A 113236-nucleotide genomic window follows, 5' to 3' on the forward strand; every position below is an offset into this window, starting at 1 on the left:
AAAGGAAAAATTACTTATATACCCTGAACAATGTAATGCTTTATATATCCCTTTTAATTTAATTTCAAAATACCGATAAAAATTACATGGTATTGAATTGGAATAATTGCAAATGAGCTATACTAAACAGTCCATCTGTTATAAGTATTTTGATCAATTTTTCTTTATAAAATGAGACGTCCTTGTTTAAAATCTCCATTGCCTTCCTTTTCAGTCTAGATGAGTTTATCTTTACTTTTTGCATTGATCCTTTGTTAGATAGTTTCTTGTAATTGGCAAGAATTATTCTAGCTTTGGAAAGATATTAGAAAATTCGAATCTCGATATAAAAAAAATAGCCAAAATAATAGATAAAATAAATTTGCAAACTTGAAACACTGCTAAGAGGAAGTTTGAATTATGATCCCGACTCCCTCGATAATTTCAATTATTTCTATTATTTGATGATGGATATCTTAAATGAGTTTTTAAAATGCATCAAATAAAGTGTTAATGACAACTTAACTAGTATTTGAAAGGGACCATCCATGTCATTGTAAGCTTTGCTAAGAATATTAGTAAGTGCTTATTGTAGGGTCCTTGTAAACGTATTGCTCATGAATTATGAATCTGAAACAATGAGGTCCCACTTAAGATTGTGTACATAGTTGGCTAGATATAAAATAAATAAATATAACTATAAATCAAATGTAAAAAACAAAGCAATACTAAAATCACACCGCAACGACAAACAATTTGCGTAGTTCACCCTGTAGGGCTACATCCATGACCTTGGCAAGTAGAAATCGACTACCTTAATGAATATTAATAAAAAAACTTCCCCGGTCTTTCATTTCAAACTTGCTCTCATGACCTAACAAAACTCTTAATCAACAACTTCTTTCCCACCACAACACTGATATCATAAAGTTAATTTGAGAGCAATTGAGAGACTTTCTCTCTCGAGAAGTGGAAGTTTAACTAACCAAAACTTCACATAAAATTCTGCCTCTCTCTAATAAGCTTTATATCTCTCTCTCTGTCTTGAAGATCGATTTCCTTCTTGAAGGTCCCTTCTCATGACCCTCAAGGGAGGCGACCCTTAAAGATGATGAATATTATGTTTATTTAACCCACTTTTATATAGATCGCTAGGGCTTCTTTCTTGCTTCCCAATAAAATCTTTTTTTCTTTTTATCATAATATCCTCAATCTTTTATAGAAAACGTAGTTGTGATGATTTTGACCATCACCAAACTTAATAATATCCATTTTGATAGAAAAATCACCATAATTGCCTTGTCGAATTTTATTGAATAGATTTATTGATTTCTCATATCTTGCCTATTGTGGATTCTTTACAAACATTTTGCCTCCATTCCACCTCAAACCATGAATTCATCTAACTCCATCATTCATCTTTATTTCATTGGAAATAAAAGCAATAGCCTTGCACATACCTTATGCTCTAATACCAATTTTAGGATTTTCAGAAACTACTCGTTTGCGGAATTAATAATCCCAAACACTAGGATCCCACCCAATATCGTTACACAGTTAACTAGATGCCAAATAAATGAATACAAATCGAGTTCAACAAACAAAGCAAAACTAAAGCCATACCACAATGATATATAATTACGTGGTTCACCATGTAGGGCTACGTCCATAATCTCGACAAGTAAAACTTAACAATCTCAATGAATATTAAAGTTTTGGATTACAATAAATGTACTTTTCTCTAAACATTGGTAGAAAACTTTATTGTCCTGTCTGCTAAACTTACTCTCTTGACTGAATAACATCATCAATCAACATCTTATTTCCAACTGCAACCCCGCTACTGGAAAGATAAAATTGAGAGTAACTAAAAGACTTTATCTCTCTAGAAGTTAAAACTTTACCAACCCAAATCCCCATGGGAAAACTGCTTGAGATGTCGTGTCTCTCTCTTGGAGACCCATCTCCTTGGAGATCCCTTTCCATAACACCTAGAGAGGTGATCATTTAAAATGATGAGCATTATGTTTTTCTTGACCCCCTGCCACTAGTGCTTCTTTCTTGCTCTTCAAAAAGTTCATTTGTTTTTACCATAATACTCTTAATCTTTTATTGTGTGTTTTGAGAGATTTTTTTATCCAAAACTAAAAATTCTGGAGCAATTGCCAAATAAATTCTATGTTGATGGAGGACCTTGCATACCCAAAAAAATAATAAAAAATAAATGGAGGACTCGTGTCATGCTCAGTAGTTGTGACTTGTAGCTACGAATTCATTCATCACATAAATAGGAATATATGTACCATATTTCAAAAAGTAGGTGCTCTTGACGCTCACATCAACGGCAACAGCAACGCAACGGCAACAGCAACAGCAACAGCAACGGCAAGTCGACTCAGACCACGCACAAGTGCAGACCAAGAGGCACGTCAGTTGGGCCTCAAACTTGAGAGGACAAGATGAAGGTACTCAATTCCACCGATCACTGCCTTTGCCACTTAAGATCGGAACATGGTCAGGTAAGACCAACCTCAACGTTCACCATATGGAGTGAAAGATAAATAGTAATGCTGTCCATACCATCATTTCAAAGTAATAAGTGATGTTCTTGTCGCCCAAAGGCCATAAAGCTAACATCCATCTCATCTTGTCCCCTCTTAAAAATAAAAAAAAAAGGAAAAAAAAACGTTTAATTGTAAAAAAGTAATGCATCTTATAATAAATTATTGATATCATTTTTTTTTTTTTTTAAATATTTATAAATATGCTTGATTTGTCACCTTTTTTTAATTTTAAATAATAGGAAAAGTTTATATATAGCCTAAGCTCTAAAAAATCAAATTAGAGCATACCTCAAAACTTTTACTAGAAGAGGTAAAATGATCATCTTGACATCAAGATGCATGGACATGAGAAAAAAATGGATTTCAAGTTTTGCATCTTGTAACACATTTTTGGACCGTCAATTCTCAAGATTTTCAAGTTTTCATAGATCTGCTTTGATCTACACTATTTTAGAAGCTTTAAATTTTATAACTGAAGATGAATATATAATTTAAGGCTACCACAAAACTTTCCAGTATTGAAACCATATTTCTCAATACTATTTGAAGGTGGGATCTAATTTGGTTGTTTAGCGCCCCGGCTCTATACAAGCGATGATTCCCATTGATGGGAGTTGTGGAATGTGAATGAAGAAATAAGGATGATATGGGCTAACCTCTATGCAACTCTAGAACATTCTATTAGGGAGCACAAACCTCATCTAATAACATTTGAAATATGGATTATTAACAAAAATATCATTTATCTTTTGTATATGGAGGTCACAGTCATTTTTGTCCATTAAATATCAATATGGATGGTTGTAAGAGTGCCATTGAATAGGCATCAAAATTTAAAAAATAAATCTCGGACTTCATGATTTATCCCAAGCCATCCAATTTGTCAATTAATAAATGATAATTATTGTGACCTCGTCGTGTACAAAAAGGCAATCACTTTAAAAATCCATGTTGGAGAAATCATCATTGTTTATCAAACTTTTGCCGTATTATGTGGTCTTATACATAGATATAATTCCACTTTGTAAACGTTTTTTGTCCAATGAGATGAATATATTTGCTAACAATTAAAAATAGGAAAAATATCTTCATACACTTTATTTTTGTGTACCGTTTCTCATAGATCCGGGGTTTTAAAAACTTTATGCCGCCGTAGGTTTTCTAAAAAATATATCTTCTAACCCCTAGGACCCAATTTACCCCGCTTAACTACTCATTTTTTGCCTAAACAAAAACTAAAAAGACACATCTATATGTCTACTAAACCTCTCTCTGTACAACGTTTTTTTTTTCTCTCTCTAACATCTCTTTCTACAACATCTTTTTGATGGAAAGAATAAGAGAGAAATAAAGACATTATATATATATATATATATATATATATATATATATATATATATATATATATATATATATATATATATATATATATATATATATATATATATATATATATATAGACGTTTAATAGACATGTTTTAGTTTTTTTTTTGGGCAAATAAATGAGCACTCAAAACTAGTAAATTAGGTCCAAGGAATTAAAAGATGTATTTTTTAGAAAATCTACACCACTAGAAAGTTTTTAAATGTGTAGTTCTTTAGATAAATGATACACAAAAGTAGAGTGTACAAAGATATTTTCCTTTAAAAATAAGAACAAATAATATTTACAAGTCAAACAAGCCAATAAATGATTTATGCGGGACAGGACAATGGTGCTAAATGAGGGAGGGGACTCGAACAATGCTATCCAATGAACTAAAGGGGAGTGGCCAAGTCGTGACAGTTACCTACTCTTGATGAAACTAGAGATATTGTCAAGGATCAAGAGGTCTCCTTCAAGCCATTCAACCAGGTCCAGGGATAAAACCTCCACAAAAGACAGATGTCCATTGAGAGTATCTCCAATACATAACTGTCAGTGGTCACCTTCTATTATTGTACAGTCCCTTGATAACAATTTTGGGCAGCATTGCACACACATAGATGACTTTTGCCCAATCCATATAACTATTTTTGTAACTCCTCATCATAATCTCAGTCGTATCCCGACTATTAAGGTTAGCTATATGAATCATATTCTGTTATTTCGCGTTATCAAAGGTCATACCTTCAGTGAGACTATTGGACCGTTATTCATGAAACAGATGTAGCAAAACTTTTACGCTAGGTGTCACCTAACAGAACTCACCTTCTTTCTCATCTGGGCTTGGGTCAAGCATGACCGGCTTGAGACCGCCATGGCAGAGTTATAACTATTTGTTAGCTATATATATATATATATATATATATATATATATATATATAAAAGTTCCTTCTTTGGAAAAACTTGGTTGTGGCATGCAAGTACCAAAACTGTATAACGTGTCCTCATACATGCTCTACAAGCTTTTCCAAGTAAATCAAAATTGGGACCATCTTCTTGAATATCATTTATGATATTAGGTAAAGTTGCACCTCAAAACCCTTTCAAAGTGTAATTATAGAATTGTAAAACGTTGTGAATGACTGGCGAATTTATTTATGTCTCTTCTGTAAGCTCTAAAAATGGCGTGGTTTTAGCATATTAATGAATACTTGGAACATATAGTAACATGGTGTAAGATGAATCATATATAGGACTTGAGATCTTTTTTTTCTTCTTTTTCTCCACATCCGCGATTTTTGAAGTGGAGATGATCGATTTACAAGTTCTCAACATTAAATTCATGTTTCGAGATGATATATGAGGTATGCCTATGTGACTTTACAAACTGCTTTTCTGATAAACAATATAGTATTGCAGTTGGGATTGGGATTGGGATTGAGCTTGAGACTTGGACGTTAAGGGCAAGCTTTCTATATTTTTTCTACTATATAAAATTTATATACTTCCCCATATTCATCCATCTATTTAAAATGGACGACCTTTCTCATACATTAAAAATAGCATAACCGCATTTTAACATCTTGAGTTCCACTTCTACATACGTGTATGCCCTCGAATATGAGAGGACGAGGGAGAGTACTTTGATTCTCCCTACGAACTACAAAATAAGGGATACTGAGTTCACCGACCCATGTATTGATTTCACAAAATGAGGAACAAGTTGCATGGACCACAGTTGAGAGGGGACTTTTCCACCATCTTTATTACGTACTCCGAAACTTAGCCGCCTCTATACACTCTTTTTCTTTTTTCGTACCAATAGATTAAAGAGACAGATAACATCACCGTCATAAATCATTATTGCTAGACCCTTCTAGTAAACCAGACACCATCTTAATCATCATTATAAGACCCTTCTAGTACCCATCTTCATCACCGTCCATTAGAATCAACCCATCATATCCATCGCATTCGATTTTTACCGTGAAATACGTCTGGTATTATTATTAAGCACATCACATTACCTGTGTGGAGCGTTGTTTTCTGAGCTTGCTATCATAAGGCATATCGTAGTACATTTAGCATGTGTACCTTTGTTTTTTTTTTAAATAGAGCGTTGAATCATTAAATTAGCGAATGGAAGAAGTTTATATAAGACGTCGACCTTATATTGTGGAAGAAGAGGCACCTCAAAAATTTTCCTAAAAATGTTGTTTTAACCTCGAGACATATCTTTGTCATTATCATCATTTGAGCCCTATTCCAATTATTTGGGGTCGAAAATTGAATTCATGACAAAGATGTGAGAAAAGGTCTACGGTGGCAGCCAATCTAACATAAATTTTTGTGCTTTTATTTTTCATAATTAGATGTGGATATAGATTTTTTAGGCGGGGACTATATACAATGAGACCATTTAGTTTTTGTATAGGGACGTCTCAATTACTTACAATCGTTCGATATAAAATCTAATAGCTTCGGTGTGTCAAAAAATCTAATAGTTTTTCTTTAACTTTGAGCTTGTTCAATAAAACAAATGCAGTCATTCAATGGTCGAGTTTAATTGTGACCACCTTATACTTAAAAGTAAATTGTCTCATCGTATACTTTCCTTTTTAGGCTATCATAATTGTTTCCTACACCTAGAGTGAATCTTTTTGTAAGAAACGAAAGTGTGCTTTAGACAAACTAAATTTATGGCCACGAAGATACAAAGCCTTTTCTTTCCCCTGAATTTTGATGCAAACAAAATTTTCCTTGAATTTTAATTAGTATTCGAACCCAACAACCTATGTGCTAGGCTAGAGATCCAATTCCCACAACCACGAGATCGTGCCCCAAAAAATACATATCACCCATACAATAAAATAATATAAAACTTCATAACTCATCCCCTCTCAAGTATACAATGCTCTTTTTATATCTATTTCAAATGCTTTTTTTTTTTGTGGCTCACCTCGTGCTGTATTATTGCTGGTTCCTTTTGCACCCCTCTCTCTCTCATTCTCAGGGGAAAAAATATCCACAAATAAACATTTTTTTATTGAACAAACATAGGCCTCCCTCAGCAATGGCCACTGTTAAATTAATAAAATAGTTATCGAACACACATAGGTCTCCCTCATGAATGACCAGCTTTAAATAAATAAAAGAGCTCCACCAACCATCCATGTCTTGGAACTTGTCTCATCGTTTTTCTTCCTTTGTTATTTTACAGAAGAAAACATGGTCTCAATTAAAGAGGAGTTGATTGCTCTCTCATCGAATTTCTCTTTATATACTGTATCTTATTGATTGGGCACAGTTCTTAAATTTTTAATGCAAGCTCATCGGTGTTTCCCTTTGGTTTCCATTTCTTAAGGACTTCACCCTCGTTGTTCCTGACATGGACATAAAGGGTCTTTAATTTAAAAAATCTAAACCAATGCATCAATATGTACCCATCATCTTTTCCAATTTTTATACATTGTTAGCTAATAAAAATTTGGTGAGGTTTATATAAGGCATCAATTTTAAACAATCAATGGGAAGATGCACCTCAAAACCATGTCAAAAGATACAATTTTGGTGCCAAAAAGCCTGTGATGGAATGGAAATCTATTGTTACCTCTAATCATAAAATTTAAGCTTAAAAAATTGTGTAGATCGAGCATAGCTATCAACAATTACATTTTTCAAAAAATTGAAGTTTCAAAAATAATGCATTGCAAGATGGATTGTTTTTTTGAAAATAGGCATTACAAAACATAACATAGTGTTTGCCTAATCTATACCTCTCCCCACCTTCTTGCTAAGTGTGGATCTTTCTTTAGTTCCAAGCGCATGTAAACTATAAAGTTGTAGATTTTTAAAAGATAACCAACAGTGCCTAGTTATGTATGTATGATATTTAACTCTTGCATTTTATTAACTATTATTTTGAATATAATATATATTACAACTATATAAAATACTATTAGTAATTGATTGATTTTTTTTTTTAATGGTAATTTAGTGGGAAAGACATGCTGTCACACCCCAAGAATTTACAATACTGTTAATCCTGAGATGTGACAGACAAAACATATATACATCTATTGATAGAACAAATTTACAGTGGCGAGGTCTTACAAAGTAAATAAAGAAAGCTAGCACAAAGGTTGATCTTGACTAGTACTCAAAATGAATCCGCAGTTATCCTGAAAAATGTTTACCATAGTTTGATGAGTTTGGCTACTCAGTAAGTGATCACCATAATCCTAAAAATAATCATGATTAAAAGATATCAATATTTTCCAAAATGAGATCTATTAACATAAATGTATCAACAGTTTCACTTTCAATAAAAGCATAATTAAGTATAATCCGAGTAATTGAAATGCTTATAACACTTTTAACGGCAGTACATAATTCAAAGGATTTCACAAAATACCCTACTGACGTCCCAAGTAGGTCACCTATATACCCCATCAGCGTCCTGATGGGTCCACTTAATCCCTATCGGCGTCCCAGATAGGTCCACTTAATCCCTGCAGGTCCACTTATACCGCACCGGCGTACCTGATGAGTCCACTTAATCCCTACCGGCGTCCCAGATAAGTCCACTTATACCTCACCGGCGAACTGGATGAGTCCACTTGCATACTTAAATTATTTCTAAATCTCTTTAAACATTCGAAAGCAGCAATATCATGTACTCAACATATCACTGAAACCATTAATATGAATTTTACTTAAACCATTAATAACAGTCACTCTCTATAACATTTCAAAAATAACCAATCAAATATTTTGGGCTCAAATTTAGAAAGGTAGCAGTTTGTAAAGGCATTATAGCATAATTGCCAATTTAATATGTATAGAAAAACTCTTATAAAAATTCAAGAATACCGAATTATCACAATTTATGGGATATCAATCCACAAATAAACATTTCACAACAATACTATAATCAATTGCAAAAATGTAAATTTTTAAATAATAAGGCAGTCATTTGCACATGAATTTTTCAATGTCTAAATATTCAAAACAGTAGAAAGAAATATCACAATTTTACTAAAAGGAGAAATATCACATTTATTTATAACAATAGACAAGAAAAATAAATAATTTTATTTTTTTAACTTACAGCATTCCAAATTTCTAACATAGATAAAATATCACAATTTTTTATTAAAAATATTATTTTTCAAGATAATGAGGTCACGTGCGCATAAAATTTATCCTGTCTAAAATTCATGATAATAAGCAGAAATAACTATTTCATTTTATTTTTAAAAAGAATGGATTATTTTTCGAGACAATGAGGTCACTTACACATAAAACTGATAAAATAAAGATCCTAGATGAAAATATCACTATTTATTAGAAATAGACTATTTTTCAGGAAGACGATGTCACTTACCCACAAATGTTTGAGAGGGAGCTTCCGATAAAAAATTCGGTTCGAGGGAGGAGTTCACTGTTTTTTGACCAGAGAGAGAGAGATCTCAAAATTTTTTAGGGTAGGAGTGCTCACCTCCCCTATTTAAATTCTTATAACGTATTATTATAATATTTTATTACGCTTTACCTCATACCTGAGGTGTCGCGTTAAGCGTCTGCTTTTAACATACGAAAACCACGTCCACTAAAGGACGTTGCCAGCTGCAAGCAACAACTACAAAGGCTACAAACAAAAGCAGCAGCAAAAGTTTCAAACCAAGTAAAAGTTTTTGAAAATAGTGATGGTCCCCAAGGACCATCATACTCAAACAGACCATCACCTATTTAAAAGCATCTTTTCTCCTTTTTTTTTTTTTTTTTGAAATTTTAGGATTGTTACATTCTTCCCCCCTTAAAGAAATTTAGTCCTCTAAATTTGTGTACCTGATTACTGAAAAAGATAGGGGTATTTTTCTCTGATTTCGTCTTCTCGTTCCCAAGTCTACTCTTATCTTGAATGGTACTGCCATAATACACGGACCAAAGGAATCTCCTTGTTACACAACGCTTGCACCCTTCTATCCAGTATCAAAATTGGCTGCTCGATGAAGGATAGGTCCTTCCTGATCGGTAAAGGTTCATATTTTAAGATATGGGACGGGTCGGGCTGATATTTTCATAGTGAAGATACATGAAAGACATTATGGACATTTGCCAATTCGGGTGGTAAGGCAAGTCTATAAGCGATACCTCCGATTCTTTCCAAGATTTCAAATTGTCCGATGTAACGTGGGCTCAACTTTCCTTTTTTGCCGAATCTCATAATACCCTTTATTGGTGAGATTTTTAAGAAAACTCGATCACCTTCTTCAAATTCAAGATCTCTCCTTCGGTTATCGGCATAACTCTTTTGCCAACACTGAGCTGTCCTGAGCCTTTCACGAATTAATGTTATTTTATCTGTGGTTATCTGGACAATTTCGGGCCCCAAAAGCTTTCTTTCACCAACCTCGTCCCAACATATGGGTGACCTGCATTTCCTTCCATACAGGGTTTCATATGGTGCCATCTGAATACTGGCTTGGAAGCTATTATTATAAGCAAACTCAATCAGGGGTAAATGGTCATCCCAGCTTCCTGTAAGGTCAATAACACAGGCCCTCAGCATATCTTCCAAGGTTTGGATGATCCTCTCCGATTGTCCATCAGTTTGGGGGCGAAAGGCAGTACTAAAGGTGAGTCTCGTCCCCATGGCTGACTGTAGTCTAGCATAAAATTTAGAAGTAAACCGAGTATCCCTGTCCGATACAATACTGACAGGAACTCCATGCAACCGCACTATTTCCTTAATGTACAACTGAGCCAGTCGATCCAAAGTGTACGTCGTGCGAATCGGTAGAAAGTGGGCAGCTTTGGTTAACCGGTCCACAATGACCAAAATGCTATCATGTCCTGAATTTGTTCTAGGCAAGCCAGAGACAAAATCCATAGAGATGTGCTCCCACTTCCATTCTGGCACGGGTAAAGGCTGCAACAACCCAGCGGGCCTTTGATGTTTAGCTTTTACTTGCTGGCATGTTAGGCATTTAGACACAAATAGTGCTACCTCTTTTTTCATATTATTCCACCAAAAGGTTTTCTTCAGGTCTTGATACATTTTAATACTTCCGGGATGTATTGTATAACGAGAATGATGTGCTTCTTCTAAGATAGCTTTCTTTACATTCTCATCATTCGGGACACAAACCTGACCTTTGAATCTTAGCAAATCCTCACTACATATAGAGAATTCATCTCTCTTTCCTTGCTTCACCTCTTCTATAATTGTTATAAGCTGAAGGTCTTTCTTTTGTGCCAATCGAATCTGTTGGATTAATTGGGGTTCCGCCTTAATATTGGCAATCATACTTACCACACCATTAATGGACGGAGTTGGATGCCAATCCACTATTTCCTCTAACAATCGCATTTCTTGGATCATTAGATGAGCTAAGACTCCCGTAGATTTTTTACTTAGAGCGTCGGCCACAACGTTAGCTTTTCCTGAATGATAATGGATTGTACAATCATAATCCTTTATGAAATCCATCCATCTTATTTACCGCATATTTAAATCCTTCTGAGAGAAAAGGTATTTCAAATTCTTATGATCCTTGTATATTACGAATTGCTCACCATATAAATAATGCCTCCATATTTTCAAAGCGAATACTATTGCGGCTAGCTCCAAATCATGAATTGGATATTTTTTCTCATATTCTTTCAACTGTCTGGATGCATATGCCACTACTTTCCCATATTGCATTAATACACAGCCCAAACCTTTATGTGAAGCATCACTATAAATCACAAATCCCCCACTCCCCTCAAGAATAGTTAAAATAGGTGCTGAAGTTAATCAAACTTTTAGTTGAAAACTCTCCTCACATTTACTTGTCCATTCAAATTTGACATTTTTCTGTGTCAATCGAGTCAATGGGGTTGCGATTCGAGAAAATCCTTCTACAAATTTTCTGTAATATCCTGCCAATCCCAAAAAACTTCGAACTTCAGTCACATTACTTGGTTGTTTCCAATTAACAACGGCTTCAACCTTTGAAGGATCAACTGATAGACCTTCTTTTGATATGACATGTCCTAAAAATGTCACATGTTCAAGCCAAAATTCACATTTACTAAGTTTGACATACAATTTCTTCTCTCTTAATATTTGCAATACTATTCTTACATGCTGCTCATGTTCCTTCTGATTCTTGGAATAAATTAAAATATCATCGATGAATACCACAATAAATTTATCCAAAAAGGGCTTAAAGATCCGATTCATCAAATCCATAAATGCAGCTGGTGCATTGGTTAATCCAAAAGGCATGACTAAAAATTCATAATGGTCATACCTTGTTCTGAAAGCTGTCTTGAGTATATCTTCACTTTTAATCTTAAGCTGATGGTATCCAGATCTAAGATCAATTTTTTAAAATACTTGTGATCCTTGTAATTGATCAAATAAATCATCAATTCTAGGTAATGGATACTTATTTTTCACTGTCACTTGGTTCAACTGTCTATAATTAATACACAATCTCATAGTCCCATCTCTCTTTTTGACAAACAGTACTGGAGCACCCCAAGGTGACACACTGGGCCTGATAAAACCTTTATCTAATAATTCTTCCAATTGTTGTTTCAGTTCCTTAAGTTCTGCAGGAGCCATTCTATAAGGTGCCTTAGAAATTGGTGCTACCCCTGGCAATAATTCAATGGAGAATTCAATTTCCCTGTCAGGCGGTAATCTTGGCAATTCTTCTAGAAAAACGTCGGGAAATTCTCGGATAACCGGAGTGGTATCCAAATTTATTTCTTCCTTCCTATCTTCTTTGATATAGGCAATAAAACCTTGACACCCTTTTCGAAGGAGGCGATTAGCTCGAATACAAGAGATTAAATATGATGGGGAGTCTTATTTGACACCATTGAAGTAAAATACTGGTTGATTCGGAATACTAAAGGTAACAATTTTCTTATAACGATCAATACTTGCATGGTATGCAGAAAGCCAATCCATACCTAAGATTACATCAAAATCTTGAATTTCTAGGAGTATTAAATCAACCAACAGTTCATTTTCTTCTATTTTTATTACACATGATTTGTACATTATATTGGTGTTAATTGAATCTCCCATCGGTGTGGCTACCTCTAGAATGTATTCTAATTGTTCTGGTTCTACCTTTAAGTGGCATGCAAAGTGTTGTGACACAAATGAATGAGTAGATCCAGGATCAATCAAAACATGAGCTACTTTTTGGAAGATAGTAAGAGTACCTTGGATCACTGATTTTGAGGCCTGAGCGTCTTGCTCGGTAATCGCAAATACTCTTCCCTTCATCTGAGGCTTTGGAGCTATCTCTCCCTGCTTTGGAAGCTGTTGTGTTTGTAAGCTAGGACATTGTTTAATCTGGTGTCCCAATTTTTCACATTTAAAACAGGCTCCGGTATTCCAATAACAAGGGCTTGATCCATGATTTTTCCCACATTTTCTACATGGTTCTATTGGGTTTTGAAATGGCGAGGGCCTTGGCTTATTGTCTGGCCTTTCAAACTGTTGTCGATTAGATGATTTAGGTCTAACATGACTGTTCTGATTTTTCGTCTTTTGGTAATCTTCAAAATCTTTTTCGACAATTTGGGCACGATCCACTATTTCAGTATAAGTTCTTAATTTCAAGACTGATATTCTGCTTCTAATAGCTGGCCTGAGACCCCTTTCAAATTTCTTCACCTTTCTTACTTCATTGTTAATCATATGTGGTGCAAACCTGACCAATTCAGTAAACTTGGCCTCGTACTGTGCTACTGTCCTATTTCCTTGGATTAATTCTAGAAATTCTATTTCTTTTTGGTCTCGAATAAAATCTGGGAAATATTTTTAATTAAATGCCTCTAGAAATACTTCCCAAGTCAAGGTTTTATTTTCTTTGACCAATACTCCTTTTGCCATTCGCCACCAGTGTTGTGCCTCACCTTCTAACATAAAAACTGCCAAGGCCACCTTCCTATCATCAGGACATTCCATAACCTCGAATATTTTTTCCAATTGCATAATCCATCCCTCGGCTTCCAGTGGGTTTATAGCACGCTTAAAAGAAGGTGGGTTTAATTTCTTAAATTGTTCGATATTGCTCCCACCATTTCCTGTAACTGGCTGCCTGGGTGGATTGTTGTTTTCCATCTGATGTTGCATTAGAGCAACCATATTTTCCAAAGCTTTGTGAATTCCTTCCATATTGGCTTCAGCTATTCTGGATCTTGACTTTATTCAGGTCTGTATACACAATAAATGTGATTTTAAGTACATTCTTTTTAAATTTCCTAAGGATCATAAACTTATTGCTCTGATACCATAATTGTCACACCCCAAGAATTTACAATACTGTTATTCCTGAGATGTGACAGACAAAACATATATACATCTATTGATAGGACAAATTTACAGTGGCGAAGTCTTACAAAGTAAATAAAGAAAGCTAGCACAAAGGTTGATCTTGACTAGTACTCAAAATGAATCCGCAGTTATCCTGAAAAATGTTTACCATAGTTTGATGAGATTGGCTACTCAGTAAGTGATCACCATAATCCTAAAAATAATCATGATTAAAAGATATCAATATTTTCCAAAATGAGATCTATTAACATAAATGTATCAACAGTTTCACTTTCAATAAATGCATAATTAAGTATAATTCGAGTAATTGAAATGCTTATAACACTTTTAACGACAGTACATAATTCAAAGGATTTCACAAAATACCCTACTGACGTCCCAAGTAGGTCACCTATATACCCCATCAGCGTCCTGATGGGTCCACTTAATCCCTATCGGCGTCCTAGATAGGTCCACTTAATCCCTGCAGGTCCACTTATACCGCACCGGCGTACCGGATGAGTCCACTTAATCCCTACCGGCGTCCCAGATAGGTTCACTTATACCTCACCGGCGAACTGGATGAGTCCACTTGCATACTTAAATTATTTCTAAATCTCTTTAAACATTCGAAAGCAGCAATATCATGTACTCAACATATCACTGAAACCATTAATATGAATTTTACTTAAACCATTAATAACAGTCACTCTCTATAACATTTCAAAAATAACCAATCAAATATTTTGGGCTCAAATTTAGAAAGGTAGCAGTTTGTAAAGGCATTATAGCATAATTGCCAATTTAATATGTATAGAAAAACTCTTATAAAAATTTAAGAATACGGAATTATCACAATTTATGGGATATCAATCCACAAATAAACATTTCACAACAATACTATAATCAATTGCAAAAATGTCAATTTTTAAATAATAAGGCAGTCATTTGCACATGAATTTTTCAATGTCTAAATATTCAAAACAGTAGAAAGAAATATCACAATTTTACTAAAAGGATAAATATCACATTTATTTATAACAATAGACAAGAAAAATAAATAATTTTATTTTTTTAACTTACAGCATTCCAAATTTCTAACATAGATAAAATATCACAATTTTTTATTAAAAAGATTATTTTTCAAGATAATGAGGTCACGTGCGCATAAAATTTATGGCATCTAAAATTCATGATAATAAGCAGAAATAACTATTTCATTTTATTTTTAAAAAGAATGGATTATTTTTCGAGACAATGAGGTCACTTACACATAAAACTGATAAAATAAAGATCCTAGACGAAAGTATCACTATTTATTAGAAATAGACTATTTTTCAGGAAGACGATGTCACTTACCCACAAATGTTTGAGAGGGAGCTTCCGATAAAAAATTCGGTTCAAGGGAGGAGTTCACTGTTTTTCGACCAGAGAGAGAGAGATCTCAAAATTTTCCAGGGTAAGAGTGCTCACCTCCCCTAATTAAATTCTTATAACGTATTATTATAATATTTTATTACGCTCTACCTCATACCTGAGGTGTCGCGTTAAGCGTCTGCTTTTAACATACGAAAACCACGTCTGCTAAAGGACGTTGTCAGCTGCAAGCAGCAACTGCAAAGGCTGCAAACAAAAGCAGCAGCAAAAGTTTTAAACCAAGTAAAAGTTTTTGAAAATAGTGATGGTCCCCAAGGACCATCATACTCAAACAGACCATCACCTATTTAAAAGCATCTTTTCTCTTTTTTTTTTTTTGAAACTTTAGGATTGTTACACATGCCCCTACCCATTTTTTCGTATAGATTAGGGATTTAGTTTTTTTGAAGGTATCAGTAGGTGGTGTTTAGTTTTTGTGAAGGTATCAGTAGGTGGTGTCGGCATGATTGAAAACCACAATATGATAGCTAGGTATAGGGGTGCTACCACCCACGACCCAACCCCTTTCCTAATAACTGATGGATTACATTTTTTTAGGATATGAAGCTTTTTTTATTTGTAAAATTAGTTTTCTTGCCATCAATATATGTGAACTCTCTTCTAAAAGTTTCTATTTCTATGAGAACCATTTGGGGAGAAGATAGACGGGAAAAAATCATATAAGCCCCTTAATCTTCACGTTATTTCATGGTAGAGCTTCCTTTCTTTTTTTTTTCAAGCAACATAAGGGAATCTTTAAGGATTTCACTTTACCCCTCATCTCTTATTTTTCTCTTTTATTGATTTTTTTACTATAAAAATTAGCCCAAACAAATATATTTATATTATTTTAACTCAAAAACCTTTTTAATGGGTTGAAAGAAAAAAAAGATAGTGTTTTTGGGTTGAAATAGTATAAAAAAATTTGTTGAGGTTAATTTTTATAGTCAAAAGTCAATAAAAGAGTGAGTTAAAAGATGAGGGGGTACCATGAATTCTTTAATGGTTTTTTTATGCTGCTTGAAAGAAAAAGAGAAGGAGGATCTACTATGAAATAATATGAAGAATTAGAGATATATAAGAAAATTTCCCAAGATAGAAAGGGAAATATGGCATTCGATTGAATAGGATTCGTATCTTAGTGATTATCTGGTCTCTCTTTATCCACATGGTGATTCTTTGATCTCTCTTCACCCACATGGTGGGCATGGAAATTCTCTCCTATTTCCAAGTGCATCTAAACTAGAAAGTTGTACAATGCGTATTTATTTTAACTATTGTATTTTATTAGCTATTATTTTAACATAATATATTTTTATAAATATATAAAATGTTATTGATATATATGGGAGTAAAATGAAGTTTAGGATAAGTGTTATTTAAATATTTTGTAGATGTCATTGAGTTGTTTTTATTGTTGTTGTTGTTACAACAAATTGTCTAGACCATCTATTTTCAAGTGTTTATAGATTTTTTGATTTGAATCATTTTTGAAATTTAAGTTTTTGTATTTAGAGATGAAAAATAGATTCTCAAACCGTACTAAGAATTTTTGACACCAAAATTATATTTATGATAAAATTCACCTTAATTCGATTGATTAAGGTTGCGACCCCTAAAATAATTATAAAAAACCGAATACGATTGGTGCCAACTGGCAAGAAAAATAGAGCGACTCAATTCTCGGGCCCCAGGGCCCAGATTCGTTGTGGCTTGTCCCGCTCTCTTCCCGCTTCCCCGCCAAAAAGCGCGGGATAACTCGTATCTCTCTCTCCCTCTCTTCTCTCCGTGAAATTGGCGCACTTTCTAAATTCGTGATTCTCTCTCTCTAAATTCGCGAAATTGGCTCTTTGCTTTCACGTTTTATTTTAAGTGGGTCGCAAGCTTGAGCATCAGGGCTCCAAGTTTTCTCTCTCTCTCTCTCTCTCTCTCTCTCTCTCTCTCTCTATGATGGCGGACATGGTTTCGCTGGCGAAGCGCTACTCTGCTCCTGTTGCTCTCCTCATCCTGGCTATCTTTTGGCAGCTCCTCATCCTTCCTTCTTCTTTTCCTCATTCACATTACGATGGTAGCTTTTCATTATCTCTAACTCATGCAATTTCCTAGGGTTTGATGAATCCCATGCTCAGTATTATTAGATTTTCCTTTTTTGCTTCTGTCAATTAGATGAAATTCATTCTTAACTAATTGTTTCGATGTGTTTTTCATCGTCGTTGTTCCTTTTTTCTCATTTACTTAGTTCCTTTTTGTTCAATGGATGTGGTGATTTCTGTCAAATTGTAGCCACATTGACTGCAACTTTATCGAGCCATAGAAATCTGTTCATTGAGTTATTTTTAATTTTCTCATTGAATGGTTTAATTCCTTACGTGTTATGCGTGTAACTGCTACAATCAGCTTAATGGCTTTATCTTTCATATGGATATCCAAACTGCTCATGTGTTGCATGAACACTAGCATTCACTTCTATAAAATTATATAAAATCATGTATAAAAAATATAGACATTGGCACTCATTGTTCATTCTGCTTTTTTTTTTAATGGATACAGTCCTTAGACTTTCTTGTGTTAAAGTTAAGCTGGAACCCTAAAACCCTAAGAACTGTAGAAGTAAGCTAAGTAATAGTTCAGTCCATCTGATTGATGATGAACTAATCCTAGTTCCAAACTCTTTATCAGAGGAGGGTTTTACTTTTACCAAGATTTCCCCCAAAGGTTCTTAATTGGGATCGAACTTTAAAATATTTAGCATAAAACTTGAACATCAATCTAGTAATTACTCTCCTAGTTTTTTTGACTACGGGAACTGCTATCCCAACACTTAATTTTTGCTCCACATGTTTGTGCGCGTCCGTTCCACATCAAGCCGTATAGACTGCAGAAACTTGTTGGTAATTTTAGATACACTTAATGAGTTTTGATTAATTTAAGAAATTTGTATTGTAATGAGCTTTCTGACACTTCAACTCTTCAGACTCCACAAGATACTAGATGGAAACTTTAGATATACTTCGGATTAAATTTAGAAAATGGTAGTGTACTAATTTCTATGTAATGATATTACTTTTACATTTGCCACACTGTTCTCTTGCAAGTTGTAACTATACCTTTTATAATCGAATCAAGTGTAATTTATTAAATTAATTATCATTTATCATAATAACTACACATAAATACATGCATGTGCGCTTACATGCATTCATGCTCTTTAAAAACTTATAACACAAGTGAGGTGTTATTAAAAAAAAAAAATATACATGAGAGAGAGACTGGGAATGGGGCAGGGGCATTGGTGGTTACGGGCACGTGCCTCAACATAATGTCCTAGGCTCCATTCCAGTGTTAACACTTTTTTGAGAGAGATGGGGGGTGGCAAATATACTTCTAGTTTAGAACCAGTGATTAAAAGGTTGAACTTGGCCTCCAACTTGTTGTTAGGGTCGCATGCCTAAGTTAGATGGCCCACTTGGCTGATCTATAGAAAAATACATAAAACTCAATGACTTGGGTTAGACTTGGTTATAGGTTGTTGCGCTCTCCCTCTTATGAGTCTTACTTGTCCTCTTTGATTCTCGCTGCATTAAAGTGGTATCAAAGCTAAGTTTGTTCATGCTGGATTAGAGATATGATCGCTTCCCACGAGTTCCTTGAGACCCGAGTTCCATAATTGTTGGCCGGCTCGACTCAGAGGTTGGATCAACTGATGGATCTTGTGATCCATCGATCTACAAACCCTGGAGGCATGTTCGGTGAGTATGAACTACATGAGATTTGCGCTAACCACCCTACACCTTTTGGAGTTTTTTCCAAAATGTTCAAAATAGAATCCATTGTGGGTGTCTTTTTGGATTGCAAGATTGAATCACCACTTATTTTTAAATCTAAATGTGATGAGGTCCAAATGAAGTGATTGATGAAGAAGAGGTGATCAATGAAGTGAAAAGGATTTTAAAGATTTTAAACTTTTGAAGTTCAATAGCAAGTTTTAAGACCCATTTCTAGGAGGATTTTTTAATGGATTGCAACTATTGTTTACAATGGATTTTGTTCAACCACATAAAGATACACAAGATATTGTTATATTGAGATCCAATGAAGGAGAACCAAACTGAATGCTGTGATTGCACTGCCAACAAACAAAAGTGTAGCCCAAAGTACAATTGGGAATGCAAAATAGCTAGAACATTAGTCTCCATAATAAGGGATCTTATAGTGGACTCGACATAGTGGATTCGAGGTCTAGTTCTTTTGGAGAAGGGGTGAATGATGCCTCCATCTTCTGACGAGCATAACTTTTCACTCATTTGTTCCATCATCGTGATTCAAGTTGCATTCAAAGACTATTTTTAGGGTATTTCCATAATTTTGTTGTTTTGGCCTCAAATCTAAGTTTAAAAAATAGGCCTGAAAATAGTGACTACTTTAGATCTAATTAGGTTCTGGGTATTTATTAATTATTTGGGGCATTTTAGAGTTTTTAATTGTTTCTTGGATCTTAAGTTAGATTTAGGGTTTTATATGCTTATAAATTAAATATTATATGTCCACTGTGAGGAGGATGGGAATATTTACTAAAATTTGTATTAGAACTTTGAGTTCTAGTGCTATGAAGCTTGATAAATGGTTGTTTAGCTCTTCCTTTTTTGATTTGTTCTCATCCTCTCCGATTCTTGCTGCATCAACTTGTCAAACAACATGCATTCCAAAACAATAACTCTCAGTTGTGTTTTCCTGATTTCCTTTTGGTACAAGCCGCTATTTCACACGAAACGTTTTGTATGATATTTTCATAAAATGATAATTTAGGTCAACACAAGTTCCCTTCCCCGATTTCTTGGTATTCATTTCTTCGCTTTGTGCTGCAGGTTTTTTCATTGAATGAGCCAGTCAGTGAATCAAATGTTTCGTGCTTTTAATATTTCAATGTTATGAAGCGTCTTTTTTATTTCATTTAGCATTTTTTTAGTCCATGCTATGAAATATGGAATACATGTTTTGTTCTGAACTTTCTTTTCATTTCTTGTAGTTTGTATCGTTTTGTGAGAGTTTTCCTATTTATATCTGTTCTCTTATAATGCCCCATTCCTTATTATGTTTCAGCCATTGGGGTTAAACGTTTCAGCTCTATTGAAGAAGTTAGCGAAGCATATGGGAGGCTATTGTCTGAATGGTGCTGTACTAAGCTTCTCTATTATGACATTCTATTGCTCTTTCTTTGTTCACAGATTGTATTTCAGACTTTCAGTTAACCATTCTTTGGGTCATTTAATGTCAAAATGTTTGTATTTAATTCTAATTGGAGATTTCAGCAAATATTGCTGTTTTACTGTTTCAATAATTGTAGCGCATGGGACCATTGCTCTTACCTGCATGTGATAAACGTGTTACTGTAGTTTCTTTATTAGAAGATGTCATCTAGTATCTCTTGTCTTCATCAACTAGAGGTCATTGAGGGTATATCAAGAAACTTTGGTGTGTGCTCACTCATGGACAATTGTGTCTTACTTTTTTCCTTGTCAATAATTCACACAGTTTTATGCATGCCAACTTTAGCATCCGACAAAATCCAATATATTCATTAGGATAGTATATTTTTCAAGGACCTCATGCATCTAGCAAGCACAGTGTTTAGAGATTCGGCCGAGGTCACTTGGACTCAGCCAAGGTCACTTGGACTCGGCCGAGTTACTCTTTCCCAAGTTGGCTGTACATCATGCATGTATCAATAATATATATAATATGTGAATTTTGATGATGAATACCTTCAAATTGCTTGTTGGGTAGAATGTGTGGCTATTGTTCATCATGTTGCGGTTCCAATCTCCTCGTGAACATCGCCTGATGTTTTTTTTGTACTTAGCCTTTTTTCTTCTTACAAGTTAAAGAATAGTTCCAAAAACTCTAGTTTGGGGATCGAGCTCGAGATATCTCGGGCTAAGAGGCACACAATGGCGGAAAAGATAACCAGTGCACCATTTTGGGTTTTATGCAAATATTTTGCAGATTATAGATATATATTCAATTTTTTACCTTTATTTTTGTTACTTTTTAATTTTTTACTTTTTAACTTGGCTTGGACTCGAGCGAGTTACCCAGACTTGCCCAAGTAACTCGCCTTGGCCAAGGGCTGAGTACCTTGGCCGAGCCGAGTCCCAAACTCTAAGCAAGCACGATGGAACTTATCTTTTATGCGTGGTTGTCTCATCTGCTTGCTACAGACTTTCGCTATCTCTTTTCAATAGCATGTCTTCCCTTCGCCCTTGTCTTGGGTTTGCACTCTCTTTATTAGAATTGCTTTCGTTGTTTTATTATGAAGAAATTTTCTTTTGAGTATGAAAATTTTAATCGTGAGTTTATTTCCACATGCCTAGGAAATGCCCTTAATCTACTTTAAATGGATCGTTTAGATGTTTTCTATATTGTACTATTTTTTTTCTTTTTCAGTCTATTGACATGTTTGGGATCCGCATTGACAACTGACTGTAGTTACATACACCACTAGGCTACAGGTTGTTCTGGGTAGTTGCTTATGCTGTTTGTAACCCCTGTGCAGTGGTTCTTAAATACTTCATTTATTAACTTGAGCCTTGAGGTATTGCAGGGAAAATGATTAAACTTGAGAAACTTAATCTGTTACACAAGTTGAGCCTTAATTGTGGGGTGTGAAACTATTTCTTATTGGATTTGCATAATTTGTCATCGATATTGCTTCTCAGCCTGAATGAGAACATATCTGTTTTAATAATTTTTTTTCTTGTTGTTTTCTATTATATCTTAGTTACAAGCATATGGAGTTTATCTGACACTGCTACTCTCCAGGAATTCCGGCAAGGTGGTGCCCAAAATAGATGACTTTATTAAGGTCTGAATTGATGTCTTTTCTTGTTTTATTAACTCTTTCAATCTTTGTTGTGGCATTTTTCATAAGAAATTAAATGTGTATATTCTGTAATATTCAATAATTTTTCTCCAGTTTTACTCAATGCTTTATTATATGTCCTTGTGTTATTCTGTCAGCTAAATAATCTTACTTCAAGTTCTAGGGGTGGTTATTGTTCCCTTCATATAGTTCGAGTCTGCATTTGTAATTTTTGGTAATAAATACATGCATGTGCATGCCTGAATGTCTATGAATTTATATATCTGTATGTGTGTGCGTGGGCACACTATATTCGTGGTTGTATTGATTGTTGAGGTACAATAGTTTGAAATCACTACTCACTTGAGTGGTTTATTTCTGATTTAGAATTCATATTCCTTGATGTCAGGTGCTATTATTTTTCAACCTGCTTCTATTGACATAATAAGCCATTTATTTGTGTATCTAAAGACTAATTGGCATGATGAAAGCATCACTTCAGTCTTGTTATTCTTCTGGTATTTTTAGATAAGGGATTTGCGTAACAGTATATTAACATTCCATCTTGCAATATCCTAGTAACTGATTAAATGTGCATATATTCTATGTATTTCTTTTAGGCTCGTTATGCCTTCGAGTTGTTGACCAATCCAGTGTGGAAAAGGAACTATGACACTTTTGATATCGAGGAACAATTGGTGAGATTCTTAATGAGAATGGTATTTCATTTTCTCTCTTTGTTTTGAGGAAGTTTTTGGTCTTGTTGCAAGAGCATCGAAAACTTGTGTTTACACACCTCCATCCACCATCTATTTAAATGCATGTTGGAGATTAGTAGAGAGTGAGGCCACCACTACTTCGCACTGATAAAAAACCCCCACGACTCCATTACAGCTTGATTTTTAAATGAATAATGTCTTTTCTTATTTTTCTACTGTAGCATGTTGTTAACAATGCTAAAAAGTATGGAGACAGCTTTTCAAGCGTTGACCTGCCATTGTTGGAGTCATCTTCTTTTGGTAAGTCGTATGTCTGAAGGCCTGCCCACACTGAATTAAACATAATACCTTTCTATGCCAGATTTGACTCTAATTTCCTTGTCAGTGATGTGTTTTTCTATGGTTAGACCCCACAGATGATACTTCTACCATCCTCACTGCTGAAAACTTCAAGTCAATGCTTGGCCAGAGTGGTGCATGGCTCATTCAGGTACAATTTTCAATAACATAGATTGCTGAGTTCTCTCAGTTTTTCATTGTCTGTGAAAGCCAGTTGTTTCCTTATGATGTCTAAAGAGTTATTCTGTCGATAGTCAACATACGTAACCCACTGAGGCTTTGACTGATTGTGATTATTCCAACACAGATTCATTCTTTTGGAAGCATCAATTCTGCGCAGTTTTCTGGAAGTTGGAAGAGAATTGGTGGGTGATCTTCATAACATCTTATATTATTGCAGCCTTGGGATTTATGTCACTATCTTACATTTGTTTGCACTTTTAAGGTCATTTAGTTTGTCCTTTGTTGTTCGCACTTGAACATTATTATTGATTCTACTGCTAACTCAAATTAAGTCGAACCCCAATTTGCCTTCAATTCGGCTACCCGAATCCTGATCCGCCATTTTACTCTATTAAGGGCCATACTTTCAATGAAGCCATAAAGTCCCCATATGTCTTCTCACTATTTCCAGCCATATCCTTTTGGGCCTACCCCTTGTTCTTTTTGAGCCTTCCACTTAAACTACCTCGCATCTCTTAATAGGTGCTGTATTGGGTTTGCACTACGGCCAGCCTACCTAAGTCTATTATCTCTCATCTTAGCGCCCATTGGTGCCATACTTAAATTTTCTTGAAAGTATTCATTTTGAGTTTTATCCCTTCTCGTCTTGCCACTCATCCATCTCAACATCCTCATCTACGCTACAATTATTCTATGGGTATATTGTTTTTGACGGTCCAACATTCCACTCCATAGAGCAAAGCTGGTTTCACAGTTGTCCTATAAAACTTGCTTTTTAGATTCATTGGTATGCGATGATCACATAAAATATCGTTTGCTCATCTCCACTTTGCCCACCCAACTCTAATTCTGTGTGAGTGTGCGACATCTTCTTCAATCTCTCCATTTTCCTATATTATTGAACCAAGATATCAAACGTACGCTCTTTTTGGTATTTTCTGGCAGTCAATCTTAACTACTTCCTCGTCTCTACTCCTATTACTAAACTTGCATTCTATATATTTTGTCTTTGTCTGGCTAATTTTAAAACCTTTAGATTCCAGAGCATCCCTCAAAAGTTCTAACTTTTTGTTGACGCTGTTTCGAGTCTTATCGATCAAAACTATGTCATTTGTGAACAACATGCACCACGGTACCTCATCTTGTAAGTGCCTAGTTAAGTCATCCATAACTAAGATAAAGAAGTATGGGCTCAATGCTAATCCCTTGATGTAAAGAAGTTTGAGGAAGCAGTAAAATCGACAAGAAACAAACCTAAACACAAGCATAATTCAAAGAAACTTCTTCTCTATACCCCAAGCAATGAACGAAAATTCAGCAGCCCAGCTCTTGCATTTTTTGAAAAATGCCTAGTCGTGGGCTAAGCGGCCTGTCCTAGGCCACTTTTGCTAGGTGCTCGCCTAGGTTGTGTAAAAAGGCGGGCGCGGGCGTCGTCTTGACCTGCACCAAAAATGCTATTAATTAGAAATTATTAACTTATTGATAAACCAAAAAATAGTATTAACTCAATTTCAATTAATATATGGAAGGAATAAACTTTTTATGCCATTTATCATTTTGCATGTAATAATAATTTTTAATTTATTGGTAGATCAAAAAATGATATTAATTTGTAATTATTAATTTATTTAAAATACTTTTTGCATGTGATAGTAATTATTAATTTATTGAAAATAAAAAATTGTATTAATTCACAATTATTAATTTATCAAAATACTTTTTGCATGTAGCATTAATTATTAAGTTATTGATAAACAAAAGAATAGTACTAATTCATAATTATTAATTTATCGTAAATGCCTTTTGCATGTAACAATAATTATTAATTTATTGGTAAACCAAAAAATAGTATTAATTTGTAATTATTAATTTATTGGTAAACCAAAACATAATATTAATTTAGTGTTAATTAATATATGGAAGGATGATACTTTTCATGCCACTTGTTGTTTTGCATGTAACCATAATTATTAATTTATTGGTAAACAAAAAAATAGTATTATTTTGTAATTATTAATTTATCGAAAATATTTTTTTTATGTGACGGTAGTTATTAATTTTTTGATAAACCAAAAAATAATATTAATTTGAAATTATTATATAGTATATACTAGTGTTTTAAAAATCGCTGATCCGATCCAGAATCAGGCGATTCGGATCGGATATCGGTGATACTGCTTTGGATTCAATAAGACAATGGGATTGAAGTGGTTACATTTTTTTGACTTTTATTGAAAAAATCGCTGCACGTTTGACTTTTTTTATTGAAAAAATCGCTGCACAGCATGGTAAGGCGCCTCGGTAATGCTTCACTAGCTGCATCATTGCCCCAAGCGCAAATATAACTCCTTTAAGTCATCTTGTCTTTGTTTTATAGCCCCTTCCAGTCCTTCCCCTCCCACACTTCAACAATGTGGGATATATATTACATAACAAATGAGCGGGTTTCACGCCTCCCCAACTCTCGCACTCTCTCTGTCCACCAAACTCTTTCACGCCTATATGGTCCCTCTCGCAATTTGGTCAATTGGAGAATGGCTCCATTATTGCCAAAAAAAAACAAAACAAAAAAAAAACGGCTCCACCAAAACTCTCTAGAACCGTTGAAGTATGTATAGCTATTAGAAAAGAAAAAAAATAGTACTAGCTCATAGGATATTAGAACAATAAAAAATACTATTAATACTAATTTATTGACCATTAAAAAAAATTACTAGTTTATGAGATATTTTAAGAGTAAAAAATAACACTAGCCCAAACCACTTTAAAATCTATTTTAAAGTTGCTTTGTCAATAGTACGTGATATATATAGAGTTTTGCCCAAACATGGGTGGATTGATTAAAATTAAACCTAATTGCTGAAAATTAAGATTTAATTGAATTAAATAAAATAAGAAAACAAGGTGCAAAATGACTGATTTGCCCCTTCCTAACAATTGGGGAAATTCCAGAACATTCTCTGTTGCTGCCCTAAAACATGCGTGATGTTTTATGGATGATCTGGGATGCTTTGGTACCCGTTTGTCCGAAAGATGATTGTTTTCTTGTAGGGCTCGGCATGACAATTGATTTGATACAAACTTCGAGCCATGGATTGTGTTTTTAAGCTACGATCATGCGACTTGAAATTTGGATGAATCTTGCAAACTTCGGATTGATAGTGTGCTTGTTTCTTGATGTTTTTCAGTGATTTCTTCGCTGGATCACATTAAGCATGCCGTTACGTTCGCGTGGCAACAAACGCAGCTCGATTTCATGCCCAGACCAAGATTTTGCAACTTTTGAGTTTTCGCCGAAATCTAGAATTCCGGCGTTGGAATTTGCAGCCACTTCATCGGCTTCGTGTGCGAAATCTGACCGTTTATCATGCGCGGGGTTCAGACCAGTGATAGCCATGAACCTTACGCACGCGATGCAACTAGTTTCACATTGATCGAGTTCGCGAGCGCAGTGATTTGGCCGCTCGAGCGAGGCGTCGCTGCTGATTTTCCTGCAACTTTCTTCACGGATTAACAACTTCTCTCTAGCTTTTTTCTGGGCTCGGATGTCGTCATGGGGCGTGCCACATATTGAAACGCTCGTTTTGACAAGACAAACACGTTCACAAAATTTGAGCACAATCCGACCCGGGAAGAATGAGATATGGACCCCGAAAGTCACTATTTGTGGCTGTTTCTTTAATGGAGATTACTTGCAGGATGATTGCAAGGAAATTGTGCGTGGCCTCTCCTGTTTCGGTCTTCCACCCATAACTTCTTTCTAGAGCGTCCGTTTTAGCTGAAATTTGACCCTTGAGGGTTTTCAACTGTGTCGGATTCAATGGCGGTGGTCTCACATCCGTTGATACTCCGAAAGTAGGGTTCCAGTTATAAGGGTCCGTTTCAGGGTATTAGAAGTTGATTCTGTCGTAATTGTTTCTCAGTCTGCACTGCCTTAGAGATATCGAAACGCTTTGGCAGGAGAATTTTTGGAGTCCTTATGAAGATCTTGAACTGTTCTGGGGCCATTATGAGACTATCAAAATTTCCACTGTCTGTCAGGCTTTATTGACGAACTTCTCTTTTTATTCGGCATCGGGGATCCATGGTGCTGAAAAATGTCTTCAATGAATGCTTTGTACCTATCGCCATCCGAAAACTTCTTTCGTGCGGTTTGTACCTATCACCGTTCGTGGGCTTCTCTTGCGCCTTGTGCCTATCGCAAACGGTGATACCTCTCGCCACCCGCGAAGGGTCGTGCTGCCTTCTCGTGTTGTTGACGGCGATGGCTAATGCCGTCTCAGTTCATTGCTCGCCCTTTCGTCGTGAGCAACAGTGTCCAGCACCGTTCAGGGGCCATGACACTATTACACCACGGCTGTGGGGTGGCGATACCTAACGCCGTCGGAACCTTCCTCCTTTGTCGTTTCGCGTCTTCTCTTGATTCTTTTTTCTTCTCCTCGCACTTGACTAAAGGCGACTCAATCTAGCACTGTCGTAGCGCTTGACTGTCGAGCAGTATTGCCGTCTTGCTGGTCCGGAGTATCATACTCGTCTTGCTGCCACACGAGATTAGAACAGTCATACTTCCTTGGTTTCAAGTAGTATTGCCGTCGGGTCGGTCTGAGTTACCGTGCCCGTCTTGCTACCACTTCGAGTTAGTCACGGTACTGGTCTAGCTATCATGCTAGGCTCGGCCCCTTGTCAAGTCCTCCTCTTTTTTTTCTCTTTATTCAAATCCTCTTCGTCATCACCCTAACTTCTCATCTTCTCTGCCATATGATGGTCCCTCGGCCCACTTGTCTTGCAAATTAACCATGATTGTGCTGTTCAGAAAACAAGGAGATTGCAGGTTAAGGGAGGCGATTTTGAACCAGCTAAAGCAGCTGAGGGGCTTTCTGTCGTGATCTAAGAGGGCACCCGCACGAGTCAGCCCGAGTAAGTCACGGACCCAGATGAGGTTGGTCCCCACCTCATGTATAAAATTCCTCTCTCACTAATTGGGCTCCTGTCCTTGCTCTGTCAACAAGTTTCCCAAGAGAGCGGTCTCAGGTCCCAGGTTTTCCAAACCCAAGACGCGTGTCACCCGATCGCCTAGATCTGGGGGGTGAGATCGAGGCATCCGATCAGTTTGGCGACTCCACTGTGTACTTCGGACCCCTTTGTCGGTTCGCTCTTGCTTGATCGGCATCACCTTTTATTTTCTGCATTGCATTCCATGGCATCTGGGTTATTCAACCCGTTCAGATTTGGGGATTTTCTCATCCCCGTACTCATGACCATCCCAAGGAAGTGAACTTCTCAAGCCTCGTTCCCTACTTCCTTTTGAATTAAGACTCACAGTCCGACTGCCATGTTCTTTCTTGGATTGGTGCGAGAAGGAACTTGCAAGTCCCTTCGCATTGTTAGCACGTTTGCTACCACCCACACTGCACACCCTGCTACTGGTAAGTCCCTTGTCAGTCGCATTGCTAAGGTACGCTGAAAGGCTGCCCTGTCCGCTGTCGCGAAAGGCAAGCAGGTTGCTATCGCTCCTGAGGGTCACCACAAGGCCACCCCTCATACTCCTTCACCACGTTGAACCTCTATGCCCAGAGGCTCGACACACCGAGGTGGAGATCTTGGGATCTTCATCTCTCGCACACCCCTAAAGGCTCGTGGTTGTCCACTCGAGCCACACCTCAGGGCAACTTTCATGCTGCCTTGAGCTCGAGCACACGGGGGTCGACCACTTCGCCCTCCCTCTCAGCACACACGATTTCACCCTGTGAGAGATGAACTCCTACCTGGTCCCTCACTGACACGAGCTCGTGGGTCTTGGCCTCCTAAGGTCGAACCAGCTGATCGAGACCGGGCTGAACCCCAAGTCACTCGGAAGGCTAATTCTAAAGGTGCACATAGACCAGCTTTGCAGGTTTCTCCCCAATCCCGACTCAGGCGGAGTCGCGAGCTATTTCTTTTCGCTGTCACCCTTCCTTCGCTAGGCAAACACCTCGAGACCTGGTACTCGAAGGTTTTCCCTAAGAGTAACATCTTGAGTCAGTCGCCTCAGGTCAACTATGCACCCAGACCTCAGACAGAAGCCTACATCCTCTAAGGCAGCAGCACAGATTGCCCTCTATCCGTAGACCTCACTCTCTGCTCTAGCTGATGGACACAACCCTCGCATGTTCAAAAAAGATAGTGCAGTCCAAATCTCAGGCTCAATTCTGGAGTAGTCTATTGCAGCCTCAAGATCAAGCAGAAGAGAGGCCTGCAACTCCTGATTAGAAAGGCTCTTAAGGCAGTTGAGGTTACCACTCTCGATGACCTTCTGTCTCACAACCCCTTCTTCCCTCTTCGTATCCCAGAACCTGAGCAAGTCTAAGAACATTGCTCGGTGGTTACCATCGACCGAGCTGCCAAGAAATCACGGTGCCAAGACCGTTAAGAATCGGTCCTCACACGGTCCGCGTACAAGACTCGAGTCCAGTCGGGGCACGTTGAGCCCCTACAGACTGACTTGCCGCATACAACTCGTTGACCTCGGCAGTCTACTACCCCACCTGGCTCTGACCTTCTAGAAGAAACGGTCAGCGTCATGGTGATTGACGAGCCGGATGACGACCAAGAAGAACGAATGAACAGGTTCAAGGTGATGATGCAGTCCATTCTCGAAAAGATGGATCGCTTGGGGGCCTCCAGACTCCCTGCTTCCTCTCCTCACCATGAGGCCAACTCCTAGCCTAGAGACGACACAACTCCCAAGCAACCTCCTCCATTGGCCTCCCAAGACACCTCTGCTCCCCGCACGATTTCGCAAGCTGATGTAGATGCTATGGTGACCCACAATCTCAAGAATAAGGTCCCGGGCATGCAAGGGACGCCGCTTTACCAAAAGCCGTACCCCTCGTATACCAGGTGCTGTTTCCCCCAAATTATCAAAAAGGGAAGCTCCCCTTGTTCAATGGTACTACGTCCACGCACCAACATACCGCTCACTTCAAAGCGGCTTGTCGAGAGATGGTAACTGACGGGCAACTCCTTCATCAGTTTGTCGTTACTCTCGAAGGGCCAGCCTTTCAGTGGTATGCTCGGCTACCTCCAAGCTCGGTGCACACATGATAAGAAATGGAGCAGTTGTTTTACCATCGCTTTTATGAAGTCTAGAGAAACGTGAAAACCATTGAGCTCCTCACTCTGACTCAAGACCCTGGTGAGCTAGTCGATAAGTTCATCGTCCGATGGAGAGAGTTGGCAACCTATCATGCCACTCCCATGACTGAAAGAGAAGCAGTTCAGAGCTGCATACGAAATATGCTACTCGAGATCGCCCTGCATGTTGAGGCCTTCAATCCATCCTCCATGTCAGAGCTCTTCTCTAAAGCGGTGTGTATAGAAGGTCTATCCAAGCACCATGGTGAATCTCGCCAGCAGCTTTTTAGTTGGGGAAACAGCCGGGGCAATGGCAATTCTCGCTCCAAAAATCGGGGCAACCAGCAAAAAGTTGTGATTACTGCGACCGTCACCGTGACTGACACTAAGAAAGCCGCCCCTCAAACCTTGGACCTCTCCAAGGCACAAACAACACCTCTGGCTGGAGGCAAGCAGCAGCAGTCTTATAACAAGGTCCCACCCCTTAACAATATAAATCGAAGTGACTACTGGATCCGACACCAAAACAAGGTGTACCCTTCGAGAAGGAATGGGTTCCTGTGCTGTTTCGATTACTACTAGAGCAAAACATGATCCAACTGCCGGAGGCCCAATCCCCAAAGCAGTCTGGACAGGAGACACATGAGAGGTACTGTGCCTATCACGGGAGAGTAGGCCACCCCATTCAAGAGCGCTTTACACTCAAAGACATTATCGAAGCCCTTATTAACAAGGGTTAGATAAAGCTTGAAGAGTGAAAAAAAGCATTCAAGGCAACTGAGGCTTTCCACATAGTGACAATTTAAGAGGATGACGAGGCACTCGCTGTCCTCCGAGCACTATTCTTTGTAATGCTCGAAGAAGGTCTCATCACGTTGAAGCCGACGAAGCAGCCCAAGTTCCTGCCTTCAGGAACTGAGAATCTCTGGTGTCCGCATCATCTGATATGAGGCCATGACCTGAGCGAATGCACTCGCTTCCACGAGTTCTGGGCAAAGAAGATGCAGCAGCACCAAGAAGTTCATGGTAACCCAGAAGGACACTCTTGAGTCCCTGTTCCACCAATGCAAGAAGACCTCTCGACCCAAGCCCAGGGAAGTGCTGAGCTAGATCCTCTGCAGGCCCTCTTCGAGGCGATGCTCTAACAGGGTATCGTCACTCCCAAGCCCGCTAGGCAACCTAGGCGTCTTGCCCAGGACACGGAAAACCACTGGTGCCCATATCACCAGGTATCGGGCCATGAGCTGAAGGAATGATCTGGTTTTGAAGTTGTAGTCGCGGAGAAGGTACGGGAAGGCCACATTATTTGCACTGTTCTCCCAGAACACTTCCAAGCCATCACTCCAGTCCAACAAGAGGAAATCCCACTACAGGTCCCCTATGAGCCTACACTAGACCCTTCGGAGCCCTCAACTTCTCAGCCCTGGGAAGTCTACCATAGATGAAGTAGACAGCGTGAGGCAGTCCGCCAAGCCGAGGCCACTCATCAGCTCGATAGGACAGACCAAACACCTCTTAAGGGATCCAAAAGGAGACAAGCATTTAGGTTGGCTCGCTGAAGGAACTACATTCCTCAGCCATCAGTCGAGGAAGAATTTCTCGGGCCACTTCCTCCACTGTCGACCTTACAAGACTTCATCCCAGGCGCAACCCGCCTTATTCCTTCGTCCGATCAAGTGGACGTCCTTGAGTCATCAACTGCTCGGGACTCGTCCAATACGGGTGACGACATTAAAAGCACCTCTCAATGGTCAGAGCCAGGGCAAGACTTAAAATACCCCTTACACACGTCCAATTCTGGTGACGATGTAAAAAGCTGCCCAGAACATTCTAACTTCGTTTCTTTTTCTTTTCCTCCCTCTTCTTTCATCTCTTTTACAGGTGCAGGTCAGCGTGCCCAGAATTCGAAGCTCTAAACAGAGAGCTTGAAGGCACCAACATTAGCAGGTCGCACCGGAAGCGCCTAAGAAAGATGCTCGCCCAGGCGGCTGGATTCTTGACAGTCGCTGATGCCCTGGCTGCTCAAGCCAGGTCCGAGCCATCTTCGAACTCCTATTCCCACAAGGCCTGTCACATGGTTCAAGTTCATGAAGCACCACCCATCTCGAGACAAATATCGAGTGACTTCAGTCACGATTCCATGGACTTCACATTCGATGTTGACGCTTTCATCCCCTGGTTCGGCCAGGGACCAGAAATCGTCTCCCACACTTGGGACCCTCCTAGAAGCAGAAATGTCAGGATCGTAGGTCTCTGCACTCAAGATTGATCAAAAGCATCCTGAATTGCCGGAGGAAGAGTTGCAAGAAGCTCCGGAAGAGTGGGAAGAAGGTGGTCAGGCCACAGCTGACGTGCTTGAAGAGATAAACTTAGAGGATGAGGCCGACCTAAGGCCAACTTTCATCTTGGCAAAAATGTCCCCGGAAGAGAAAGAAAATTATGTTTCCCTCCTCCGAGCAAATCGGGACGTCTTCACCTGGCATTATCATGAGAAGCCCGGTCTAAACCCTCAAATCGTTGTCCTTCGTCTCGGTATTGACCCGTCCATCAAGCCCATAAAGCAGAAATCAAGAAGGTTTAGACCCGACCTCGAAATGCTGATCGATGCTGAGGTGAACAAGCTCAGGCAAGCTGGATTCATACGTGAAGTCAAATACCCAAGATGACTGGCAAATGTTGTCCCAGTCAAGAAGAAAAATGGCCAAATCAGGGTCTGTATTGACTTCGCGACCTGAACACTGCCTGGCCCAAGGACGACTTCCCCCTGTCGTTCACCGAGATGCTTGTTGATTCCACGGCTCATTGCTAGATCTTCTCCTTTATGGATGGATATTTTGCTTATAATCATATTAGGATAGCACCAGAGGATAAAGAGGCCACTGCATTCTTGATCCCAAAAGGTGTCTTTTGTTACACTGTGATGCCTTTCGAGTTAAAGAATGCCGGTGCCACGTACCAGCGAGCGATGAGACCATCTGCAAGGACATGATGCACAAGGAGGTCGAGTGCTATGTGGATGACTTGGTGGTGAAGTTCGAAACAATGGACGCTCACATGAAGCACCTTAAAAAGGTATTTGAGCGGCTGTGGCGAACTCAAGATGAACCCCTTGAACTGTGCCTTCGGCATATGCTCAGGAAAGTTCTTAGGGTTCATTGTGAGGTATCGATGGCTTGAGATTGAGCCTACAACCCTACGTGAGCTTCGATCTCTCCAAGGGCAGCTGGCCTACATTCGAAGGCTCATCTCGAGCCTCTCGAGACAATGCAGGCCCTTTTCGCAGCTCCTGAAGAAAGACACTCCCTTCATATGGGATGAGGCGTGCTAAGCTGCACTCGATGACATCAAGCAGTACTTGTTGAATCCTTCGATACTTTCCACGTCGGTGTTAGGAAGGCTTCTCATCCTATATGTGACCGCTCTTGATGAGTCACTTGGGGCACTCCTAGCACAAAACAATGATACGGGGAAATAAACAAGACTCTATTATCTCAGCCACAGGATGCAAAGCGCCGAAAAGAATTACCCTCCCATCGAAAAGATGTGCTTAGCCTTATTCTTTACGGTACAGAAGCTCCACCATTATTTGCTCGGTCACGAAGTCAAGCTAATCTCAAAGGCAGACCCGGTCAAGTTCCTTATGACCCGGCCATGCCTGATAGGACGCTTGGCCAAGTGGGCATTATTGCTGATGGAGTTCGACATCACGTATGTACCACAGAAGGCCATCAAAGGTCAAGCTTTAGCAGACTTTCTCACGGCTCACCCCATCCCCTCGGAATCTCCCATGTCAAGTGATATCCTGGACGACGAAGTTTTATGTACGATACTAACTCGCCCGTGGGAGATGTACTTCGACAGAGCATCCAGTCTGATAGAGTGGGTGTCGAAGTTGTGTTCCTGACTCCCGATGGTGGAATGATTCCTCTATCCTTTTCACTCGCAAAGGCATTTTCTCATAACGAGGCTGAATATCAAAGCCTCGTAATCGGATTGGAGATCGCCCAGGAACCAGACCTGGAGCAGCTGAACATCTTCGGCAACTCTGAGCTGGTCATTCAGCAGCTTAAGGGGATTTATGACGTAAGGAAGGGTACTATCAAACCTTATCATAACACAGTCAAATCTTATATGGCCCAGTTCGACTATTTCTCCCTAAGTCATATTCCTAAAAGACTAAACTCGCTGGCCGATGAGCTCTCAAAGCTCGGGGCTACCATTCAACTGTCCTAACTAGGGCCCACGTCTGTCTGGGCAACAGAATGAAGACATGTTGACTTGAGAACCGAAGTTGATGCAGATGATGAGAGAGATGTCTTCCCTGAATGCTCGCCTTATCCATTTGGAGCACTCCTTGCAGCCAAGGATGTCATTAAGGCAGAACGGGAAATGTCTCGAGGTGAAAATCCAAGATTGAGAAGCAGGAGCCGGAATTCTTTGACTCGATATGTGGGGAGGTCGAACAAGTGGAAGACTGGAGAGAGCCTATCATGAACTTCATAAAGCATGGAAGGCTGCCTGAGGATCGGGCGGAACGCAACGGTATACGACCGATGTCTACCAAGCACACCCTTCTCGATGGGGATGTCCTCTTTTGCTGATCATTTGACGGAATTCTCCTCAGATGCGTCGATGCACAAGAAACAGATAAAGTATTGGAAGAAGTGCATTCGGGTATCTGCGGGCTGCACTAATCCGGTCCTAAGCTCTATGAGTGCATTCGCAGGCTTGGGTATTATTGGCCTTCAATGGTGGGTGATGGCCAAAACTATGCTAAAAGATGCTAGGTGCGCCAAATGCACTCAAGCCTCATTCATCAGCCCGTGGAGCATCTCCATCCTATAGTGACATCATGGCCCTTTTCCCAATGGGGTATGGACATTGTAGGACCTATTGATCCTCCTTCTGCCTTGGGTCATGCCTTCATCCTAGCAGCGACATATTACTTTTCCATGTGGGCTGAAGCGGTCCCTCTCAAGCAGGTTCTAGGGACCACTGTGGCCAACTTCATGCGTCACCACATCATATATCGGTTGGGCATTCCGATCAAATAAGCTCTGATAATGGCCCACAGTTTAGAAGCTAGCACGTTGATGACTTAGTTAACCAGTTCGGTTTTGAGTGGAAGTACTCGATTATGTACCACCCTCGAGCCAATGGCTTAGCTGAGGCGTTCAACAAAACCCTATGTGGGGTGCTCCGGAAGTCGATTTCGAAGTCAAAGAAGAATTGGCATAAGAGGCTGCCTGAAGCTCTGTGGGCCTTTCGCACCATCACTCAGAATGCTACAAACTCTACTCCCTATTCCCTGGTCTATGGAGGTGAGCCAGTTTTACCCCTCGAGGTTCAAATACCCTCACTCCGTGTTGCTATACAACAGGGACTAATTGAAGATGAGAGGGTCAAGCTCCGTTATCAGGAGTTGGATGCTCTTGATGAAAAGAGGCTAGAGGCCTAGCAAAACCTTGAACTCAATCAGGGGAGAATGAAGAGAGCCTTTGACAAGTCTGTCAGCGTTCGCTCGTTCGTTCCTGGGGATCTAGTCTTAACAGTCAAGAGACCGATTGTCATGCATGGACGCCGCAAGGGAAAGTTCAAACCCAAGTGGGAAGGTCCCTTCATAATAAAAAAGGTGACATTAAACGGGGCCTATATACTGGCAGACTCTGATGGAGAAGAGCCAAGGCCCCCTATCAATGGGCGATACCTAAGAAGTACTATCCTTGATGTGCTCTTAAAATGTAGTGCATGCAGAAAGAAATGGAAAAGAAAAATAGCAACCCAAATCAAAATAAATTCATTTCTTTTATTACAAAAAGCCCATTATCTGGGAGGTTACAGATACAGTATCAACAGTTGCTCTTGCTTTAGAGAAAAAGAGGATGTTCATGCTGAAGTGTTGCTCTTGCTGCTGAGAAGGACCAACCATTTCCCAATCAGCTTCAATTCATCTGATGAAGTACAACTGGTTTCCAAGAGAGGGAAGAAGTACTCTTATAGAGTTTATCAAACATACAAAGCGGACTTCCTTGACAAGGAGCTGGCCTTTGATAGAGGCCCTTCCTCAAGACAACATGGACTTCACTGTTGTGCTGGAGGACTTGGCTTGCAACAGACTACAGTGGCCAGGCCTTCTCATTTGCTGTCACTCTTAACCCCCACAAGACACCGCCGTCCATGGTCATCGCCGCATGCAGCCTAACGTCGCACGCAACCATCATTGTGCGCAATTCAAGGCCGCGCTCTGCAATTGCGGCCGGCAATCCAACACCGCGGGCGACTATTGCCGCGAGTGGTATACTCCCGAGCGTGGCTATCGCCGTGCCCAGCCTAGCACCACGCGAAGGCAGCGTTGCATGCGACTTAATGTCGCGCATGCCTTGTCGTGGCTCGGTTCCCACCGTCCCCAATTCTCAGGGGGCATTAACTCTCGTGCCTGTTCGGTTCCCCCCTCGGTGATGATCAACTGTCTCATGGCCTTTTGTCTCCTTGACCGTTACAGGCTTGCGACCCTGTTCTTTCCCCTTATCGGTACTTCCTCTTCTCGCCGGAACACTTCTCCGTCTATCGGGGATCCCCTTTTGACCTTGTTGTTTCCCCTTATCAACAGCCAGGAATATCGGGAAATCATCGGAATTGCTGAAGAAGCTCCTTTGTGACCCTGTGGGTTTCCTTCTTCCTTCTTTGCACTCCTCTACTCTTCGGAAAATCATTGAACTTCTGGCAGAACCATGGTACGACCTCCGTTCTGCCTGACAGCAATCGCGAAGACATTGGGAAGTCATCGGAAAGTCTTGGGCAAATACAGCAGTCCTCGAAACCTCTGCAACCTGCCAATAACCACGAAACTTCCGAAATATCACTAAGGACTCTTGGAAGTAGCCAGTAACCCTTGGTTTGTCCTCTTCTACTCCCACAAAAGCCCTGAAACTCCGGTAGAGTACCGCTGCGACCCTTGTAGTTTCGCCAGAGTCTCGGTAAAGCCATGGGAAGCTCCTTGTTCTCTGCTCAAGAAGCCTTGCCACTCTCTAAAAACGTTCGCAAGCACTCCGCGAAGGTTCACCACTTGCTCAAGTTCGTCGGAAAGCTCTTGAATGCCTGTGTGTTGTGGCCTAGCCGAAGGTTTCTCGCCGGATTTCTCTCTTGCTCTAAAACTCTCTTCACTATTTTATTGAAGGTAAAATAGTAAAATGGGGTTTTCCCCCTTTTATAAACAAAGGTTACGCAAAGTACCCCTCACAAGTTCAAAATGACGCTCCAGTCCTCATCTTCAGAGGGCAATAAGTCCAAGCCGCGGTGGGTCAAGCTCGAGTCCTGAATGTAAGTCATTGCCCCCTGTGCCTCATGAACCTGCTGCCGCGCGTCCCTTCGATGCTAGCGCCGCACGTGTCACCAAAGCACTATCGGCGTGCACTTCACCAGAAGATATCGGCGTGCGCTTCACCAAGTTCTATTGCCGCGAGCTTAACTAAAGTAGCTATCGCCGTGTGCTTCACCAAATGCTATCGCCATGCGCTTCATCAAGGGCCTAACGCCGCGTGCGTCGTTCAAAACCTAGCGCTGTGCACGCTATGGCACTCTCATTTGGACCATCGTTCTGCATCCCCAGGAAATTCATGCTCTGCACCACAGCCATCGTATCCTTGGGGAGTTAAGACTTCAGTTACGACTCTTTCCCCATGGAGTCACATTCTTATGCCACATTACGGTCTAGGTGCACGACCCTAAACTGCATGGTCCAAACTATATGATCTTAAACTGTAGCGGTGGGAGTTGCACGACCTTAAACTGGATGGTCCTAGCTGCATGACTTTAAACCGCACTGCTGCGGTCCAAACTATATGACCTTAAACTGTAGCGGCGGTCTAGCTGTACAATCTTAAATTGCATGGTCTTAGCCGCATGACTTTAAACTGCATAGCCATGGTCCGAGCTACAAGACCTTAAAACTGTAACGCACGTCCCTATAGCAAGATGTTAAACGGCGCGACAAATAGCCCATACGCATGACTTTAAATTGTGAAATAGACCCACCTCTCCACCGGGTGTATCCTACCATTATCCCAGTGGGGTTACACCCGTACTTTGAACTGTCATTCCCAGTGGAGCTACATGCAAGCGACTGTCCCTCATCCCCAGTAGGAGTCACATCTGTATTGCAGCCCATTAACCCCATCGGAGTTAGAGTCATTCTTATCTCTTCAATCCCTAGTGGGGTTACATCTGCGCTCTAGTCTGTCATTCTCAGCAGAGTTACATGTATACCATTGCTCATTAAACCTGTGGAGTCATATTTACCCATTAATCCCCAGTGGGTCTGCTTCTCACCGAGCCACTGTCTCCATCCCCCTGCGGAGCTTTACTTACACGATGACCCAAACAATGGTCCACGTTGCATGACCTTATATTGCACAACTATGGTCTTGGTGCACGACCCTAGACTGCATAGTCCAAACTATATGACTTTAAACTGTAGTGGAGGTGTAGTTGCACGACCTTAAACTGCATGGTCCTAGTGGCATGACTTTAAACTGCATAACCACAGTCCAAGCTATGTGACCTTAAACCATAGTGCACGTCCTGGCCGCTTGACGTTAAACTGCTTTGCACCGGTCCCGGAAGCATGACCTTAAACACGTCCTCACATATGCGCACAGCCCCTTTACGTGCATCTTCACGCACGTCTTCCTTAACCGACCCATCCGTGTGTGCACACCACATTCATCATTCCCTAGTGAATCCATTTCCTGCATTACCATTCATCATTCCCCAGTAAGTCCCGAAGGCATGACCCTAAACACGGCTTCATAAAAAAAGAAAAGAAATGAAGAAAAAAAGAAATGAAGAAAAATAGAAAAATAACGGGTGTGGTGTATACCTAGATAAGGGAATGCCATGAGTAAAAATGACGGACGAGCATGGTCATGAAGCCATGAGTAAAAGAGTTATGTGAAAATAATAACCCGGGCACAGTGAAAACCCCAAAAGGGCGCCGTGAGCAAAAACAGATGAAAAAGGGTGGACATGGTCGCAAGGTCATGGGTAAAAGAGCCCAAAAATAAAGGAGGTTGGTGAAAACCGTCTTTATGTTGCCACTTCCCCTGTCCAGGCGAAAACCCGCAAAGGGTGCTTGGACCAATAAAGCAGGTTGACACAGCATCACAACCTCAGCTAGCACCCAATTGCCAAACAGGCATTATTCCGATTAACGAGGTCCACACAAAATCCTCAACTGTCAGGAGCCAATCACAACACAAGATGGCTCACCTGGGAGTGAGAGCCTCACAAGATCTCCCAAACACCAAAATCAAAAAGTGTCCCCGAGGATAAGGGCGATGAATAATAGATCCCTCAAAATAAAAAAGAGTCCTTGAGGGCGAGGATGACGAACAAAAGAAAAGATCCCTCCAAGAACAAGAAGGGTTCTTGAGGGTAAGGACGATGATCGAAAGATCCCTCCAAAATAAAAAAGAGTCCTTGAGGGTAGGGGCAACGAACAATAGATCCCTAAAAATAAAAAAGAGTCCTTGGGGTGAGGACGATGACCGAAAGATCCCTCCAAAATAAAAAAGAGTCTCTGAGGGTAGGGGCAATGAACAATAGATCCCTCAAAATAAAAACGAGTCCTTGAGGGTGAGGACGTTGATCAAAAGATCCCTCCAAAATAAAAAAGAGTCTCTAAGGGTAGGGGCAATGAACAATAGATCCCTAAAATAAAAAAGAGTCCTTGAGGGTGAGGACGATGACCGAAAGATCCCTTTAAAATAAAAAAGAGTCCCTGAGGGTAAGGGCAATGAACAATTGATCCCTCAAAATAAAAACGAGTCCTTGAGGGTGAGGACGTTGATCGAAAGATCCCTTCAAAATAAAAAAGAGTCCTTGGGGGTAGGGGCGATGAACAATAGATCCCTGAAAAATAGATCCCTCAAAAACGCAAAAAGGCCCTCAGGGGTATTGTCCGATAGAGTGAGAACTGTAAATACCAATCTCTCCATGTCGCAAGCTCATTTTTCACTATCGGCCCTCAGGGGTACTGTCTGATAGGGTGAGGAGTTAAAACTGCTAACCAACCTTGTTTTTCGAAATATCTTGCTTTTTTTAAAAATTTTCACTGTGTCTTGTTTATTAAAATTTTAATTTCTTTATTAAAATCGTAACCTGTCCTTGCTCCGGGTTCTATTTCAAATATCTTCCTACTTTCAAAATTTCTAAAACGACTTTTAAAACAAAGGAGTTTGGACACCCGTATATGATAATTATCGCGTTGTTGCCTCGTCTCTCTCTTCGGAATCGGCCAGACAAGTCTCTTCATATAGAAAGCCTTTTCCTATAGACAGCCTTAGGAAACCCTAAGGAAATCAAAGAAGATGCCAGGGTTAAAAAAAAAAAATTTCAAGCTGCATAGCCCTGAAGTTAAGTGGCATGGTTAGAAAATCCAACTTGAGTTTCAAGCACGTGTAACTCACCGACATCTCACGCCTAAAACCCTAGGAGAAAAAATGCCCTAGGTGGGTGAGCTCGGTCAATGCAATGACTTGGAGGGATTAGTTGGTGTGCCCTCTGACCACGCGACCTCAGAAAGAAATTTAAAATGTCTGCATTATCTTTGACATTCATCTGCCCCTCGAAGGACAGGGAATGTTAAAGTGTCTGCTTCTTTGCCACTCTCCTGTCCCTCGAAGGACAGAGAGTGCCAAAGAGGGGCAACTGTAGACACCTCTTTTTAAATCTAGCAAATTATGTGGTTTCCTGAACCTTTAGGACCACATTATCTTAGTAAACCCAAATCCATAGTTCGCACAATCTACCTTGTGACCTAGAACCAATCTGCCTTCCCAGAACCCTGTAGAAACCCTGTTTTGACCCAGAATCCCGCAAATGTCTTGTTTTACCAAAAAAATCATTAAAAATAGTAAACAAATCCTTTTTGACCCAAATTTTCTTTGAGAGCTTCACAAGAGGCTGAGGAACACACATGAAGTGAAAAATCGCAATTTGGACCAAATTTGATTTGGGCAACACTAGAAGTGTCACCCAGCCTAAATTGGGCGACACAAGCGGTGTCGCCCAACCCCTTTTGTCCCAAATTGGAAATTTTCTCTAAGGCTTCGTTTTTTTGCTCTTTTGGAAGATTTTTGCCAGTTTTATTTGGGCGACACTAGGCGTGTTGCCCGGACGACACCATTGGTGTCGCCCAAACCCGAATCCCCAAAAATGGAATTTTGGGCTGGTGGGTCTGTTGGCTATGGGAAGATGCCCTTCCCAATAGATCCTTGGCCTTTATAAACTCTTTTTCATGGCCATTGGACACAGACTCTTTCAGAGAGAGAAAAGATTGAAACCCTAATCTAAAAACCCTTACCCTCTCTAGGGCGCATCAACCTAGTTCTAAACCATCTTTAGGGCACAACAACCCTTTGAAATCAGAGATCTGCTGGTCAATATCCGAATCAGAGGTAAAGAGGACGCCGGTTCTGATGCCGGCGAGCCTTGAAGGCTCTGGAGTCCAAGGGCCATCCGGCCCGGTTTGGTATTGTTTTCCCCTTTCTTTATTCTTCTTCTTATTATCTTGATTTTGTTTTGATTAGTTTTGATCAGTTTATTGCTTATAACTTGTGTTTAATGTTTTGGATCATGTTGACTTTGCCACAGATCTGAGGATCTGCTCATTTCCGGGTAGATTTGGCCTCAGATCTGAATTCGATTTATCCCACTTTCTCTACCACTTTGTTTTCATCAGTTTGAGGTGTCAAGATCCGAGAGATCTTTGTCGAAAGATCTGTTTGATTTTCATCGTAAACAGTGCGAAGTTTTGTGCACATGCGTACTGCGCGCGCTCAACTCAATGCATGCGCTTTGTGCGAAAGCCGTGCTTGTTTTATGCGCGCAATTGTGGCGGCTTGTGTGTAATTGTGCACCCTACTATTTGCCCCTCGTTCCCACATTGCGCACGAAGTGCCACCAATTTGCCCTCCATACAAAGTTTAATGTACATGTGCACCGCTTGCGCTCAACTCAAAGCGTGCGATTTGCGCAAAAACCGTGTCGATTTTGTTCGTGCAATTGTGTCGGCTTGTGCGCAATTGTGCACGCTACTATTTACCTCACGTTCCCCCAAACACGTGCGCACATAGTGCCATCAAATTACCCTCCATACGAAGTATAGTGCACATGCGCACCGCACGCTCTCAACTCAATGGGTGCGATTCGCGCAAAAATCGTGCCGCTTTGTGCACGCAATTGTGGCGGCTTGTGCGCAATTGTGCACCCTACTATTCGCCCCATGTTCCCCCAAACACGTGCGCACGAAGTGCCACCAAATTGCCCTCCGTACAAAGTTTAGTGCATGTGCATATCATGCGCGCTCAACTCAATGCGTGTGATTCGCGTGATAACCATGCCGGTTTTTTGTGCGCAATTATGGCGGCTTGTGCGCAATTGTGCAACCTACTATTTGCCCCACGTTCCCCCAAACACGTGCGCACGAAGTGCCACCAAATTGCCCTCCGTACGAAGGTTTGTGCACATGCGCACTGCACGCACTCAACTCAACGAGTGCAATTTGCCCGAAAACCGTGATGTTTTTTGCGTGCAAATGTGGCGGCTTGTGCGCAATTGTGCGCCTTACTATTTGCCCCATATTCCCCCAAACACGTGCACACGAAGTGCCACCAGATTGCCCTCCGTATGAAGTTTAGTGCACATGCAAACCGCATGCGCTCAAGTCAACGCAACTAAAAAATCCTAGAAATAAACTCTAAAACTAAAACTATAATATACATCCTTTAAAGTTGAATAAATATTTAAAAAGAAGAATAATTTTGTCCTCCATTATTCTCTCTTGGTTGGAGAAAACTCGTCATCGAGTTTTGAAGTAAGCTAAGATGAAATTGGCAATAGTTTGAGAACATTCCTCAAATTGAATGTTGTAAACATGATCCTGGGACTTGTAGGTTACTGCACTAATCAAAACACAATGATTGTGTATTAAAACTAGGAAAACCCTGAGGAAAGGGTCATTGTATGTCAGTAGAATGTTTTTAATCAAATAAATTTGTTGAAATTGCATCACTTCAGCCATGTAACCGTACTGAATTTCCCAGACTCAGCTTTAGAATACACCACGGGTGCATCTTTGAGATCGACTTCTAAACCAATAACTTCACTTATCAATTATCCTTTGAGTCCTTCATCTTTTTCCTCATCAAATACCAATTCAACCACAATCTTGATCATTATCTTAGATTGGATCTCCTACAAGATCTTGTCCTTCATCTAAGTATGCACCAAAGATTGGTGGCAGATCCCAATCTACATCCAGCTGATTTTCGTTATGATCTGTGTCAAAATCAAGAATTTCATCCTCCAAATCGAAAACCCTATAGTACTGTTCCCCACATCTAGGCCTTCTGTCACTATCCTCATCACTTGACTCCCCACGTGGAGCGCAAAAGTGAAAAGGTTTGTACTCGAGATCCTCTTGGGCTGTAAGATCGTCTTGCCCATTATTGAGGCTTGGGAACTGCTGCCCCAGCTATTGTACTTGCCTTTCAAGTTCCTCAATTCTGTCATCTATGGGATTGCAAAGTAGATCTACGAAAACCCCTTTTTACGGCCCCTTCTCGTTGCCATGGTTTCGTCGAAATCGCAAAATCTAGGGAAATAATCAACAAAAAACTGCTGAAATCAACAAGATTTAGGTTTTTTTTGCAAAACTTTGGGTAAAATCAGCAAACCCTAGACCTCCGCTAACTTCCCTGTTTTGTTGTTGACCTAGGGCACTAAAAAATCAATGCTACAGCAACTCCGCACAATGCTACAATAACTCCATATAGTGCCATGGTAATTTCGTACAATGCTACAGTACGCCGTACAAATGCTACAGTTCTTTCCGTATATCGTGGGCTTTGATACCAATTTGATGTTGGGAAATTTGAGGCAACAGTTAAATTGACAAGAAACAAAGCTAAACACATGGATAATTCAAATAAACCTAGGGTTTCTCCTTTATACCCCAAGCTATGTTCCAAAAGCTTAAGCTTTTCTCTCTTTCAATTCTAAAAGTTGTGGAATTGATCCTCTCAAGGCCCCACACACCTCTTATATATTATAATTCAATGTTCAAATATATTACATGCCCATTCGATAATTAAAATGGCTTATATATCCTAACTTAAACTTAAATTTTATAATGATATTTTTACCCCTGTGAACAATAGTACTTATGATGTAAATAAAAAAAATAAAAACCTTAGAATCCCAGAAAAGCTAAACAACCCTAGAAATAAATCTTATAACTAAAACTATAATATACATCTTTTCAAGTTGAATAAAAATAAAAAATAAGAATAATTTTGCCGTCTATATCCCCTAATGTAGACCCATTGTCATTGAAAACTCACTCGTCTCTCCACTAGTTGTTCATACACCAGTTACCGCTCTATTGTATATATCTCTCACCAAGTCGATGTAGTGTTTGGAGACCCTTTCCATTTTCAACACCCATCAAGTGAAATCTCAAGGTATTCTATGATAAGCTTTCTCCAGATCAATAAAAACCATGTGGAGGTCTTTTCCCTTCACCCTAAACTTTTCAATCAGTTGCCTAAGTAGGAAAATAGTCTCCAGTGTTGATCTCCTTGGCATAAAGCATAATTGATTTTCTAATATACTTGTTTGATGCCTTAGTCGTTGCTCAATCACTCTCTTTCAGAGCTTCATAGTGTGGCTCATAAGTTTGATCCCTCGATAGTTCGCACAATTTTATGTCTCATTTGTTCTTGTAAATAGGTAGCACAATACCTTTCCTCCATATGTCTGGCATTTTTTTTTTTCTCAACACCTTGTTGAACAACTTGGTTAGCCAGTCAATACCAATCTCCCCATGCACTTCCAAACCTCTATCGGGATACCATCTGGTCCTAAAGTTTTTCCTATCTTCATCTTTTTCAAAGCTTCTTTCACTTCCTATATCCTAATTCTACGAATGTATCTATGACCTTCGTCCTCATTTATACCAACTGTTCTTTCTACCGCTATGTTCCCATTGGGTCCGTCATTTAATAGTTTATTAAAATAAACTCACCACCTTTTGTTAACCTCTTCATCGTTCACCAAGACTTTTTCTATCTCATTTTTTACTATTTTGAAGACATATTTTTCACCTTTTCTTGTTTTTGGTTTACTTATAGATTATTATATGCCTTAAGTTTAGCCTTACTTACTATTTTTTTGACGTTTTTCTTAGCATTTTTATGCTTTTCTAAGTTTTGATAATTTCTATTACACTGTCAAGTTTTATAACATGATCGTTTTTCGGTAATGGCCTTATGAACCTCATCACTCCATCATCAAGTTTCTTTATATTATCGAAATTCCTTTTCCCTTAACATTCTCCTAAAATTTCTTTTACTATTTTCTTAACACATTTAACCACATCTCATTCCACATAACACTGACCTCGTGTTCAGAATTCTATTTTCCTTGTTGAGCTAATTTATCGTTAAATAAGTCTATTTTTTCATTTTTTAAATTCCACCACCTAGTTCTTGGACACCCATTAATTTCACCCCTTCTATTTTCTCATTTTTTAAATAAGTCTATTTTCTCATTATGTCTTGTGCAATTAATTAATACATTTCCTGAATTGGTATATTTGCTTATTATATACGAATAGTTAATTGGTATGTCCTTTGATAGAGCATAATGGTAGACCAAGACTTGTGTAGCTGATCCCAATTAGTTGGGAAAAAGATTTGATGATGATGATATATGAATCAAGGTATAAAAAAATGGATAGCTGACCTGGATCGGCCACCCCAAAAACCTTGTTGGAGAACCTGTCTCATGTTGCGTGTAGAAAATAATAAACCTGTCTCATTATTGTGCAAAAAATATGTAAATATTGAGAACCTATCTCATGTTGCATGTTTGTTGTCTATTAAATTCATTTTATAATCAAAATAAAGTTTGCAACATGACAATAAAGTTTAAAATGAATCTCTCTAACTCAATTTATTTATTTTATTATTGTATTAACTTATGAATTTTGATTTTTGAAAGAAACTATATGGAACAAATTTAATGGAAGATGTTACTAGAGGGAGAATTTTAGTAGAATTATTTGTTTGTACTTCTTAGTAGAGAGAATTTTACTAGAATTAATTTTAGTGGAACTATGATAAGAACATTAAAAAAAAGAGACGCTAAGGTTGGGAGGGGGGAGAGAGAGCGAGAGGCAGGATTATTGGGGCCACTTAGTCGTAAAAGGAGGAAGAGCTTGTGGTGAGGTGAGGTGATACCCATTTATCCCACATCGAAGACACAAAGGAGGGAAAGCTTGAATAAAACCCTCAAGCTACGTGGCCTAGAGTGTATCTTGTTTAGCACATGCTTTGGGGTGATGTGTGCTCATTTAAGAGTGGTTAGGGCCCACCAGTAGGTGGTCCTTCTATAAGATTTCGAAAAAGGGGTGGGCCACCGCCTTTCATTTTTAAAAAGTTAAACACTAACAGAACCGGATAGAGCCAGCCAGAATTGGATAGAGCCGGCCGGTTCTGTCAGAGAATCGGTATGGACTGGTCTGGATTGGCCGGTTCAAAAGGGGATACGACAGGATCCTGATATATTAAGGATACGGAACGATCAAGATGATTTCCGATCCGGATAGGGCGATTCCGTTCCGGATCGCCGAATTTTCAAACACTGATATGAATACTTAATTATGTTAATGCTTTATTTTGTTTGTATCTATATGCAGCTATGCACATGATCGCATTTCCATGGCTGCATATATTTGGGTTGTAAATGTGCATGTTAATTGCTTGCATGGTTTTTGAACTGTAGGCCTGCTATTGGTGTTTGCTGCATTCTAGTTTTTACGTTTTGTCTTTGTTTAGAATATAAAGTGTTTTTTGCCCTTTTTCTCTTGTAAATTTTTTTTGCACACATAGTTACTTGGATGTCTGCTAGAGTTGGGTCCATATGGTCATATTTTTGTTTGTGTACATATGCATGAGGTTGCCCATAAGTGATGGCAGTTAGAAGTCATTCACCAACACATTCTTGGTTGTGTTGTTTTAAGAATGCTTACCACACTTGACGGTTGTATATTATGCCCATATTTAATCGTTGAAACACCATGATAATCTATTTATATTTTCTTTTCAGCTCATCTGCTTGATGGAGTTGCGGAAACTGATGTTGTGGAGCTTGGTGAAGTTGAGCTTGCAAAATACCTCGCCGAGAAAAGCAAAACCACTGGGAAACCTTTCTTTCGACGGGGTAATATACGCTTAGCGATTGTCTTTCATATCTTGAGATTCTCTTATCTCATGGTTTTCTTCAGGAGATAGAATAATCAAACCTGGTCTATCATGCTGCATTGGGTATTTCATGTTTGTTGTTTGTATATACTGCTGAACAGAGGAAAAGATATTGAACTTACCTCTACATATGGAAATATGGTGGGTCTTTGAGATTGTGTGCATGATAATAAAAATTCATTTCCTAATAATATTATTTCAATTGAGGTTATCCAGTATCTTAAAATGATCTGCATGGAGCTTTATGCAATGTTTATTCATTTATTAATTCTGATCATGCTTTGGGTGCTGAATATATTTTGAAGGTTCTCTCTCATTTATGATTTGTCCTATACCGAAGTTTGATTTGGCTATTCTTCTCATGATAATTGATATCTGATCAGTGATTTAAAACTTGCTGGGCTGACTTGGGACTCGCCTGAGTCGGCTCGGATCAGGACGCAGGCATTTCCAAAATGAGAAGCCCAAAGCAGGGATTCTCTTGAGCCTAGGGTATCCTTACCCTTTCGTAGTTTGTATAAAATTGGCCAAGTCGGACCTCAGACTCCCTTGGATTCATCCATTTTGTGATTAGCTCGGGCTTAACCCTAGCAAGTGTGAGCCCAAGTCCATTTTTTTGAATGCTGCTGATCTTGATTAATTAGGACCATCTGCTTTTATTGCTAATGACTTATAATTCTTATATAGAGTTGTGTTGTCATTACCATCATTTTCCCTGCAAAACACAGGTCTTCCTTCACTCATTGCCTTTCCTCATGGTTGTAGAAGCTCAGAATGTCTTATTCGGTCAGTTTCTTTTTTCTTGCAGATCTGTGTCTTATATTGCTTTGTTTCTTCACTAAAACTACTTACCGTAATATGTTTTCAACTGTCAAAACTGCTGCCTGCTATGCTCCTTTTTGTAACCTTTATGCTATATCTCTATATTCTAAGAGTCCTCCTTTGTTCTAATTTTAGCGATTTCTAAGAGTTCAACAAAATTATGCATCAGGTACCAAGGAGATCTTTCAGTGGATGCTGTTGTAGATTGGATGACGACAATCGTACTTGGGTTGCCTCGTATTCTTTACTACTCTAAGGAGTCATTGGTAATTATGTTACTGTATAACGTTTGGTCTTTATTGATACTGCAGAATCTTTTGATCAACTAAACTTGTGGGTTTAGTGTGGTCTCTAGAATTTTTGCTATGGTGGTGGTAATCTTCTTTTGATATTGATATTAAGCCAAAGAATTGTGCCTGGCTGAAATTATCCCATCCAAGGGGAATCTTAATTGAGGCAGGATGGTATCATGGGTCAAATGCCCTTCACTCTTGCGCGGCCTTGTTGTGGGGCCGCACCTCCTAGTCCTAGCATGTTCCTGTATATTATTGTACAGTTTTCTACACGCAACCTACTTGATTTGAAATGTTTATAGTTGTCTTACCTATGGAAAATTAGCAAAACTGTGAATTTGTTTATAAACACATTTTGAGCCCTCTAGCTGTATGTTTTGACCCTACATATAGCATTTCTCAACTCTAAAAGCATAAGGAAACCCATACATTTCTTCAGTTTCCATATTACTACTAGGAAACTGTTGGTTCTGAATGCATTTCGTTACTCCATATGGAAGTTTGCTTTTAGTGGGCCTTCCGCTGGGTAACCACTTTCCAATGCAAGGAAAGAGAAGTTGGTCCTTAAACTGCGCAATTACATAATCTGGCTGAAGGTCTAGTCAGACTTTAAACAGTTCCACGTAACAATCATGGCTTTTCTATGTGCAATCTACTTTATATTTGAATTTTGAACGATCAAGGTTTTTTTTTTATGGAAAAGAACACGAACATTGTCCCATATCTTTTTGTTTTTGAAACTTTTAGATGCCGTCTTTTCACGTTTTCAATTCTCTTTAGCATTTTGTTTTCGTATATTTCTTCGTTTCAGAAATCTCTTATGGTGCTAACTTGAAATATATCTCTGAATTTCTTGAAGTCATGCCAAGATGCATGACCCAATCAGGGCAACAATGATTTGTTCTGTTGTATTTGAGCCTTATGATGTATTCTTTGCTATGTACTTCCATGTTAATAGAAATTGCAATTTTGTCATTATATATGCCTTAGTAGGAGGTGACAAGGAACTTTGTTTCCCTTCAGGTGCAAGATTTCATTATGAAGGCTGGTTCTCATAAGGTATTCCCTCATGTACTTGGAACCGGCATCATTGCTTACAGCCTTAATTTATTAGCTATTACATCCCATAAACTAATGGTTGGGTGGCCCTTCATTGACATTCTTTGGGACCTTTTACATAAATTTTTTATTGACTGATATGTGGAATTTTGTATTATAACCAGTGATTTTTATTCAAGCAAAACTTACCTCAGACTGTTTCCTTAAGTTGTGTAAAGGCTACTTATAAAAACTAATATAATGAAAAATAAATTGCATTGTGGTTCTGTTGGGTTTTGTGGCCTTTAAATGTTATGAGAGCATGTAAAAAGGCATTTATAGTGGATTATACACTTCAGTGGGAGTGTGTATTTCTTGATTTATAGTGGATTGTACATTTCTATGGCCTTGATCATATCCAAAACCCTTACCCCTTAGGCCTGTGCCACTACCGAAAAGGGTTTACAGAAGATCGTCCCTTGTTGAGGTCAGTGAGATGCCCAGAGATAGTTTGTAGGCCAGGAGAGCTGTGTGGTCTCCTGTATTGGGATGTAGGCTGTGAGTGTAAGGGTTAAATCCTCAATAAACTTTGGTATGACATGTAAAGGATATGTGTATATACGTATAGAAAGAGTCCCCCCTTTTGCACTGTAGTGACATGTGCTTAGCTTGCTCATAACAGGGGGCAGAACTGTAATCCACATTCGAGATTGTGGTTCCACTATTTATTGGCTCGATTTGATGAGCCAATCATGAGCCTTGCATGAGACTGTGGGTCATGGGATTCTTTGGGTCTGTTTGAGAAGACAGTTGTGGATCACAGTCACTACGTCGGGTAGAATGCCCTTATAGTCATTTATTTTGACCTATTGGTACCTTTCACTTCTAGATTTTTTTTTTAATATTTTTTTCAGTATTATAATTCTTTATGTTAATATTTTAAAAAAAACTATCATCATCGTCATCATTTGAGCCTTTTTCCAACTATTTGGGGTTGGCTACATGAATCTTAGTTTGCCACTTTGCTATGTCAAGGGCCATACCTTCAGTGAGGCAAAATTTTTTTCGTAACTTTTAAAAAGAAATTTTTGTTGTAAATTCCTTAAAAGGGTAATTCTGAAAATATGGAAAAGTATAGGGGCATATATGAGGCCCTTGGATTTAGCCCCACATGTGTGCCACATCCCATGGGTGGGCCTTTGGGGCCCATGGGGCCCCGTACATCACCCATAGGGGTATGTGTGACCTATTTTTGTGGGAGTTAGTTTTGACAAATTTTTATTATTATTTTGACTTCCTACAATTATAAATAAATTAGGGAGTTCTAGAAGGTTTTTATATTGGTATAAACCTAATTAGACTAGAAGTGGATATGGGTCAAATATTTAGGAGATAAAATTTTTAATATGCCTTCCTAAATCATGATGGCTGATTTGTGGGATGGATGACTTAGATTTAATTCTCTCACCTCATAGATTTTCTAAATTCCTGTTGGTCTTGGTGAGTCATTGGATAGGCATACTGGGGGATAGATTTTCTAAATTCCTATTGGTCTTGGTGAGTCATTGGATAGGCATACTGGGGGCAGGGGCAGGGGCAGGGGCAGGGGGAGGAGGAGGCCAAGGTCTTGAGGCCTATATAAGGAGGTGAATCCTACTTCTCATAACTCACTATTGGAGCCTCTATTTCCTCTAATTCTCTCTCCTCCACACCCCAAACTCTCTCTCTCTAGGTGTGCCACCCTGTAAGAAATTAATAAGGGGTGGCACGCCACCCTGTAAGAAATTAATAAGGGGTGACATGCCACCCTATAAGAAACTAGTAAGGGGTGGCACGCTAACCCTAATTATGGTTTCATTGTAGACAAAGGATTATGCCCAGCCTAGAAAGGGATGTGTCTTCATGGTATGCCCTAGTTTGTTCTAAAGGGGTTATCTAACAAACCCTAATTGTCTTTTACACCCTTTGAAATCCTATTTTAAGAGGGATTGCCTAAGGAAACTTCCTTGCACTGAGAATTTAGCAAGACTAATAGGATTGAAGTGCATCATCGGTTTGGAAATTGGGTGTAGGGCTTACTAAGTCCTATGGGGGTGACCCTAGGCCTAGTCCAGTAAGTCTTCTTGACTATTTTGTTTTTTTTTCAGTCTTATGTGCATATTTATTTTGTATTTTCGATAATATTGTTTTTATTTTAATTAATACTGGAAGCTTAGTTTTATTCCTGGGCACTTTTAAGTGAAATTTAGATTCAATAATAAAGAAAAGAAGAATTTTTTTTATTTTATAGCTTTGAATTCCACATGGCCGTACCTTTCAAGTTTTAAACCATGAGGGGTCAAATTTGGTTATTCTGGTCGCCAATTTAAGGGTCTCCTAACGATAGTTAGCAAATCGCCGTTTTAAATGCGATTTTTTCAAAAAATTGGAGGTTTTTTTAAAAACATTTTATTCTATGATTTTTCAAAAGAGCGCCAAAAAATCACGTTAGGCGATTTTTTGGTATTTACAATAAATCGTTTCAATTTTTTTTTTTTCTATTAATAACCTCTAAAATCTTTTTTTGGTAGCTTTTCCTGCTTTATGAAATTTTCATTTTTATACGTCATAAAAAACAATAATTTTTTGGAAAAGAAAAATTCCCCTACAAAATAATTTATCTCCTGTTAGGGTTATTTCTTGTGCGTGCTAGGGTTTAGCCTCAAGTTGCAGATTATAGTTTTTTTTTTTAAACCCTAAAACGGGATCATTGCATATTGGAGCTTTTTGAATTAAATCTCTTTTTATTTATTATTTATTTACTAGTTATTGAATCACTGTTTATGATGCTCGATGGTTACAGAAAGAGAAAACAATGGTTTGATGGGTACAGAGAGAGAAAGAGAACCATCTGATAGAGAAGAATCCCAAAGAAATAAGGGGTAAATAGATTAGGGAAAAATAGAACTATCTCAAAGAAATTAGGGGTAAATTGATTAGGGAAAAACAAAGATCGTGAAAACAATACAGATTAGGGAAAATTAAGGAAAAATTTAACATCTTACAGAAATTAGGGAAAACAAAGAACCATATGATAGAGAGAACTTTCAAAGCACAAATTCAACATTTATTGTCAAAATCTCCAAATTTAACATAGCTCAAAATCCTCAAATTTAACATAACTCAAAGAACATTACATTAGGGAAAAATAAATTCGGGAAAAGATACAGATTAGGGCTTTTCCCTTAACCTGATTTAACAATCCATCAGCTTAAAACAGATAACACCATCACCATCTGATTTCGACACAGAGCATCCATCTGATTTTCTTCACACATAGGTTCACCCTCATCTTCAAAAAGACAGCACCATCTCAAAAACCTTTGCATATGCTTGTGCCTTCTCTTCTATGCTCTTCTTTGAGAGATGCGTGGTGACCCACTCCCCCCCTCTCTCACTCTCTCTCCATTTCTCTGCCTCCACTTCTCCTTCTCTCAATGTGCATTCTCTTCTCTACATAAAACGAGCGATAGCTTTGTACAACACGCGTCCTTCTTTACAACACACGTCTTTCGTCTTTACAACACGATGGGTAAATAGCTTCGTCTTTACACTTGGCCTTTATTTTGCATCAAGTTTGGGCAATCTAGGGCCTACAATTTAGACCTATATCTTTAATGTGCACCGACATCTTTAATTTGAGGTAAAATAAAAATTTACTTGGGTTCAATATGTCTAAAATGAGTTGTGTTCCCTCAACTATCAAGTGAATTGAGTTCACTCAAGTGTATCCTATTTCAAAATTTTTAATATTTTAAACTTATCCCTTTTTTTCACTCCGATTTTTTTAGCCTAGTCCAATAAATTTGCGATATCTTTACATAAAATATTTTTGCCAATCTGTATTTTTTTGCCCGATTTTTCATCTGAGTTTTTAAAATAAAAACGATTTATTTATGATTTTATGGTGATCTGATTTATTGATAGTTCCCGACTTGCTAACTATGCTCTTGACGCACTTTAGTTGATCTTTCGTCGACATCTAATGGTATTTTTCTCGTCACCATCAAGAGTTTTAGTTTCTTGTGAGTTGTGCATGCAAAATGTGCATGAAAGATTCTTATCTTATTTCAATGGTCTACTAGGAGGGAAGATCAGCGACTTCATTTGAGTATGCAATGTTTAATTAGTTTAGGAAAATAAATATTGGAAATGGCCAGCATAGATAATGAAGATAAACTCATTTCTCTGATAATGCTCGAGCAATGATATATTGTAATATGTAAATATACAAACATCGCTCAAGCAGCACTCATTAATTATAGCACTCTACATAGGTTTACATGGGTCTTAGACTGCGATTCTTGCCTCCATGTATTCTTTATGTGATTAATGGTTCCTCAACAACAAGCAAAGGAGTCATCTTCATAGAGACCATCCTACTTCCACCAGTTTCCAAGCTGCTTGATTCCAGCAATTCACATAAGGAACTAAACATCCTAATATCAAGCTATATTCTAATTGATCAACCTTGTGTATCTGGATCGATTTCTCCTTTTAAGTTATTGTTCTGCTAATTGGACTCCAATGTTCTTGTTGAACTCACTGATATTCTCCTTAAGAAATCCAACACATCATGTGTGATATACAAGCCAGTAAGTTACATTGATTGACTAGCTAGAATATTGGTGTTCTAATTTCATCTTGTCATTAGTAATGTAGATAACCTCTTTATTCATCTTTCCTCCGGTATAATATGGATTTTGGAACAAATCCATTCAGTATCCCATGGTTATATAATTGGTCTAAGAAGGGTGAGGATTTTAAACTTTCCCTTCACCTGTCCCAAGTTTGGTAAAGGAGGTGGGTCGTGTCAGGTAGGCAGCCAATGTAAAATTTTATCAAAATTTTCCATAAATCCGGAAGCCAACCCCAGTTAGTTGGATAAAGGCTTTGACGATGATGATGATGACCCCGTGGTTATAGAATCTTCTATTGGGTTGGTTGTGGAATACATGCAAGTTGGATGAAGTTGGCCCAATTTGACTGATTCCATCCAGGATCGACAAAATGACAGACTTTCTTTTGTTTGTTACTAGCAATATCTTTGTTTTTGGTTAGTGAGAGAAATAACTTACGAGAAGACTTGTAGTTTAATATCAAAGGGAAATCACTCACTTCTAATTTTCCAGCAGTAGACCACTTCCGTCAATTGATGAAGTCATCTACCTCATTTGATGATTCCGTCTGTCCCATATGGCAACTATTATATGGTTTCTTTTTTAATAATCTCTAAGCATGTGACTTGAACCCTAAAAGAAAATGAATTGCTCCTCTTAGTGATCGACTCCTTATCTGTTTTTCTATTCTGAAGGGTCTCCATAGTCATAAGACTGTAGCATGAACAAAGAGCCTTAAAGAGGAACACCTAAGGATGTTATACAAAGTGGAGTTTGTGAGAGTATCTTACCATGTGGTTTGGGGAACCTTCACCTGTGCTTTACCTAATGTGGTTGCACTGGTGTACAAAGTTGTGGCTTATATATATCAATAGTAAGACGATCATGACAAATACACAAAACTGTGTGCATGCTAATGCATAGCAGATACCATTAATGTGACCATACTCTTTGAAAATCTTCTCCTGAAAGTTATCCTCAAATTTTACTTTGTTGCTCTATTATCAAAAAATTTAAAAAGGAAAAAGAATCATGAACGGGAGAAAGGAGCTGTCAATAAAATTGTACTCACCACCTTACACATGCACGAAAGGATAAAAAAATTGTACATTCTCCTCGCTTTATTGGAAATGTGTCTATTCTACTTTCTCTTTCCTAATAGTCCTACCCTAATCATTGGTTACCAAACTATTTTCGTATATAGGCACCATCTTGATATGTTTTTTCTTACACGCCATGCCTTCTGACATGATCATCCTTTTTGCTGAATTTATTGTCAGGCAAAAGTTATAGGCTTCTCCAAAACTGGGGAACGTGCTGCTCCTTTTTTGCGCCAGGCAGCAAAGGACTATTGGGCTTATGCTTCTTTTGGATTTGTGCTGTGGCGCGAAGAACTTTCTTCCATTTGGTGGAACATGTAAGAACATTTATGTGATTTTCTATTCATAATTGAAAATTTTGATCGGTTGAAGGCTTTATCTTTGGGGATTTTGTATTTGTCTTTTCATTACATTGACTTGAAACTGATATGTAGCTAGTTTTATGAGAAGTTGCTATATGGAGGATCTTGTGATTTGTGGTAATCAGAAAAGGAAAGTTATGTGGTTTTAATTTCTGGAAGTTGAAGCCCTTAGAATATCTTGTTTAGGGAGGTTTCCTAATTGGCAGGTACTTTTCCAATTGAATACTTTCAAATATCCAGTTTGCCTAGGATTCTAGCAGCTTCCTGGAATACATGGGAAAGGTCCTGTCTATGATGCAATAATATTTATATATTCTTAGGACTAGGCTGTAGGCTAGGTGGCCAGGGTGGAGGGGTGCCACAACACTATGACAAGAGGTCTACTCCTATTACGTAGGGGAGCCCTTCCCTGCTGAACTGCCCAGATGATATTCTTGTATATGCTTAATGTACAAATACTAATTAAGGATACTTTTAGGATACTTGTGGATATAGAATAGCATAACTCTCTGTGTGTCCATGCACGAAATCCAGTCAAGTATGATGGGACTTTTTGTCTAAACTTAAAATGATGAAACAATGCAGTGTCACTAAATATATTGCTTGCTTATACATCATCACATTTACTTTTTGTTGTCCTTGTTCTATTCTTTGTTTCACATTCTAAAAGCGATGTCGTGCTTTTCTGTTTTAAGAAAGCAAAACTGCTATAACATGGACTTCTACATTTGTAACAAGTGCTACACCAGTGTAACATATTTATATTATGAATTGTTTGTTCCTAATGGAAGATAGTTCTCCAATATTATGTTTCAGATTCTAAAAGCGATGTTGTGCTTTTCTTTTTAAAGAAAGCAAAACTGCTATAACATGGACTTCTACATTTGTAACAAGTGCTACACCAGTGTAACATATTTATATTATGAGTTGTTTGTACCTAATGGAAGATAGTTCTCCGATATTATGATTTTGAGAACGATATGACAAGAATCTTATGGAAGATAGTTCTCCTTGATGCGCACTTCTTTTTTAATCCTTGTTCATACTTGTCCATGTCTTTAACTGGTGCACAAATAGATTTTGACCTTATACTTTTGCCATTTTGGCTTGTCAACAGGTTTGAGGTGGAATCTGCTCCAGCACTTGTCTTTCTAAAAGATCCTGGTGTAAAGCCTGTTGTTTACCATGGCATGTTGCTTGTTCCTTTTTTTCTATTTTGGGCTTCTATGGAATGTGGTAGGAGTTGCAATAATATTCTTTTCATAATTCATCTCTTTTAATGCAGGAGCTCTTAATAGCTCAAGCTTTTTAAGTATCATTGAGCAAAACAAACATCAAGGTATGATTATCACACCATATTCTCTCTGTTAATACATAATTCATTATATCACATTTTAAAGATCATACCATATTCTCTTTGCTAATACATAATTCATTATATCGCATTTTAAAGGTTGTGTGTTCTTCTTTTGTTTCTTATCTGGATGGAAGAATTTCATGAAGCACACATATACTAAAATTATCTTTAGTATTTATTTTTCTTGGAGAATAATATGTGGATATCAAAAGTTATGAACAATATACCATATCGAAATATATGCATATGTGAATTGGTTATTTACTATGTTTTGCAACTATTAATTGTTGGGGTTTGTGGCCTTTATAGGTCATGAGAGCATGTAAATATGATAAATTATAGTTGATTATACACTTCAGTGGGAGTGTCATATGGTTGACTGACCTAGGTTGGGCAGTCTATGGCTCTGGTCATATCCAAAATCCTTCCTATGGGGCATGTGAAACTACCATCGAGGGTTTAAGTGAGGAGAGCTATGTGGTCTCCTATGTGCGGATCTAGGCTTGTAAGATTGAGCGTTAAATCCTCAACAAAAGTTCTGCATGACATACACCTATGACTTCCTCATTTTGGGAAGCAACCCTATATGCAGGGACACATGTACATGTGCATAGAGAGACCCCCTTGCACTGTTGTGATATGTGCATATTTGATTTGCTCTCAAGGGGGAACTTGTAATCCACATATTAAGCTCCACTGTTTATTGACAAGCCAACCATGAGCCCCTGCACTAGACTGTGGGTCATGGGTCTCTTTGGGTTTGTTTGAGAAGACAATTGTGGATGATGGATCGTTGGGTTTTTGACCGATATGGTACCAATTCACTTCTAAGTTGTATTTCTGAGTGTTTAGATTTTTTGTAGAACTTCATAAATTTTATGTCAAGTAATTTCATGTTTCTGTGTTTTGTGGATATTTTTTCATAATTTTAAAAGTTTTAAATGCATAAAAACCCGGTAAGGGTATTTCTATAATTGATGCAAGACAAGATGCGTCTTATTTTTGAATTTTTCTTATTAAATTTTAATGATGTATTTTTCGAAATTTCTCGGGTTGTGTTTTTAAAGGTTTTAACTTCTTTTAGGGATTTTAGGATTTTTTTGTATTTTTTAGAATTTTAGGCGATGTTTAGAAAAGTGGTTACTGGTTAGAATATTTATGGAATTATTTGTTTTATTAAGGGTAAAAGGGTCATTACAAAATTTTCTTTTAAGTGAAGGGACTTATAGGGTATTTTGATAATGACTTAATTGGGGGTAGTTTTGGTATGTCTTCATTATAATGTAATAAAATGGCCTAGGGTGTTGGAATTTCTAAGACTTTTGGGATGTAAACAGTAAAAACTAGGTTGTGAATAGTAACAGTAATCTCTATTTAGGATTTTAGGGTCACTCTTTTATGCAAAGAAAGCTAGATCCACCTAAATGTGGTCTATTTTGACAGGTTATTGAACTGTTTTGTCTATTTTTCTCAATTTTCCTGCATCAAAATGGTATGAGAGCCTAGGTTTTCTTCAACAACAAAGTTGGGAATCTAAAACCAAGTATAGATTTTACTGATTTTAGGTTAAGTTTTGCCAAGTCAGCCTAGAACTTGCGGTTTCCACTAAGTTTTGTTGATTCTTTGTTTGTGATTTCGATGAACTTATGACAACAAGAAGAGGTCCAGCAGGGGTATTCATATGAATCCACCTCATGATGAGCGGTATCAGGAGATAGAGGATATTAGTCGACTAGTTCAAGAACTTACAAGGTAGCTTGCAGGCCTCTATCATGGGCGAGATGAAGGTAAATGCAACCTAGGTTTTTTATTTTCACTACCAGGAGAAATAGAAACTATTTAGGAGCTTTAAACTAACTAACACCATAATTATTAGCACAAAATAAGCTGGAAATTCACTGAAAATAGAAAATAATACCGTAATTAATTAAGTCTACTGAGAAGACTTACTAGACGATGCCTGGAGTTATTCTACCAAGACTTGATACACCCTACACCCGATTCTTTGACCGATTACACACTTTTACTCCTTAAGGTGTTGCTGAAAATTCTGAGATAGGGAAGCTTTGTAGGCATTGCTTCTTTTTTTTAGGGTTTTTAGAGAGCTCAAAATCAACTAGGGTTTATAGAAACCCTATGGGAACAAATTTGGGCTGAATATGTGAGTTGATTTCTATGTAGGTTGGGCTTCTCCCTTGTTTTCTTCAAAATACTGTAAACCCTTGCTCTAGGTTTCTCTATAACACCACCTATATTTTCTTTAACACAAAAATATAGATAGAGAGAGTGGCGTGCCTCCCTATGGGTAAAGAAAGGGACATATGACTTCAAGTTTCTTTTGGAGAGAGAAGAAAATTCTGACGTGGAGAGAGGGAGAGAGTAGGTGCATGAGAGAGAATCTTTTATTGGAGAGAGAAAGATCATGTAATGAGAGAGGAGGTTCAAATAGCTTTAGATAGAAACAAGATCTATCTCCTATTTTAAATAGGATCCAACCTTATTCAATTTCCAACTTGATCTTTAGGATAATTAGAAAATCTGTGGGGTGAGAGATATTTAATTAGAAACAAATCCATTCTAAAAATCAGCTATTATGATTTTGGGTGGAAATATAAGAATTATGCCCTTTGACTTTGACCTAACTCCAATTCCTATTTAAAAGTTGAAATGTAATCCATCTGTATCATAGATCTCTCATAAGGTTAGGAAACCAAATCTAAATTTGAATTAAATTTTCTATGTTATTTTAAATTTTGAACAACTGTAAACCCTCACCGTGCCCCCCCCCCCTCCCCTTCCTAAAAACACGGTGTGGCCCTTTTATTTACCACAAAAAGTTGTGTGGGGGTTTTATTGTATAAAAGAAATTGGCATGCCACCTTTTAGCTAAAAAGGTGGCGTGCTCCCCCTTCTGCTTAAAAAAAAGGGTGTGTCACCCTAGGAGCTCATGTAGGCCCCACATGGGTGGCACACACATGTCAGCCCCACATGGGTGGCATACATGTGTGGGGTTGGGTCCTTGGTCCTCACATGTGCTTTGTAAAATACTGAAATTTTAAAAATACTCTTTTATGAAAAATACTGCAGCAATAATAAATTAAAAAATCTGAAAAAATATTTCAAAGTCATAAAGACATTTAGAATACCAAAAGAAATTATATTAGGAGTGGACTGGTGCCAATGGGTCAAAATAAGCGACAATAAAGACATTCCATTCGCCCTAGAAACCAAGATCTAGTACTGTTTTCTTATCGAACCCAATAAAGACCCATGACCCACAGTCTCAAAGTAGGGGCTCATTATTGGCTTTTCACAGTTGGATAATAAATAGTAGGACCATGATCCTGGAATGTGGATTTCAGTTCCCTTCTTTAAAAGAAATCTAGCACTTGTCACGACAGTGCAAAGCAGGCTCCCTCTATGCACATGTACACGTGTCCCTCTATAGGGTTGCTTCCTAGTAATGCGATTGTCATGTGTACATGCCGTGTAGAAGTTTGTTGAGGCTTTGGCTCTTGCTCTCACTGACTTACAATCGCACATAGGAGATCACACAGTTTGCCAGGCCTACAAACATCATCCCTGAGCATCTCTCCAACCTTAACACTGGATGACCCACTGCAAACCCTTTTCGGTAGTGCCATGTGCTTAGAGCTAAGGGTTTTGGACATGACCAGGGCCATAAACTGCTCAATAACACACACACTTCAATTGAAGTGCATATTCTACTATGAAATAGCATATTTGCAAGCTCTCTGGGCTTTTAAATGCCACAACCACCAACAAGGATAAATAGATGGGTATGCTGATGAATTTTATAAGTTGATGATGTGTAGTGATGTAGTTGAAAGAGAGGAGCAGTCCTTAGCTCGGTATGTTGATGGACAGAGAACATCTATACAAGATGCAATGGTTATGCAGCGTTACTGAACATTAGTTAAGGCTTACAACCTAGTAATGAAGGTTGAAGCTCAATAGAGGGGTCCATCATCAAGGTGGGACTCAGCACGGTTAATTCAAGTGGCCGTGGGAGTGAATTTAAGGGCCAAGGTGGGAATTTGGTGGCTGGACAGTCGTCATGACCTGCTGGCCCATCCAAACAACAGGATACAATGGGTGTTGGGTCCAGTTCTACTCTCGCAAATCATCCAAACAGTAGCATTAATAAGTGCTTTAAGTGTTTAGGTGTCGGACACATCTGCTCTTGGCGCCTGAATAAAAAGTTTGTGAACCTTCGAGAGGAGTTCCTTGAAGAGGACAACAAGCTAGCTTCTGATGGAGACCCTGTTTAGGATGAGGAATGAGGTAGAAGAGTCAAAAGTTACATTTAGTGACCATGAGGAGGCATAGGTTGGGCAGCATGATTACACCCCGAGTAGTAGACTAGGCAGATTGGTTAAACCCAAGAATTTCTCGTCAATTTGCTTCCAACATCAACAGGTCATTGATTGGGACTCTCCACTAGTCTTCGATAAGTGTTCAAATGAAGAAGGTAATGATCCAATTTTTGATCAAGAACCGGGTGAAAACAAAGAAGGTGACAATAGTTAAGATGAAGATGAAGGCTCTTTGGAAGAGAAAGCTGTTGAACGAGGGGTTGGAGATGTTCATCTCGAAGGTGTTCTACAGCTGAACCAAGGCAATTTCAGCAGGGTTTGGCTGTACTAATACATTTTCAGCTAGTTAATGTGACTACATATCATGGTTTTTCCATCAACATATAATGATCCTTTCCTCGAGGGGTTCTCAAAAGTATTTATGGATATATCAATTGATTGCAAAGATTGAGTTTCACTGCACAACTGTTATGTTTTGATTAGTCCAATAACTCACAAGTCCTAGGATCGTGTTTTCAGTATCCGGTTTGAAGGAGGGTGTAGGACTGACGCAAAGTTCATCTTAGCTTATTTCAAAACTCGAGTGCGAGTTTTCTCCAACTAGGGGAGAATGATGCAAGACAAGATGTTACCTTATTTTTTATTTTTTCTTAATAAATTTTTAGAATTAAAATTTAGAATTTTCCAGGATTTTTTTAGGAACGTTTTTTGGGGGATTTTAGGAATTTTAATAGTTTTTAGGATTTTTTGAGATGTGTGGTAAAGAGGGTAGAATACTTATGTCATTGCTTTTTTTGTTCGGGGTAAAAATGCCATAATATATTTTCTTTTAAGTGAAGGGACTTATGGGGTATGTTTTATAAAGTGTTAACTTAAGTGGGGATAGTTTTGGTGTATTTTCATTATAATATTATAAAAAGGCCTGGGGTGTTAGGTTTTTAAGACTTTTGGGGCATTAATAGTAAAAACATGCTGTGACAACTAGCCCCATTTAGGGTTTTAGAGTCACTTTTTTGTGCAAGGGATGCCAGATTACTCAAATTTGGGCCGTTTTGATGTTTTATTAATCTGTTTTTTATGTTTTTCTTTATTTTCCTGCATCAGTGATTCTCTAAATAAGAGGGTGATAGAAATTGTTCTAAATAGGTGGGATCCGCGTGTGTGTGTGTTTGGGGGGGGGGTTGCTAAGGTTTCAGCCCCTACATCTGTGGAGCCCACTTGGGGTGGGATATGAGGCCTACAAGGGACACATGCCCCACATATGAGTCATGCCCATGTTTTCATATTTTTGGGAATCTTGGGATGTGATTTATTTATTTTAAAAATATGTTAGATGGAAATATTTTTGGAAATTTTTTTATTTTTGTGAGATTTTGTGGGATATAGATTATCTTTGACCAAGTTTCAATTATTTTGAATTCCTTCTTATTATCCTCTTTTGAGAGAAAAGGAATTTTAGATAATTCTAGAAAATAAAGTTTTGACTGGTCAAATCTAGATAAATTAGAAGTGGATATGGGTCACATCTTAGGGGACAACGTTCCTAAATTTCTTCTCTAAATCATGATGGTTGATCATATAGATGGATGACTCAAATTAATTTCTCTCTCACCTCATAGATTAAATAAGTATTTTAAATAATGTTGAATCCTAATCTGATTGGAACGCCATATTGTCCTTGAGGCCTATATAAAGGGGGGTTGACACCTCATTCGCTACACATCTAATATATCTCTCTCTCTCTCTCTCTCTCTCTCTCTCTCTCAGGGTTTTAAAAATTGTGATCTGGATAGGCGTCACCCGATCCGGATCAGGTATCATTAGAGCCGTTTTGTTCTCAACATACACCGGGAACTGACCAGTTCCTCCCATGATTTGGTGGGTTCACTGGTAGAATCACCAATTCTGTCAGAGAACCGGCAATCCAACCTACTTTTGAACCGATGAACAGGAAGGGGTTATCCAACTAGTTCCTTTTTCAAAGTGTTTTTTTATTTATGATTTTAATAATTGAGTAGGCCTCATGCAGTTCCCACTTATTTTAAACCTTTCAACTTTATAGTAATTTTTTAATTGGAAAGGGATGGCCCATTGCAACCTTGTGAGATCACGTGGGATATTATATTCACATGATGTTGCATGTGAAATTCCCATTGTTTTCTCAAGTTCTCATATGGCCCTTTTATAGGCCTGCCCCACCCACATCATTCCCAAATTCTTCAATGTGGGATAAAAATGCCAGTACTTGCATGACAACCGTCCCACCCCCTCTTTCCATCAAAAACAAAAACCATATAAAAAAATAAAGTAAAAAGAGGGAAGACACGTAAATTCCAATGGATTCTTCTTATATATTGGGGAAAAAATAAAATACTAGAATCCAATATATTGGAGAAAAACAAATACATAAATTAAGACTGCAAAAAAACAAACACCCCAAGTACCTCTTGATCATCACAAGTAGCAGTGCATTTGATCTCCTAAAATATCCTCCCTCCAAAGTAACTTCTCCGTCTTCTCCATCTAGTACAATCTCAGTCCTGCTTTATATTTTGTCGAGCTTTTCGGCCTTCACCACAAGGTTTGCCCTCATCGAGAACAATGTTTTAACTACTATGCATAGTAAAACAATATTCAAGAAGAAAAAAAAAGTAATGGGTGCTTCTACCTTTCTATATATATATATATATATATATATATATAGAGAGAGAGAGAGAGAGAGAGAGAGAGAGAGAGAGGCATTCATAAAAAGGGCATTGAGAAATACACATTAGTATTAAAATAAAATTAACATAAAAAATCACTTTCTCCCTCTTTTCTTTGCTAAAAATATCAAAATGACTACAAATTTTTTTATAAAAATCTTGCATCAAAATTAGTATAAAAAATTGGTTGATATCAATAAACATCCAGACATGGAATGACGTCTCAATATTCACATATTTATGCAAAATAATGAAGTACATAATGCACCACCTTCATTTTTCTTGGAAACACAAAAACACTAGTTTTAGGGTTTTTTAAGTGATATTTAAGTTTTTTAAGGCCGAAATTGGCCGATCCAGCCGATTCTGCAATTCATATTGCTGATCCGCCTATCTAACCCGGTTTTCGAGTGGCCGATCCAGGTCACCTATCTATTTTTTACACATTGCTCTCTCCTCTGTCTCTCTCCTCCGCGCCACCTCTCTCTCTCTCTCTTTTCTCTAAGAAGGTCGCATGCCACCTCCCATAAGTGTCTAGGTTCCGTGCACCTCTAAAACATAGCCAAGAAGGGGGGCCATGCTCAGCCCTTGCTTTAGATTAGAGGAGGTGCCACTTTGTGGCATGCCCCTAGGTTTAAAGGGTTTAATAAAACCCTAATTTCAACCCATGCTCTCAGCCCCAGAAGTTTCTCAGAAAAAGCTGTTCTAGAGGTGCTTCCCAGTTCAGATTTGTGGATTTAACAGGTTCTCGGATTAAGTGTGTCATTGATCAGGTGATTGGGTGTGGGGGTGTGCTAAACCCTTTGGGGTAAGTCTAGGCAAACAGTCCAGTAAGTCTTCCCTCAGTCCTTTAATTTATTTTTGTTGTTCTTGTCTTATTTTTTCTTCCTAAAAGTGTTAGTTTATATTCAATTTGAATAAAGTTTATTTTGGCTGTAAGGTTTAAAGCTCTTAGACTGTAGTAATTTTGTTTTTATTGCATTGTGGCATCTGTAAGTAGAATTTTCACAAATTAAGAAAAGAAAGAAAGAGATCTTTTGAATTTATAGTCTGGAATTCTACATAGCCACTCCTTTCATCAACTCCGATTGACTTATTCCATATAGGTTTTCTTTTTCAATTCCTTACTTTTATTAGGGCGTTTCATTGTCATTTCTATTATTTTCATTGACCTGAATATGATATTGAATCGTTTTTGTAGCATGGGATCCTTGGGAGGGCATCTAGCCATCTCTCGGGTTGGTCAGCCTACATATGTATTTCTGTCGCCCTTACTTGATAACTTTGGAGAGGTGAAGATGTGTAGAGACAAAGAGAGAGGAAATGGGAGAAAGATAAATCTTCTTTAATGGGTTCTCATTACAGAAATAACAAAACATTAATAGGGTTTGTATACAATGTATATTTTGGTATAGACCAAACTAACCCTACACTATTATGTAATGATGAAATATGGCAATAGTATACAATTATACATACATACATACATACATACATACATACATACATACATAAGGTAATAATATTTTTATCGCTTACTAGACATAAGAAATTCAATGCGTAAATTGTCAATTTGATGATCTCCTTGAAATTATTTGTATATTCATACAAACATATATGTATGCATGTGTCCTTGCATGCATGTACATATGTATGATTAATTTATAAGTTTATGTACCAGATATGTTATTTTTCATTTTGTGTTTAAAAAAGTTTATTTTTTTGATTAAATGCTTAACTTATAATAACTCATTAAATTCAAATCCTGTATGTGTCCATGCCACCAAAAATGCACTTGCTGGCTATCAAAGACACATAGTTTAATAACTTATTTTCATTCCGTTAAGTGATTCTTGAAAAGCTTAATCCCATTCTTTAGAATGATATGCATTTTTGGCTGTTGCATAGAAATTACATTACCCCCATACTATGCATGCAGAAATATAGGCATGTTTACATGAGCTTTTGCACATACGTAGAAACATATATATATATATATATATATATATATATATATATATATATATATATATATATATATATATATATATATATATATATATATATGTGTGTGTGTGTGTGTGTATGTGTGTGTGTGTGTACCAGTGTGTCTGTCTGTAGCATCATTGTCTTTCTGACATAAATTCTATAAATTTTCAGTGCTCCCCCAGCTTAGGAGTGTTACTTCTAAGGAGCTGGGTTGCGATGCTAGGGGTTACTCTCGTGCCGGGAATCACACAACAACCTGGTATTGTGTGATTCTTGCTGGAAGACTTAGCCCAGAACTTAATCAAATGCGTGAAGTAAGTTTCTATTCTGTATTCTATGCTTTTGTACTCTGCAAGTCTTGTTGTTTGTTGAGGATTTAAATTCACACCTTCCCCTATTAGCAGTTTCAGTTAAGAGAATAGCCTCTGTGTGCATTATTCATTTGAGTTTCTTCTATTGCTTTTTCATGTGAATGAGATTGATCTAACTTGCAGACAGACCATGCGCAGGGTCCAAGATATATTGTCAGATGAAATTGCCACAGACATTTCTGACAAGGATGATTTTCCAGTCCCACAACTTGCTGTCCAAGCTCTACAAGACAAACGGTTGACTTTTGCATGGTTGGATGGAGAAGCCCAAAAAGTGAGTTGCATCATGTGTTCTATAGTACTAAACTTTTCAACATTCTAATAATGGTAGAACTGTTCTATGAAATGATTGTACATCGCATCATCACATTATCCTTGGACAATGGCATAAAATTTTCTATTAGAGATACAAACCATGTTGCACATTTTTTCCTACATTGTTGTCTTCCTTCGGCTTACATTTTTTATGATGGCGAAGATGATAAACATCGCGATTATTTGTGTTTTCTAACCTATACTGAAGGTTCTTTTCCCATATAAGAACTAATGCAGTACTCTATAATCTGGAAGGCAGGCTAAGGAAGCACCTCAAAATTCGCATATTTTATAAGTCCAAAGATTCAAAGCCTCTAGGAAGTGTTTTCATGGAGCATGAGTGCCCTCCTCAGTAGGACGATTCATGATTAAAGTTGATCTTGAAGATAGCCACTGGTTGGGAGGATTTCCATTGATAACTTAACCTTGTGTTTTTTATTATAATGGAACCAATTGCAACCCAGATGAGACTGGCTTCATGTGGATGAAGATGAACTCCCGTGTTGGTTTGAAGGTGTGCAGACAGTTGGTCCCCTTCACGTGTTTAGGGGATAGTAGCTGATCTTTAGAAACGTCTACTACGTGGCAAGTCACCTTGCTTTATATAAGTATTTTGATATTGAATGCTTTGTGCTCAGTTTTATGCGCAATTGTGTCAAAGTATATGCAGCTGCTTTTTATGCGCAATTGTGTCATAGTATATGCAGCTGCTTTTTATGTGCTATTGCGTCAAAATATATGCCGCTGCTTTTACATACCAGTATGAAACCCCACACTATGCGAGTGGGAGTTTTGCTAAATTCCATATGGGTATTGGTATTGTTTTTATTGTTTGTTGAGTGATGTTTTGGTCAGTGTGAAACATCCTAATTTGAAGACCAAAGAAAATAGCACGCTGTTCTCTTATCTAGTTTAGTTTAATGACCTAGGTGCCATTTGATTTAGAGTTTTGGGGTTTCTTTAGGCCGTTGAATCTAGGTGATTGCCCTTATCATCTGCATCGTAAGATGGATCCTTCTGTCATAGTTGCCTTCTCTTTGGGCTTGTGGAAAAAATATCATTTATATTTCTTTGGGGCTAATGGGTTTTAAGGCTGAGGGTAGGGTTTCGGTGTCAGGAAAACTTCCCTGAATACTCCTATAGATCATCGTTTAGGATCTTAGGCAATTAAGCAATGTTTTTCTCAGAAACCATCGTTCTCCAAAAGAATATCATAAACTGTTTAAACTGTTTTTTTGGAAAAAAAATCCGGCCTAAGATTTCATATTTTATATTAGGTTTTTCTCTTCTCTATTCGTTCTAGAGTATAAAAGTAATTTGAATTTAAAAATAATTTGGCTTTCAGGTCCCAAACTTGTAATGAAAGAGTATTTTTTTAGTTTATTTTTATTTCTGTATTTTTTTTTTAATTTACTCTTTAACAGTTACTTTTTTGGCTAGGCTACACTTTACCATTATTGTGCAGAATGTTGTCCCATTCCACTTAAGTAGGGAAAGGGATCAAGGGTAGGAGCATAAATGACTGCATGACCCAAAAGTAGAGCATGTTGACTAGTACTTTATGGAAGCTTGAACAAGGGATTTTTTCCGGTTATGGCTACAATTTTGCTACATAAATGTAACTGGAAGCAGACAATTTCTTGATGATTTTGAGCAGAAAGTCAACCGGCGAGGTTGGCTTGAGAAAAAGGAGAAATCAATGGAATCACCATAGCCCATGAATTTGAGGTCTGGGAAAGTCATCTTTCTTTAGTGCCTAATGGGAGTTAGCTGCAATCATGGTGGTGATGTTGCTTCTACATGTGAAAGATGATGTTGGTGGTGGTGGTGATGGTTGTGTGCAGAGAAGACCTTGAAAAAGGGTTCCACAAAGTGTGTCTTGGCATCGTCGTGGAGTGAGAATGCATAATTAAGTATAGGGGGGAAAAATGACCACTGCCTTGCTTAAAAAAGAGTACTATGATTGGGTGTGCTAGTGTGCTAGGACATAGACAGGTGATTTTTATCAAGCTCATGTAGTTTTAAATACCGCCTAGTCATATGTGCTTTGTTACTCTTTAAAAGTTGTTTGAATCTTTCAAATTCATGATAATGTTGGTTTCTATTTTCTTTTGTGGTTGATGAATGAAAAGTCATACTGAAAAGCTATGCATCATTTCCTTGTTTGTTAGCATGTTGCTCTAAATTTTTCCAATTTTCCTCTTGCTTGTTTGGTTTGGATCATTGTTTAATAATCAATTGTTCTGAAGTTCGTTGATGGGTAAATATCTCTATGTTTCTTCTATTAATTACAGCATATCTACAAGTTACAAGGGCTTGAATAGAATCTGTATGAGTTCTTGGGAATCCCACTTAACCAAAAACGAATGTGCCATAGGGCTAGGTCTACCCCCTGAAGCGAAAGGTAGTGGGCCCATGGTGTCAGATCTGTAATGGTAGTGTGAGGGGAAGATCTGTTGGTCTTTTCTTTTTCTGATAAATGGGAGGTTTGTTGGTGTTCCTTTTCATAGTCACTTTTCTTTAACATTATTTATGATACCTTTTCTGTCATCATATGGTGAGGGTTTTTTTTCTCCCCCATTAGGTAGATTGCATAGTGAGATTTTGCAATTTCTAACATCTCAAGCATTGCTTTTCTGTATTTTAATGTTATTTTATATAGCTCAATGCAATAACACTGTCTTATTTTATTCAGAAATATTGTTTTTTCTATCTTTATTCGGAGTATGGTTATGAAACCTGTGGCCCTCGAAGATACGACGATCCTGTTGATGTACCACAACTATTTATTGTACGCTATAGCCAGAATTCTTCAAAAGTTGCTGTAAAGGTTGAGAGACCTGCGAAAACAATTTGGGATACATTACGAGAGGAGGAAGAAGATCATCTGGCATCACAGCTTGTGGCTAGATACAATGGTTCGAGTGTAATTCCATCTGTAAGAGTTTCTTATAATAAGAGTTTCTTATGACCTTTTACAAGATGTTATTAATTGCTATAGGAATGATCTTATCTGCCTAGTTGTGAGAAGTTTATTTTGACAAATTTGTTTCTTGTTTTGGAAGCACAATATTTTCTTGTAGTTTGTTTTGTTAAATTTTGTTGTTCTTGCTCGTTGATACCTTTCCTGTTGTATCCCTTTCCTTTTCTTCATTGGGAAGAATTGAGCCTTGTTTATGAACGAAAGCTTAGTGTATAGACTGAAGGAATGAAAATATAACTGTCAGTACTGCCTTGCATGTTCCAAATGTCTATACACAATGAAATTACAAGGTTTGCATATCTTGTTCTAGACCCATGGTTTTGGTCTTCATATAATGAGATGGCCCCTTTGCGGATGACCGATAGTTCATTTGCTGTTCTTTCAAGAGTGGAAATATTAGTTTCTGCCGACTCTATTTCTTTGATTATTCTTTTAAATTAACAATACTATGGCTAGCCGCACGACTGGGCAAGTTCTTCATCTCCAATTGAATTCCTGGTCATACTAGCATTAACCAATCTTTTGCCATATAATTGGCACATCTTACAAATATACAAGTTGGTGAATTGGAATCTTTTAGGCAACTGGCATTTGGGGTTTGAGGAAATGTTGGGAGCTAGTGGTGTTGAGTCATTGATGTTAAATATGATTGACCTGGGATGTTTTTGTTGTTGAGGTGTTGGGTTGGTGTACTGGGGTGCATAAGGCTTAACCGTTAACTTCCCACTTCTCGTAATCCTCAAATTTCATCTCAGTTCTTTCCTTTTATGAGCTTCCATCATGTGATTGCTCCAACTAATTTGAAAAATCAATATGATCTTAAAGGTAGCAGATAGTTAAGATAGATTCACACTGTTGCTTTCTTTGCTATGTGATACCACTTCCATCTTTTTCCTGCAGTTATTTTATTTTATTTTTATTTCATCACAATCTGTGTTCTATGGCAGATTCTGGAATGGATCTCACAGATTATCAAGGATGGAGACTCTAAAAATTTACCCTTCTTTGTAAGTGGCAGTTATGAATATTCTGGACAGATCTTGATGTGCTAATTGGTTTAGCTCATAACAATGGAAATCCCATCTATTTGGTATGAAGATAACGTATTGGTTGGCTTCTGAATGATGTGACATGACAGCCTTTGACTATATTATTTTTCTGCAACTTTAAGTTCAATTAGGTCATGAATGCTCTTTAAATAGATTTCTTTGTGATCATAGAGCTTTTTTATTAGCAACTTCTTGTCCATGTCAAGAGTGCATGTCTTTGGATGTGGCATTTATATCCATTATCAAATAATGAACTGGAATTAAGAGTAAGCATATTTAAGGTTAGGATTTCTATAAGTGATTTAGCCTGCTAGACCTTGTCCGTTTTGTCTTATCAGGGGTTAAGGTTTTGTGTATCTGCACTTGTCACACATAAAGTTCTCCTTCCCCTTCAAGTTTTACTGTGTGCAGTGAGGAGGGCAAGTCAAAATATAGATATTTTATAATCTAGTCAGTTAAAATGAATGCAGTTTCAATCCCAAGTATTCGCATCGGTTGAGCTCTTTCTTCATCCAAAACATGGATCTTCGTAGTAGACATTTCTTTTTTTTGATTGTTAACTTAGGACCTCAATAGCAATGGAACTCTAGATGTCATGTTGTGAAACCTGCTACCCTGATCACCCAGGACTAGAGCCCATTCCTTCTACAATAGACATTTCTCTCATTAGATTACTACAATCTCTGGGTGAATGGGAGTGTGGGTGCAAATGGCTACCAGGTGGCTCAAACTAGACCCTTACCACTCTGTAGTAGATGGCTTAGAGCTTGCTCTTGCTGTATCAATCTGGTGCTGTGTATTTGTTATAATCATGTTTTTAAGCATGGGTTGGACTCGGAACTCGTATCCTGCTCAAGCTGAGTGAACTAGGGTGATTCTGAGTCAACTTGCCCGAGTCCCTCCCGAGCCTTGCAAAGGACCAAAAAAAAAGAAAAAAACTAAAAATTTGGTAAAATTGGAAAAAAAAGAGAAAAAAAGAAATGATAAACAACAAAAAAAAAATATATAAGATGTGAAAAAGTTTTCAAAGTATAGAAAACTAATTAAATATCATTTTTCTTAGAATGACTAAGAAAAATGGATTAAAATTCATAAAAATCATATGCAAATTTAATTAGATATCAATTATAATTGATTTAAACAAAGGGGGGTGTTCTGGACTCAGCAGCCTGCCAAGTCCGAGTGAACTCGCATGAGTTTCTTTTTCACTGGTTGTATTAGGTGTGGCTATTGGACTGCAAGCATGTCTTGTAAGTTTCCTCTCAGTCTACTTCTACAGAAAATGATGGATCCAAGCTTTTGGCAATGAAGGCATTGATGAGATTCAGAGCACTACTAGTTCCATGATCATACTAGGCCACATGAGCATGAGAACCTACTTGAAGTTAGCTTAGATATTACAACCTGTCCAAAGCTAGTTTGGATTCCCCACACCCCCCCCCACCCCCAATTGAAAATGCACTAGTTTTACTTTAATCAGCCACTCTATTAGGGAACTTAGGGGTTGATCCGAGTTTCTGAGATTGCAGAGGCAAATTAGGTTCAAGAAATTCACGTCTGCTTATGCATTACATGTTGAAAATAAATAATACAGTTTCTTACTTCTTGAGGATGTTGATTTGGATGTATTTTATGTTATATCTCAATTCTGTTTCTCTATATTGCATACAGAGGATGAAGACTCCAGAACTTATTCCTGAGGATGCTAACCCGCTCTGGTCCAAAGGGGCTGAAGGGATTGTGTCCACAAGCAAATCAATTAAGTTAAAATTACAGAGCATTGGTACGGATATTTATGATCGAATGAGAGATCCAAGGGTGGGGCCCATCTTGCTACTAGTGGCATCTTTGTATTTTGGCACCATCTGGCTGCATGCCAGCGAGTCAATTCAGCAGGGTAAAAAGGTGAAGAATGGCATCCATAATTTCTTTACTCTGTTGTCACAATTTTCACTTGGTTACGGTAACAAATGGATAAAAAGTTACCATTTCTTCCCAGGGCTTCATTTTATTGTTCAATTAGCAACTGAACTTGGTTTATTTCTTATGTTATAGTTTCATTCCTTATAGGTAAAACAAGAATATAGAATGGAAGTAGCAGTTTCAGGAGAAATTTATATCTTATGATTCTCTACAAAACAATATTCTTTTTTTTAAAGAAGAGATTATCTTGCCTGTTATCCTTGTCGTGTAGCTGTTAATTTTAGTCATCTTATTGTCTAAACAATCACAATCTCCAAGTGAGAACAGTATACAGGCATTATTAATGAGCTGCTGTGGTGCTGCTCGGATCCATTATCAAGGAAAAGTATGTTGCATATATATATCCATTATCTTTTGATACATTCAATAAACCAGTTCCTAACTGTCTTCTTTATGAGAAGCAGATTGTATTAAATCTCATACTGCATATCAAGGGCCATTGCATAGACTGCACTCTACCTCAACATTTTCCCCAAAACTTAAATTTTTGTGCTAAAAAAGGGTTAGGCTGGTAGATTGTTCATCATTATCATTGCGAAGCCACACTCAAAGGACACAGATGACCTAAATTAAAATTGAGATAGGATGTGTTACTAATCACAACTGTATACTTCATTTCTTGGATAAATTGAATTTATCAATATTATACGATACATTCCTTCAAATGTATGAGGTTTATCATAAATATTTGATTGGGAGAAATTTTTCAAAATACCTATGACATGTATTTCATTTTACACTTTTGACACTATTCCAAGTCATAATCTTGTGTCTTTCTAAGGGTATTTTTAAAATTAAATCAAAGAAGATGGTTTCAATATTAAAGGGTTGACCTCACATGGGTTTTTTGATAATTTTCCCTTTAATTAGCTAGATTATTTTAGAGCGAGTAATAACATATGACATTTTATGTTATTTCTTCAAATATTATAATTAAAATTTGCCGTAAATATGTAGAACTAATAGTTTATTTTGATAAAATTTGCTATAGAAAATAAATTTGTATTATATCATTATATTAAGAATCCAAATTTTCCTTTTTTATAGTTATTATTTCTTTAAAAGTTTTAATTTCCTAGATTTTTCTGTAAATGAAAAATACACATACAGACTTCTTTATATCGTTAGTATTGATATACACTTCCTTGCTTCACTTTTCAAAACCATGGAAAATATGCACTTGCATTTTGCCATTCATGCTTTCCAATGCACACACTATGTACTAGTTATGTGCATGTCTACAATGGCTCGGTACATCCGTGGTGCTATTGATTTTCCTGTTCTTGTCATTTTTCTGGCAATTATGACTGTATCACAGATCCATTATTATGCAGGACATCAGCGGGGATTCTACCAAAGATCATACAAGGGCAAGAGTTAATTCTGAACGGCCTGCATCCATTACTGACATAGAACCCAAAGATGCACATCAAATGGTCACAACAGACTCTGACTCCAATTAACTACCACTAATCCGAAGTAGGACCTATCACTCCTCACGGGAAACAAAATATGTCGTGAGGTTTGGAATCTAGGTAGCTTCCTCATCTGCTTTTGTTCTTTGGCATAATTCTTTTTCTCTTTTACATAAATTGTTTTTTGGGCTTTTTAATTTTTCAGATCAAAGTGAGACCGTAGTCTAAAATATAATTGATGTTTATTATCATTACTGTTTTTCGACCTTTTTCTGCCTATCTTTACTCTTTGGAAGTATAGTTTTTACAGCTTGGCTTTTTTTTAATACAGCTTTAGTTTGATCGTAAGGTTAATTTATAAGTATTAATTTAAAAGTTTTCTTGGTTTTTCTCTTTTGATGGATCATATGTTAGACTATAATTTGGTGGAAATCAAATTGACATTGGCATGGTCATAAATCACGATATCATGTAAGCATCTTATGTGAATAATTTTGTCTTTAATTCTTTGTTGATTTTGCTCTTTGGGCGGATGGTTGTTGGTTGACATAGTGGTATAATTTTGTTACTTCAAATCTAATATCTATGACGAAATAATGTGACTTAGGTATGATTGAAGAGTAATATTGAATAGAAAATTTAACTAAACGGTATTGCTCGATCATCTTTCTCTTTCTCATGGTGTACGTCTAACAAAAGCTTCTTTGCACACCCAAGCGAATCATTCACGCTCACATGGCACTAGCCTCTCTGCTTGCGTGGAGCTGTGCATGCACAAGCAGAATACTAGCACCATCTACTTAACTTGCTAGACTTAATACCCATCCTAGGAACTCTCTTCCCATTGCGGATCTTGTGACAAATAATTGAACAACATGGTGCCAGAAAGTCAAATTGTCCCCATTTGACTCTAAAAAACAACTTACATCCACAAATAACATAAAAGAGTTTAGATATCCATATAAGACGTTCACAAGAATTTAAATGTTGAATAATTGTGTACTCAAGATAAATGCCATCCGTTCCATACAGGCAATAACTTGAATAACATATATTAGAGTTCTGCATGCTAAACCAATTTGTCTTTTCTATTTACTCTGATAGTGGTCATTATTTCATACAGCAGAATCATAACTATGAGGCCTTTTTCCTGCATAAACTCAGAAAGAAGGTATGTCTTTGATTTACTAGTTCCAAAAAAAAGGTGCTGTTGAATCAGCCTCATTCACACACACGCACATGCAGATTTCCTCACAGGTGAAATCCTTTCCATCTCTTGAAAGTTTTGAGTCCATCATCAGAAACAGCCATTCCGATACCTGACCTCCCTACTTTCCCAAATCCCCTGTAATACAACCTCCATTCATTTCCTCCATCCATTCGAACTACACTTGGTGAACCCACCCCTCCATTATCCCATCTATCCTTCTCTGCTGAGGGTCCTAAAACCACCACCCCTTCGCTACACCTCCTCCAATCTTTCAATCCATCTGGTGATTCTGCCAATCCAATGCTTCGAGACCCATCTGCCTTTAACCCTTCATAAACCATGACATACCCTTCTCCACTTTCCTTCCCTATCTTACTCACCACTTGCGGGCCCATAACACCCCCCTCATCAAATGATCCAGGCAACCCACCTCCCATTATTTTTCCCAATTTTACCCATTTTATACCATCTCTAGATCTCGCGAGGCCTATGCAGAAACACCCGGCCTGCATGTCAAAAGAATGATAATACATCCTTAGATCATTGCGACAGTGATAAACAACCTGTGGTGAGGCTATAAAAGTCGAATCCCACTCCCCCTCTCCACCCACATCGATCAATGCACCACTGTGGTGCTCTCCTTCGATCCTTGCCCAATGCTTCCCATCCTGGCTCATTGCCAAACCGGGTAATGACCTAAAAATTTGGTGGCTCCCGGAGCCCCTGTCCGGGTTTCCAATTGGGGGCTTCGTCATCATGTCAATCTCTTCGGAGTTGAAACCTGTGTAATAGAGCCAGTAAACCCCAATTGATGCCCTGTCTCTGTTACTAGACATTATAAGGATGTCCGAAGGCCTGATATTCTCGGTGTCAAAAGCCCACCAGTCCTGACTACAATGCATAACTAACCCCACATCTTCTGTGGTTCTGGCAGGTCCGGAACCCCTTTCCCAGTGGACCCCATTTGAAGAGATTGCAAACCCAATAGAATCGCAGGTCTGGTCACCCCTCCCATGGTACCACATGCACCATCTCTCCTCATCATCACTGAGATATCTCCTTATAACAGGAGACCCGATTTCTTTACTATCCCAAGAGTTTCTGCAACCAAGGTCGAAGACCAGGCCCTCGGTGTTTGTCTCTGAGAGAAGGAAATCACTTTTATTATTGATGGTGGAGGAGGAATTAAAGGTGGGGTTGTCATCGTTATCGAGTGGGCCTTTGGCACTTTCAGGGATGGCGTCACCTGCAACATCTCTCCTCGTGAAGCAATGGGTGGTGAGGCAAGATTTGCTGCAAGCATAATGTGTGAGCACCTTTTGTGGCTTTGAGCTGAGAGAGTAGTTGAGGAAAGTTGCAGAGGTCCTTGTGTTAAAGGGCAGAATGGTAGGGAAAGATGCAAGGGCGTTAACATAGCAGGTCGCCTCCATGGGGGAACTGAGTTGAGCTGGAGGAATGAGGCTGAGAGGTTTGGTTGTTGTATGAGGGGAAAGTTGGGGATGGTTGTGTCCTTGAGGAATTCGATGTTGAAGCCATCAATTCATCATATTTATTCTGTATGGTTTGGTTTTTTGGGGATTTGTGAAAAGCAAAAGGGGATTGGGGTTCTCGGAGGAAGAAAGGAATGTGTCCAAGCCGGGTCTTCTTTAGAGCCCTGGAGTTTTCCTGGATTGGGTTGAGCTTTTTTGCCTCATGGAGAGAGAGGGAGAGAGAGGAAGAGATGATATATATATATATATATATATATATATATGGAAAATTTTATATAGAGCCAAGGCTCTAAACGATCAAATTTGAGCCTACCTCAAAGATTTCACTAGAAGTTGTTTGATGCCCAAAGATCTTCAAATTGATCATCTCGACATCAAGATGCATGGACATGCGAAAAAAATGGATTTCAAGTTTTTGAAATAGTGCACTTTATAACGCATTTTTGGACTCTTAATTTTCAAGATTTTCAAGTTTTTATAGATTTGTTGATCTACACCATTTTTTAAGCTTTAAACTTTTTTAATAAATAAAAAAATATTTTTTAAGGCTATCACAAAGATTTCCCATATTAAAACTATATTTTCGATACTATTTGAAAGAAGGCTTTAATTTGATTGTTTAGAGCCTAGGCTCTATAAAAACCACATCCATATATATATATATATATATATATATATATATATATATATATATATATATATATATATATATATATATATATATATATATATATATAAATGAGAAAAGATTATGTCATTTCACGGGCTGACAGCTGCAAGATTGAATTTGCGCTCAATCTAATAGTCACGATCTTATTTTGTATTTGAATTTTCATATTTTTTATAAATCCAAATAACTTGAAATTTGGAACGTCTACTCTTAAAAAATAGTAGAATTTAATAAAAAATATTTTAAAAATATAAATTGATCAAAATACCGTCAAAACGTTTTGGGGGAATTTTAGTCAATATATATTTTGTAAAATATTTTTTTTATATTTTTATTAGGTGTGCCTTGATGAGTAGAATGTACATTTAAATTTTCAAGTGATTGGATTTGTAGAAAAAAAATAAAAATTCAAATACGAAATAAGGTTGTGACTGTCAGATCGGCCCAGATTCAATCTGGGGCTCAATCCAATGGTCACAACTTTATTTTGTATTTGAATTTTCATTTTTTTTTTATATGAATGCAAATCACTTGAACTTTTAAGCGTCTATTTTCCAAAAATAGGATAATCTAATAAATATAAAAACTAATAATTTGTAAAATATAAATAGATCAAAATACCCATAAACGTTTTAGAGGTATTTTAGTTAATTTATATTTTACAAATTATTTTTTTTATATTTTTATTAGATGCACCTTAATGAGAAGAATAAATGTTTAAAATTTCAAGTGATTTTGATTTGTAGAAAATAAATAAAAATTCAAATACAAAATGAGGTTGTAACTGTCAGATTTGTCTAGATTGAATCTAAACCATTGGTTGATACTGTAGCTGGGTTTAGTATTTTTGTTTTCAAAGAGCTCCATGGATATAGACAAGCAAAGCTAGAAATTTGTGCGGAAAAATTATCAAATTGGCAGTTCTTGTGAATGGAGAAGTAGTTGAATTATCACCCCCACCTTTTCAACAATTTCTTCTTCTTCTTTTTAATTTTTCTCTTTTATTTAACCCGTATGACGTTACTGACTACCCTTCTCTAATTTTCAGGAAATCAACTCCTCGGTGAGGTTAAATTGGAGCTTCCTTCACATGTATATCATGAGATAGTATTTATGTGGGTAAATTTTTTATTTTTTATTTTTTTTGCAATAATTAATTTAGGTTTTTAGATATCTTTCAATGGGAAAGATAGAATTATTGAACAAATTTATGATATCTAGAATTGGAAATTTTATCTATTTATAATTATTTGACTAAAAATATGTGATTTGTAGCAAATTACTTTGAATGAAATAAATATGGCTTTTCAAAAAAATCATTTTGTATGTACAATTGTCAATAAGTTTATCTCACATGATTTTATGAGGAACATAGTTGAGCAACAAATAATTCATTATAGTGATTAGTTTTATTGAAACAATGAATTATCAGTAATAACGAATACATCCAAACAAGCCCTCATCATATTAACGTTTTATTATTGTGACTTGATTCTCTTGGTTAATCTTAGAAAAAAGAATAATGGCCATAAATTTTTGGAATTTCAAAATTATAGTGCTTTCACAGTTATTATTCTAGTTACCGTATTCATCCCATTTTATTATTTTAGAAAAACAAAATAGGGTTGTCTACAAAGAGACCATTTTACTTTTTGTATATGGATATCACAATCATTCTTATTTGTTCAATGTCAATTTGGATGGCTCGAGGTGAGTCACAAGGTTCTAGCTATTTTTTTATGAGCTTTGTGTTTATTCAATGTTACTCTTATAACCACCCATTTGAAATTTAAGGACAAGAATGATTGTGACTTCCGTATACAAAAAATAAATTATCTTTATAAACGATCCCAACAAAATATTTATGAACTTAAAAAGATTTTGAAATAAATAATGTGCATGTAGTTGTAAAGCTAAAATACAACTTGCTGTACACGCTCTTAGAGAGTTTTATTAGAGACATCTCTCTCCATGAGCGTGATGTTGTGTTTCATACCTCCTTGGATATGAAGCCATTTTCTCATGAAATATTGGAAATTGGCTTGGTGAACAGAAATCCTTTTTAAATAGAGACTTCCGGCGAACCTCAATGTTAGGCCTTTTTTTAAAGAAAACTTGGAATATTTGAAACCTCAATATGGAAGGGAGGAGAGCTCGGTATGTCTTAATATGATTTGGCAGCACATCGTAGAATTTCTAATTTTTGAATGGGAAATTTATTAAAGTTCCTAATTTGTCCACAATTTAACAATTTACTCTTTCAACTATTCCAGCTCATGGGTGGTGCATTTTTATGGTATTTTAAAATTAAATTTTGATGGTATTTTAAAAGTATAAGTGGTTTATGCGTGGGAGGACGCATGGCATTGAGGCATCTCACATCGATTTTAAGAATGGACGTGGGTTGTGGTATCTCCGAAAAAAGGTGAAATCAAACTGATTGAATTGTCTTAATAAATTATTATTTTATTTTTAGAATTTATTTCTTTTTACACATTTATATTTTTCATGTTGGAAATTATATATAGCTAAAAAATAATTTCCAAAATCTATCTCAAAAATGGATGATGAAGAGGGGGGGCGCATTGCCCCGGGATTCATAAAAACCGTGTCCATTTCAAAGTTAAGTAAAAAAGGAAGATAATAAATTAAATATTTGATCTCTGGCGCATCAGAATATAGGACTAGGTATTCTGGCGCATCTCTCGTGCTCATGATGTTCACAATTGAACCATACATCAGAATCTATGGTCATGGGCATGTAGTGCTTATTTGAAACTAATATAGTAGGTGGAGGCCGTGTACAGGCCCACTGATTTAGTGAAAAAATACTTGGAAAGTTGGAGGTCGTGCACATCCTTATATAAAAAACAAATGATTTCATAGTATATATATATATATATATATATATATATAATAGGAAATGTTGGTGTAGGCTCACTAGTTTAGAGTTATATATAAGGCGAATTTGAGCCGATTTGATGGGCATAATTTCATTTTGTATTTTAGTTTTAAATTTTTTTTACAAAATTCAAATCATGTGAAATTTTAGGAATCTATTCTTCTCATCAATGTGTACTTAATAAAAATATTAAAAAATAATTTATAAAATATGAATTGATCAAAATATTTTTATAATATTTGGAGGATATTTTGGTCAATTTGTTTTTTACGAAATATTTTTTGGATATTTTTATTAGATTTTAATATTTTTAAATAACACGTATCTAAATTTCAAGTGATTTGGATTTGTATAAAAAAATTAAAATTAAAATACAAAATACAATTGTGATCATTGGATGGGTTTAGATTCAATCTCGATTGTTGGGTTTATATATAATTGTAGGCTAGTGGACTTATGTCTGCATTCCCATATATATATATATATATTAGAAAGGAAAATGGTTTGACAAGGTCGCAACCCTATTAAACTAAGTAAATCTTCACTTCATAACTCATCAAAAATTACAATTTAAGTATTGGAAAACTTTTTCATCTATCATCTTGGCTTGAACATTATGGTTATAAAACAAAAACTAGTATTTTAAGCTCTAAACATAGCGTATATTATAACAAATTATCTAGACCGTCCATTTCGCCCTAAAAATAAGGGTTCATAAATTTGTAAGATTAATACCCTTTTTTGAGTTTCCAAATTTATTGTTGGTGTCGGAAATTGAATTTAAATCCATCATGGAGATTTCTATTTCCGAAAAGTGCTTTCTAGACGAGTTTATTGTCGGTGGTTGAGCAAGCACTTTTGAATTTAGATCCACCAAGCATATGCCTTATAATAAATATGACTATGATACGGTAATATTTATAAAATGTTATGGGGCTTTAGTGGTAGTATTCCCTAGTATTATCGAGCCTCATGGTGAGGTATGTGACTCTATTCTCATAAAAAATTAAAAGCCCAAATCCTCCAATAACTCACTTTTATGAGAAAAGAACTCAGACTTAATTGATTAGCACTTACGATTTGCAGCGGTACATTCTAAGCTCAAGTCCTTAGCACTTAGACGATTTGCAACGCTACCTTCTAGACTCAATTCCTACAAAAAGTCTATGTACTCTGCTTTTTTGGTCTATATATTCTAGGCTCAATTCCTACAAAAGGTGTATGCACTCGCTTTTTGGGTCTAATCATGCTAGGCTCGATTCCTACAAAAGGTCTATGCACTCGCTCTTTGGGTCTGTGCACATTGCGTTCAAAGCATTGTTGGTCTATGCACTCGCCCTTAGGGTCTATGCACATTGTGTTCAAGGTATTGTTGGAAAAGGCCTAGCGATGTTTTGGGGCATGACATTTTGCTCTTGTTTTTGAAAAAGAGCAAAGGGCAGTATTAAAAAATCTAAAACATTATATGCTCTCATGCAATAGTTATGTATATAAATTCCCTCCCATAAAACCCTAGATGGAATATGTTAGAATGCCAAATTTCGAGGATGTGCAAGGGGATTAATGGAGAAAGAAAAGAAATCGTTCAACTTTTGGATGGTTATATCCATGTAATGAGGAACTAAAAAAGAAAAAATCTTCTTTTAAGCTTATTCATCTTATAATTCTAAAGTCGATACCAAATTTCAAATAAAGAAAAGGCTTGGAAGCATGAGTTTTGCCTGACGGGATAAATAGATAGTATGGCTTTTGCAGGAGCACACTAGTCATACTTTTTAGAAAATAGCAGAAGACATGTTTGATGCCCATCCAAACTGAGCCTTAATTTGAGAATATCAATTCATAAAGCTTGGAATGTGGAGTGCAGAGAGAGAGAGAGAGAGAGAGAGATGGGGAAGGACTCGAAGGCGAAAGATGCGGGGGGGAAAGGAAAGGGAAAGCAGGCATCGTCCGGAGGAGGGGATGAGGCCAAGGGCGCCAAAGGCAAGGCCAAGTCAGACCTTGGAACCTGCACTTATGTCAAAGGTTTGCTTCTTTTTTTCTCTCTCTGCCTGTAAATATGGATGGATCATTCAAGCTTTTAACCTGGGGATATTGTTCTGCTGTGATTCTCTGAGTACTGAGCTTAGTCTTGAATGTTCTTGTGATGTCTTTGTTCTATTGATGTTTACTAAGGAGTTATGGCCATTGTTTACCCTATCACTATTCATTTCATTATTCTTAATGTGGTTTTCTGTTTTTCCTTTTCCTTTTCTTTTTTTGTTCCGCCATGGGAGTGATTCAATGGCCAAATATAAAGGCAGAAAGAAAGCGAATTCAGTGGTTTTCTTGTACAAATTTGCTACTGTTTTTTAGTATATTGCTATCATTATTTAACAAGAAAGAAGAGTTAATTCTATAAGTTTTCCAATGTTTCGAGGATAATAAAGAGATATTATAGCTCATGATGTGATAAGGGGCCATCAAGCTCAGATAAGGAGTTGTTCTTGTCTGTTTTGAGGGGTAAAATTGTTTGAATATTGATTCCTTTGAGCCATTGTTGTTGAAATTCTTAGTGAATTGTTAGACCTCATAAATTCCTGCCTTGTGTTATCATAGTTGGTGTTCAAAGTTGAAGCAATAACCTGTGATCTTCTTAAAATCCCAGATTTCAGCTTTAAAAAATAATTAAATTGAAATCCCAGATTTCTATAGAGCTGGATGAGTCAGTGATAATGAGGACCACTAGAGATCTCTATAGGCTCACACGATCATGTAGACAAAATCTTCTGCAATAACCTGGGGACCAGGGAAAGAAAGCAAGAATATTTAAGAAAATGGGCCACTGAGCAACGGCTTTGCTTCTCGTGTCATTGAATCAATAGCCCAAATAATTAACACCTGCAAATTCCTCCATTTTCCTAACTGTGTCCATGACTAGCCCCAAAAATAGATGGACCTTAATTTCAACATAGAAACAAAAAAATGACCTAGGTTACTAAATGAGCTACTGTCAAAATTAACCTTGGATTTTGGGGGCACAGTTCAAGACTTTGACCATTCCGAAAGACAGGTTCGCTCTCCACGATGTTCCCTGGACATTCTAGGCCAGCGCCTTGTTAGATTCATAAAAGGCTTCATACCCAATTTTGGCGCTAACTAGGGCAAAAAGTTGGATTCACGCTTGCCCAACCATCATGTTAGGATTCTCTTTCATGACAATTTGTTTTCCAGATTGACTTATGAGTACCCACCAAAAAGTTGTGAGATACGGAGAGTAAAACTTATTCCTTCTTTGATCAATGTCGGGAGCTAATGCTTGAACCATGTGAAATTTTTACCTCATGCAAATGACAAGCACCACCTCTCAGTTTATTTGGGACTCTGGAATCCGATTAGTGGGATTTTACGTGCTCTCAATCTTTTTTTTTTTTTTGGCTGAGAATCTGATACTTTGTATTGAGTCATTCTTTTAGCGAGGCACATATTATGTGAGAAGCAAGGGAAGATCAATGAAGCGTACAAGAAGCTGCAAGATGGTTGGCTAAGCAATGGTGACAAAGTACCTCCTGCTGAGTTTGCCAAGGTAAGCTGCTCAAACATCTTTCCACATGCCGATGTCGCAGATGATTTCTCAAGGACTTTTGAGTTGTTGTACAAGCCTCAAATGGTGTCTGGCAGAAATCTTTCAGATGATGCTATATAGTTGCCTATTAGTTTTTTTTTGCATGCTTTTGTGTTGATGATCCTCGTTACTGCGTGCTTAGTGTTGTTGCCTGCTTGCTAGTCAGAATTGATGGTCGCATGAAGAGGATATCAAAGATACGAAAAAATGGAATCCATATCTTTGTTATTTGTCAAAAAAAAAAAAAAAACAATGCATATACTAGTTTGGCATGATTAGAAAAGGAATATACTATTAAGATAGGATTCAGGCTTGGGCCTGACTGTTCAAGATGTTTATGGTTGCAACATTATGTTCCTTGTCTGATTCTACCTCGGAACTACCCAAAGAAAAGGGGGAACCTCACTATCACCACTATAGTTTCTATATGTTCGAATTTCCACCTTTATTTAAATTATTAAATAATGCCAGTTAAGTTTCCGAAACCTTTCATTTATACCATTTTTTGGGTTGATTTCCTCATTTCTTCTTTAAAAAACCCTCGGCTCTCAAATGTTAGGCCTTCTTTGCTGCTTGAGCCCACAGCATCTAGGGACTCTCTCTCTCTCTCTCTCTCTCTCTCTCTCTCTCTCTCTTTCTCTCTCTCTCTCTCTCTCTCTCTCTCTCTCTCTCTTACTGGGTGTGTGTGTGTGTGCGCGCACGCCTTTGCCCCCCTTGATTTGCATTTGCTTCAAACCATCCCCCTCCTAGTTGTTCTCCCCGCTGCTCCTCCTTGTGTCTGAAGGGATTATGATTATTGGAAGAAAATAGTAAGAAAACATAAAAATTTGGCAGATTGTAGAAACTTAGGCGAGTTTTCAAAATACTCAAGCCAATGGTGGCAATGCTGTGGATTTTATGAATTTGGCCATTCTTTCCCTAAAAAAGAGAATGTACTCATAAGATGGCAATATATATATATCGGACATTCGTTATTATTTGTTTTTCTGCTAGGGGTATGGTATATTGTAACCACAATCGGTCTCCGTGGAATTATAGCTGATTTATATATTGTCATTTTCAGCTTGCATCAGAGTACTCAGAATGCCCATCAGGGAAGAAAGGTGGTGATCTTGGATGGTTTCCTCGTGGAAAGATGGCTGGCCCTTTTCAAGATGTGGCTTTCAGCACACCTGTTGGTGCCACAAGTGCACCATTTAAATCAACGTATGTTTTAGTATGTAGATTACATTTATTCATTTACATTCGATATCTTTGTCGCTGGAAATGCACATAACTTTAGGCAGTTGACAAACAGTTGACATATTCAAAAAAAAAAAAAGAAAAAAACTTGAAGCAGTTGACAACTGACAAATTTTGTAGCCTTGTGGGATTATCTCATCACGGACATAGAACAATACATAGGCAGGTATATAGTTTAGGGATTGAAATGTAAATGTCCATGGATCCCAAATTTTTCACGCATATAGATCTCGTCGAGGTGAATGGAAGAAAAAAATGAACGCCACCAAATAAAGGGGGAAAATGAGTGCCATTTTGGGTAAATGCAAGCTATCTATTTGGTGGCTAGTGGATCTAGGCTTTCATGAACTGAAAATACTTATTACTTCAACAAATTATTTTTCAAATCAAAGTTGTGCAAAATTTCGTCCCAATAAAAAATCCCTCTATAGCTATCTGCTTGGAGATAGGCTTGTACTGTTGGTATAAGCCTGTTGGCTTATAGAAGTTTTTATTTCCACTGGTTTATATTGTCTTTCTTAAATACCATTTTGGGTGGGTCAATGGGGTAGGGAAATCCGTAGTTCTCTGATACACATGACACTTGATTTAGTTGCTCAGTTATTTTCATGTCAAACGGCTAATTTTAGAATAGAAACTAATGAAGTGATCTTGGTTGATTTAGATTCAGAGTCCAAATTTAGCTAAAGCATCAATGAAATTGTCTTTTACTTGCATGGAGAATCTTTCTTGTCTAATTAGTTCATATATGTGCAAATTTTTGCAGGCATGGATATCACATAATACTATCTGAAGGCAGGGAGAACTGATTGAACAGGAAAGGGTGATCCACGAGTATCGAAAACAATTGAAAGCGGTCATCAGAGGATGATATACTGCAAGGGATCTCTAGAAAACATATTGAGAGCTTCATAGTTGTTTGTAGACCTCTTTTGTGATGGTTTCTACCCTGTATAATTTAAACTTTTCAATAGAATTGACTAAGCGTGACTTTGGGTATAATTGGTTTCCTGACAAGTATGTTGCAAATACATGGACACTTGTGTTGCTTAGATTGATGACGCGCGTCGTGTGGCTAAACTACTTCATTAAACTATTGTTCACTCGGTCTTGCACTAGTTTGGTCCGAACCAGTGCGAGCTTATGAAATGCAAAGTACGCCTCAAATGCACTTGTGCTCAAACGTGTTGCATGGTCCATATGGGCCACTCTTTCTTTCTTCCTTGACAGAAAAATTAATATTTTTCTAAAGCAAAACACCTACCAAACTTGGTCTGAAAATATAAACACAAAGAAAGAGCTAGAACGACATGTACTTATTCTTAACATGGTCTGAAAATATAAACAATAGAAAGAGTAGTTTGATTATTCGGGACAAACTCCAAAGAGTTTTTCATCAAAAGTTTTATATTTATAACTAAGCCAAAGGATAACAAACATTGAAAATATAACAAAAAAGGTTTTGTGACGACATTCTGACTCTTTTGGACTTCCGGGAGACTTACACCAGCATAAGGTACATGAAAAGACTTGGCTGTTATCTATCCGGGCCAGACAAAAGTTTATATAAAATTGCAATTTTATTTGTAGAAGTAAGCTTGCAATAATCAACACTATTTTTATTAGGATGGTGTAGATTCATATTATCTTAAAAATTTGTTACTTTTTAACATTGTCCTAAAAGATGTATCAAATCTACATAATTCAATTAAACTTAGACAATGTCCAATGTCACAACTTTACTTCTACAAATAAGAACCATACCCTTGACTGGTTAGATGTTGGATGTTGCAAGTAACATCTCATGAAATGCCATATATATATTTATCCGCTAAAGCAAACCGAGTTTTCTCTTAACCACAAAACTGGTGAGTTGGATCTAGGTAGAAAAGTATGGACTCGAGAGCTAGGTTTGGTCATATCTAGGTCTAGTAGGAACATAATCAGGTTGAGTAGGGCTCAGGATGGGCATGACTCAGCCTATTATTTTTTAGGAAAAATGACTTTTACCTCCTTCCCTGAAACTTTTATCCCAAGTAGCCTTTTGAGTTCACCAAAATCCCCTTAAAATTTAAAATTTTGGACGGTTAGCCCTCTAGTTGTGCTTTTTTTTTTTTTTTTTTACAAAATTGATCTTTTTATTTTACAAAATTTTCCCTTCCCGTTCTTTTCCGTTGCCTAAAACCAATCTTACCTCCGTGGATCTCACTCTATAAATTTAGACATGAAAAAAAAAATGAATTTTTTTTTAACTTCATGAACATATTATTCATAATTTGATAATTGAATTGGCACCTCTGGAAATTATTTGTTGTGTAACATGTTTTCTGGACTGTATATTTCAAGAGTTCATGGATCAACACTGTTTAGTAAATATTGATTCGCCTGGAATCACAAAGATTTCTGGCATCAGACGAGGAAAGACTGCTAGGGATCTGACTGCAAAAAAAAAAAGGTCTCCTTCGTCGTCGTTTCTAGATGGGCATTTGTGTGATGGTTCCTATCATATACAATTTTAGTACCATTGTTAACACTTGATGAAGCTAAAAAAATAGTGCTAATGTTGCCTTAAAAATGAATGAATTGTAAATATGGTTTGGAATACACGGATGTATCAGAAATACTAATCTTAAAATATGTTATGATGAAGAAATTTGGATAACACGGGAGGTGGAATTTAGGTGAGCGTAGGTTAGTTTTCGGGTTCAACATGTGCTGCATCCTTGGTGGCAGGCATGCGATGTGTGCCAAAAACATTTGGCATGCGTATCCATGCATGTAATCCTTGAATATAAGAGAGAGGGTTCAAATATTCTCACGTTTTAACAAAGTATTCATTCGTTTCGTTTGTTAAATTTTAAAAATGGTGGTCCGGATCAAAATCATTTTTTAATCGAAATTAGGAATTGATCCAACTCAAAGTGTGCCAAAGAATGAGCTGATCCCAACTGGCCGAATCGCCCACTTCCCACCTATCATATATTCTCTTTATTTTTCAATTTTTGGTTTTTTTGGGCTGATTCTTACACGAGAAAATAGTTCGATTCGTTTTGTTGATCTGAATTGGATTTTTGGAAGGCCTCAGTTTACTTGTCCAATTTTCAGAACTCGATGGAGGGAAAAAGGAAAAATAAGTAAATTAATTATTAATTATTTATCCACCATCATCAAATGGGCATTTGGTCTAGTGGTATGATTCTCGCTTAGGGTGCGAGAGGTCCCGAGTTCAATTCTCGGAATGCCCCCTCAGAACCAATTCGCATTACCCTTTTTTTTTTTAGAACTTTTTTGTTTGCATAATAAAACGCTAATCCATCCTAATAATAATGCAAAATAAATAATTAATATTAAACAGGAAATATGGACCCAACTTTGTCGAGAAACACCAAAAAACCATTTAATTTGAGACAATGATGCTCAAAACCATGATCTTTAGAGAGAGAGATTTTCACTGGATTTAAGTGTATTACCCTCTTTCTCTATGCTCTATAAATAGGATAGTGACTCTGGTTGCCATATTTCATATGGTTTTAACTTTTAAAACTATATGAAATAGTTAACTTTTAAAACCATGTGAAAAGTGAGTGGCTCTGGAAATTAATTCTATAGTCATTTACTCTTTTTTTTTTTTTTTTTATTACAATTGACCACAGTCTTTTATCCTGCCACCTTGAAATATATTTGTTTTTTTCATATTCATACATCTCGATGTTGCGATAATCAATTAAAGGGTTTTCCAACATCCAAACATCCTTTTATGATGAATTTTTGAGGTTCACCTTTAATTCTACATTTTTAAGGTTGCAACCTTATATAAACTTTTTACTTAAAAAAGATGCAGTTTCTAAAAGCATAGGCTTTAGAAAAATAAAGTAACACCTCACCTCATATCCTCATCCGGAAAGTACTTTAAGCATCGGAAATCTCCGTGATGGCTCTAGAATTAATTTCCATCATTGGTCAAAAGAAAATTGAAACTCAAAGAATAGTACAGATCTTGTAGATCCATGAACACTTACTTAATTTTGGGGCAAAATAGACATTTTAGATACTGTGTTACAATATACGCTATTTTTAGGGCTTGAAATCCGAATTTGTTACGACAACTATAGCGATGACTGATTTGAAGGTCTTCCGCCACCAGAATTACAATTTTCGGTGAGTTTTAAGGTAAGGCTTTACTTTTTTTTATATAGGGCTGCAGCCCTGTCAAAACATTTTCCTTAAAAAAAGAAGTAACTAGAACTTTTAAACTACAAACACCTCACAAGAAACCAAAGCACCTTAATGGAGCTTAGCTCTCTTGGTTTTGTTGGGCGTGGAATTCAGAGTGGAGCAATATCATACAAGACTCACTCTCTTGGACAAAAGAAAAGATGCAGTCACATAGATTTCTCTCTTTGATATTTGGGGATCCACTTAAGAATCGCAGCGTGATTACATAAAAAGAAAAAATGCAGGCAGGTTGGTTGCTAGGTCCAGGATATCACTGAGGACTGCTTAAAAGTTGCCTTTGATTTCAAGTGGTGGCCCAGTCCAGTTGAGATAGCATTGCTCACCAGGCATAATAATTAAACGAAAGCTTCAAACCAAGTCAATCAACATCAGCCAACATTACAAATGAAGGATTCGACTTCCTACAATGATGCCTTGTGCTTCCGAACTCACCAGATAAAGGGCCAAAGATACACGCTTTGTGAACATCTGCAAAATGAAATGGGATCCACAAGAGAACCCAATCTTGGAGGCCAAAATTTCTAATACCCATGCTTTTCCTGCACTGGTTGAATACATGACAATATGAAACCTTCTGTAAAGCAAGAATACTGAGCCTGGGTAAAAGTACAACCACCAAAATACCCCAAATGCAGGGCATTTACTGCCTGCTACTAGTTCTCGCCGACAAGCTTGAGGCCCCAGCTCATATCTTCACAGTGTCTTACATGAGGAACAAGTTTCCCAGTATCGATACCTCTTTTAGCTTTGCAATCATAAAAAGGAGGGGCATGGAAACAGGGCTCCATTGAGATAGCCCGACCGCAAGCTGGGTTGGGTGTAGTATGGTTCACAGGTTTGACCATAATCCATGGCCGTAAGCCCCCAAGGCCCTGAGCCACATAACCAAAGGTTGACCACGGGCTCGTTATCAATGTGTCACTCAAGCTCAGGAGATACATCTCTGCCCATGCCTTCATGTTATGGAACTGCTTCTCTGTTTGCTGATGTTCCTCATGGCTGGGCTGATAAATACTTATAACCTCACCAGTCACTGTTGGGTATTCCCAGTACATATTTCTGATCCTTTCATAGTAACCTCCACTGAGAGAGGTCATCAAAACAACCTTCGGTTTCCTATCTGTTTTACCCGTTTGTTGTGGAGGGATGATAGGTTTGTCGCGAGAAACCGCAGGAAGCAATTTCTCATTCAAGGCACACGCAAGAATCTGATCCAAAACATGCTGGAAAGGGCCAACCCCAGTGTCAAACGTTCTAATCTGGATGCCTACTCTTTCCTCTGCGTTGGCTAGATAAGCTCGATAGAACCTAGTGATCAAGCCCCACACTGTATTTGAAGGATGGAAAAGGTAACGACCGAGGTGGTGGAAAACTGTGACTTTCTCAGGGAACAATTTCTCCAACTCTTCACTGAATTTCGGGACAAGGAACAGGGACGGCACGAAATAGTTATCGGACCTTAAGAGAAGCCATGGTATTCCGTCGAGGATGAGTTGCTCGCGATCACAAAAGAACAACTTGTCACCTTTGTCATAGTCATGGGCTAGATGGAGATACACAAAAGCAGGAAAGGACCCACTTGAAGTGCCATTTTCATTGATGATCTCGTCTCTCAACATAAGACCATATCTCTCAGGTGATTTTACATGGAAGTTGTCAAACTGGTTCAGAGGAAAATCAAGTGGCAGCAGCCATGACTTCTCGGGGAATGGCTCACAGAAGAGGTCACCCATGTCAGTTCCTCTGTCTATAAGCAAGACCCTGTCAGTGAGGAGAGCGTACAAAAATGTGGCGGCCAGAGTCACTATCCTGTTTCCTAAACCACTATATGAAATCCATACCAAGTATTTGCAACTGGAGCTTCGAATTTGTTGCCCCCGCTTGAGTTGGGTAATAGCTTCATTGTATGATTCAGTATCTGGACCACATTGTTTATAGAGGGCTTCATATTTCCTGATTTTGCCAATGAGGTAGGATGAAGGTTTGTGAGGTGACAGTTTCCGATAGGATGAAGATTGGTACCTGCTAAGGCAAGTTCCTTCATCAAAGTTAGCAGCAAGCAGCCCACCTAGCAGTCTGTCCTCGGATTTTTGTGCTTCCATAGACAACCCATCTTCAGGAACTGAAAAACATGGAGAGAATAAAGAAGGAAAGAACAATAAGGAGCATGATATTTTCCAAATATGCAGCTCACAAATTTCAGAGGAAAGGGAAATCGATCAACATAGAGCACAGCATTGAGGGGCACTCAAATTCAAAGACATACTTTTATCATTAATTAGTAAAATTAAGTGACACTGAAAGCCATAAACTGCTGAACATTTTTACTGATAAAGAAAAAGAGTAAAAGATTAACTTAATATATGAATTTCACCATGTGATAAATTGGTAACATTACTTTGAGACTGTGCAAGTTCAGCTGCATTTGTTAAGATTTCTTTCTTGACAACGAGCTGTCTTTCCGAGATACCAGGCCACTTTTCAACAAAATTTACAGCTACAAATTGAACGTATTTTTGTTGATCCATTATTGCATGCTCTAGCAACTAGATCATTCCTAAAACCAAAGATAGTAGCTTTCTTGGAGGTCATTATAATTGAAACAGAGCTTTCAGGAAATATGCCGCTTAAGAGAGAGAGGTCACATGTCATCTTCTCATCGCATTTTCTTTTTGCAGGCATTATGACAAATTGACAACTATCTTTAGAACCAAGAAAGATAATCAATGTCGATTGATAAGCTTCAGGATTATCAGTACCAAGTAACTCAACATCAAAGCAGGATACTGGACAGACCAGTATGAAGTTACTGAAGCAGAGAAAGACTAATTTCAAGCAAGATTTGCATGTAGAATGACTTAACAAGGTCGTAACCGACTGAATTTGTTCTGATCCATATGAAGATGATAAATTAGCTTGATAACACAAAGGAAAAGACAGAATCAGGACCCAATTTGGTTCCGTGTGATGTGAACTTTGCAAACAGCGAGATAGCTCATAGCACCAGATCTCACTCAAGAAGCATGGAAAAAAGCCTCCTTTTTTAAGCGTTCAGGTCTACAAGAGAAAAACTGGTTTCCAAGGTAATGGTGGAAACAAACCAGATTTTCTTTTTTTCCTGGAAAAGAGGGGCAATGATTTTCGAGGAAACCTAATAAAAGAGGCACCTGTTTTTTCTTCTTCTTGGGTGTGTCCATGGAATCTCCTCTTCCCTCCTGCTTTCCCTTGCTTTCCTCCAAAATTGTTTTTCCAAAAACCCTCCTCCTCATCATCATCTTTCCGGAGAGAAGTGATGCGTTCCTCCTCATTCACGTCTGAAACCCACTGTTTTGTAGGAGGTGGATGATCCTGGAAAAGAAGAGAGATGGTAAAAAGGAGAGGTAAAATTATGAGGCAACCCAAGATGCATATCCCTATCACTCTCACAATTTTCACCCCTCCTCCTCCTAATACTTTCCTCTCTCTTGACATCGTTGCTGGATCTGTGCTGCTGATTAAGTCTCCGCCTGTTTCAGAGAAATGCCTCCGAAACCTCTTCATATCCATCAAATTATGCGATAACTCTCTCTTTCTTTCTGGTAAGAAGTTAGGAGGAGTCGAGATGCAATGGAATTGAATGGCGTCGCCATGAAAGGTTTGTTTGTTTGTATTTAGAAATGCAGTTTAAGCGAAATTAAAAATGTAAACGTGGGGGTAGCACTGTCTGCTACAGAGAGAGAGAGAGAGAGAGAGAGAGACGCAGCGATAAGAAAATGGATTATAGGCCAACCGAACATTTCATTTGGTGCTATGCCAACTCTCAAACATGGGTCTGGGTCTGGGTCTGGGTCTGGGTTCGGGTTCGATGACCTCTCAATCGTAGATGATGATGAGAATGGGGTTGGGGTCTAGGTGGTATCACCCCCAGATCTAATCCCAAGGCATTTAAAAACCACTCACCGATATCATAAATGGCGCAGGGAGGGGCTTGTCATCTCACTCGGTTACTCTAAATAAAAAAAACCATTAAATTACTAAAGAAAGCAAAAAAAAAAAAGGTACCTTACTTAATTACTCAAAAATAAATAAATTGAAATTTGGGTTTCAAAAATGGACAGGGGGTTCGTAATAAAAAAAAAAAAAGAATAAATGAATAGAGGCTCGTCATACCCAACTTCATACCCAAAAAAAAGAATAAATTGAGATGATCAATTATCTTGCTTTCCAACTTCACAACAGCGATTTTTAAGATGTAATTTATTTCTATAGTACAAGGTTGGAATCTTATATAATTTTTTTCTTATATTTACCTATTTTCACTTTGGATTATAGAATCTAAAATTCGTTGGAACCTTATATAGGTTTTTTCTTATTATAATTTTGTCCTATGCTAGTCCCTATGGCTGGTTATCGGCAAATCAAGCAGAGTTGTATGCTATGCTTCAAAGCCTAAAATTGATTCATCAGAGGTAATTAACAACTGCTTGTAGTCTAAAATCGATTCATTAGAGGCAATTACAAACTGCTTGTATTATGGAAGGAGACCAACAAAATGTAATCAATTGGTGCACAAAGGTTTCAAGACCTCCATGGCGACTAAAGTCCTTTTGGCTGGAGGTTATGGATCTCTGCAATTCTTTCCCAGTGTCCTTCAACCGTATATCATGAAGCAAATGCCTTCGCTGACAATTTGGCGCGTAGGGGTGTGGATTTGATAGATTTGTGTAATTGAATTGTATTTCTCCATGATATTACTAAAAGTTCTATGATATTATTAAAAAAAAAAAAACAAAAAAATTTATAAAATCTATTTTTACTCTTGATTATAGATTTTAAAGCTCCAAAATTTGTACGGATCAAGATAATTTTTTTTCAAAATAAACTGTTTTAATAATATGTTACATGATATATATTTTTTGGACTTGAAATCTTTTTCTTTTTCTATATCCATACTTCTCAATTTCGAAATGATTAATTGTAAGATTTTTCCGACATTAAAACACCATTTTCAAATGGAGGAGATTCACCTTACTTCTATGGTATAAGGCTGAGGCCTTACTTAGAAATTTTTCCAAACGTGTGTATATGGTTAAAGGGATTAATAAGGGTCTTGTTTGCCCGCTCTCACTCCGGTACGTTCGTAAAACTTGCTCCAGGTATTTGTCACTTACATGACTTTAATCTTTGATATAACTAATTGTTGGTTTTTATTTTTAGTACTCATTATTATTAATTTAAGGTCTTTATTTATTTTTTTCTTTCATACGAATAATTTTTGTTATTCAATCTTAATGCTCAATATTATTATTTTTATTTTATTTTGGAAAAGTGTTGTATGAGTAAGGGAGGTGCATGATCATTTGACATCCAGCTTTAAGTAGGACGTAAAATAACAATAATAATAATAATAATAATAATAATAATAATAATAATAATAATAATAAAGGACTTGTCCAAAGTCTAAATAAAGGGTGTAACATTTTTTCTTTTATTTTGGAAAAAGTGTTGTATGAGTAAGGGAGGTGCATGACCATTTAACATCCAGCTTTAAGTAGGACGTAAAATAATAATAATTATAATAATAATAATAATGATAAAGGACTTGTCCGAAGTCTAAATAAAGGGTGTAACAATTTTTCTTTTAAAAAAATCACTTCTCAATTCAGAATTTATTATTATCGACTTTTTAGAATTTATTATTATCAACTTTTTAGTATTCATGATCACTATAGAATGGATTACGGACAATTCAATCTTTGGATCCCAAATTCATATCTTAGATGGATTTGAGATCCATGGCGCACATCTACAACGTCAACCCACACATAAAAACCCCATCCTTTTATTTTTTTATCCTCAACATAACTAATTTCAGATTTTTATTTTAATGCCCAATATTAATTCCATGATGGTTGGTCCCAAGCCCAAATAAAAGAGAAGGATTCCGTTAAGAAGGGCAGCCAGCATCAAACTTTACCACATTTTTTCATAAATCTTGAATCTGTGGCCGTTGATATCATAGAATAGTGAATTCGTGCAAAGCCTTAACATATCCATGATTCTTCCGTGTCGAGCCTAAACATGTCCCTGGTTATGTACCCTGTGCATTTGCGAATATAGCAAATATATATGTTCAAGTAGCAATCCCTAGTGCCCAATATATGATATCTTGTAATTAGGAATCATCCAACTTTTGGAAATAAGAATTGCACTATTGAAAGGTCATGAGCACTTTTAGCTGTCAAATAATTTCACATAAGGCTTTAGCTGAGAAATTCGCTTCCTAAGCGTGTCATCGATTGTGCTTGACATCTGAGAAAATTTTGTATAAAGAAATGGCACACCACAGCCGTCCAATTTTACATCGGCCACCTTGGGGTGTTTCATACCTTTGTGTGTGAAAGTTAATGGTCCCATTGAGTAATTGTATACAATTCCACAAGAATTTGCTGATTCCAAAGGCACAAGACATTGTGGCCCCATGAACCAAATCAACTTTGTGTTCTTTATTTTCAACCCTTTGGATGGTAAGCCATTTCAGTAGGACCTGTATCAATGCATTAACTGCGCAAGAGTCTCCAACCAAAAGTTTAGAAGAAAGAGAAATAAAAAGCCATAGAGGAAAGAATGACACATTGATGTGAATCAGATAAACATGAACAAATTAACAAGGGAATAAAACAAATACTCGCATAAACTACTTCAAATTACAGAAAATCCCTTCATGGGGAAGAACTGACAAAGAAAGTAAATAAACAACAGAATGAAGACACAAACGAATCAACACTCTGAAGAAAAACTGCACAGAATATCCTATTTACAGACCGGAACAAAGCCGACAATAAATTACACTGAAAATTGCATAATCAGGGGGTTCGTTGACTCCAATCTACAAGAGGGGTCAGCAAAAAGAGTGTCTTCAGCTTGCACCATTTTCTCCTGAACTGAAAATCTCTTAGTCTCATGGTCATCTTCTTCATATTCGAAACGGACCGGCACAGACTTGCATGCACGGTACTTGCCAAGAGGGGTCAGCGAAAAGAGTGTTTATTCAGCCTGCACCATTTTCTCTTGAACTGAAAATCTTTTAGTCCTCATGGTCATCTTCTTCGTATTGAAAAGGGAGAGGCACAGACTTGAATGCGCGGTACTTGCCGACATTGTTCAAGTGCTCATTCTCTAACCTAATCCAATCAATACAGCAAGTCCAAGGAGTTAAGGGAACAGAGGGGGTGAATAATCAACCCAATGAATGATATGCAAAAAGCTGAAACCTATGTGCCTGTTTGCATGTTCTGTGCAAGTGTGTGCCTTTATGTGCGAGCAAGTTGCAGTTTTATTATCAAAATTTCCCCGTTTTAATTGCAGTAGTTTAAAATGCATACAACTACTGAGTAAAAACATCTGGTAGACCATGAAGCTAAGGGCTACACGCTCCAGTCCCCAGTTACATATAGTTCAATAGTCCAGGATATTCATATAGCTCAAAGAAAGTTGAGAGATTAAACCTGAAGAAATTCCATATGCCACGTCGAATGATCTCCAGGCATGCCACAATTGCCGTCAAAGCCGTGAAATGGATTCCCTGTATCTCGAAACCCAAAACTGTCTGTAACCAAGCTAGTCTCAGGATGACATTTAGAACCTGTGCCAATGGTGGAAAGAGAGAAATTTTAATCTAAATCAAGTGGCCTAATATAGCTACTCCAATACATTATAACATCCATGCAGATTTCTGTTATTCAGTGTATTTAGCACATACTTCAAGGAACAATGAGATGCATTTCTTCTTCTTACCATAGCTATGAAGTACACATTTTTTTGAGGAATTAGGAGTTTGTCTCGCAACCACGGGTTCTCGGAATTGGGTTGCAAAAGTCCCCAGTCTATGACGAGATCCCAATATGTGCCAAGAAGAGTGGCAACAACCGATGATACTACAGCCAGGATCCTCCAATGCTCACGTTTCTGAACGCTTAAACTAGTCCTCAGTACAAGAGCAACGATTGTTGAGAAATACTTGATCGCATTATATCCTTGCATAGGATCTTTTTCTTCATACAGACGGCGGAGACACTGCAACACCAACACACCTATCACAATTTGGGCCACGTGACTTTGGAAAAATATCACAAATGAGAAGGTAACAAACTCCTCAGAGAAACTGTTCATAGACAAAACACAGTCATAAAAGAAAATTTACAATACAAATAGTAAGATTGTTGAGAATTTTGGTAAAAAAACAATTAAAGGATTTTCTTCTTCTTCTTTTTTTTGTTGTTTGTGGGGGGGGGGGGTTCATAAAAGAAAATCTACAATACAAATAGTAAGATTGTTGGGAATTTTGGTAAAAGAACAATTAAAGGATTTCATTCTTCTTCTTTTTTTTGTTGTTTGTTGTGGGGGGAGGGGGGAAGTTTAGCTATAGGATTTGAACTGGGGCAATAGTGAACAGCTATTTGTTAACCAACTTGTTTAAGGTTATTGGGTGAACAGGTACTGTCAACCATCATAACATCTTGATAACAATGCATGCTTTATTTGCAAAAAGTGTTAAGCCTCAACACTTGAGATATATATAACAATAACACTACATTCAAATTAACAATGAATATATCTTGACGCATGATCGTTATGCTGGATGCTGATAACTATCAGGATAAAACTATCAATCAAAAACGAAAAGAGAAAAACACCAGGGTTACATTTCCATAAACTCTAGGACATGACAATTCAGTAAGCATTTTTCATATTGAAGAACTACACACGAGGCAAATGTAACTGATACCCATTTTTCTCACTCAGATATTGTAGCTTCAAGATGAATTTTTTTTAGAATGGAATTGTGTTGTATTAAATGAGTAATGGAAAAGTTACATGCATTGCTATAGCTACAAATTGAAATTTCTCAAGTTCAAGTCTAAAAGGACAAAATAAAGAAACACAACTTCAATAAAATAATAATTAAAAAAAAAAGGATACTAGAATCTTGCAAGTAAGAAAAGTTCTTGCCATTACACCCAAAGCAAGAATGATCATGATATCATCAAAAAGGAGACAAAAGACTAACTATGGAAGCAAAAAGTCCATAACCTCACAACTCCATGAAATTGCAACTAAGTCCTAAAATTGACTTGTCCTCGAGAAAATCTGATATTTGTTAATGCTCACATAATTGATTTCAGATTTTTTTTTTTTTAACAGAACAAGTGACTATGACAATGAACATTGAATCTTCTACACATGGTAGTATAATCTCACATGTACATGATAAAATTGAATCACACAATAAGCACATTCTTTGCCTGTTGACATAACCATGGTTTTACGATGAGTAAATTATGCTAAGACCTCATAGGGATTTAAATTCATGTCAACAAGAAAATATAATGATTACATGTCTTTGAGATAAAGAATGTTCACTAAATTTACCTGCAGAAAACGGCTCCAATATGGAATCACTGCTACAATGAAAAAGAAGCTCGTATATACACTACTGCTGCTACAACCATTTACTCTACGCTTGAAGTCTCCCCAACCATAGTAACAAACATATCCTAATAAACCCCTAATGGCGTGTACCTGAAATCAATCCAAACAAACTCGAGTCAAGAACCACAAGTAGGTTGACACTTTATCAAATGCTTTCATGATTTCCATCAAATACAACCTATTTGAGAAATTCATTTGTAGTTATATAAGAAAAAATAAGGATATTATCACATGCTAGTTGATAAGGAAGTGTTGTAAACACAGAGCGGAATACGGAACCACACAAATGTCCACATCCAATGTTCGAAAATTCGGCCGCCAGACCACCTAGGTGGCCGCAAGGTGAAAAAATTTAAAAAACACCTAGGCGCGGTCTAGGCGGAGGCATTATGCGTTTTTGCTTCTGGGCGCCCACCTAGGCAGTCAAGGCGCCACCTAGGCGCTATTGTCTGAGCGCCGGCCTAGGCGCCGGCCCATGACAACTTGCGGGCGGCGGAAAAAAACCCTTGGGTGAGGGTAAAATATGTAAAAACTTTTCCCCTGAAAAGGGAGAAATGGGTTTTAGGGGGTATTCTAAACCCCCAATAGAAAATCTGTGGCCTTTAGGGCGAGAAAAACCTCTCAAAAACCACTCTTTTGTGATTTATTGAAAGATCGATAAATTTTTTATTCTTTCAATTTCTTCTCAAAACGAAGGCAATAGTTCGTGGGTGGATTTGGAGCTTCTAAAAGTTGGTTTTGAGAACTTTTGGCGACCCAATAAACGAGGTTTGCAACAACGTCGATTTGATTTTGATATTTTTAAAGTATTATCATATTTGAAAGAGGGTTTTGATTTTATTTTGTCACAACATATTATGTCATGAATCATGAGCTTTTTTTTTTTTTTTTTTCTTTTACAATATATTTATATGTTTGTAGTTAAAAGACTGATTTTTTCTCACTTGGACAATGAAATTGAGCATATATCGCATTCTTTTATCAATAATTGATTCCTTTGTTTTATAATGTGTCTTATTTTGATATTCTATTTTTTTTGTTTTAGTTTATTTGATAAATAATTGATTATGTGATATCTTAATGGGTTAAGTCTTATGTGAAAGTGAAACTAAAGTCTTAAAATGTATTATATATTCAGTTATAAGTAATACTTAGTGTCTTATATTTGGGGGGGGGGGGTGGGGGTTTGATTTTGGTGAGGGCATCCTGTCCCTGGGCGCCCGCCTAGGCAGCCAGGCACCCAAATCCGTTTTTTTTAACATTGTCTGCACCATCAATGGGTCAACTCATCACGGAATTAGCACTTCGATTTATCAAAAGCTACTGGATTATCACCATGCCTATTTCAATATGGAAATTGACATGCAAAGAATTTGAAATATATTCAAGGGAAAAATACAACAATCTAGAGTTCATGATAGCAGACCTGGCTTGTTAGCTGATCTGCGAGGAAAAAATCAGGAAGTATGACCTGTGCATGCAAAAGGAATTAATAAGTTATTTTAATAGTCAAAAAGATGTTTTTTAATTTCTCTGTTGCTATTTTTTCCTACATTGTGATTTATTGCTCACCTTATAGAAAGGAGCACAAATGCAATGAAATGCACATTGAAGTAGGAAGAAGCGACTTGAACGATAAATAATGTTGAAAGGGCATAATAATATAAGGAGAACCAGCTGCATCGAAAGACAAGATGTCAGAAATCCAACTTTCACATTATTTTCTGAAGTATTCCATTGCTGTCACATTCATTAAAGGACCATGCTAGAAGGAAGTAACTTAAAACCTAGCAATTTGGCATATAGCTTAACAACATCCATTCACTCAACATGTAGCATCCACATACTAAGAAAAAGCAGTTGCCTGAAAGAATCATACCGTTGTCAAACCAAGAGGGACCAGTTCTGTCAATGTTTCAAAGCTTTTTGTCTTGGGGTCCATCTCCATGTCCAAGTTGGAGATGACACTTGCTAGTGCAAGTACAGAAAGACCAGAACTAAGAAGCAGGACTTCTATATAGCCCAACTCTGTTCCTTGCTTAAATCCAAATATAAAAGGATAATTGACACGATAACGCTTCCAGAAGTAGATATTTGCAGCATACATCAACATGTGTAGAACAATGTACAGAAATAAGCTGCAAAGAGTTTTGATATCTTGTAAGTCAAGAGTAATACATGGTAAGATGATGAGAACCACAAGCAGGATGTCTATCACAGCTTTAAGTGTTTAAAAACTTGAACTTGGGGGCCAACTCATTTGCTGCCAAATCTGAGTCAGCTCCTAAGTCAAATAGTAAACTCAGAACAACACAGCAAGCTTTCCATAATTTCGTGCGAAAATTTCAAGAAAAATGAAGTATCAAGTATTGGAATCAAACCTAACTTGTCAACCAAGCATACCACAATGTTATCAGCCTAGAATTGACCATTTGTTGGTGAAATCAACAAAATTATGCAAACCAAAAAAACCTTGGGAACATCTGGAGTCTTCCATTGAACAACTTGCGCACTGGTGGAGTCAAGTTGGCGTGGCAAGTTTTTCCAACTTGGAAAGAAGTTTTTATTCACTAGTCAGCAACTGACACAAGGAAAACATGCAAGACAACCACAAAAACAAAAAAACTGCTTCTGCAAACCAACCAATTCAGCTAAAATTGACCATAGGGACACCGAAACTCATAAATGAGCTTACAGACTTTCGTTTTTTTTTTTTGCAGCGAGTAAATCATAATTTGCTTCCAATAGAGGTCCATCCGACTCAAGAATAACGAGCTAGCTTATTGTGAATAACATTGCAATCCAGGTTCTATAATATCCTCAAGATAGCAAATGCAGTTTTCTGGAGCACCAACAGATAAGATAACATTAAACAACAAACATGAACCCATCACCGTAAATCTTGAATCAATGCTATGCTTCACACATTGTTCAACTGAAATATTGCATATTGATCGTAATGACTAAATTTGATAAAATAGTTTGTGAATTTCCATCTTACATCATGGCAAACTAGATGGCCTGCTTTTAGTGCAAATCTGAGTGATCTTATTGTGTGGTAGTTTGGTCAAGGTTCTAGAAATTTTTGCTGTAGAATGGTGGAATAAAACAGTTTAATTTTGCCCCCAAAAAAAACGAAAAAGGGAGAAACCTTAATTACAAAGAACCACGCACTCTTACCAAAGGAATACAAGCGAAATCCAATACCCTTTATTATGAGTATTGCATTTTATTGTATTTATAAATAAATAGTCCAATCCCTTGAGCAGGCAAACTTCAAAAGTTACCTATAAAGGGGAAAGATGACAGCCATGTACTGAGTACTGCCCACTTCGTTAGGAAGCTGCCTAACTCGGATCAATATACCAATCGTTAATATGAGAGCCACAGAGCAACCAGCGAAGAGCCCTGAAAATTGCCAAAGAAGTGGTTAGATTCAAAGGTCAAAGTAAAATAAAAAAATTAGAACTGCTTGAAGTTGATAGGGGCCATTCCATATAAGGACGTGATCTTACAACATGAAGCTAAAAAAATTTCGTAGAATACTAAAATAAGAATTATGAACTCTGATTAGGTTATCAAAAAATATATATAAATACAAAAATTCTTCTCAAATACTCTTTTTATTATAAGTAAATGTGGATTTAAGACCTTCAACAAATGTTTACAGAAAAGAGTTCCATACCACTAGAGTATAAGGAATATCACATATAATGCTGAAGTTACGGACTGTTTATGTAAAATTTTTTATTGGTTCTTCATGTACTTGAATCTCTAAGAAGCCTCCAGGCAGACTAGTCAATCAAGCTTAAGAATCTCAATAATCTAACATGTTCTACATGAGAATAACTTCAAGGAACTTTGTTTCATTGATTTGAAATATAGAGGATGCAGGTAAACACAGAAGTATCAGAACCTACAATATATAGAATAATAAAATGCTTTAGTCACACAAGAGTGAAATATTATCCTCCAAAGCAACATGCTGCCATGCTTTTCTTGGAATAAAGGTACAAGTATTTTCTAATGTTTGAAGGAATCTTTAACTAAAACAATAAGAATTTCCATGTTAGGTCCGTATCATTACTGTATAGAAGGCTCAAGTCAAGCTTAATCAAGGAGACAAATGTTTGACAATGCATGAAACACCCCACAATCCATCCATAAAGGTATTTCACATGAAAAACCTCCGGTCATAGTTCCAGGGCTTACTCAGCACATATGCACAGGGTCATCCAATTCTCAAAGGACCCATATGAGTGGAGGAGAAAGTCATATAACACTGATTAAAACATGTGCTTCTGCAGGATCACATGGTACAAATTGGGAAGTCTGTCAAAGTCATACTGCATATACTGCCCTTGAAAGACAGAAAAATGGGCGGGTTGACCTCCCTAATGCTTTGCTGTGATACCCAGATGTAGGATCTGCCAAAGCTTGATTTAAAATAAAGATGAGACAAACCCAAGAGGAGTTTTGGCCATCCACAAAATCTAATAACATGAACAAGCTCATATTTGTCGCCAAATATGAATCTAAATCAAATTGGGTGACTCTATTACAGTAAATCAAAAACAATAATCATTCATTAACGTTTGGAGTGGGCGTGAAGCACAACTAAGACCAATGCATGACTACCTGTCAAAGGTTTTAGCAAGAAAATCTTCGTATTCATAAAAACATTAGTTAAAGTGCGAAATACGGAGAAAAGAAAATTAAATCAGTTGCATGTTAGTGTACTTTGTAATCGTTTTATTCTGGCCACTATTTTCAAAATTATGCACTCTATGTAGTCCTCAAGGTGTGTTCCTTCATAAAAGCATATTCATATTCTGAGAAAACTTAAACGTTCTATGGCATCTGTGGAATGTTAAAAGTACCATCCTAGTCTAGGCCAATCAGTTTTTTGCTATTTGAAACTGTCAGGATTGAAACATGCTGATGAAGGGGATATTAAATGCTCTTGTAATGGATTTCATTTTACATGGTTTTAGGATGAAAAAGAATTTGACATAATTTTTGTGAATGATTTGGGTGAGTAATTGCTTCATAGATCAAAATACTTACAGAAGTCAAGTAAGTACCAAGAAAAAGAAAAGTGGCATCCATGTAAAACTCCTTCATGCATCAAAAAAGGGCAAAACAGAGCTAGCTTACCCACGAAAAATGTTATTCTATGCTTTTGTCTTTTGGGTTTTGGTCGCAGAGCATTCATGCCTTTCACACGATTTGAATTAGCAAAGTGTTTGATGAAGGTCGCCTCTACCCTCTCCAGAAGTCTATTTACCTGTGAAAATAATGTGAACCAATTAGACAAGTAACCAAATGGCTACACAATTGCTGCTGAAAATTTCAGGCAATGTAACCACCGCATGAAAATATTAGTGAAAACATCAATGTAAATGTGAAGCAACTCCTGTCATTCATGCAACACAAATTAGAAATAAAAAATAAAACATCTATCCTTGTAATTAAAATTTTCAAATAAAGATAAAGACCAACCTCCTCAGAGCTACCAAGGTAAGACTTATCCACCATATCCAAGTAAGATCGGGAAGCATGCCTTCCAGATAGCTGTCATAAAGGGGAGAAAATCACTTTCTGCAGAAAATAATATGTACTTTAACCTGCAATTACTAAAGGATGAACGCTAAAGGCACATTAAAGTCATAACAATGATTCCTAACAAGTCATACTACTTTGAAGACCATTACTTTTGATTTGAATGACTGCAACAAGTTACATACACGAAATGAATGGAATTTCTAACCTAAACAGAATCTTGTGAGGAAATTCTATATCCATAATGCAGTCCCATCTGCCATGAACAACAAATGGAGTTTCTACGAAACTCTGGTATGAACCAGTGTTAGAAAGAGCGACTCGGGCCGGGTGTTCGGCCCAGGCCCAAGCCGAGTACCCTGCCAGAGTCTGAATTAATTCGCCCAAGTTGGACTGAGTAGTGTAGTAGCAAAAAACGTGTTTAAAAAATAAAAAGTACAAAAAATCCCCCCAAAAAAAAGGAAAATATGTTTAAAGTAAAATTAAATAAAACACATCTAAATGAGGTTAAAAAATTAGTGAAAATGAATTTTGAAAAAATCAATTTGCGACCAGGGGTATTTTAGAAATAATCCAAGAAGGAGGGAAAATGTAACAATAAGTATTCATGGCCAAAATAAATTCCTTAATTTTTGGATATTTTGTAAAAATATTTTAAGATCCCCAAGTTGAACACCCAACTCAGGGATACTCGAGCTCGAGTTACTCGGGCACGTCCAAACATTCTTGCCCGAACACTCGAACACTAGTTTGAACAACAAATGCAGTCCCATCCACCACAACTACGTGCTCCCTAAGTTAATAACGAGAAGGCAACCAAAGTGATCATGCCCATAGAAAGGACATCCAGATATGAAGATACACTCTAGCTAAGAAGTTCAGATGCTTTTACAGGTGAATGCCGAGGAAGTAGAAGGACAAGCAAATCCAACATATCACAGGTTTATAAAATGCTAAAGTGATACGATATTTTATGGTTCAATTAAGGAGATTAATGTGCAGAATTATGAAAAAAGGAAAAAGCATGCACGATGATTATTAAATTTTAACAAAAAGGCACAGCCAGGAAAAATACAAAAGCACCAAGGATAGTTTCGACCTTATCATATTTCTTCATGATCTTGGAGAAGGCAAGCAGATTCAGAGAGCTGTGACAGCCAATTGCAGAAATAAGATGGATGCATACACAGTTAAGAATCATTCAAAATCAGATTTAAAAGAAGGATATGCAAGAGAAGAGTAGCTGAAAAACCAACAGAGAAATCCAATGTGACAAGGACAAAAGCCAATGCATGTTCAAGTGAAAATGTCAGAGATATCTTCGGTTATCTGTCAAAAAATAAGGGTAGATTCCAAACATTACCAGTAACTTTTTAGAACTCGGAGTTTCCTATGGAATTCAATAAAAGCATTTTTCAATCGCTCTTCTGTTTTCCTCAGCTCATTCTTATTTAATTGCAAATCTCTAATGTTATGGTCCATCAATAAGCTCTGTATAGTAGAGCGTGGAGTTTCAGGGGTGATATTGATCTTCACATGCTTAAGCAAATCCAGAGGAGCTGGTCCTGAAGCCAAGCCATTCAACTTTTCTGGAGGAGCTTTTCTGTTGCTAACATTAGGTCCAGCTGAGTTAGCATTAGGGTCGTCGCTGATATCACTACTCATTTCAACTTCGTTTATTACCTCCAAATGAAGTTGGCCTGCACATTTTGTAAAGGCAGTTATTGTCAGTATGTGTGTATATATATATATTGTGAGTCTAGAACGAAATGATATTTGAAAATCAGTTTGTCGCAATTGAATGCACTTAGAATTGTATAAGAATCATCATCATAGGTTCAGGATTTATGAAAGAAACAAATTGGACCTTTGATGGAAAACGGGTAGAGCATTACAACCATAACATTCTATCTCTGCACTAAGAATGCACCAAATAAAGATATGGGGAATTCTTGCAAATTAATCCTATTTTCAAAAGCGATCATGGTAAAATTATTTCAAAATCCAAAAAATAGTTGGGCACCCATGAGTGCAGTTCAGTTTAAGCAGCCAAACCAAAAATAAAGGGCCATCCATTAATACCACAATGCACAATATACAATTCAGGAACAAACTACGGTCTTTCTCTAGTACTTAAAGGGCAAAAAGGCCACCTATCAAGCTGCCTGGGCTAACAATCACTGACAGCTGGTCCATCATACTTTCTGCCAAAATTGTTACCTAGAATGAGATCTGAAAGACTGAATAATGATGAAATTTTCTTTTGCTACTCAATAGATGCCTACCAAAACTAGGCTTAACAGTGAAACTGCCATATGAAATAGAATCTCTTGAGAGAAAATATAAACAAAAAAAAAAAAATCCAAGTCAGTAGTGGATTGATAAAAAGTTTGCTAATGAAACACAAACATAGTGTTGATTATTCCCAATGCAAACTTTAATAATCCAAAGTAAAATGGCCAACATGGAGGAGTACACTTCAAGAAGCACATTGGGAGCTAAAATGGGTCCTACCCATAAAGGAGCAGAATCTAATCTCAACTTATTGGGAGCCAAAAATGGTTATAACCCACAAGGCCAACAGCTGTGGATTTGAATTAGAACAGGTTTCATAGAAACAGGGTCCTTGTTTCAACCAAAACCAGAAGGTGATATTGGAAAACGTTCCATAACAACAAGATGAGGCATTTGCAGAAAATGTGGATGTTGATTCTGAAAGTTTTCAACTCATGGAAGAAAAAAAATCTCAATTTTGGTCATAATGGAATTGAAGAAGACTCCGATAATTTGACACAATGAAAATATTACCTGACTTTCTGATATTCGCTGGAGTGGGAGTTCCCAGTGGAGCACTAGCTGGAGGTGGTGGTGGTCTGGATGCAGCATCAGCAGGAGGTGGTGGCGTCCATCCATTGAGAAAGTCAGGCTTGTCGACGATGATCCTCAAAGCAATCAGCGCTTCCATCTGTTTATCTAGGGAGTGCGCTTCATTGACCATCTCTTCGACCTTGGGCTTGTAGAAATGATTGACCTTGTTGAATTCCTCATCCAACCTTCTAAAGAAAACCATTTCATATTCACCACCTTCATCAAATGACCTGAGGAACATTGTTTCATGTCCTTCCACCCCATCCTGCCGTTGACTGTTGACCTAAACAGAAGGAAGCAAATGGAATCAGGCAAAACCAAAGGTGAAGATTTGAATGAAGTGTACTACACTCTCTCTGATAGCGAATTTCCACGTAGTATTCTATGTAAAGGGATTCAGAATTTTGATTGAGATGCATACCAGTATAACCTGCTCTTCTTTGTTTTGGTGGTGGCGGTTGCTGTAGCGTCTGGTGAGTCCACTGAAGGCTCTATACATTGTCATCCTCCTATTCACAGCTCCACCTGAAGATGGTGCTGGATTCTTCCTCCTCTCTTTGAAATGAGTGATGTCCTTCAAAACCGTCTTCAAATAATCATAGTCCATATACGCTTCCTGCCATTCTGGGACCATCTGTGCCTTGAATTCTTTACCAAACTTCATATTGACCCCTGCTTGAGGTGCTTCTCCAAACTGTTTTTTCACTAAGAGCGCCCTCAACGGCAGAAGTATGTCAAGAAAACAATTTCAGGATGCGATTATTGCAATGGATGTAGAGGGAGAAAAAGGGCATCCAAAGCAAAAAAAAGAAAAAAAACGTAGTGGATGCGGTCGGCCTTGGCAAGAGAAGGGTAGTGATTATGATTTATCTGTGGATGCAATTGAACTCTGCCTATTGAGAAGCAGTGGAAATGAAGGGTGAAGAGAGAAAGAGGGGGTCCTGGTTCAGTTTAAATAGTTGGGAGAAGGAGACGGATTTAGAAAAAAGGGATGGCGCAGGAATATAAACATAACAGAGACGCGCATTTGGGTGAAGAAAAGGTGTTAAGGGCAAGCAGGCGTGAAGGACATTACAAAGAGAAACAGAGAAAAGTGGAAGAAGAAGAAGAAGAAAGTTGTAAGGGGGAAGCACGGGGGCAGGAAATTACAGAGAGAGAGGCGACATTGAACAAAGAAAAATCAAAGAGGAAGAAGAAGGTGTGCGATGAAGAATAAGCAAAAGAGAGAGAGAGAGAGAGAGAGAGGCGACATCGAACAAAGAAAAATGGAAGAGGAAGAAGAAGGAGTCTGCTGAAGAATAAGCAACGATGAGAGACGGCGCTCGCCAATGGGTGGGTGGGTGGGGGGGAAGAGAGAGTAAAAGGAAAGGGAAGGGACAGGCCGGGCCGACGAGCTTTCGGGGAAGGACCGAGGGTCCGTCATCTCCGTTTCTTCAAATGAATTTGGTCACTGAGTAGAGTAGATGGGTCCCGCGTTCCTCTTTGACGTTAAATGTGAGACACAGAGTAGGGTAGGGGTTGGGGTAGGGGCGGGACCGCGTACCCTCTTCGAAGATATGGGGTTATATCTGTGTTGTGGCCATGTCAGCTGCCTGCCCCCGTAAAACAGCTATATTACCTATTCATCCATCTTCATTTTTATTTTTTATTTTTTTTTTACCCCGCGCTTTTTTTAAAGAGCAAAAATGCTCACTACAAGTTTATTACGAAAAATATCTATTTATTTTCTATTTTTAACTTTTTGACACCCAATAATTGGCTTCTTTTATCATAAATTTTGACCCAAACAAAAGCTAACTATCTAAATTTTATCTTTTCCTACAACTTCATCCCTTTCTCTCTCTCTTTCTTTCAAAACTCCATTTCTCTTTTTAAAACTCCAACTCTTTCTCTCTCAAACATCATCATCTCTCCCTCAAAACTCCATCTTTATCTCTAACATCAAGTCTTTCCTTGCATCTCTTTGGTTTTCTACGCTTTCTTGGCCCTGAACTCACCATCTAAAAGAACATTATTGCTTTGCTTTTCAGTCTGGCTGATCTATATGGCAGGCAGTCTGGCACATTGTGGTCTAGCACATGTGGTCCGGTATATCTATATGGCGGTATGGCAGATTCAAAAGGTGGTCCGATAGAAAGTGGTTCTGGATTGGGAAGGGGTTCGGCAGATAATGAAAAGCAACTCGACATCCCATGTAGCTTTTAGTACTGTGCGTAATCACACGTGAACATCCCGCCAAAAATTAATTTTTTATATACAAAAAAAGGTATTTTCATAAAAAAAAAAAGAAAAAGTCTTTTTTTTACTTGAGAGTATTTGCGAAAAAAATATATTTTCGTATCAAAAATGAGAAAAAAATTTGATTAGAGGTAAGTTCTATCCCCGAGAAAGACTAAAGAGTAACGAACCAACCACATTACCATAATAGTTAATGTTGCAATAAAGCTACCCCAACCTAATAGCCTAAAGATAATACGTTAGTAGAATTATAATCATTGTTATCATCAGTAGTAGGAGACATTTATTTTAATTATTTGGGGTAGGTTGCAAGAATTATGGTGTTTCGAATTCTACTTTGACAAGGGTCTTCCTCTTCAGATAAGTTTTTATATATTTTTTTTCATTATTTTTATTCATGTTTTTTTAGATTTTTTTATTTTTTTTAGAATTTTTTATTTGAACCAAATACTAACATAAATTGTAATAATATATATTTTTTATATATTTCAAACAAAAAAAAAAAACAAACCATAACAATAATAATTCATGGAGTTTCAAGTTGACACTCAATAATAATAATAAACTAATAGTCGAAGACTTATTCGTATGCATAGCAAAAGTCAATAATTTTTTTACTTACGTACGTACGTACGGACGCCTCGTGCGTTGAAAGTCGAACCTAAGAATGCAAACAACTATTCGGTCTTTTTCGACGTGTAATTTTTCTACTATTAAATTTGGGTGAGGAGAGTTTTAGATAATAAATAAATGAAAGTGGGTCAAAGAAATCGTGTTTTTTTTATTTATAATGCGTGAGTGGCTACAAGACATGTTACCGAAACCTGATGACTCTTTCAACATTCATTCTACTCCAATTTTTTTTATGATGAAATGTTTGGGGGTTACGTGCGTATGCAGAAGAAAGTTTGAGGTTCTACCCATTCGTTCAACTTGTCGTCTTCCGATCAATTGACAACTTCTATCATTAATTGACCTTTATTTATGAAGCCCCACTGAGAGACTGTATCGAACACTGGTCCAATGCGTGTTGGAGGTGTTAAAAGCTCCCCATTCCCCAAGTATTTTATGACCGAGGCAGGCAACGGGTCCGGTCCAAAATTTGGACCCATACCCGGACCTGAGGTCGAGTCCACGCGTCGGGTACCTAATCCGGTCCGGTCCATTGCCACACCTGTTGATGACTAGATAACAAAAGTTATGTTGATTGTGGGATCTGAAACTAAAAAGTATTGTTGAGAGGCAAAATTTTGCCACTGGCACTTTGATCCATGTCGTCATCATCATCATAACATTTTTTCAATTATTTGGGGTCGGCTATATAAATCCTGGTTCATCATTCTGTTTTATCAAGGGTCATACCAGATCATAAGTTTTTATATTTTTTTCTCACTACTTCCAATCACATCCTTTTGAATATACTTTTACCTTTTTTGAGCCTTCTACTATAACCAACTTGCACTTTCTAACAGGTGTTGTACCGGATCTGCACCATAGATGCCCAACCCACTTAAGTCTACATTCTCTCATCTTATTGGCTATTAGAATCATACCTAAAGTCTTTCTTTTAATTCTATCTCTTTTTGTCTTGTCACTCATCCATTTCAATGTTCTCATCTCATCTATACTCATCATATGGGTATATTGTTTCTTGATTGCCCAACATTCTATCCTATAAAACAAAGATAGTTTCATAGTTGTCCTATAAAATTGCCTCTTCAATTTTATTGTTATGCAGCAATCATATAAAACTCTAATTGCACATCTCCACTTCTCCAATCCCATTCTAATTCTATGTGCGGCATCTCCCTGAATCTTTTCATTTTCCTAGATTATCGACTTAGATGTCAAAAGTGTGCTATTTATGGTATTTTTTTGACCCGTCAATCTTAACTACCTCCTCGTATCTACTATTCTTATTACTAAATGTGTATTCCATATATTGTGTCTTAATCCGATTAATTTTAAAACCTATAGATTCTAGAACACAATCTAAAGTTCTACCTTCGTGTTGATGTTGCTTCGAGTCTCATTGATCAAATTATGTCTTCCGCAAATAACATACACCACAATACCACTTCGCTTGATGTCTATGTTGAAAAATGATTTGTAATGTCAAAACAAGTGTCATTTTCAAAATAAAAAATTGTAATTATAATTATAATTGAATTTTAAATTTTCTTGCAACATACTCGTATCTCATCTTAGTTTTTTAAATTTAACAATTTCTAAAAAATTATATAATTTATATATATTTGAATGCTTATTAAATTTAGTTTCTAAAAAGCAAATTAAATTTAGTTTCTAAAAAGCAAATTAAGCTGTGTTTTTCTCTCACAACCAACTAGAGGTATAACACTACCACTCTACTAAATGTGACAATTATATTCCATCACTCCACCAAATATTACAATGCGAATAATTATTGCTAAATCACACGTGTGCAAAGTAAATATTATTTTGAATAATTTTAAAAATACATATAAATAAATTTTAATTTTTCTTGCAATAAAATTACTCATTTTAAATTTTATGCTTTTATTTTATTTTTTATAATTTACCACAAATAAAAAAAACTCTTATAGACATGTCGAGTCATATTGACATTTTAACTTAACATACTAGACAAATTAGACACATATTAGAGAATTTTTTAACGAGACTAATCCCATCACTAGTTTGATGATCGGTCAGATCTTGATAATAGTGCTCCTTGCAATAGATTTGGATAATATTGAATTAAATTGGAAATTTGGCTGATGGCCGCTAATAAT

At 37.5% G+C, this 113236-nt stretch overlaps 5 protein-coding genes and 1 non-coding gene across 15 annotated transcripts; 3 read left to right on the plus strand and 3 right to left on the minus strand.

Annotated features, from left to right (window-relative positions):
• The first annotated feature begins 17531 nt into the window (after window positions 1–17531).
• LOC18422038 (DNAJ heat shock N-terminal domain-containing protein) lies at window positions 17532–79655 on the plus strand. Of its 7 annotated transcripts, none has more exons than XM_088866195.1 (23): window positions 17532–17723; window positions 20756–20825; window positions 22475–22517; window positions 23135–23212; window positions 23455–23533; window positions 23641–23723; window positions 23880–23937; window positions 48038–48151; window positions 48921–48978; window positions 49184–49280; window positions 50331–50366; window positions 56284–56420; window positions 57583–57653; window positions 57751–57804; window positions 67025–67167; window positions 67352–67498; window positions 70235–70477; window positions 71470–71529; window positions 73243–73476; window positions 74889–75089; window positions 76093–76140; window positions 77114–77853; window positions 79388–79655. In XM_088866195.1, the coding sequence occupies exons 1-20, from the start codon at window positions 17603–17605 to the stop codon at window positions 75015–75017; spliced, it is 2055 nt and encodes a 684-aa protein (XP_088722321.1). In that variant the 5' UTR covers window positions 17532–17602; the 3' UTR covers window positions 75018–75089; window positions 76093–76140; window positions 77114–77853; window positions 79388–79655. The 7 variants fall into 7 exon arrangements, with proteins under 7 accessions (XP_088722321.1, XP_088722320.1, XP_088722325.1 ...); XM_088866194.1 differs by having other exon boundaries at window positions 76096–76140; XM_088866199.1 differs by having other exon boundaries at window positions 67363–67498.
• On the minus strand, window positions 75849–77609 carry LOC18422046 (Arabinanase/levansucrase/invertase). Its single transcript, XM_006827259.4, has one exon. It carries the CDS (start codon window positions 77607–77609, stop codon window positions 76221–76223), a length of 1389 nt encoding a protein of 462 aa, XP_006827322.1. The 3' UTR covers window positions 75849–76220.
• A 3446-nt stretch (window positions 79656–83101) lies between the features above and the next one.
• Window positions 83102–87089, plus strand: LOC18422047 (FKBP-like peptidyl-prolyl cis-trans isomerase family protein). Of its 2 annotated transcripts, XM_006827260.4 has the most exons (4): window positions 83102–83266; window positions 84697–84806; window positions 85909–86051; window positions 86854–87089. In XM_006827260.4, exons 1-4 carry the CDS (start codon window positions 83131–83133, stop codon window positions 86894–86896), a joined length of 432 nt encoding a protein of 143 aa, XP_006827323.1. In that variant the 5' UTR covers window positions 83102–83130; the 3' UTR covers window positions 86897–87089. The 2 variants fall into 2 exon arrangements, with proteins under 2 accessions (XP_006827323.1, XP_088722326.1); XM_088866200.1 differs by lacking the exon at window positions 84697–84806.
• Window positions 87090–89260: 2171 nt separating this feature from the next.
• TRNAP-AGG (transfer RNA proline (anticodon AGG)) lies at window positions 89261–89332 on the plus strand. The gene has a single exon. It is a non-coding gene; the product is annotated as a tRNA-Pro (tRNA).
• A 1115-nt stretch (window positions 89333–90447) lies between these two features.
• LOC18422049 (galactoside 2-alpha-L-fucosyltransferase) lies at window positions 90448–94539 on the minus strand. The gene is made up of 2 exons (XM_006827261.4): window positions 93491–94539; window positions 90448–92445 (listed from the first exon to the last, which is right to left on the minus strand). Exons 1-2 carry the CDS (start codon window positions 93867–93869, stop codon window positions 90977–90979), a joined length of 1848 nt encoding a protein of 615 aa, XP_006827324.2. The 5' UTR covers window positions 93870–94539; the 3' UTR covers window positions 90448–90976.
• Window positions 94540–96966: 2427 nt separating this feature from the next.
• On the minus strand, window positions 96967–109763 carry LOC18422050 (phosphate transporter PHO1 homolog 3). 3 transcript variants are annotated; one of them, XR_016055107.1, is made up of 14 exons: window positions 108646–109758; window positions 108165–108507; window positions 106720–107056; window positions 106456–106504; window positions 105297–105368; window positions 104952–105081; window positions 103082–103202; window positions 101674–102636; window positions 101367–101471; window positions 101221–101265; window positions 99735–99884; window positions 98100–98378; window positions 97811–97947; window positions 96967–97486 (listed from the first exon to the last, which is right to left on the minus strand). XR_016055107.1 is itself a non-coding variant. In XM_006827262.4 (14 exons), exons 1-14 carry the CDS (start codon window positions 108886–108888, stop codon window positions 97390–97392), a joined length of 2367 nt encoding a protein of 788 aa, XP_006827325.1. In that variant the 5' UTR covers window positions 108889–109763; the 3' UTR covers window positions 96967–97389. The 3 variants fall into 3 exon arrangements, 1 of the variants encoding a protein (XP_006827325.1); XM_006827262.4 differs by having other exon boundaries at window positions 101674–101932; window positions 108646–109763; XR_016055108.1 differs by lacking the exons at window positions 96967–97486; window positions 97811–97947; window positions 98100–98378; ... (1 more) ...; window positions 101221–101265; window positions 101367–101471 and having other exon boundaries at window positions 102109–102342; window positions 102438–102636.
• Window positions 109764–113236: the final 3473 nt, after the last annotated feature.

Source organism: Amborella trichopoda, chromosome 4 (genome assembly GCF_054954075.1).
Source record: "Amborella trichopoda isolate Santa Cruz 75 chromosome 4, AtrichopodaSantaCruz75HAP2 v2.0, whole genome shotgun sequence".
Taxonomy (NCBI): Eukaryota; Viridiplantae; Streptophyta; class Magnoliopsida; order Amborellales; family Amborellaceae; genus Amborella; species Amborella trichopoda.

Coding starts and splice junctions, on each gene's coding strand:
- LOC18422038 (XM_088866195.1), top strand. CDS start 17,603: ATGATGGCGGACATGGTTTCGCTGGCGAAGCGCTACTCTGCTCCTGTT. Junction 48,979..49,183: donor AGCTCAGAATGTCTTATTCG/GTCAGTTTCTTT, acceptor ATTATGCATCAG/GTACCAAGGAGATCTTTCAG. Junction 57,805..67,024: donor TGAGCAAAACAAACATCAAG/GTATGATTATCA, acceptor ATAAATTTTCAG/TGCTCCCCCAGCTTAGGAGT.
- LOC18422049 (XM_006827261.4), bottom strand. CDS start 93,869: ATGGATATGAAGAGGTTTCGGAGGCATTTCTCTGAAACAGGCGGAGAC. Junction 92,446..93,490: donor CCAAGAAGAAGAAAAAACAG/GTGCCTCTTTTA, acceptor CATGTTTTTCAG/TTCCTGAAGATGGGTTGTCT.
- LOC18422047 (XM_006827260.4), top strand. CDS start 83,131: ATGGGGAAGGACTCGAAGGCGAAAGATGCGGGGGGGAAAGGAAAGGGA. Junction 83,267..84,696: donor AACCTGCACTTATGTCAAAG/GTTTGCTTCTTT, acceptor TCATTCTTTTAG/CGAGGCACATATTATGTGAG. Junction 86,052..86,853: donor AGTGCACCATTTAAATCAAC/GTATGTTTTAGT, acceptor AAATTTTTGCAG/GCATGGATATCACATAATAC.
- LOC18422050 (XM_006827262.4), bottom strand. CDS start 108,888: ATGAAGTTTGGTAAAGAATTCAAGGCACAGATGGTCCCAGAATGGCAG. Junction 101,472..101,673: donor TCCCTCTTGGTTTGACAACG/GTATGATTCTTT, acceptor CTTTCGATGCAG/CTGGTTCTCCTTATATTATT. Junction 101,266..101,366: donor TTTGTGCTCCTTTCTATAAG/GTGAGCAATAAA, acceptor TTGCATGCACAG/GTCATACTTCCTGATTTTTT.
- LOC18422046 (XM_006827259.4), bottom strand. CDS start 77,609: ATGGAGGCGACCTGCTATGTTAACGCCCTTGCATCTTTCCCTACCATT.